The sequence below is a fragment of the Pecten maximus genome, chromosome 13, assembly GCF_902652985.1.
Source record: "Pecten maximus chromosome 13, xPecMax1.1, whole genome shotgun sequence".
Lineage (NCBI taxonomy): Eukaryota > Metazoa > Mollusca > Bivalvia > Pectinida > Pectinidae > Pecten > Pecten maximus.
In genome coordinates, this window is record NC_047027.1 from 5,944,653 (window position 1) to 6,088,831 (window position 144,179).

The 144,179-nt window shown below is 37.3% G+C and overlaps 6 protein-coding genes across 7 annotated transcripts in view; 4 read left to right on the plus strand and 2 right to left on the minus strand.

Moving 5' to 3' along the window:
- Nucleotides 1–6,832: 6,832 nt before the first annotated feature.
- Nucleotides 6,833–23,119, plus strand: LOC117341305 (caffeoyl-CoA O-methyltransferase-like). The gene is made up of 6 exons (XM_033903159.1): nt 6,833–7,087; nt 14,707–14,860; nt 15,235–15,444; nt 15,749–15,849; nt 17,456–17,626; nt 22,622–23,119. The coding sequence occupies exons 1-6, from the start codon at nt 6,953–6,955 to the stop codon at nt 22,688–22,690; spliced, it is 840 nt and encodes a 279-aa protein (XP_033759050.1). The 5' UTR covers nt 6,833–6,952; the 3' UTR covers nt 22,691–23,119.
- Nucleotides 23,120–33,968: 10,849 nt separating this feature from the next.
- Nucleotides 33,969–38,584, plus strand: LOC117340382. The gene is made up of 5 exons (XM_033902144.1): nt 33,969–34,064; nt 35,165–35,401; nt 36,014–36,088; nt 38,063–38,140; nt 38,456–38,584. Exons 1-5 carry the CDS (start codon nt 33,969–33,971, stop codon nt 38,582–38,584), a joined length of 615 nt encoding a protein of 204 aa, XP_033758035.1.
- A 397-nt stretch (nt 38,585–38,981) lies between these two features.
- Nucleotides 38,982–70,966, plus strand: LOC117341306. Its single transcript, XM_033903160.1, has 18 exons — nt 38,982–39,059; nt 39,788–39,936; nt 41,758–41,803; nt 42,123–42,347; nt 43,562–43,636; nt 44,067–44,162; nt 44,257–44,355; nt 45,351–45,434; nt 45,816–45,946; nt 52,869–52,914; nt 53,421–53,651; nt 54,933–55,007; nt 55,209–55,307; nt 57,507–57,677; nt 58,465–58,548; nt 62,454–62,566; nt 63,534–63,722; nt 67,065–70,966. The coding sequence occupies exons 1-18, from the start codon at nt 39,024–39,026 to the stop codon at nt 68,452–68,454; spliced, it is 3,339 nt and encodes a 1,112-aa protein (XP_033759051.1). The 5' UTR covers nt 38,982–39,023; the 3' UTR covers nt 68,455–70,966.
- A 9,023-nt stretch (nt 70,967–79,989) lies between these two features.
- Nucleotides 79,990–84,979, minus strand: LOC117341308 (cyclin-dependent kinases regulatory subunit-like). 2 transcript variants are annotated; one of them, XM_033903162.1, is made up of 4 exons: nt 84,879–84,979; nt 82,861–82,953; nt 81,680–81,807; nt 79,990–80,849 (listed from the first exon to the last, which is right to left on the minus strand). In XM_033903162.1, exons 2-4 carry the CDS (start codon nt 82,917–82,919, stop codon nt 80,764–80,766), a joined length of 273 nt encoding a protein of 90 aa, XP_033759053.1. In that variant the 5' UTR covers nt 82,920–82,953; nt 84,879–84,979; the 3' UTR covers nt 79,990–80,763. The 2 variants fall into 2 exon arrangements, with proteins under 2 accessions (XP_033759053.1, XP_033759054.1); XM_033903163.1 differs by having other exon boundaries at nt 84,902–84,920.
- A 3-nt stretch (nt 84,980–84,982) lies between these two features.
- Nucleotides 84,983–92,508, plus strand: LOC117341307 (succinate dehydrogenase cytochrome b560 subunit, mitochondrial-like). Its single transcript, XM_033903161.1, has 6 exons — nt 84,983–85,060; nt 86,498–86,551; nt 88,009–88,110; nt 88,320–88,381; nt 89,340–89,494; nt 91,841–92,508. The coding sequence occupies exons 1-6, from the start codon at nt 85,044–85,046 to the stop codon at nt 91,946–91,948; spliced, it is 498 nt and encodes a 165-aa protein (XP_033759052.1). The 5' UTR covers nt 84,983–85,043; the 3' UTR covers nt 91,949–92,508.
- A 32,083-nt stretch (nt 92,509–124,591) lies between these two features.
- LOC117340873 (glutathione hydrolase 1 proenzyme-like) overlaps nt 124,592–144,179 on the minus strand; it is a 23,693-nt gene continuing 4,105 nt past the window's right edge. The window contains exons 2-11 of the mRNA XM_033902649.1: nt 138,163–138,348; nt 136,856–137,079; nt 135,783–135,975; nt 134,335–134,498; nt 133,766–133,915; nt 132,451–132,590; nt 131,541–131,728; nt 127,117–127,357; nt 126,163–126,276; nt 124,592–124,870 (exon numbers count right to left, since the gene is read on the minus strand). Coding sequence (XP_033758540.1) covers nt 124,724–124,870; nt 126,163–126,276; nt 127,117–127,357; nt 131,541–131,728; nt 132,451–132,590; nt 133,766–133,915; nt 134,335–134,498; nt 135,783–135,975; nt 136,856–137,079; nt 138,163–138,348 — 1,747 coding nt within the window. The 3' untranslated portion in view covers nt 124,592–124,723. The remainder of the gene's footprint in view (nt 124,871–126,162; nt 126,277–127,116; nt 127,358–131,540; nt 131,729–132,450; nt 132,591–133,765; nt 133,916–134,334; nt 134,499–135,782; nt 135,976–136,855; nt 137,080–138,162; nt 138,349–144,179) is intronic.

Consider the following 144,179-nt stretch of genomic DNA (forward strand, 5'->3'; position numbering starts at 1 on the left):
TCAACGTATATCACACCTGACACTCACACCTCACCCCACACTCTACATAACAAACCACACCAACCCACACCTCATACCTCAACTTATATCTCACCTGACACTCACACCTCACCCCACACTCTACATAACAAACCACACCAACCCACACCTCATACCTCAACTTATATCTCACCTGACACTCACAACTCACCCCACACTCTACATAACAAACCACACCAACCCACACCTCTTACCTCAACTTATATCTCACCTGACACTCACACCTCACCCCACACTCTACATAACAAACCACACCAACCCACACCTCTTACCTCAACTTATATCTCACCTGACACTCACACCTCACCCCACACTCTACATAACAAACCACACCAACCCACACCTCATACCTCAACTTATATCTCACCTGACACTCACACCTCACCCCACACTCTACATAACAAACCACACCAACCCACACCTCATACCTCAACTTATATCTCACCTGACACTCACACCTCACCCCACACTCTACATAACAAACCACACCAACCCGCACCTCATACCTCAACTTATATCACACCTGACACTCATACCTCACCCCACACTCTACATAACAAACCACACCAACCCACACCTCTTACCTCAACTTATATCTCACCTGACACTCACACCTCACCCCACACTCTACATAACAAACCACACCAACCCGCACCTCATACCTCAACTTATATCACACCTGACACTCACACCTCACCCCACACTCTACATAACAAACCACACCAACACACACCTCATACCTCAACTTATATCTCACCTGACACTCACACCTCACCCCACACTCTACATAACAAACCACACCAACACACACCTCATACCTCAACTTATATCTCACCTGACACTCATATATCACCCCACACTCTACACAACAAACCACAACAACCCACACCTCATACCTCAACTTATATCACACCTGAAACTCACATATCACCCCACACTCTACACAACAAACCACAACAACCCACACCTCATACCTCAACTTATATCACACCTGACACTCACACCTCACCCCACACTCTACACAACAAACCACACCAACCCACACCTCATACCTCAACTTATATCTCACCTGACACTCACACCTCACCCCACACTCTACACAACAAACCACACCAACCCACACCTCATATCTCAACTTATATCACACCTGACACTCACACCTCACCCCACACTCTACATAACAAACCACACCAACCCGCACCTCATACCTCAACTTATATCTCACCTGACACTCACAACTCACCCCACACTCTACACGGCAAACCACACCAACCCACACCTCATACCTCAACTTATATCTCACCTGACACTCACATCTCACCCCACACTCTACACAACAAACCACACCAACCCACACCTCATACCTCAACTTATATCACACCTGACACTCACACCTCACCCAACACTCTACACAACAAACCACACAAACCCACACCTCATACCTCAACTTATATCTCACCTGACACTCATACCTCAACTTATATCACACCTGACACTCACACCTCACCCCACACTCTACACAACAAACCACACCAACCCACACCTCATACCTCAACTTATATCACACCTGACACTCACACCTCACCCCACACTCTACACAACAAACCACACCAACCCACACCTCATACCTCAACTTATATCACACCTGACACTCACACCTCACCCCACACTCTACACAACAAACCACACCAACCCACACCTCATACCTCAACTTATATCTCACCTGACACTCACAACCACCCCACACTCTACACAACAAACCACACCAACCCACACCTCATACCTCAACTTATATCACACCTGACACTCACACCTCACCCCACACTCTACACAACAAACCACACCAACCCACACCTCATACCTCAACTTATATCACACCTGACACTCACACCTCACCCTACACTCTACACAACAAACCACACCAACCCACACCTCATACCTCAACTTATATCTCACCTGACACTCACACCTCACCCCACACTCTACACAACAAACTACACCAACCCACACCTCATACCTCAACTTATATCTCACCTGACACTCACACCTCACCCTACACTCTACACAACAAACTACACCAACCCACACCTCATATCTCAACTTATATCGCACCTGACACTCACACCTCTATTGACTAGCTTGTCACATGACACCTTCTCTAGAATACCGATACCGACTATAGTGTTGGTTAGCTTGTCACATGACACCTTCTCTAGAATACCAATACCGACTATAGTGTTGGTTAGCTTGTCACATGACACCTTCTCTAGAATACCGATACCGATTACAGTGTTGGTTAGCTTGTCACATGACACATTCTCTAGAATACCGATACCGACTATAGTATTAGTTAGCCTGTCACATGACACATTCTCTAGAATACCGATACCGACTATAGTATTTGTTAGCTTGTCACATGACACATCCAGAATACCGATACCGATTACAGTGTTGGTTAGCTTGTCACATGACACATTCTCTAGAATACCAATACCGACTATAGTATTAGTTAGCCTGTCACATGACACATTCTCTAGAATACCGATACGGACTATAGTATTTGTTAGCTTGTCACATGACACCTTCTCTAGAATACCGATACCGACTATAGTGTTGGTTAGCTTGTCACATGACACCTTCTCTAGAATACCAATACCGACTATAGTATTGGTTAGCTTGTCACATGACACCTTCTCTAGAATACCGATACCGACTATAGTATTGGTTAGCTTGTCACATGACACCTTCTCTAGAATACCGATACCGACTATAGTGTTGGTTAGCCTGTCACATGACACCTTTTCCAGAATACCAATGGAATATGTCATAACGATACACACTGATAATGTTATAATGAGATTATTGGACTCGGACACTAAATAACGTTATTTATTGATTGGTTAGAAAGGAACAGCTTACAGGTCACGTTCCGACCACAGGGAACGTAATGACCATGTGGCGTAAGATATTCACTTTAGTGCCCTCCGTTAATACCCAATAAGACCATACCATTCATCTTTGTACGTGTCTTTAATTTGAAAAATAAAACAAAAACAAAGAAAAAAAACAAAAACAAAAAAGCAAGAAAAAAAAAAAAAAAAAAACAACAAATAAAAAAAACAACAAAAAAACAAAAAAAAAACAACAAAAAAAAAAAAAAAAAAAACAACAAATAAAAAAAAACAAAAAAAAAAAACAGTAGTTTGTTTTCGGTGGGGAGAACGGTAATTTTCAAAACATAAAACAGTTGAAATTGGAAAAAGAAAACTTAAAATGAAACAATAGTAATTGAAAAAACAAACAAAAAACAAACAAACAAAAACACAAAAAAAAAAACAACAACAACAAAAAACAAACAAACAAACAAAAACAAGAAAATGAAAGCAAAGAGGCCCAGAGGGCCTGTATCGCTCACCTGGATTTCATGAGATTTGAAACAAGAATGATGATTAAGTATATTTGTCACTGGTATTGCTATGTCAATATATCATAGGCATTTTATATGGGTACGTGAGGTTTTTATGCCAAAAAATACATTAATTCATGAAATGAAATTGATTTTTGGCGCAACCTTGAATCCCACCTAATAGTGATGCTACCAGACAAATATGAACGATATCAATTGCTTGGTTTCAGAGAAGAAGTCAATATAGCCCAATTGATCACATTAGGCCCCGCCCCTCAGGCCCCTAGGGTCAGCCCATTATTTGTACACTTTTGAGTCTCCACCCCATAGTGATGCTACCAGGCAAATATGAGCGATATCCATTGCTAAGTTTTAGAGAAGAAGTCGTAAAATTCAATATAGCTATATTGACCCCTTTTGGCCCCGCCCCTCAGACCCCTGGGGGGTCAGTCCCACCATTTGTACTATTTTGAGTCCTTACCCCATAGGAATGCTTCTGAGCAAATTTTGTCGAAATCTGATCCGTGGTTATGAAGAAGTCAATTGTTGACGAACGGACGACAGACGGACGGACGATACGGTAAGGCATAAGCTGATCACCTTGGTCCTTCAGACAAGGTGAGCTAAAAATAAAGAGTTTGGTAATAAAGTTCACTATCACCAAATTATTTTCGTACTCTATAACACCATATTTCCCTCCAAAGTTCGATTTTTTTTCACTAGCAGAAGCGACACAATTTATTTTTATTTTAAATCTAGAAAATAGAAACTAAAACGTACCTCGACAATTATACCATGATTATCATTATATTTACAATTGTTTTCAAAAGATAGAAAAGGTGAAAAGTGTTTTATGATATCGTAATAAAAAAATCAGGCAGAATACCATCCGGCACCAGAAAGTCATCAATATATTTATAAATCACGGATTACTGCTCTTGGCTGGTATTAGTAGAAAAACGATATTAGCCTCTTCTCCTACTACGCTACAGCTTACACTCAACTGTATATAGAAGGAGTAGGAGATAATATTTTTTTCTATTTATTCTAACCCGAAACAGACGCCTGTGCATAAATTAACGTGATGTGAAATCTACACAGTTCTATTCTCTGTAAAGACTACAACAAAACGTAAGTGTTTTCAGTATAGAGTAATTCATCATGTTTTGATTGGATTAGTTACCTCCCCTCTTTGTGTACTACAAATGTAACCAACCGACTACAGGAACGGCAAAGAGTATACATGTAGACATTTAACCAGAAAGTGTTGACACATTACTGAGGGGATTTTAATCCATTTAAAGGTAAACATCTGTGCCCTGTTGAACCTTCTTTGTCAGAATTTAACGCTCTTATAAATGTACTGATATAATGATTATATGATTAAAAAGCATTACAAATGGTAAGGATAAAAAAACATAAACATCAAAGATTTGGAGACAAACGTAATGGGTTCTAACACAATACTATTATTGTTTTTTGTTTAGATGTACACTAACGTACACACCATCAAAAGATGTGTTTGGACTTTTCATAGCGCGTATTTCACAGGGACCTGAGAATTTGTTAGAGTCTATAAATGTATTTAGACTAATCCTAGTGTGTATATCAAAGGGACATGATAATTCGTCACAGTATATAGGTGTATTTGGACATTTCATAGCGTGTCCAGCACAGGGACCTGAAAATTCGTCACAGTATATAGGTGTATTATGACTTTTCATAGCGTGTCCAGCACAGAGACCTGAGAATTTATGTATTTGGACTTTTCATAACGTTTATTTCACAGAGACCTGAGAATTCGTCACAGTATATAGGTATATTTGGACTTTTCATAGCGTGTCCAGCACAGGGACCTGTGAATTCGTCACGGTGTATAGGTGTATTTGGACTTTTCATAACGTTTATTTCACAGGGACCTGAGAATTCGTCACAGTGTAAAGGTGTATTTGGACTTTTCATAGCGTGTCCAGCACAGGGACCTGAGAATTCGTCACAGTGTATAGGTGTATTTGGACTTTTCATAGCGTGTCCAGCACCGGGACCTGAGAATTCGTCACAGTGTATAGGTGTATTTGGACTTTTCATAGCGTGTCCAGCACAGGGACATGAGAATTCGTCACAGTGTATAGGTGTATTTGGACATTTCATAGCGTGTCCAGCACAGGGACCTGAGAATTCGTCACAGTATATAGGTGTATTTGAACTTTTCATAGCGCGTCCAGCACAGGGACCTGATAATTTATGTATTTGGACTTTTCATAACGTTTATTTCACAGGGACCTGAGAATTCGTCACAGTGTATAGGTGTATTTGGACTTTTCATAGCGTGTCCAGCACAGGGACCTGAGAATTCGTCACAGTGTATAGGTGTATTTGGACTTTTCATAGCGTGTCCAGCACAGGGACCTGTTAATTCGTCACAGTGTATAGGTGTATTTGGACTTTTCATACCGTGTCCAGCACAGGGACCTGAGAATTCGTCACAGTGTATAGGTGTATTTGGACTTTTCATAGCGTGTCCAGCACAGGGACATGAGAATTCGTCAGTGTATAGGTGTATTTGGACTTTTCATAGCGTGTCCAGCACAGGGACCTGAGAATTTATGTATTTGGACTTTTCATAACGTTTATTTCACAGGGACCTGTTAATTCGTCACAGTGTATAGGTGTATTTGGACTTTTCATACCGTGTCCAGCACAGGGACCTGAGAATTCGTCACAGTGTATAGGTGTATTTGGACTTTTCATAACGTGTCCAGCACAGGGACCTGAGAATTCGTCACAGTGTATAGGTGTATTTGGACTTTTCATAGCGTGTCCAGCACAGGGACCTGAGAATTTATGTATTTGGACTTTTCATAACGTTTATTTCACAGGGACCTGAGAATTCGTCACGGTGTATATGTGTATTTGGACTTTTCATAGTGTGTCCAGCACAGGGACCTGAGAATTCGTCACAGTCTATATTTATATATGTGTGTGTGTATTTGGACATATCTTCGTGTCTACCTCCCTCGGAAGAAGCAAATCCTATTTCTAATAGGCATACCAAATATGTGAATGATCGTTAAAAATATATAATATTCCTTTAATAACCTTCTTTATGTCCGAGTACCTCCGTTTAATTAAAAAAAAACATACTACATGCGCGATTGAGGAAATCGCGATGCGAGATTAACTTTACGAAACTTTACTGGTGTTACTCAGCTTGAACCAGTCACCTCCACGACACTTTGACAAGTTATAGTCGCCTCCACGACACTTTGACCAGTTCTACCAGCCTGTCTAAACGTGTTTATTTGTAATCATCACGTGTGTCGAAGTCCGTGACAATAGGAAGTAGAACACTATTTATAAACATTATGTACCTGATGTCTTACGGCGTACACGCGTCCTCACTATTGACCTTGATTAACGACCTCGTAATAATCACACGACCACTCGTCACTCTAAAATAGCGTACAAGGTACCCGCCGATATCTAGGCTTCATTCCTCAGTCGACGATGGCGTCCGCATCAGGGAGTGTACACCGCGAACCGGTGGTCAGGAATCTGTGTAAACTACAGGAGTTGGCCACAAAACATGGCGTACCCGAGGAAGTCAAACAGCAGATTGATCACTGTCTCCGCGTTGTACACGTAAGATTAACTTTTGTGTAGGTTTTAAGCCGCTACATACATAAACACAGCCTTCCACTAGCCGTACGATGCTTTAAAAGGTTAGCTCCGTCACGTGTGAGGGTTTCTTTTCTTCGAGTTGCGAGTTGCGAGTTGCAAAATGCGAGTTGCGAGTTGCGAAATGCGAGTTGCGAGTTACAAAATGCGAGTTGCGAGTTGCAAAATGCGAGTTGCGAGTTACAAAATGCGAGTTGCGAGTTGCAAAATGCGAGTTGCGAGTTACAAAATGCGAGTTGCGAGTTGCAAAATGCGAGTTGCGAGTTACAAAATGCGAGTTGCGAGTTGCAAAATGCGAGTTGCGAGTTACAAAATGCGAGTTGCGAGTTGCAAAATGCGAGTTGCGAGTTACAAAATGCCATTATTAATGTTTCTTTAAAAAAAGTGTTGGTCTTTAAAACATACATCCCCAGAAAGCATGTGATTGTCATCCGTAGGCTTCATTTTATCGCTAAAACTTATAAACTGGTAATAAACAAATGGGCGGAGCTATGTGCCAAAACAAACTAAAATCCGATTTTTAAAGAGTGGTCATCCGATGCCCTGGTATCTAAAATTGAAAAAAAAGTAGGTGATAAAATATTTCAATTTTCGCATTAACCAGACTGACTAAAATTGATTACATGAGCCTCTCCTAGATATAAGTCCGTATAGCTCATATGGTAGAACCATCGCTTTAGTGACCCGAAGGTTCTGGGTTCGAATCAACAAAATTAATTTTATTCACATGTTGTTATGTTTTAAAGAATAATACAATTTAATTTTTCTTGGTCATTTCTAAAAGATTTTTTTTCAACATTTAATGCATATTTAATATTGATTTATTTTAAAATTAAGTACATGTATTTAGTTCTGTGTCTGATTATATTCGGCAGTTATTACGAGAAAAGTTTGCTAATATATTGAAATATATGCTAAGGCAAGTTCACGTATACACGGAATGTAAACAACGGCCATGTGTGTAGTTTATGTGTAGTGTAGTATAGTATACGTTTTTGTAGTTTGGTTGTTTCCGGCTTCGTGAAAAATCTCCCGATAAAAATATGTGCGACGAGTGATTTTTATACACTGATGTCTCAAGGATTTCCCCAGTCAAGCGTCGAAGACAGCGGTCATTTTAATGTAAGGAGAGGCTGAATGAGCACCTTGGATTGCCATGAACACATGTGTTCCTCTTCCTTAAAGGATGCTTGTGACCTAATTGGGTCAACACCCGCTCACGTAATCTTTCAAATGAATTGATTTACAAAGAAAGTGAATGAGACAATAAGTACAACTACTGTACGCCCCACCCAATGGTAAGGTGTGACAATCTTTTGTTAACTGATACAATAGAAACTTCTACTTTCACTTAACAATAATTAATTCCGGCTTGTGGAAGTCATTTCGACTCATTACATGTCAAATCAAAATTCCTGACATGATACAACAGATACAACCATGATACTAACTCTGTGATAGACTTTTTTACTGTAACGTTATGTTGAATTCAGTAACCGAAGTAATACAGATATAAGTAGACTTTATGACTACTGATTATTAAAAAAACATTTCTATGTTTTTTTACGTATATATGTGAAAGTACACAAGAAAACAATGTCGGTTGCACAAAGTTTTAGCGATAAAATGAAGCCTACGATGACAATCACATGCTTTCTGGGGATGTATGTTTTAAAGACCAACACTTTTTTTAAAGAAACATTAATAATGGCATTTTGTAACTCGCAACTCGCATTTTGCAACTCGCAACTCGCATTTTGCAACTCGCAACTCGCATTTTGTAACTCGCAACTCGCATTTTGCAACTCGCAACTCGCATTTTGCAACTCGCAACTCGCATTTTGTAACTCGCAACTCGCATTTTGTAACTCGCAACTCGCATTTTGCAACTCGCAACTCGCATTTTGTAACTCGCAACTCGCATTTTCCAACTCGCAACTCGCATTTTGTAACTCGCAACTCGCATTTTCCAACTCGCAACTCGCATTTTGTAACTCGCAACTCGCATTTTGCAACTCGCAACTCGCATTTTCAAAGAAACCCTCGATTCATCTTATCTTTACCGAAAGTGGTATACAGAGAAAGAAAATATTTATTCAACAATTGCCTTCGGAGGTGTTATATACGGTAATAATAAAAACTATATAAAAATATCAGCGTTCTTCCTTTGGATTTCCTAAAATATACAGTAATTATCATCTTTAAGAGTTGCTTTCCTCCGTTTCACTCCGAAAGTGCCAGTCTTCTTTCACACCTGTCCAGTCACCCATTGTTAATTACATGGACACCTGTGCTTACTGTTTTCTTTGAGATTATCATTTTAAACAGTGAAGTGTATCCCCTAACCGAACTTCCCACTGTGCGACTTCTTCAGGAAGACCGGTCATATACACATGTACACATTACCTGTATGTTACCAGAAACATGGACACAAACACACATCAGTGACGACTGACCGAGTTTGGCTGGGTGGACCCGGTCAAGATTTCAAGATTTCAAGATTTTATTGGTTCACTCATGACATATATACATATGTAACAAGAGGTCATAAAGGGGAAAAAGAGAACTATTGGATGGACAAAGTAATCAATAGACAAATCAAGATAAATCATACAAATCATGAATTATTCTAATGTTCTTTACATACTTAAAAGCTTAATTACTCTTTGGATAAAACGACTTACTTTACTTAACAAACCTGAATTACATATAGAGAACATTCCTTTCATTTTGTCACAATTAGGATTAATATAATAATATTTTGGTATATAAATTGCTCGTAGTGCTACAACAGAATCATTTTTACAGACATATAGATAGTGGTACTCATCACCAACACAGTTTGTACAGAGAGGACATAACCTTTCCTCGCGAGGAACGTTATTCCATCTCCCTGTCTCTATAGGAAATTTTAAATTAGAAGTTCTAAATTTACACAAATATCTTCGGTCGTTATGATTCAATTTCAATAGGTATGGTTCAAAATTAAACTGAGATTTATACAAAGAATATACTTGTCCTCGTGAGGAGCTATCAATTTCATTAAACCATTTTTGAACAAATTGATCTTGAAGTCTTTGTTTAATGATTATTTTAAGATATTCTCTATTACTTGTACAAGAATGTTGAAGTAACCATATATCATTAAAACCAGTATTGTTCAATATGTCTCGTATATATAATAACCATCTAGAACTAAATACTGAATCCTGAATCCAGGTCAGACGCTGGAGCTGTCACCTGTACACGTGTACCGTTACCTGTATGTTACACCAGTAAACACACTTACCTTTGCAGAATATCACGCCCATATGTCTGTATAAGCATAGCTAAGGCCATGATAAAACATTTATGTTATAAGCAATCACACTGCCGTTATACTTATTAAAAATTATGTCAATTACTTTTATCAGAGACTTGTATAGGTACAGTGTATATGCAAAGCCAATAAAATGAAAATAAAATAAGAACTATATGAGAATTCTACTGATAAAAGCGGGTCCTCTATATACTCCCTACACGTATATATACATACAATATGTATATATATATATATCAAAAATCAACACATATGCTCGACCGCTAGTACGGACGGAGACGGCGTTTATTCAAAAATCGTAAGTAAAGTACATTAGACACGTCTCAATGTTTCTCCTTCTCATTCCCTCTCACAGGTTGTCGCATTAAAATCCTAAAAAACCAAGCGCGCCACCCAAACTGAAACCTATTTATAGGAGAATAGAAGGTGTACCAGCCCGACAATGCTTAAGTTTTTTTTTTTTTTTTTTTTTAGCTGGGATTTCTAACCATTTAGCGACACCCAAACATGCCTCTATAAATGCAATATATCTACTGTATGCAAAATTTCCATTTTGCCGTACTACATGTGCGACGTTCTGAGCTAGAATGACTACCCAACCTATACCCGATCTACACCTAACCCATGGCCCTATCTGATTGGCTATTGCCAATGCACGAGGCAAACAAGCTGTCAACATATACTCCGTGTATTCTCCGAAACCGGGAAAAAGATATACTCTTAGCAGACTCTTAGCAGCAAATAAATGCAATGTATCATTGGTTACTAGAACGTGAAGTAAATTATCTTATGTCCTTATATGGAAATCAGTTAAACCTGAAAAATAGGGAGTCGACATGTGACAAAAACTCTATGCACAATCCTGAACACAATTTACTATTAATCGAGGATATGCAGGATATACAACTCGGATTCGGATATTTTGCAATTTTAAGAAATAACTGCGGCCTTCGTTATTTATTTAAATGCAAAATATCCGAATCCGAGTTGTATATCTTACAATACACGAATCATCGTTAATCGTTTCTGAATTATTAGATACAACTCATAGCGTCAATAACTTTTAATTATTGAACATAAAGACATAAAATGATTCATCCTCAAGATAATTTCATTCGTATCAAGAACAGAGACAGTGTAAACATCGGTTCTGTACAGGCGAACAATAGGTGAAACACTATAGGTAGAATTTATCTTAATCTGAAAAATATCCTCTAGATTTTCACATCCGCATGTTGTATTCTCGGAAAACTTTTGTCTTTTGCTCTTTATTTGAAAATTCATATTTTCATTTTGTTAATATGGAGAAAGAGCAATCGTTAGCGGCACGGTAACAAACACAATACATACAAAGTACATTTTGTATATAAAATCCAGCAGAAGATTTAGGCAGTAAAATGGTATACACCGTCCATATTTTCAAACTATCACGCAAATCCTGGCTATACATTTTGATAAAATAGAATAAATTATTGATGCAACAAGAGTTCAATTCATTGTAATTGATGTATTTTCTGAAACGTTATTGTTTCTCAGTAAAGGTACAGTCCATATCCTGTTCAGTCCTGAAGCGATATTTGTTGTATTTTGTCTGTATGAAACAATAAAAGTTAACACTAAATAAAAGGTGGAAAATGCATTAAAAAAAAAAATTACACTTCTGGCACGGTGCTAGTAAATGTATATGTATGTTTCATAGAAAATGACTAGCGACGACGACTGCCATTTCCTAGTTACAAATAGTAGTTTACTAACTACGATGTACGGTAAACCTCCGATTAGTTCGAACAAAATTAAATAAATATTGACGAACCGGTTCGAATTATTCGAAATTATGCTTCAGAAAATAAGCGTGAGTTCGAACTATTCGAGTCAATATCGGCGAAAATCTCGGCAGAGTGAAATCATTAGACACAAACACATCCATCGTAAATGTGATACGTAACAACGGCGGCCTGAACAATGGCCCATTTATAAGTAAGTAAAATAATAGAATTTTATTTAATTCAATGTTAATTGATCGTTAAACGTTCTTCATTTCGCGATAATTATGATGGTTATTGCGCGAAGCCGCTCGGTTAATGCGTAGCTTCAGTAGGCCCCAAAACAGTACAGTACACTTGCATTTGTGACACAAAAGTTAAACATTTGTACAGTATAGCCTTTGCATGGTTATATATTCTATCTGAATCAGAAACTATCGCTATATTATTGTAATAAATGGTCTCTTCAATATATCAATATATACGATGACAATCACATGCTTTCTGGGGATGTATGTTTTAAAGACCAACACTTTTTTAAAGAAACATAAATAAGGCATTTGTAACTCGCAACTCGCATTTTGCAACTCGCAACTCGCATTTTGTAACTCGCAACTCGCATTTTGCAACTCGCAACTCGCATTTTCCAACTCGCAACTCGCATTTTGTAACTCGCAACTCGCATTTTGCAACTCGCAACTCGCATTTTGTAACTCGCAACTCGCATTTTGCAACTCGCAACTCGCATTTTGTAACTCGCAACTCGCATTTTGCAACTCGCAACTCGCATTTTGTAACTCGCAACTCGCATTTTGCAACTCGCAACTCGCATTTTGTAACTCGCAACTCGCATTTTGCAACTCGCAACTCGCATTTTCCAACTCGCAACTCGCATTTTCCAACTCGCAGCTCGCATTTTCCAACTCGCAACTCGCATTTTGTAACTCGCAACTCGCATTTTCCAACTCGCAACTCGCATTTTGTAACTCGCAACTCGCAACTGACAAAAAGTGAACCTCGTCACGTGTACTAAGGGGAATAACTCTAATCATTGGTTTCTGGTTAGACACTAATTTCCGTGTTTGTTTTCGTAGCTGGACATGCTACATTTTGTACCGATATGTTGTAATTTAACATATTTTCTGTGTTCGTGGATTAGTAGCATTTCAATACAGATATATTTCTTAAATGACAGTGAGTGGAACGTTCAAGCTCAGAATAGGTCTAACAACAACTGATAGAAAGGAGCTATTTAATCTATGTTGTATGAAAGCTCTCATTATTTGTACCCATTTTTTTAATGATTTTGTAATAGCTTATCGAGCTGACTTCAAAGTCATAGGTTACAACATAAGGATGTTACAAGCAATTCTGTTTATGTGTTTGTAATTTATATTAGTATAAATTCATGTCCATTCATCTGTCTTTTGGCCACTCTACCTCTTTGTGATTGTATTTCCTATATTGCCCAATGTGGGCCGGAATTCGTTAATAAAGAATTGTATTGTATTGTTGTAGCTGTAAATTTGACACTTTTTGTGTAATTAGCTAGGTCTAGTCTCTACCATGTAACAGTGTTAAGCGCAGAATTTCAGATTACAAAATCATAGTGATTGACAGATACCCACTCCTCTCATGCTCTAATCTTTGTGATGACTAATCGTCACATGTGCCTGTGGTCTGGCTAGATAGGGGCTAGATAAGCATTCGGTAAACAGTCGCCCTTATTTGTTGTTGTCTTATTCTCAAGTCCCTGTGATCAGACCTTGGTCTGTATTTGTTGTTGTTCTATTCTCAAGTCCCTGTGGTCAGACCTTGGTCTGTATTTGTTGTTGTTCTATTCTCAAGTCCCTGTGGTCAGACCTTGGTCTGTATTTGTTGTCCTATTCTCAAGTCCCTGTGGTCAGACCTTGGTCTGTATTTGTTGTTCTATTCTCAAGTCCCTGTGGTCAGACCTTGGTCTGTATTTGTTGTTGTTCTATTCTCAAATCCTTGTTGCCAAATCTTGCTCTGTTCATTAAAGGTGTGGTTTACGCACGTTTACACATTGAAAATATCTGTATAGAAATTTACCTTTGTTATAAATATAGCTGATATAAGTATGTTAATCTTAAATAATAATGTATCAATTAGAGCTAAACCACGTGATCAAATACTTACACGTTAAAGTCGTTACATCATATTATTTCAGCATAAACAGGTAAATATCTAGTTATCCAGCTGTTTGATAGATTAAGTCACATTTTAAATTACAGTTAAAATTTATTTTTAGGAATCAGTATACGTTATCTAACAATATTTATAAAAGATATAAAAACAAACGTGGCATTTAATTTAACTCGTCAGATTCTGATATCTATTTGAACATTGACTTTGAATAGTAAAATACTTTCGATTGAACGATAGGCCTGTTACTTAATGTGTAACCATTAGATTTTTTATGAATAAATTAACGAATTAGATGAACCAGCATTTTGATGATACAACTCCCGGTGTTACAGGCACGCGATGAGTACTGTGACAAGATGTCGTCTGCGGCCAGTGAACACGTGACGAGTCTGATCGAGCAAACCGAAAGCCATCCGTGGAAGGACTTACATCAGGCCGGAACAATCCCTTTCCTGGGTTCCGGGATGGTTTCCGGGAAATTAGAAGGTTTATAAATGACGTATTGAATCTAATACAAACAACAGACAATGGTTGTTTCAAAAATGAATAAAGAATCAAATAAATAGATAATTCAAATATTATAGCGTAATTACTGTTAAGTGGGCTTCTGTATTTCTCAGGAGCAAGCATGGCGTTCGAATAATCATGATTGTCTAATTTCAATAATTTGCATGCAGATATTTTGTAATATTTAGATGAACTTAACTGAAGTATATATTCGAAATCAAATTAATTTAGTTTTTTTTATGACGAAAGATATAATTTCTCCGGTTTCAATTTAGTTAAAACTGTATTTTATTGATGAAATAGTATATTAAGATATGAATTGATACAATTTAAATTATTTCATCTTCATTTAGGCAATTTTCTGAAGACTCTCATAAGTATGAGCAATGCAAAAAAGGTGCTAGAATTGGGCCTGTTTACCGGATGTGGCGCACTGACAATAGCGGAAGCGCTTCCGGTAGATGGCAGTGTGACGTCGTGTGAAATAGTGCCATATGTGCAAGACCTTGCTCGAACCTTTGTGGACAAATCTCCACACGGAAAGAAGGTCATAATAAAGGGAGGTAATTAAACATTTACAATCAGTCTACTAATTATATTATCCTTTGAAATGCATATAGTAATACATTTAGATTTTACTTCGCACATGTTCAACATTATTACCGCAAGCGTACATGTTTTAGTAGTTATCTTATTTTAACGTTTTCTCAATCAAATAATTCCGTTTCATTGTCTTTTCGCACATTGAAAGTGGAATACATGTACATGTATTATCAATTTTAACTGAAATAATGCCCTCAGTTTTTTAATCTGTTGATTTCCATGATACATGTTTTAAAACAAACCTACATCGCTAATCATTTTTAGGGCCGGCGTTGAAGTCAATTGAAGAAATGGCTGATGCTGGAGAAAAATTTGACCTAGTTTTTATTGATGCGGATAAAGACAACTATCTGAACTACTACAAGGTATTTAGATATTAACAGGTACATAGACTACAACATATCTACACGTACACTGGATAAACAACATTTATTACAAATTCTACCATGTTTGCTTTGCAATGCCAGTTTTCATTGGTTTAAAACCATGTATTATTTTCCAATAATACACGCTCCTTCCAATAATACACGCCTGTTACAACTTTATATATCTAATATTCACTTATTTCTTATAAGGTTACAATAGCCGAGTGGGTTAATGGGTTAGTCTTTCATTAAATTTTTATCACGACGCGAGTTCGAATCCTACGGAGGCCCCCTTTTTTTTCTTTTTTTTTCTTTTCTTTGTCCCTTTTTTTTAATTTTCACAATCAATGCCATATTATAGATGCTCTTGATCGTAGTATTGTCACAAATGGCCAATCGGATGCTTAGAAAGTGGTTACACACTGCGGTGTGTAAACGAAAACAATAACACACTGCTACGAATGTTATCGCGTGAAATATCAGTTGTGAAACAAGCGTAGTTATGGGATAAACACGTATAACTACTACAGTCATTTGACCTAAGAAAATATAATTGACGATTGTCCTATCGTATAACATCACATGTTACGTGTACCTCGCTGTTTTGCCCTGCAGTATGGCGTAAGAATTGTACCTGCTCCCCATTTCATGGTCGTACGAGGCGGCTAAATTTAGGATCTTATCTTTTCTCTACTTGTCTCACTTGATACTACATCGCATTCGACCTTTAGTTCAGCTTTCGTCTCTCCGAGGGACGATTATCAGTGTCTTTGAAAATGGTAGTCGCTACCCCTGCTTAGTATTCTGCATTTCGGGGGTGGGACGACTGGTTTGCCATTGTTAGTATAATGTGACCGGGTGGGGTGTCCTGCTGGTTGTCTTCGGCAGTATGCTTCAGTGAGGTAGCACTATAAATCGGCAGAAGTTCAGGACTATCACAAAGAGACTAAACACGAACATACCGCAGCTAAATTTTGGATCTTATCTTTCTTTCCTTTGTAAAAATTTTCCTCTCTAATGTGTCCTGTGACACTGCCTCGTATTTGGCCTTTAGTTGAGCGTTCACCCTTACTTAAGTCTGTATATGTAAATCAGTCTTCACATGAAAACATAACCTGCCAAGTGTCAGTATATTGAACCAGGTGAGAAATCATGCCGATATACATAGCACATGTCGTTCTGGTGAAATGGATCATATTATGTAAAATATTGGGAACGAGGTTCAACAGTTTGAAACTAATATAATGTAGATACAAGTTTATCTTGAACGGAAATAAGAGTATTGAATACCGTGATGCGCAGAAAAACGGTTTCGATTTTTAAAAATCAGAAATTACATGAAATATAAAATAGAGCCAAATTTGTACAAAACCATTTTATGTGTTTGCTATTAATAACGTAATGAGGGACTATATTATTCTTTCTGGATATTTCGGCTGTTCCGGTATTTGAACTCGATGACGTCAGTGATAGGGCAAGCGGCAAATTTGAACACGTCATAATCTACAGTAACGGGCGACATTCTAATTTATCTGTCACCCGAAATTGTATTTATATCGACTGTATACTAGCATTTGGTTACAGTTCAATGTTTATATATCTACAGGTAATCATGGACAAGGATATGTTGACGGCCCGGGGAACGATCCTAGCGGACAACACGCTGTTCCAAGGCTCGGCGTACTGTGATGATCACAGGAATGAAAGGGCGGCCGTTATGGGGAAAGCCATTCGGGAATTTAACGAGTTTGTAACCCAGGACAAACGGGTGTACCAGGTGAGGATATTGTCACTATGATACGGTGTTTTGGTCAGTTGACAATACCGGTATGTTACAGATGAAATGACGGACGAGACTAGTATGTTACAGATTGAATGACGGACGAGACTAGTATGTTACAGATGGAATGACGGACGAGACTAGTATGTTACAGATGAATGACGGACGAGACTGGTATGTTACAGATGAAATGACGGACGAGACTAGTATGGTACAGATGGAATGACGGACGAGACTAGTATGTTATAGATGGAATGACGGACGAGACAAGTATTTTACAGATGGAATGACGGACGAGACAAGTATGTTACAGATGGAATGACGGACAAGACTAGTATGTTACAGATGAAATGACGGACGAGACTAGTATGTTATAGATGGAATGACGGACGAGACAAGTATTTTACAGATGGAATGACGGACGAGACAAGTATGTTACAGATGGAATGACGGACAAGAATAGTATGTTATAGATGGAATGACGGACGAGACTAGTATGTTACAGATGGAATGACGGACGAGACCAGTATGTTACAGATGGAATGACGGACGAGACTAGTATGTTATAGATGGAATGACGGACGAGACCAGTATGTTATAGATGGAATGACGGACGAGACTAGTATGTTATAGATGGAATGGCGGACGAGACTAGTATGTTATAGATGGAATGACGGACGAGACTGGTATGTTACAGATGGAATGACGGACGAGACTAGTATGTTATAGATGGAATGACGGACGAGACTTGTATGTGATAGATGGAATGACGGACGAGACTAGTATGTTATAGATGGAATGACGGACGAGACTAGTATGTTATAGATGGAATGACGGACGAGACTGGTATGTTACAGATGGAATGACGGACGAGACTTGTATGTGATAGATGGAATGACGGACGAGACCAGTATGTTACAGATGGAATGACGGACGAGACCAGTATGTTACAGATGGAATGACGGACGAGACTAGTATGTTATAGATGGAATGACGGACGAGACTAGTATGTTATAGATGGAATGACGGACGAGACTAGTATGTTACAGATGGAATGACGGACGAGACCAGTATGTTACAGATGGAATGACGGACGAGACTAGTATGTTACAGATGGAATGACGGGCGAGACTAGTATGTTACGGATGGAATGGCGGACGAGACCAGTATGTTACAGATGGAATGACGGACGAGACTAGTATGGTACAGATGGAATGACGGACGAGACCAGTATGTTATAGATGGAATGACGGACAAGAATAGTATGTTATAGATGGAATGACGGACGAGACAAGTATGTTACAGATGGAATGACGGACAAGAATAGTATGTTATAGATGGAATGACGGACGAGACTAGTATGTTACAGATGGAATGACGGACAAGAATAGTATGTTATAGATGGAATGACGGACGAGACTAGTATGTTACAGATGGAATGACGGACAAGACTTGTATGTTACAGATGGAATGACGGACGAGACAAGTATGTTACAGATGGAATGACGGACGAGACCAGTATGTTACAGATGGAATGACGGACGAGACTAGTATGTTACAGATGGAATGACGGGCGAGACTAGTATGTTACAGATGGAATGACGGACGAGACTAGTATGTTACAGATGGAATGACGGACGAGACAAGTATGTTATAGATGGAATGACGGACGAGACTAGTATGTTACAGATGGAATGACGGACGAGACTAGTATGTTACAGATGGAATGACGGACGAGACTAGTATGTTACAGATGGAATGACGGACGAGACCAGTATGTTACGGATGGAATGGCGGACGAGACCAGTATGTTACAGATGGAATGACGGACGAGACTAGTATGTTATAGATGGAATGACGGACGAGACTAGTATATTATAGATGGAATGACGGACGAGACTAGTATGTTACAGATGGAATGACGGACGAGACTAGTATGTTACAGATGGGAAGACGGACGAGACTAGTATGTTACAGATGGAATGACGGACGAGACTAGTATCTTATAGATGGAATGACGGACGAGACAAGTATGTTATAGATGGAATGACGGACGAGACTAGTATGTTATAGATGGAATGACGGACGAGACTAGTATGTTACAGATGGAATGACGGGCGAGACTAGTATGGTACAGATGGAATGACGGACGAGACAAGTATGTTACAGATTGAACGACGGACGAGACAAGTATTTTACAGATGGAATGACGGACGAGACTAGTATGTAACAGATGGAATGACGGACGAGACTAGTATGTAACAGATGGAATGACGGACGAGACTAGTATGTTACAGAAGGAATGACGGACGAGACAAGTATGTTACAGATGGAATGACGGACGAGACTAGTATGGTACAGATGGAATGATGGACGAGACTAGTATGGTACAGATGGAATGACGGACGAGACAAGTATGTAACAGATGGAATGACGGACGAGACTAGTATGTTACAGATGGAATGACGGACGAGACTAGTATGTTATAGATGGAATGACGGACGAGACAAGTATGTAACAGATGGAATGACGGACGAGACTAGTATGTTACAGATGGAATGACGGACGAGACAAGTATGTTACAGATGGAATGACGGACGAGACTAGTATGTTACAGATGGAATGACGGACGAGACCAGTATGTTACAGATGGAATGACGGACGAGACTAGTATGTTATAGATGGAATGACGGACGAGACAAGTATGTAACAGATGGAATGACGGACGAGACTAGTATGTTACAGATGGAATGACGGACAAGACTAGTATGTTACAGATGGAATGACGGACGAGACTAGTATGTTATAGATGGAATGACGGACGAGACAAGTATGTAACAGATGGAATGACGGACGAGACTAGTATGTTACAGATGGAATGACGGACGAGACTAGTATGTTACAGATGGAATGACGGACGAGACAAGTATGTTACAGATGGAATGACGGACGAGACTAGTATGTTACAGATGGAATGACGGACGAGACTAGTATGTTACAGATGAAATGACGGACGAGACAAGTATGTTACAGATGGAATGACGGACGAGACTGGTATGTTACAGATGGAATGACGGACAAGACTGGTATGTTACAGATGGAATGACGGACGGGATTAGTATATTATAGATGGAATGACGGACGAGACTAGTATGTTACAGATGGAATGACGGACGAGACCAGTATGTTACAGATGGAATGACGGACGAGACTAGTATGTTATAGATGGAATGACGGACAAGACTAGTATGTTACAGATGGAATGATGGACGAGACTAGTATGTTATAGATTGAATGACGGACGAGACAAGTATGTTACAGATGGAATGATGGACGAGACTAGTATGTTACAGATGGAATGACGGACGAGACAAGTATGTTACAGATGGAATGATGGACGAGACTAGTATGTTATAGATTGAATGACGGACGAGACTAGTTAATATAGATGGAATGACGGACGAGACTAGTATGTTACAGATGGAATGACGGACGAGACTTGTATGTGATAGATAGAATGACGGACGAGACTAGTATGTTACAGATGGAATGACGGACGAGACTAGTATGTTACAGATGGAACGACGGACGAGACTACTTAAGTAGTAACTGCGGTTCTGATGATTATGCTTAAAGTTACGTTTAATGTCATAGAAGGGTTGAATAAGGCTCACAATTTTGAATCTAGCATATGTCGGGTAAAGCACGTGTGTGTGTATATGTCGGGTAAAGCACGTGGATGTGTATATATGTCGGGTAAAGCACGTGTATAGGTATATATGTCGGGTAAAGCACGTGTATATGTATATATGTCGGGTAAAACACGTGTATATGTATATATATGTCGGGTAAAGCACGTGTATGTAAATATATGTCGGGTAAAGCACCTGTATATGTATATATGTCGGGTAAAGCACGTGTATGTAAATATATGTCGGGTAAAGCACCTGTATATGTGTATATGTCGGGTAAAGCACCTGTATATGTGTATATGTCGGGTAAAGCACGTGTATGTATATATGTCGGGTAAAGCACGTGTATATGTATATATGTCGGGTAAAGCACGTGTATGTAAATATATGTCGGGTAAAGCACGTGTATGTAAATATATGTCGGGTAAAGCACCTGTATATGTGTATATGTCGGGTAAAGCACGTGAATGTGTATATATGTCGGGTAAAGCACGTGTATATGTATATATGTCGGGTAAAGCACGTGTATATGTATATATGTCGGGTAAAGCACGTGTATATGGATATATGTCGGGTAAAACACGTGAATGTGTATATATGTCGGGTACAGCACCTGTATATGGATATATGTCGGGTAAAGCACGTGAATGTGTATATATGTCGGGTAAAGCACGTGTATATGTATATATGTCGGGTAAAGCACGTGTATATGTATATATGTCGAGTAAAGCACCTGTATGTGTATATATGTCAGGTAAAACACGTGTATATGTATATATGTCGAGTAAAGCACCTGTATGTGTATATATGTCAGGTAAAACACGTGTATATGTATATATATGTCGGGTAAAGCACGTGTATGTGTATATATGTCGGGTAAAGCACGTGTATATGTATATATGTCGGGTAAAGCACGTGTATATGTATATATGTCGGGTAAAGCACGTGTATGTGTATATATGTCGGGTAAAGCACGTGTATATGTATATATGTCGGGTAAAGCACGTGTATATGTTTATATGTCGGGTAAAGCACGTGTATGTAAATATATGTCGGGTAAAGCACGTGTATATGTATATATGTCGGATAAAGCACGTGTATGTGTTTATATGTCGGGTAAAGCACGTGTATATGTATATATATCGGGTAAAGCACGTGTATGTGTATATATATATATATCGGGTAAAACACGTGTATATGTATATATTTATATCGGGTAAAGCACGTGTATATGTATATATGTCGGGTAAAGCACGTGTATATGTATATATGCCTGATGACGTTTTACCTGTTTGATTAGGTAATCGTCCCTATAAGAGACGGGGTGACGATGATACGGCGGTGCTCGGACGTGGAGGGAACTGTTTAAAACATCTGCGATCGGAATGAGGAGACAGTGGTTGTACGTTGATGTGTGACTCGGTCTGACTGATTCAGATGTGAATATTTTTATACTGATGATACAATGGCTACTAAACTGGCCTCGACACAGCTACAGGATATTTCACTCAGAGTGACATTTAAGCAGCTGTCTGATTCAGACGAATTGGTGTGGTATTATTTAACAAAACTGAAAGTTTACAATATGTTATAAAGTTATAAGTCTAAGAAGAATATTTAGATATCGATGAAAGAACACAAATAATCAAAGAATAGCTCTTGTACTCTGGGCCCCATCGTCTCTGTAAAACACAAGGATTGTATTCATGCTAAAGTGGACCAATATTTTGTGTATAGTTCAAAACGACAATTCCGCATCTTAACAATGTTTGTTATGAATAAACTACTTTTGAATGATTGCTTTTATTTGCTTATATTTCATTTGAATTTTTTTGTGGGATAGATTACCTACATTGCAACTTATATCATAGCAGTGGCGTAGGAAGCGGGGGAGGGGGGGGGGGCAATTCCCCCTCCCCCACTTTTTACAGTGGGGGGGGGGGGGGGGGGGGGGGGGCAAACATATCTTTTTGCCCTCCCCCCACTTTTTGACATCCAAAATCTTAAAAAAGGGGGGAAAACACGAATTTTTTATATTCATTTCGATAAATATCCGTAATTTTTTCGAACCGAAAATGTTTTCTTGAAGGCAACGATAAAAACTGTATCTTCTACATCTGGAACATTCCGACTTTTATACTAGTATATCAATCCTCAGACCTGTGTGTCGGTCGTCTGCACTAGCCTGGTAAGTCAATATTTATATCTTAATACGAAATTTTGCTTAACTTTATCACATAGATTCCGATAAAATTGATACCGGATGATTAAATATTTTATTTAAAATAATCCCAGTTGTTGATTGGCATGTGAATTTGCAAATATTTAGAGAAAATATCATTTGATCAGATTATAAACAAAACTGAATACAAATCCACTGAAGTATAACTAATAACAGCGCTGACCTGCAGACACCCCGTCATTTTCACCGCCTTGTTTACGTTACCTCCGTAGGGAGCGGTCATTATTTAAAGCAAAAATGGCGGTAAATTAACACTTTCCAATTTTACATTATTTTGTTGTTAAAGTTTTTTTTAATCATGGCATTGGGCTTTATCTTAGTTTAGGATGTTGTTTGTCTACAAAACGGCTGAAAACTATTTTTACCAACAAAATTAAAGAAGTTAGATGGGTATGCGAAATTACGTACCCGATCGTCTTCAAACCCAGCAATAAACACAAGTTAACAACAGCTCCCTTGCGCAGTGATACGTGTGCGCATATCAGGTTGCACACTTGTATGTTACAAAGCATTTGTGCATCTAACAATGTGTGGTATTCTTTCATGATTTGAAATTGATTTGACGGAAATGTGTTTAAAAACCTACCGAAAGTGTGCGAAATTACGTACCTCCACTCTAGGATTTGTTTAGTGCGTAAAATTTAAGGTTAAAAAAAAAAATTGCCCCCTCCCTCCCCCCAACACACTTTTTGACGACTTCCTACGCCACTGCATAGCATTTCCTGTGATACATAATACTCATTTATCATTAAAGAAAAATCACAGGGGATAGTGAGAAAGGCAAAAAAGGCAAATATATGCAATATGGTTCAAATAATGATGTGATTATCTGACTTTGTTCTGAGACTAATTCAACATGAAATACAAGCATTGGATTAGTTTCAAAACGAAATCAATTTATCACCACATGAACTCGAGAAATCACGATTCACTGTATGAACTACGCGAGTGTATTCGATTTTGGGGACAATGTCCTATATAATATTAGAGATCAAAGCTTCATACATAGAAATAACTACGTTAATGTTGATCCATTATACCAATATTTAAAATCAATGAATTGTTACTAGACACTAGTTTACAGTGGATACAGTAAGTGTGTCTATTTGGATGGATGAAGGTCGTGCTGTCAGATGGTGACAACGATTCCAGGACGTTTGGAATATATTCCATATCTAATGTAATCAGCGTCGCTAGCAGACGACGTTGTCAAACTTGATAATTTCGTATCTGGAATGGCGATTGTAATGACGAGGAGACACCGGAGACGAAGACAGGTGATCTATTCTAATCGCCTTTTGTCCGTCTTTTGTCGCCCGCAGTCAGTCAATTTATATTTTCAACTTTTACTCCAAATTCGCAGAGCCAACTTTAATAATATTTGGCAAGAAGTCTTCGTGGGCAAAAGTCAACAAAAGTCGTGAATTATATCGCTCCCTACACACAACACACACACTGGCCTGAGGTGCAGGTCCAAAAAAGGACCATGTGACTAAAATCTCAAAAATCCCCTACAACCGAATACTCTGACAGATAAAAAGGCGCTGAACCAAAATTTTAATTTCATGGCCCTGGGGTCTCATATTTCCCCCTGGGGAGGGGGTAAAGTTTATAGGTTATATAGGGAAATCACATTTTTCAGCATTATTTGTTCCAATTGCCATTGGAAATAATACAAACATGGTTACAATTATCAGTATGTGATGTCTGATGTAAAGTACATGTATATTGGCACTGACTGACCCCCAGGGGCTTATGGGCGGGGCCGAAAAGGGTCAAATTAACTGAAATTTCAAATAAAAAAAAGACTTCTTCTCAAGTCCAAAGTAACGTAGAATCAAATACTCTTACTAGATGGGAGGGACTTGACGAGGGGGGTTTTGATAAAGGCATCAGTAGAATGTTCGAAATCATTGTTCGATCAGGCCAAAATAAAATTATAGTTGCGCCGATTCAAAAAATGTTATTGTGAAAAATAAAACATTGCTTTTTAACGATTTGACCGTTCCGGATATTTATGTCCGGATGTTGCTGTGCATTTTTGAAACTACGTCTCCCAAACCCAAATAAGGTTAATGTTGGTCTGTGTTTCTTTTGTTTAAGAACACAAAATAAAAAAAAAAGATTTCCATATTCTGGTTTGTTTTCTTATCAAAGGTTGAAAATCTGTTTTCAGAACTGATTAAAAAATTCAGCCCTACCTTCCCATATGTAAAACCCCCTGGTCGGGTTACAGCAAACGAAGATATTTTCAAAGATGGCCTCAGTAACATATGTTGAAATATAAATAGTTATACAGAATTGTCTAGCTCAATTAATAAAATTATCTAAAATCACCAAACTGGTCTAATAAGACGGAGGTGATTTAAGTTAATGGCGATTGACTCGAGTTGTATAGTATTATATACATGCACATAAGAAATTGTCACGCAAGGGCCAAGAGCTGGAACATTTAGCAATACTTATATAAATCTCTCGGTCGTTTTTAGGTGATTTCTTTACATGACAGCATTAATTATAAGCATGTACAGCGTAACTATATATACATGTGTGATGACCTTGGTTTAAGTCTGAGCGTCAGCCGATGTTTTGTACTTGTGTAAAGGACAGCGTATTGAACTATTTAAATGGAGTAATGGCTCAGTGAATACCCTGATCGCGTTCTTGTGAACAAGGAAGTATAATTGTATTCACGTAACAGTGACAAAATATCCACAACAAGGGACACGGACACATCCAACATAGCCTACACATCCCTGAGAGGCACTACGATTAGATATAGACGAAGGTTTAAATCACCAAGAAAGTTCGGTAGGGGCCTGGAAATTGTGTGTTAAATTGTAATGTCGTAATCAATCCTCATCTCATACATGTACAGTTTATAGAGTTAATGCAGCTCCCAACCCCTCGAATCCCACCCTACACGACAGCCTCATCCCCACCCACAATACCCTCATCCCAACGCCACCCCACAATACCCTCACCCCACCGTCACCCCACACGATAACCTCATCCCCACCGTCACCCCAGACGACAACCTCATCCCCAATACCCTTACCCCAACGTCACTCTCGCCTCCCCCTCGCCTTCTATATTTTCAATATCATGCCCCCCACCCCCCACCCCCTCCTCCAGTAAATGACGGAACTGTTGTATAGAAAAAATAAAGATTTTTTTTTTCAATTCCAAAAATTTATATCCTGGGCCTGCCAAACCATCTTGATTTTCTCCGGGCACCCCTGTTTCCTCCCACATCCGGGCCTCCTGTTTCCTCCCACATCCGGGCACCCCTGTTTCCTGCAACATCCGGGCCTCCTGTTTCCTCCCACATCCGGGCACTCCTGTTTCCTCCCACATCCGGGGTAACAAAAGTGATTAGTATAAGTTGATTTAACTTGTTTCGCGATCACTGTAAAATAAACAAAGTTTACATTTGTAAAGTTTACAAGTTTACGTCTGTTACTAAATTCATATTTAAATATACGATTCACGCGTGTATCCTTTAGCTAGATAAGGATTTGTGTAGTTGTTGGTGTAATGCCCGACATGGCTGGGACTGCGGTTACACCCGTCTAGTCGGTATCCCTGTCAGTGGTACATATACTATTTACATGTACCGTTGTCATGTCTTAATGGACTATTGAGTAAAAATGAACTATGGCGGTGGTAAAATCATATATAGCAGATCGTTTCAAATATAAGGTAAGTTTTATGAATCTGTACTATACTATATATCGGATTTTATTGTGAACCTGTTCGTATGTAACACGAATGATAACATGTTTGTACAAATTTATTATATCTGTATGAAACTCTATTGTTCTTTATGTATCAAGGGTCGTGTGTGTGGTGATTTTGTTACATGTAAGATGCATGTAGTAAATAATGTATTTTATCATAGCATACGTCATATACTGTATTACGTAGATTGTTATTTTTATTTTATTGTATTGTGGTGCAGTGTTACAATGTATATCATTGTACATGTATTACATTGTAGTTTGATATTTTAAAATCTATTCCTGTCTTTCCCAAAACAGACTATACCTGTGTGCCCATTGTTAAAATAGGATATGTTGGCTGAGTAGAAAGACACCACTCTAGTTCAATATAGATTAGGGATCTTCGACTGTTAATCAGCACAATCGACAGTCAAAATGCTGACCAGCGTGGAACAACCACACGCGCCCAATCACTCAAATGATTCTGATTATAAACTGTAGTATTTATAACATTATATGATATTGTGTCAAACTGTAGTATTTATAACATTATATGATATTGTATCAAACTATAGTATTTATAACATAATATGATATTGTATCAAACTATTGTATTTATAACATAATATGATATTGTATCAAACTATAGTATTTATAACATAATATGATATTGTATCAAACTATAGTATGTATAACATTATATGATATTGTATCAAACTAAAGTATTTATAACATTATATGATATTGTATTGCATTTTTGCCAGTGAAATATAGAAATTTATCAAACTAATAAAACTTATATTTTCACTGCAGCGATGAGCAGTGAAAATATAAGTTTTGCAGTGAAAATATAAGTTTTCCGTTTTTGACCAATCAGAGCGGACCTTTGTATTCACCTCGTTGAAACTTGCCGATTTTTCCAACCGAAGCGGAGATAGATAAATTGGTTATTTTGCTGTATTTCTGAAATTTTCAGACTAGTTTTTGACAAAATACTCACTTGACGTTAGCTATTCATGCACAGATTCTCCTATAACAGCAGAAAACGCTTAAATTGCGTTGATCACTCCTTTCAAAATGGCGCCGTCAAGTTGACGTGGAGTAACGTCACAAAGAAATGACGTCATTACTGATTCCCACACTTGTTGACGCTATTAATTTTTCTATGTTTTAAATTTTGTTTTTAAGTTTATGAAATGCAATAAAAAGAAAATAGAATGGTTTCCCTTCAAATATAACACTTGTATGACAGAATATTTCGATATTTTTCACTCGTGCTTCGCAATTGTGAAAATATCTACATTCTGTCATACTCGTGAAATATATGTTATATTAAACGGGAAACGATTCAATATGCTCTATGTATTAAACTGTAGTATTTATAACATTATATAATATTGTATTAAATTGTAGTATTCATAACATTATATAATATTGTATTAAATTGTAGTATTCATAACATTATATAATATTGTATTAATCTGCAGTATCTATTATTTTATATAACATTGTATCAAACTATAGTATTTATAACATTATATAAAATTGTATCAAACTGTAGTATCTATTACATTGTATTTAACTGTAGTATCTATTACATTGTATTAAACTGTAGTATGTATTACATTGTATTAAACTGTAGTATATATTATATTATATAACATTGTATAAAATGTAGTATCTATTATATTATATAACATTGTATAAACTGTAGTATATATTATATTATATAACATTGTATAAACTGTAGTATATATTATATTATATAACATTGTATAAACTGTAGTATCTATTATATTATATAACATTGTATAAACTGTAGTATCTATTATATTATATAACATTGTATAAACTGTAGTATATATTATATTATATAACATTGTATAAACTGTAGTATCTATTATATTATATAACATTGTATAAACTGTAGTATCTATTATATTATATAACATTGTATAAACTGTAGTATCTATTATATTATATAACATTGTATAAACTGTAGTACAGTTTATACAATGTTATATAATATAATAGATACTACAGTTTATACAATGTTATATAATATAATAGATACTACAGTTTATTTTATTTTATTGTATTGTGGTGCAGTATTACAATGTATATCATTGTACATGTATTACATGTAGTTTGATATTTTAAAATATATTCCTGTCTTTCCCAAAACAGACAATACCTGTGTGCCCATTGTTAAAATAGGATATGTTGGCTGAGTAGAAAGACACCACTCTAGTTCAATATAGATTAGGGATCTTCGACTGTTAATCAGCACAATCGACAGTCAAAATGCTGACCAGCGTGGAACAACCACACGCGCCCAATCACTCAAATGATTCTGATTATAAACTGTAGTATTTATAACATTATATGATATTGTGTCAAACTGTAGTATTTATTACATTATATGATATTGTATCAAACTATAGTATTTATAACATAATATGATATTGTATCAAACTATAGTATTTATAACATAATATGATATTGTATCAAACTATTGTATTTATAACATAATATGGTATTGTATCAAACTATTGTATTTATAACATAATATGATATTGTATCAAACTATTGTATTTATAACATAATATGATATTGTATCAAACTATAGTATGTATAACATTATATGATATTGTATTGCATTTTTGCCAGTGAAATATAGAAATTTATCAAACTAATAAAACTTATATTTTCACTGCAGCGATGAGCAGTGAAAATATAAGTTTTGCAGTGAAAATATAAGTTTTCCGTTTTTGACCAATCAGAGCGGACCTTTGTATTCACCTCGTTGAAACTTGCCGATTTTTCCAACCGAAGCGGAGATAGATAAATTGGTTATTTTGCTGTATTTCTGAAATTTTCAGACTAGTTTTTGACAAAATACTCACTTGACGTTAGCTATTCATGCACAGATTCTCCTATAACAGCAGAAAACGCTTAAATTGCGTTGATCACTCCTTTCAAAATGGCGCCGTCAAGTTGACGTGGAGTAACGTCACAAAGAAATGACGTCATTACTGATTCCCGCACTTGTTGACGCTATTAATTTTTCTATGTTTTAAATTTTGTTCTTAAGTTTATGAAATGCAATAAAAAGAAAATAGAATGGTTTCCCTTCAAATATAACACTTGTATGACAGAATATTTCGATATTTTTCACTCGTGCTTCGCAATTGTGAAAATATTTACATTCTGTCATACTCGTGAAATATATGTTATATTAAACGGGAAACGATTCAATATGCTCTATGTATTAAACTGTAGTATTTATAACATTATATAATATTGTATTAAATTGTAGTATTCATAACATTATATAATATTGTATTAAATTGTAGTATTCATAACATTATATAATATTGTATTAATCTGCAGTATCTATTATTTTATATAACATTGTATCAAACTATAGTATTTATAACATTATATAAAATTGTATCAAACTGTAGTATCTATTACATTGTATTTAACTGTAGTATCTATTACATTGTATTAAACTGTAGTATGTATTACATTGTATTAAACTGTAGTATGTATTATATTATATAACATTGTATAAAATGTAGTATCTATTATATTATATAACATTGTATAAACTGTAGTATATATTATATTATATAACATTGTATAAACTGTAGTATATATTATATTATATAACATTGTATAAACTGTAGTATCTATTATATTATATAACATTGTATAAACTGTAGTATCTATTATATTATATAACATTGTATAAACTGTAGTATATATTATATTATATAACATTGTATAAACTGTAGTATATATTATATTATATAACATTGTATAAACTGTAGTATCTATTATATTATATAACATTGTATAAACTGTAGTATATATTATATTATATAACATTGTATAAACTGTAGTATATATTATATTATATAACATTGTATAAACTGTAGTATATATTATATTATATAACATTATCTTAAACTGTTGTATCTGTTACACTGTGTTAAGTCGAATTAGTTGTCATCATAGATACGGAGTACGTTATTGTATCATATAACTCATTTGGATCAAGCTTGGTGAAACATAGACTTAATTAACGTTGTCAAACCGCTTTTGTTGAAATGTGGTTAATGATAATATACATCATTAACATAGCACACGATCTAATCAGTAAAATCACTCTTTACACTTTACATAAAAATACATGTTATTTCAAGAGTTACACAATGTAACATATATAACATGCAGACTCGATCACTGATATAATTATGTGTTCAGGACGTCTGCGAGTCTGACAAGCAGAAGTAAACAAGTGAGTTTTAACCATCTTCCTGAATTTGGTCCGGTTTGCCAACTTTCTGGTAACTCATGACATGCTGTTCCACAAAGTGGCCTCTACCTGTCCAATGAACCGGTTACGATAGTCACAGTAAGATAGTTTGGATCGCATAACTGATCGTGAAGACTGGTAGAGAGTGACAAATTCCTGTATATACTGGCAGAGATAAAATAGTATTATAGATTTATTATTTAGTTTTTTAAGCTGATAGAAAATAAATAAAATATATTTTATTTTCAATAATTATTACATTTGACTAACGAAACATGATGCATTGAGGTCTAGACGTGTACTACATACGGGGCGGCGGTGGCCGAGTGGTTAAGGTGTGCCGATACTTTATCACTAGCCCTCCACCTCTGGGTTGCGAGTTCGAAACCTACGTGGGGCAGTTGCCAGGTACTGACCTTAGGCCGGTGGTTTTTCTCCGGGTACTCCGGCTTTCCTCCACCTCCAATACCTGACATGTCCTTAAATTACCCTGGCTGGTAATAGGACGTTGAACAAAAACAAACCAAAAAACAAACCAGTACTACATACCTTTAAATTAGATGTATTACTCAACATTTAGATCAAACTTAACGATTGTTTGTTTTTACCATGTGTATTGTTGTGTAAAACAATTGTAAACAATAGCACTCCTTACGGTTAGGTTGGACAGAGGTACTTTGATTTACCTGGGGCTGTACCTCATGTAATCTCAGTTTAGATTTACTTTATGACAAACAATGCCGCTATGTATCATATTTGTACAAGTATTAATACACCTCAATACATCAACTAACTTCATAATCACATATACGTATATAAATATGTGTACAAGTATTAATACACCTCAATACATCATCAACTAACTTCATAATCTCATATACGTATATAAATATGTGTACAAGTATTAATACACCTCAATACATCATCAACTAACTTCATAATCTCATATACGTATATAAATATGTGTACAAGTATTAATACACCTCAATACATCATCAACTAACTTCATAATCACATATACGTATATAAATATTTGTACAAATATTAATACACCTCAATACATCATCCACTAACTTCATAATCACATATACGTATATAAATATTTGTACAAGTATTAATACACCTCAATACATCATCCACTAACTTCATAATCACATATACGTATATAAATATTTGTGTAAGTATTAATACACCTCAATACATCATCCACTTGCAAGTATTAATACACCTCAATACATCATCCACTAACTTCATAATCACATATACGTATATAAATATTTGTACAAGTATTCAAAGACCTCAATATATCTTCACGTAACTTAATGAACAAATACAGATACCAATACGTGATACAGTAACACAGAACTTTCTATTCACCTGGGATCAGACTGATATTTAGACAAGATATCATATCAAACAACAATAGATCCATGCCGTGATTATAAGTTAGGTATAATTCCTAGTCCTGGAGGTATATCATGGTAATCCTCTGGTACAAGAAATGCATCCAGCTTCTGATATGTAATCCAAGGAGACGAGACAGTTGCATGATGTCCCTAACATCACCGACGAGTCCTAGAAGGACGAGACAGTTGTATGATGTCCCTAACATCACCGATGAGTCCTAGAAGTACGAGACAGTTGTATGATGTCCCTAACATCACCGACGAGTCCTAGAAGGACGAGACAGTTGTATGATGTCCCTAACATCACCGACGAGTCCTAGAAGGACGAGACAGTTGTATGATGTCCCTAACATCACCGATGAGTCCTGGAAGGACGAGACAGTTGTATGATGTCCCTAACATCACCGATGAGTCCTGGAAGGACGAGACAGTTTCGTTATGTCCCTAACATCTCCGACGAGTCCTAGAAGGACGAGACAATTGTATGATGTCCCTAACATCACAGATGAGTCCTGGAAGGACGAGGCAGTTTCATTATGTCCCTAACATCACAGATGAATCGTTGAAGGACGAGCACAGTTCTTTAATGCCCCTAACATCACCGATGAGTCCTAGGAGGACGAACAGTTGTATGATGTCCCTAACATCACCGACGAGTCCTAGGAGGACGAACAGTTGTATGATGTCCCTAACATCACCATGAGCCTTAGAGGATGTTGTTGTCCCGTTAAACTTAACAATGACCTTCACGTATATCTATCTGATTGTGTTTGTAGATCAGAACTAAGGTAACGTTTAAATATTAGCATTTTTTCATATGACTAATGATAAAATATGATAGAAGCAATATAGATTGTGTTTATTGTAATTTTTCAACTTTTTTCCCCATTTCAGATCAACACGGAATTAAAGACTCTCTAGTATCTCAGGATATTACTCAACACTCAAAAAAAATGGCCTGCCTACCTTTTGTTTGTGACCCAAAGGTTAAGCGTGGGTTCATGCCAATTGGAGTCAACATTCTTCTTGCATCTGTGCTGTTGTTTAGAGTGAGTATGTGACGTATAAGAGTAAATATGTAACGTATTAGGGTTAGTGTGTGACGTATTAGGGTTAGTGTGTGACGTATTAGGGTTAGTGTGTGACGTATTAGGGTTAGTGTGTGACGTATTAGAGTAATATGTGACGTATTAGGGTTAGTGTGTGACGTATTAGAGTAAGTGCATGACGTATTGGAGTGAATGTGTGACGTATTAGAGTAAGTGTGTGACGTATCACAGTAAGTGTGTGACGTATTAGGGTTAGTGTGTGACGTATTAGAGTAAGTGTATGACATATTGGAGTCTGTATAACACTATTTCAATCTGTCATTTGAGTATTAAATATTTGACAGCCAGACCGGTTAGGAAATTATAGTGACATAGTAACATAGATTGTAAAGATTGTAAAGTTTAAGAGTACCGAAGCTAGCACGCAATTCAAACGAACTATGGGCAAATTAACATGTATTCAAGAAGAAATGCAAATATATGTGGTAAACATGACATTGTAAAGTGCTTCGACGTGCCGATTACATGATTAAGTGGTACCTTCGATCTACATATCCCAATTACGTTATAAGGTTACTTGATTTCAGTTAGCCTAACTTAGAGCTATACACGATAGCGATAATCAGCTGCTTAGTAAGGACTGGGAGTCTCCAATTCCGCATTTAACGCATAGAATAGTCTCTGTATGTCACAATCAGATAGCAAACATTTTCTATATCACGAAAAGGTAACATACAGCCTTAAGTTTTCATGTCACTAAAAGTTAGTATGCAGTGGTCGATGTCACGAAAATGTAGCATACATCCTAAGTTTCCATGTCACGAAAAGATAGCATGGAGCCTTAAGTTCTATGTCATAAAAATGTAGCATACAGCCTTAAGTTCCCATGTCATTAAAAGGGTGTCTATGTGACAAAAGATAGCTTTGGGCTTAAACTTCCATGTCATGAAATAGAAGCATACAGCCCTAAAATTCTATGTCACGAAAAGGTAGCATATAACCTTGATGTTCTATGCCGTAGTGAATAAAATACAACATATTTTTCCATTCAATCTGTCTATTATAGTAGCTGGCATACATCCTTAAGATCTCTGTTTCAGCTGATCTCGTTAGGATGTGCCGTATACGCATTGGCACTGCTGAACACGGACGCTGCTCTTCAGACCGTCCACACAAACTTCGTTGATTCTCTCTACGTGTTCGGAAAAATCCCACTTGGTAACATGTTGATCGTTATTACATATTCCTGCGCATGCGCAATGATGCCTTTACAAGTGTTTAACAATGTGATGGGATTAGCAGGAGTATTGTTTACAAGCAGACGGATTGTTTATGCGGTAAGTATGAAGCATTTACAAATTATAATAACGACATTGATAATTACGTACATTAAAACATATTCATAACTTGACGATATTTGTAGTATCGCAATTAATAAATATTCATGTCTTTGACGATATTTATAGTATGACAATCAACACATGTTCAAAACTTTTTTGATATTATTGTATCGCAATCAAGACATATGCATATCAATGGCGATATTTATAGTATAATAATTAATACATATGCATACATTTGATCATATTTAATGTATCTAAATTAATGCATATTGATAACTTTGACGATAGCTATAACTTTGAAATTGTTTATTGTATGATAACAAATGCATATGAATGAAAGTGACGATATTTATAGCATAATCTATAATGCATTGTTTGTCTTTTATTATGAAGACAGCGGCTTCATTAGAAACCTCTCTTTCCTTGTCACTCTATGTTTCAGAGTAATTAATTACTTTATATATTCTATTTCATGAATATTAAATAAACTTACGTCTAAGGACCATTTAACGATATCAGGATGAGGTAGATGAAATACTGGTCAATGCAATTATTAATCGATAAAAACACTATACTAAATGGTATATAATAAATCTTTAACTCCAGCATATCGGCATGTCCTTAATCACGATCCCTGTTATGCTGGTTTACATCGTGTTATTGGCTGGGACTAGCCGTGACGTAAGTATAAACAGTCACCCAATCAAATCCTTTATGACTCTCTCTGTCATGCTAGTTTACACCATGTTGTATAAATAGTCATCCAATCAATCCTCGACGTTAAGGTTGAAACAATATATTTATGATCTAATTTAGAATTATTTTCCATGTATGTTTTGACGCTTATTTGATATGGTTGCAATCCTGTTCTAACTTAGAATTGTTCCTACGTAGATTTTTTTTTTATATATAGAATTTATTTCACATGAGTAAGTTATTTTTTAAAAGTTACAAAAGACACTCGCTAAAGCTCATTTCTTTTGTAACTTTTGAAAAATAACTTTTTTTTTTCTTTTGGAAATTTTTTATTTTCTTCCATACATATGCATACATGTAGCAATACATAATATTGGTATATATTTAATTGCAGCAATTACATTTTTTCATATGCTTAATAAAATTCGCTTGGAATATTAATCTAAATTTTAGTTAGTTTTAAGCCTGAACTAACTGAGAATTATTTCTATGTGGAATATTAATCTAAATTTTAGTTAGTTTTAAGCCTGAACTAACTGAGAATTATTTCTATGTGGAATATTAATCTAAATTTTAAACTCGACCGGACGTGGAAGGTGTGTGGTCATCTATCTGACCACACGTACGTGGGCTTTCTCCGGTCACTCAGGGTGTGTCCCCCTCCCCACCGTAAGACCACTCACGCGCTTCCATCTGGACTATCAAACGTGATAAGCACAGTTGATGTAACATGTTTCCCATTTGTTATAACATAAATGTTTACATGTTTATGATGCAAGTAGGGGCCGCAAATTCCGAGTAGTCAAGGTGTTCCGACACTTTCTCACCAGCCCTCCACCTCCAGGTTGCGAGTTCGAAACCTACGTGGGGCATTTGCCAAGCACTTACCGTAGGTCGGTGGTTTTTCTCCGGGTTCTCCGGCTTTCCTCCACCTCCAAAACCTTACACGCCCTCAAATGACCCTGGCTGTTACCAGAACAAAATTAAACAAACCAAATACATAGCGAAGCATGTGAGTTATTCCTATGGAAGTGATAAATACAAGATACTATATATATATATAGAGTCTAGTAAGTAATAACGACGGTATAGACCAATATAGGTACTGGATCCTAACAAACAAATGTTGGATGCGTATTACTAGAAATAGATAGGCCTATATATATGTCAAGTAGTAATAACGACAGTACAGACAAGTAAATTGTCGAATTTTCAAGGCAATTTGCCCCTTTATCAAGACACAGGTAAATTACATACGATCGCATATAGACATAGAACATGGAACAGTTACACAAATATAGTAGGTATAAACAACAAAAAATATCGTAATGTTGTAAAAATGATCCCCCTCGGCGTGTATACGTGTATATTATATATCATGGTTTTAGAGTGAATTGATGTATTTTACATTAACGGTCTGAGCCAATACACAGGTGATACCCTAGGTTAACAGAAACTTCTATTTGTTAGTTGTGTTATCATGTCCTGTTAACAACATAAATATTTTCCGCCGCCTCAGATACTGAATGTCACTACTTTAGTGGTTACCACAGTAAAATTATATAATATTAACTTCCCAATCGTTACATTGACATCCTTCTAATATTGTTCTCTCGTCGATTGTTGTTATTGGCTATCGTCAGTTTATCTTCTTTGACGTCTCTTTGATTCTGCTGGTCGTTCTTTTTATTGTCTTCTTTATATTTCCCTGGAAAGATGAAATGTTCCACTTATGAAACGATCGAGGGGAGATCGACTCGAATGTAATGTATGTATATCAAAAATTGTTTGCAGTTTGATCCATGATGTGTTCTATATGGATGTAATAAAACGGGTACCCCAAGGTTTACGTTCACTATCCGCATCCCTGGAATATGTCATGACAAGGGTTGGTATAAAACCCTGACCTATCACTGAGCTAATACTCTGTTGATTTTATTGGTTGTTTTTTTTCACCAGTTTCATTATGGAATAGATGATGCATTTAACACCAAACTAAACATCGGTGATTCCGTGGCGACCGAGTTCAGAGGAAAGGTAAGATTTCTGTCAATGTAAATCACTTACATAGTGTATCCTACGGAGCCCCTTGTCTGACATGCAGCACAATCATTTTTTTTTCGTTATTTCGAAATATTGCTTTGTTTTATCGGAAGAGAATTAGATTTCGTTAATGTTGTTGAGTTATATGTCCCCCAAGTACGGTACTATGACACTTCTCTAAAAATCGTTTTTGTGCTAAATATTTCACTGGTTTTTAGAGCTCGCAGAGTTTTGTGGAAATGCGAATATAACAGCTATACATTTTTCATTTTTCATGAATGTTAATTGACCACGTGGTTTGTGTTCCAGTTAACCTGCTGTGGGTATTCTGGTGAAGATCCTTGTGGAAACTTCTTGATCTATGGCGTTAAACTACCAGTAAGTATAGTGACTATAATTAGAAACAATGTAATTAATGTTAGAGGAAACCAGAAATAGCTATTACCGAGGGTAGAAATGTTAGTAGTACCTGGTATCAAATCTTACTGTTTTGTATTCGTATTGTAAGAGTTTTATTAAAATTCATTTTTCTAATGACTTATTGCAAATATATTTATCTTATAGAAGTCAGACACAATAAATTTGGTAAAATCATTGGATTTATTCATTACGAAATATGTTTTAATGTTTATATATATGAATCGGCATGTGATGGCCATGGCTTCTACTGCTATAATTAAATGGAAACTGGGAACAGAAAATTCTAATCAATTCAGCTGTTTTGTATATATATGAAAAATGTCACTTTCTATTCAATTTAATACCACATTCTGTTGTGCCAAGTGAAACGCTGTCACCTTCTCATTCTTATTTTATTTCTTTTGTGAAGGGGTGCTGGGACGTTTGGTCGAGCTCGTTCCGGGACTTTTTAAGTACAATGTTATCTTTTATCATCAGTATGTTAATACTAGAGGTAAGTAAATGATGGATGACATCAGTAACATGTCATTAACTTACAGTTATTCATTCATTATTCTATCGGGGTATCTCTCGGTAAAGGACCATTTTTTTTGTTCAATTGATAGAACCTCTGTCTGTATATCAGGAATAGCCTCGGTATGGACTCGGTATCAGGGGTTGTCTCAGAACAGAACTGCCTACTAATCTGAGAATAGAACTACTTCCTGTTTAACGGTTTGTCTCGAATAAGTTGTCTTTCTATTCGGGGTTGTCTCGGAAAATATCTGTTGTGTGTTTGTTGTTTATAAAGGGTTGTCTCGGTATAGAACTACTGTGTGTTGATCAGGGGCTGTGTGTTGATCAGGGGTTGTCTCGGTATATAATTGATGTGTGTTGATCAGGGGTCGTCTCGGTATAGAACTGCCGTGTGTTGATCAAGGGTTGTCTCTGTATATAAATGATGTGTGTTGATCAAAGACTGTCTCGGAAAATAATTGTGTGTTGATCAGGGGTTGTCTCGGTATATAATTGATGTGTGTTGATCAGGGGCTGTCTCGGTATATAATTGATGTGTGTTGATCAGGGGCTGTCTCGATATAGAACTGATGTGTGTTGATCAGGGGTTGTCTCGGTATATAATTGATGTGTGTTGATCAGGGACTGTCTCGGTATATAATTGCTGTGTGTTGATCAGGGGTTGTCTCGGTATACATTCTATCACTATCGTGTTGATATCCGTAGGTACTAAACTTGGTTATCACAGACTACGAATTCAGGAAGTGGAGACTAAAAGAAGAGCCGGAGAGATCCGAAAACACTGGTGTAATGGCATACATACCTAGGGACGCCTTCGGTGACATCTTCACATTTATCGTTGTCTTTTGGAGAAAGTAAGAGTTATTTCCCTTAATTTTGATCAAATCTCGTTTTCGTGAATTTCGCGTTACCTGTCCACGCATCTTTGATAATACACTGTTCGCATTTCAAACATTTGTATGGGTAGGAAATGACCAATACAAACGTTGTTTTCCAATTGTTTTAAGTTATTGCGATGGTACCAATAGCTTGATGTATATTTTGCGGAAATTGTCAATTGAAGATTTCTACTTTTTTTGATAATTGTAACAACTCTTAATAGTCTGTATGAACTGATTGGGACTGTGGACTGACATTGTAAAATGTGTTTACCAGCAGTATTTAAACATATACGTTGATGCTGATTGATGTGAAGTGTTGTTAATTGATGTGGAGTGTTATTAATTGATGTGGAGTGCTGTTAATTGATGTGGAGTGTTGTTAATTGATGTGGAGTGTTGTTAATTGATGTGGAGTGTTGTTAATTGATGTGGAATATTGTTAATTGATGTGGAATATTGTTAATTGATGTGGAGTGTTGTTTGTTAATTGATGTGGAGTGTTGTTAATTGATGTGGAATATTGTTAATTGATGTGGAGTGTTGTTAATTGATGTGGAGTGTTGTTAATTGATGTGGAGCGTTGTTAATTGATGTGGAGTGTTGTTAATTGATGTGGAATATTATTAATTGATGTGGAGAGTTGTTTGTTAATTGATGTGGAGTGTTGTTAATTGATGTGGAATATTGTTAATTGATGTGGAGTGTTGTTAATTGATGTGGAATATTGTTAATTGATGTGGAGTGTTGTTAATTGATGTGGAGTGTTATTTGTTTATTGATGTGGAGTGTTGTTAATTGATGTGGAATATTGTTAATTGATGTGGAGTGTTGTTAATTGATGTGGAGTGTTATTAATTGATGTGGAGTATTGTTAATTGATGTGGAATATTGTTAATTGATGTGGAGTGTTGTTAATTGATGTGGAGCGTTGTTAATTGATGTGGAGTGTTGTTAATTGATGTGGAATATTATTAATTGATGTGGAGAGTTGTTTGTTAATTGATGTGGAGTGTTGTTAATTGATGTGGAATATTGTTAATTGATGTGGAGTGTTGTTAATTGATGTGGAATATTGTTAATTGATGTGGAGTGTTGTTAATTGATGTGGAGTGTTGTTAATTGATGTGGAGTGTTATTTGTTAATTGATGTGTAGTGTTGTTAATTGATGTGTAGTGTTGTTAATTGATGTGTAGTGTTGTTAATTGATGTGGAGTGTTATTTGTTAATTGATGTGGAGTGTTGTTAATTGATGTGGAATATTGGTAATTGATGTGGAGTGTTGTTAATTGATGTGGTGTGTTATTTGTTTATTGATGTGTAGTGTTGTTAATTGATGTGTAGTGTTGTTAATTGATGTGTAGTGTTGTTAATTGATGTGGAGTGTTGTTAATTGATGTGTAGTGTTGTTAATTGATGTGTAGTGTTGTTAATTGATGTGGAGTGTTATTTGTTAATTGATGTGGAGTGTTATTTGTTAATTGATGTGGAATATTGTTAATTGATGTGGAATATTGTTAATTGATGTGGAATATTGTTAATTGATGTGGAGTGTTGTTTGTTAATTGATGTGGAGTGTTGTTAATTGATGTGGAATATTGTAAATTGATGTGGAGTGTTGTTAATTGATGTGGAGTGTTGTTAATTGATGTGGAGTGTTGTTAATTGATGTGGAGTGTTATTTAAGTACTACTCCATCTATAGATCTACAGTTAGACATTGTAATTCTTGTCTAGTATTGTATTATTTGTATATGGTGTGTTTTAGCAGCTGACATGCGTGTTATTTACTTTCAGGGGGAAGTTGACGTTCTTTATGCGATGCCTGGCACTGTGTCAGGGTGTAAGTATGCATACTTTGTAAGAAGTTGTTAAAATGTCCGAACGCAATTCGTAGTTTCGCTATGATCCTCCAAGCTAATTCCCTTTGATATTTTTATATAATGATGTCAAACCAATAATACAAACAGCGCTTTTCACGCCCATAGCCTTTTGTTTACATATGATTGGGCTAATTGCAGTTATAAAGAGCTAGACTTTAAGCACGTATACCATATTTCATCATGAAAAATGCCTTCCAATTGATACAGGAATATTTTCGCAATTTCTCATCAAGAACACAAAAATGAATTTCCACAGTATGAAATGACTTTTAATCACAGGGCGTCGGAGTGGTCATGCTTGTCTATGGAGCGTACAACATAAGAAACTATCCCTCGTCTGTAGCGAACTTTTCGATATCGAGACTGAGGTTCTACAATGTATATTTTGATGACCTGCTTGAGAGCTTGGCCTCTCTACTCGTGCTGTGTGGGTGCATTTCTATCCTCATCTCTGTCCAGGGCGTCTCTGTCACCTGTGTGACGTCACGAACGGCACATTACGTGGTACGTACTTTAGTTTCACATGGTAGTAATTTAATAATTAAAGTATTACCTGGTAATAGTTGGCACAATTTTTTTCCTGATGAAAGCTGACAATGATAACTAATGAAGAAATGAGGCGCACGTAGACACTGCAATTACATACTACATGATTTTTAGGATTTTTTGCTGTTTATCCATTCATGTTAAGGTTGATTGAGGTCACTATGTATTTGACCTTTGACACCACAATAACGCTTTACATGATTTTGATGTAAAGCTCGTAATCATCCATATCAAGGCTGATTGAGGTCACTATACATGTATATTTGATCTTAGCCAATGAATAAACATCTATAACCCTTTATAGGCTACGGAAACATATGGCCATCATTGGCCAGTGAGTAAACCTCGTTTATGATATGTAGCGGAACTGGGCCGGATTGATCATCGAGCATATGGCTAATGTTCGGAAGTCTAAGGTTCGAACCTCAGTATGGCCTTGTATTTGTCCGCTCCTACTACATTTGGTGCCGTGACCAAACATTGTTAGTTAAAGTGAGGCAAATACTTGACAAGGGGTTACCTGAACCTGGGTTGTGAGTTGTGAAGTCTTCGGAGGGAGAGAAGAGTGTAGCGGAACTGGACCGGGTCGACCATCGGCGACCAGGTAGCACACTTGGTAGAGCATCCGGCTAGTGTTCGGAGGTCTCGGATTCGAACCCGGGTCTGGCTGTGCATTTTCCCACTTCTACTACAGTAATAAAGGTTACAAAGCATATGACCGGCCATGGCCAGTGAGTAAACAGCGTTCATGTTATTGAGCACATGAAAATGTGGTCAGCCATGGTCAGTGAGTAAACAGCGTTCATGTTATTGAGCTCACAAGAAAATGTGGTCAGCCATGGTCAGTGAGTAAACAGCGTTCATGTTATTGAGCACATGAAAATGTGGTCAGCCATGGTCAGTGAGTAAACAGCGTTCATGTTATTGAGCACATGAAAATGTGGTCAGCCATGGCCAGTGAGTAAACAGCGTTCATGTTATTGAGCTCACATGAAAATGTGGTCAGCCATGACCAGTGAGTAAACAGCGTTTATATTATATCCTCACGAAATCAAACGTATTTGTCTTCCTTGAGTTCGTGAACAATTCATAGCAATTTTACTATAGCTTGTAGATGTCATTATGTGTTATTTTTGAGTGTTGTTGAATGATGAACTAATTTCTTGTTTCAGTCTGCATTCATTAACACAGGAGGTATAATCGTTTCGACCACAGTGGTGACGTTCTGGGGCGTGTTTAACACTAAGGTAACAGGCCACACATTAGGTCACCTCTATATCAACTAGGCCCCGATACTGATGTTGTTTACCAAATCATTTCCATGATTGTGTAACCTTCGTACTCCCTCCCCTCCTGTACGTGTAATGAGACCGTTCCGAGGTGCATTCTTATGGTCATTAAATACCATATAATGTACTTATGTTTTCATTTGAAATTTACTGCACGTTTTATCAGGGAGGTAAATAATGCATTTCAGATACAAAGTTTATATGATTATTGGTCGAACGTTCGTTGGCATTAAAAAGCAATATAAGTACCACTTGAAAATGATCATTAACGGAAAAAAGTATACCATTTACATCAATCAACGCTTTTATGAATAACAAAACTACGGAAATTTGATGATTGATGGGATTCGAACAAACGACATTAACAATTCAAACACTAATTTTGTAGGTGCGAGATGACATGGAACTAGAACTTGAGAGTTTATTTTACACAGCACTACGCTATTCACCCTCTTTTACTTACGCAGTTCACCTAGTCCAAAATGTAAGTATTGCTTATGTGATTTCAACGCTAAAAAAGCTGACTATTTAAAATGATCTTTGGTGAGTCGTCATGCTGTCCCTGTTTCTGTTTACAGTTGGGGTGTTGTGGAATAAGAGCAGAAGGAGACTACATTTATTTACTTCCAGATAAACCTTCCCATGACAGACTCTATTCGTCCTGTTCTCAATACAGGGTAAGTTATGAATAAGGTAAAAGTATACCCTAAATATTGAGCCTCTACAGAGCCGTAGTTGAAATGAAAAGAGTTTGAGATTGTCGTAATGTTAAGATTGATCAGATGAGATTGAAGTGAATTTAACGGAGCTTGAAACTGAGGTAAAATGAATGGAGTTTGAGATTAAGGTAAACTGAACGGAGCTTGAGAATAAGGTAAACTTAACGGAGCTTGAGAATAAGGTAAACTTAACGGAGCTTGGGAATAAGGTAAACTTAAGGAGCTTGAGATTGAGGTAAACTTAACGGAGCTTGAGATTGAGGTAAACTTAACGGACCTTAATAATGAGGTAAACTTAACGGACCTTGATATTAAGGTAAATTTGACGGAGCTTGAGATTGAGGTAAACTTAACAGAGCTTGAGAATAAGGTAAACTTAACGGACCTTGAGATTGAGGTAAAATTAACAGAGCTTGAGATTAAGGTATACTTAACGGACCTTGAGATTGAAGTTAAATTAATTTGTTTGTAGTTTAAATTAACGGGCATAGCGACTGAGATTAAGTTCATGGCATCAAGTGTGCAGCTAGGGTACCATTATTATCAAGGGTGTCTTTATAATCAAAGGAGTCATTGTTATCAAGGGTGCCATTTACAAATGTAGTTTATTGCTAGGCGATTTTTAACTCGGACGCTTCTTTTCAATGTCAGGAAAATAATGTTACATGTTTTATTTTTGTGAGGTAATGATGTACGACATTTATGACATCTCAAATATTTTTAGTTATATGAAATTGAAATAAGGCCCGCTATATAACCCACTGCATGTTGATCGAATAAGGCTACTAAAAGTGGCCCCCAGAAGAATCGGTGATTTTCTTCTTTGTCTTCCATTTAGGGGACATTGCGAGACCAAAATAAATCTTCTGTCCCTCAACATTGGGGTCTTAAATATTTCATTTCTCTCCTCACATCTCTGTCTTTCTGTACTTTGTAATGTCTCTACATTGTAGCCATGTGCTCCAGTTCTACAGGAACATTTCAGGACATTCTCTATTGCTGGACTCTTTTTCGTGTCGATTATGCTCCTTTTACATGTAAGTTTATAAAACTGTAAACGTAGTAGACATTGTAGATACTTGTTCAGTACATTTGATGAAACAAAATATTATTGTTGATCGAATAAATATGATCTAGAATTATTGTGTGATCGATTTTATAGGAGACAACATAGTTTTATAGAATGTATATGACATCACTCCTTTGTTTTATGGATTTTCAGAAGAAAAAATGATTATTTTACAGAGAGTGTCTGACATACAATCATTGTTTGATAGATTGTATATGAAATAATTGTTTTGAGGAATTAATATGCTATAACCTTATCATTATATTAAAGGTGTTATATGGAATTACATAATGACATCATAGTTTTAAAGATTGCATCTGATATACATGTAAGATAAATTGTGTTATAGATTTTGTCTCTCCTGTGTGTCAACAAGAGTGTAGGAGATCTAGCCGAAAGATCGTCTGGGTCTGAAGAGAAAATTACTCGTAGAGGTGTCTTCGGAAGTCTAAAACAGAGAATTATTGTGTTATGGGAACAGTAAGTACATTCGGAAGTCTTAAACAGAGAGTTATTGTGTTATGGAAACAGTAAGTACATTCGGAAGTCTAAAACAGAGAGTTATTGTGTTATGGAAACAGTAAGTACATTCAGAAGTCTAAAACAGAGAGTAATTGTGTTATGGAAACAGTAAGTACATTCGGAAGTCAAAAACAGAGAGTTATTGTGTTATGGAAACAGTAAGTACATTCGGAAGTCTAAAACAGAGAGTTATTGTGTTATGGAAACAGTAAGTACATTCGGAAGTCTAAAACAAAGAGTTATTGTGTTATGGAAATAGTAAGTACATTCGGAAGCCTAAAACAGATAGTTATTGTATTATGGAAGCAGTACATTCGGAAGTCTAAAACAGAGAGTTATTGTGTTATGGAAACAGTAAGTACATTCGGAAGTCTAAAACAGAGAGTTACTCTGTTATGGAAACAGTAAGTACATTCGGAAGCCTAAAACAGATAGTTATTGTATTATGGAAGCAGTACATTCGGAAGTCTAAAACAGAGAGTTATTGTGTTATGGAAGCAGTACATTCGGAAGTCTAAAACGGATAGTTATTGTATTATGGAAGCAGTACATTCGGAAGTCTAAAACAGATAGTTATTGTATTATGGAAGCAGTACATTCGGAAGTCTAAAACAGAGAGTTATTGTGTTATGGAAACAGTAAGTACATTCGGAAGTCTATAACAGAGAGTTACTCTGTTATGGAGGTATTAAGTACAATGTATCATTACAGGTTATACCAAACCTGTATATTTACATTGTAGTACTATATATTGATATTTCTAGTGGGATTAATTATCTCGTTGATAGGCGAGGTGAGTCAATTGCGAATTCAAATCCTCCACAATTATTAGATCGTACAAATAGGACATTTGGATGGTGGCCAATATAACGTACAAATAGCACATTTGGATGGTGACCAATATATCGTACAAATAGCACATTTGGATGGTGACCAATATATCATACAAATAGCACATTTGGATGGTGACCAATATATCATACAAATAGCACATTTGGATGGTGACCAATATATCGTACAAATAACACATTTGTATGGTGACCAATATATCGTACAAATAGCACATTTGGATGGAGACCAATATATCGTACAAATTGCACATTTGGACGGTGACCAATATATCATACAAATAGTACATTTGGATGGTGACCAATATATCATACAAATAGCACATTTGGATGGTGACCAATATATCGTACAAATAGCACATTAGGATGGTGACCAATATAACGTACAAATAGCACATTTGGATGGTGAAAATATATCGTACAAATAGCACATTAGGATGGTGACCAATATAACGTACAAATAACACATTAGGATGGTGACCAATATATCGTACAAATAGCACATTAGTATCGTGACCAATATATCGTACAAATAACACATTTGTATGATGACCAATATATCGTACAAATAGCACATTTGGATGATGACCAATATATCGTACAAATAGCACATTTGGACGGTGACCAATATATCATACAAATAGTACATTTGGATGGTGACCAATATATCGTACAAATAGCACATTTGGATGGTGACCAATATATCGTACAAATTGCACATTAGGATGGTGACCAATGTATCGTACAAATAGCACATTTGGATGGTGACCAATATATCGTACAAATTGCACATTAGGATGGTGACCAATATATCGTTCAAATAGCACATTAGGATGGTGATCAATATATCGTACAAATGGCACATTAGGATGGTGACCAATATATCGTACAAATAACACATTAGGATGGTGACCAATGTATCGTACAAATAGCACATTTGGATGGTGACCAATATATCGTACAAATTGCACATTAGGATGGTGACCAATATATCGTACAAATTGCACATTAGGATGGTGACCAATGTATCGTACAAATAGCACATTTGGATGGTGACCAATATATCATACAAATAGCACATTTGGATGGTGACCAATATATCGTACAAATTGCACATTAGGATGGTGACCAATATATCGTTCAAATAGCACATTAGGATGGTGATCAATATATCATACAAATAGCACATTAGGATGGTGACCAATATATCGTACAAATAACACATTAGGATGGTGACCAATATATCGTACAAATAGCACATTAGGATGGTGACCAATATATCGTACAAATAGCACATTTGGGTGGTGACCAATATATCGTACAAATAACACATTTGGATGGTGACCAATATATCGTACAAATAGCACATTTGGGTGGTGACCAATATATCGTACAAATAGCACATTTGAATGGTGACCAATATATCGTACAAATAGCACATTAGGATGGTGACCAATATATCGTACAAATAGCACATTTGGATGGTGACCAATATATCGTACAAATAGCACATTTGGATGGTGACCAATATATCGTACAAATAGCACATTTGGATGGTGACCAATATATCGTACAAATAGCACATTTGGATGGTGACCAATATATCGTACAAATGGCACATTAGGATGGTGACCAATATATCGTACAAATAGCACATTTGGATGGTGACCAATATATCGTACAAATAACACATTAGGATGGTGACCAATATATCGGTTACTGATAATGTTGTCATACAGGGTCGTTTATTCCGATAGCTCATTGTTCACTTATTTTAAGTCCTAGATCAGCGTTCGCGAAGAGGTAATAAAGTATTCTCGCAAAATCTAAATTATTTACAGTATACGATATTTTTCAGGCCTTTGAGAGAGTGACATGCCGAATAATTTACTTTTGTCTGTTTGTTTTTTGTTTTTTGTTTTTTCATTCTACCTCTTATTAAGCTTCGTATTACCGATAACAGTCGGAGTGCAAAACAAACAAAAAGATGACTTCATTTTGAGTTTTACATTTAACGTAAAGATGTATAATAATACTATGGTACATTGTACTTTATACTTTTCGTATTACTGATTACGGTCGATGGACGTTTGGCTTGGAATTATTATATCAGTTCACTTTACAGTACCATATTATTTCGACTCAGAGGCAAGATTCTGTATATGACATGTCTCATATTCATGATAAAATGTATTTACGTATAATACATACGTATCTGACTTCAAGACAATCACGTGACGTCATTTACTTAGTAAATGTTTATCAGCAGTTAATCCCTAGAAATATGAAATATAAAACTAACATCGATTGATTTATTTATCTTTTTATTTGATGATACTAATGGATAAATTTTGTTTATTTATAGTTTGATTTTAATCATTATGCATATAATATCAAAAATTGATTATGTTATTTATTAAGAGGATGTATGCTCCTTTATTTATTAAGAGGATGTATGCTCCTTTATTTATTAAGAGGATGTATCTCCTTTATTTATTAAGAGGATGTATGCTCCTTTATTTATTAAGAGGATGTATGCTCCTTTATTTATTAAGAGGATGTATCCTCCTTTATTTATTAAGAGGATGTATCCTCCTTTATTTATTAAGAGGATGTATGCTCCTTTATTTATTAAGAGGATGTATGCTCCTTTATTTATTAAGAGGATGTATGCTCCTTTATTTATTAAGAGGATGTATCCTCCTTTATTTATTAAGAGGATGTATGATCCTTTATTTATTAAGAGGATGTATGATCCTTTATTTATTAAGAGGATGTATCCTCCTTTATTTATTAAGAGGATGTATCCTCCTTTATTTATTAAGAGGATGTATGATCCTTTATTTATTAAGAGGATGTATGCTCCTTTATTTATTAAGAGGATGTATCCTCCTTTATTTATTAAGAGGATGTATGATCCTTTATTTATTAAGAGGATGTATGATCCTTTATTTATTAAGAGGATGTATCCTCCTTTATTTATTAAGAGGATGTATCCTCCTTTATTTATTAAGAGGATGTATGATCCTTTATTTATTAAGAGGATGTATGCTCCTTTATTTATTAAGAGGATGTATCCTCCTTTATTTATTAAGAGGATGTATGATCCTTTATTTATTAAGAGGATGTATGCTCCTTTATTTATTAAGAGGATGTATCCTCCTTTATTTATTAAGAGGATGTATCTCCTTTATTTATTAAGAGGATGTATGCTCCTTTATTTATTAAGAGGATGTATGCTCCTTTATTTATTAAGAGGATGTATGCTCCTTTATTTATTAAGAGGATGTATCTCCTTTATTTATTAAGAGGATGTATGCTCCTTTATTTATTAAGAGGATGTATGCTCCTTTATTTATTAAGAGGATGTATGCTCCTTTATTTATTAAGAGGATGTATGCTCCTTTAGATTAAGAGGATGTATGCTCCTTTATTTATTAAGAGGATGTATGCTCCTTTATTTATTAAGAGGATGTATCCTCCTTTATTTATTAAGAGGATGTATCTCCTTTATTTATTAAGAGGATGTATGATCCTTTATTTATTAAGAGGATGTATGCTCCTTTATTTATTAAGAGGATGTATCCTCCTTTATTTATTAAGAGGATGTATGATCCTTTATTTATTAAGAGGATGTATGCTCCTTTAGATTAAGAGGATGTATGCTCCTTTATTTATTAAGAGGATGTATGCTCCTTTATTTATTAAGAGGATGTATCCTCCTTTATTTATTAAGAGGATGTATGCTCCTTTATTTATTAAGAGGATGTATCCTCCTTTATTTATTAAGAGGATGTATCCTCCTTTATTTATTAAGAGGATGTATCTCCTTTATTTATTAAGAGGATGTATGATCCTTTATTTATTAAGAGGATGTATGCTCCTTTATTTATTAAGAGGATGTATCCTCCTTTATTTATTAAGAGGATGTATGATCCTTTATTTATTAAGAGGATGTATGCTCCTTTATTTATTAAGAGGATGTATGCTCCTTTATTTATTAAGAGGATGTATGCTCCTTTATTTATTAAGAGGATGTATGCTCCTTTATTTATTAAGAGGATGTATCTCCTTTATTTATTAAGAGGATGTATGCTCCTTTATTTATTAAGAGGATGTATCCTCCTTTATTTATTAAGAGGATGTATGCTCCTTTATTTATTAAGAGGATGTATCCTCCTTTATTTATTAAGAGGATGTATCCTCCTTTATTTATTAAGAGGATGTATGCTCCTTTATTTATTAAGAGGATGTATCCTCCTTTATTTATTAAGAGGATGTATGCTCCTTTATTTATTAAGAGGATGTATGCTCCTTTATTTATTAAGAGGATGTATGCTCCTTTATTTATTAAGAGGATGTATCTCCTTTATTTATTAAGAGGATGTATGCTCCTTTATTTATTAAGAGGATGTATGCTCCTTTATTTATTAAGAGGATGTATCTCCTTTATTTATTAAGAGGATGTATGCTCCTTTATTTATTAAGAGGATGTATGCTCCTTTAGATTAAGAGGATGTATGCTCCTTTATTTATTAAGAGGATGTATCTCCTTTATTTATTAAGAGGATGTATGCTCCTTTATTTATTAAGAGGATGTATGCTCCTTTATTTATTAAGAGGATGTATCTCCTTTATTTATTAAGAGGATGTATGCTCCTTTATTTATTAAGAGGATGTATCTCCTTTATTTATTAAGAGGATGTATCTCCTTTATTTATTAAGAGGATGTATGATCCTTTATTTATTAAGAGGATGTATGCTCCTTTATTTATTAAGAGGATGTATGCTCCTTTAGATTAAGAGGATGTATCTCCTTTATTTATTAAGAGGATGTATGATCCTTTATTTATTAAGAGGATGTATGCTCCTTTATTTATTAAGAGGATGTATCTCCTTTATTTATTAAGAGGATGTATGCTCCTTTATTTATTAAGAGGATGTATCTCCTTTATTTATTAAGAGGATGTATGCTCCTTTAGATTAAGAGGATGTATGCTCCTTTATTTATTAAGAGGATGTATGCTCCTTTATTTATTAAGAGGATGTATCCTCCTTTATTTATTAAGAGGATGTATGCTCCTTTATTTATTAAGAGGATGTATGCTCCTTTAGATTAAGAGGATGTATCCTCCTTTATTTATTAAGAGGATGTATCCTCCTTTATTTATTAAGAGGATGTATGCTCCTTTATTTATTAAGAGGATGTATCCTCCTTTATTTATTAAGAGGATGTATGCTCCTTTATTTATTAAGAGGATGTATCCTCCTTTATTTATTAAGAGGATGTATCTCCTTTATTTATTAAGAGGATGTATGCTCCTTTATTTATTAAGAGGATGTATGCTCCTTTATTTATTAAGAGGATGTATCTCCTTTATTTATTAAGAGGATGTATCTCCTTTATTTATTAAGAGGATGTATGATCCTTTATTTATTAAGAGGATGTATGCTCCTTTATTTATTAAGAGGATGTATCTCCTTTATTTATTAAGAGGATGTATGCTCCTTTATTTATTAAGAGGATGTATCTCCTTTATTTATTAAGAGGATGTATGCTCCTTTAGATTAAGAGGATGTATGCTCCTTTATTTATTAAGAGGATGTATGCTCCTTTATTTATTAAGAGGATGTATCCTCCTTTATTTATTAAGAGGATGTATGCTCCTTTATTTATTAAGAGGATGTATGCTCCTTTAGATTAAGAGGATGTATCCTCCTTTATTTATTAAGAGGATGTATCCTCCTTTATTTATTAAGAGGATGTATGCTCCTTTATTTATTAAGAGGATGTATCCTCCTTTATTTATTAAGAGGATGTATCCTCCTTTATTTATTAAGAGGATGTATCCTCCTTTATTTATTAAGAGGATGTATGCTCCTTTATTTATTAAGAGGATGTATGCTCCTTTATTTATTAAGAGGATGTATGCTCCTTTATTTATTAAGAGGATGTATGCTCCTTTAAATTAAAAGCAATAATCATGCAAAATTTCCTTTTTGTAATTTCGTTCATGGCTTTTCCTCCACAGAGATAGAATTAACGGCGTCAGTGTCATTCTGAAGTTCGTGACCGTGGTAAGTCCTAATCAAAATCACTGATTATCATAATGGTTGAATAAAGGAAATCTTGGTGTAGAACTTTACAAAATTTACACGTAGGTTTACTACCAATTCAAATATGTCAACGTAACATTTTATCTCCGGTGATTTTACTAAATCATGTACTTAATATTCAATAATGCATGTATGTACCGTACAAGCATGCAGTAATTATTTATATTATGGATGCATAACACTAATACTAAATCGACAATAGGGGGAGTGTTCTGCCGTTCGGAAATATTGGTTAGGGTTAGGGTTAGGGTTAGGCAAGAAATGTGTTCTATTTTCGGTTTACTCAAATTGATTTATGGTAAGCGTTTGGGTTAGGATTAGGCAAAATATGTTTTTCTTTTGAAATTGTATTCATGTAACTGTCATTATCAAAATTTTATTTCACATCTTCCCATAGTCTAGTAAAAAAAATATGTCTGTAAATCTTGTTTTCATCACGTGTTGATCATGTGACATCTGTTTAACAGCTCTGCGGAGTGGCGTTGATAGTGTCGGGGCTGCTTTTGAGGTTTGATGACGTATTTGAAGATATCAACCTGTATCCAATATTCTACCCTCTCGGATTTAACAACCGTCGTTTCACCTTTTATTTAACCGCCGTCGCCTATGGAATGCTGGGATTGGGAATCACGGAGATGGTTGTATCGTTATATGGACTGATTACATATTGCTGGGACTCCAAATTCCTAGTATACATAGTACGGTAACATTATCTTTCTATAAAGAAACGACAACTGTTTTTAATTAACTGTGAGATTTTAAGTTTAACATCGCTCATGTGAGGCTTTAACAGTTGAGTAGACTTTGAAAACCCCCTTTTTAGTATTCATAAACATAATATGATCAAATCTGATCCGGTTATACATGTATTAACAGATCGTTTATGTTGATATACTGCTGTAAAACAAACTTGAAATACTGCTAAGTAGGTTCGTGGTATTGGATATTAGGACACTAATAGGAAATACTGCTAAGTAGGTTCGAGGTATTGGATATTAGACCACTAATAGGAAATACTGCTAAGTAGGTTCGTGGTATTGGATATTAGAACACTAATAGGAAATACTGCTAAGTAGGTTCGTGGTATTGGATATTAGAACACTAATAGGAAATACTGCTAAGTAGGTTCGTGGTATTGGATATTAGACCACTAATAGGAAATACTGCTAAGTAGGTTCGTGGTATTGGATATTAGACCACTAATAGGAAATACTGCTAAGTAGGTTCGTGGTATTGGATATTAGAAAACTAATAGGAAATACTGCTAAGTAAGTTCGTGGTATTGGATATTAGAACATTGATTAGGAAATACTGCTATGTAGACTTGTGGTATACCTTAAATGAAGAAAACACACCATACAAAAATGCAATTGTTGATGTATGGTCGTTAACTGAAAAGTACAATTACCTTAAAAAATATTACGCTTAGTCAAAATTACGAGGATAGTTCAAAATGAGGCTTACTTTCCAAAACATTCAATATAACATAAAGTTACAAGTGGTCAGAATAATGCATGAAGATATTAGGGTTGTCAGTTTACAAAACTCTCAAGGTTTATATTTTCTAAAGGCTCCTACCTGTTGATAACCCTTATTCACTTTCGAATCAATATAACATTAAAATAGAAACCTCAAACATAGCATGTCACCATACAGTTTGTCTAAATAGAGTAAATAAATTTGTGGAATAGCCCGGCAATATTTAACCAATCAAAACATTGCATTCTATACATGGCATTGATATCCTTTATTAATCTCAATGCATTGTTTATCAATGAAGTTTACCTCAAACTGATAGCTACAATGAACTTTGAATACCGGTAAAAAATTAAAACGAATATGTCTTAGGGGGTTAAGTTAAACTAGATAATGAAATCAGTATGCATTAACACACTCCAGTAAATTTACCTTCCAGTCGGTAATAGAAATAAATGTTTAACAAAGTAATGACGTTAAAATGTTAATTTCCTTTGTTTTAGTTGATTGTGTTGCGTGGCGCCTTTACTGTTTCGATGGTTGTGATCTTGGGGCTATGTATCGAGTCCACAAGCAGCGTAGGTACAGCTCGTGTATTGATATGGAAGGCTTTTGTTGCTTAGATTTTTATTTGGCGTTTTTTTATGTATGTATATGTTTACTTATCAATTTCTATTTATTCATTCATTCATTAATTTATTTATATTTATTCATTCATTGCTTTTTGTTTATATATGTTTTGTTATGGACCTTAAATAATACGGATGATTATTTTCCAGATCTATTGGACCATGTACGATCAACTTATTACAGAATTTCAGAAATATTCTGATTATACTCAAAGTTCTGGGTTACCTTGGAAATTTCTTTATTTTAAGGTAAGCTCGATTCTTCAAACAGTAAATGAATAATTATACATAAAAAACTTAAATTTTGATTATGTTGCTAGACAATACTATCTAGTGACGCAATGATGATCGGATATAATGGAAATAATAATCTTTTTTAATGAGAACTGAGCCGATAACGAATTGTTTTTTTTTTTTTTTTAATCAATCATTGACATATGAATGTTTCCACACCTATATAGTATTCTAATGAGTATTATTTATTGACACGTTTGATTCATATTGATATTGGTAAGTTAGGGATGTACGAGGGATGATTAATATGTTGTGAGCCTTACGTTGAAGGAGGTACTCAAGGATCTTCTTTTTAAGTCTTACGGTTTTTGACTATTCTATAGGGCCGAGTAATCGAGGACTTGTCTCATTTGATTAGTTTATATGGACGAGTTAGCACTCAAGTAAACAAGACAAGCGGCTTTGGCAAAATGGACAAAATCGGTGAAAGACCAGTGATCCAATATTTGCATAAAAAAGGTTTATACAGGGTATCCATAATGATATCATTATGGTAGCAATACTAGGGAAAGATGCCCCTTCATATGCTACAGTGAAATGGTGGGTGACGGAATTTAAGCGTGGCCGACAGAGCCTTGAGGATGACCCCCGTCCTGGAAGGCCTGTTAATGTCGCAATCCCAGAAATGGCCAATAAAGTTCATGATATTGTTATGACTAACAGACGAGTCACAGAAAGATATATAGCCGACAGAGTTGGCATTTCACAGGAAAGAGTACATTCCATTCTGGCCGAGGATCTTGCGATGAGAAAGCTTTCGGCCCGATGGGTACCAACATTTCTGACAGTTCATCAGAAGCACACCAGACGCACATTATCGCATGTTAATCTTAACCTTTATGAGATCCTGCCAACTTTCTTCACAGATTTGTGACTATGGATGCAACTTAGATCCATCATTTTATCCCTGTAGCCAAACAACAATCGAAACAATGGAAGCACCCTAGGTCTCCCCCGCCAAAGAAGGTAAAAACAGTTCCTTCAGCTGGGAATGTTATGGCCTCGGTTTTCTGGGATGCAGATGGTATTCTGCTGATAGATTATCTCCAAAAGGGACACATATTTCATGATACAAACTATGCTTCACTTCTGAGGCAGTTACGGCCAAATATGAAACTTCAGCGACCGGAAAGCTCATTAAAGGTGTGTTATTCCATCAGGACAATGCTCCTGTCAGCCAAAGCAATGGCTGCTATTTACGATTGTAGATTTACATTGATTGAGCATCCGCCTTATTCACCTGCTCTCACTCCATCACACTTTCATCTTTTTCCAAAACTGAAAACAGCTATTCCACGCACCTACTTTCAGTCCGATGATGTTGTCATACATACAGTGGATGACTTTCTCGACAGCCAAGAAAAGGAGTTCTATAAAAGTGGCTTTTAGGCCCTTAAACACTGCTGGCAAAGTGTAAAGATACTGAAGGAGAATATGTTGAAAAATAATGCAAAATGTCCGCAAAGTTCAAATCCTTCAATATGAGGCTCACAACATATCAATCAGCCCTCGTACTATGACTGTTACTGATATTCACTCCCTAGGATTTGAACACACAGCTAGCAGATTATGTAATCGATAACATACATAAACAGGCCTTTCCTATTATAGTTGATAATATATCACGTATTTACAACCGATTTCCCTCCATTAGACTATAATATATAGAATATTTACCGTAAAGTTTGTAACATTGTAAAATTTTGCTCTATTTCCGGTCATCAAGTATAACGCCAAATGAAATATTTGGCAAATTTACCGTGAATTGTTAATATACATTATGTGTAGAAGCGTTCGCCTGTTTACTGCAGAATGTGTGCATGGCAGTGTAACGTGAAATTTGTTAACCACGAACTAGTCCCGACTGAAAACAACCGTGAAATATTAGCAACTACTGTATAGATATTGGAACTATTAAACATTTCACGGCGCTAATATTTCGCGGTTGTCCCAGTCCGACCTAGGTCATGGGATGCACATTTCGCGCCAACAAACCTTGTAAATATTCAACAGTGAAAATTCGTTACGTTTGCTTGCATGTAAAACGAATCGTTTGATTTTAATGTTCGCGTTATATTTAATAACCGTGAATATAGTGAAATAATAACCCCTGCGAATACTACTAACTACACAGAATGTACCTTTTACCATCAGATGGAGTGTTGCGGTATAGGTAACTACGGGGACTTCGCTGGATTATCTTTACAATACGGCAGGAGGATACCAATCCACTGTTGTACCAACGTCACAGAATGGGACCCGGGACTGGAATCGGGTCTCGAGGACTGTACAGATAATCTCCAACCGGGCCTCTTTCACGAGACGGTAAGGTGTACCGTAAAAGGTTGTGCCACAAAGTAAATCTTATTACAACTGAGTTTGAAAGGAACTTTTCAAAGATGCTTCGTTCATGTGACCACTCAAATTATGTCAAGTATCGCACTGGATTACATCTAAGCGGTCATGAGCTCGGTGCTATCGGGGGTGTCGGTGTTCTGTTAGATAATGTGTACTACATCTAAACTGTCTTCATTATACAGATGTATTGGTATTTTAATATCACAGCTGTTACACTTGTGTTTATATACATGTATGACAATGTTACAATATTTGCAAAAAGAACGTGCGGGCGGTATAAAAGTAGATCGTCAATTTAAACCGAATGTATTCATACGCCAGCAGTAGATTGGATAACTGTTTCTCTTACACTGAACATGGCTATCCACAATTTCCTTCTCGCATCCTAAAGCTGTGGCAAATAACAAGTTCTAAGCACTTATTTAACAATTGAATTACGTCATGGCAACGGATGTCGACCTCAAAGGATAAGATATTTCGGCTGTCAAAAACTCGGCAAGCCTCTTGTTAGCAATTGTTGAATTCTTCCCTCCAGATCATCCTGTTTCATCCCCAATAGACTAAGATAGTACAACAGATGATTTCCCAATCTTTTCTCTCTACCTCCATTTAATAAATAATGATAAGCAATAACCAAACTGATACTTCACCTTTCTTGAATTACATATAGAATGGTGGGATAAAAAGGGAGTTGCACCTTGAAAAGTGTTGGAATTAACTTCTTTGTGTTTTGATTTTGATACTTATTTTACAGGGATGTAACGATGTACTGTTGGATAGGTTTGGAGGATACATGATCATCTTAATTTGTCTGCTTTTTTTCTTAATACTGTTCCAGGTAAGTTTTGTGTGTTGTTCTGCATACTTACTAGAGGGGACATTGAGATAAATATACAGCCTGACCTCGTTATAACATCACAACACCACCTCGTTATAACACCACAACACCACCTCGTTATAACACAACACCACCTCGTTATCACACCACAATACCACCTCGTTATAACACCACAACACCACCTCGTCATAACACCACAACACCACAACACCTCGTTATAACACCACCTCGTTATAACACCACAACACCACCTCGTTATAACACCACAACACCACCTCGTTATAACACCACAACACCACCTCGTTATAACACCACAACACCACCTCGTTATAATACCTCAACACCACCTCGTTATAACATCACAACACCACCTCGTTATAACATCACAACACCACCTCGTTATAACACCACAACACCACAACACCTCGTTATAACACCCCAACACCACCTCGTTATAACACCACAACACCACCTCGTTATGACACCACAACACCACCTCGTTATAACACCACAACACCGCCTCGTTATAACATCACAACACCACCTCGTTATAACACCACAACACCTCGTTATAACACCACAACACCACCTCGTTATAACACCACAACACCACCTCGTTATGACACCACAACACCACCTCGTTATAACACCACAACACCGCCTCGTTATAACATCACAATCACAACACCACCTCGTTATAACACCACAACACCACCTCGTTATAACACCACAACACCACCTCGTTATAACACCACAACACCACCTCGTTATAACACCACAACACCACCTCGTTATAACACCACAACACCACCTCGTTATAACATCACAACACCACCTCGTTATAACACCACATCACCACCTCGTTATAACACCACAACACCACAACACCTCGTTATAACACCACAAGACCACCTGGTTATACATCACAACAACATCTCGTTATACCACACTTTTTGTCTTTCTGTAGCATGCTGGGATGAAGGGCTACCAAGTCTGTTCAAATGAATGACCATGACCTTCATTCAAGGTCACAGGAGTCAAAAAGGCTAAAATCTTTAAACGACTCCTTCTCAATAACCAAGAGTCCCAGACAGTTTCCTGCAAAAAATATTTCATTACTTATATTCGAATGATGCTTTCAAAAATCGTCTGTCTATTTATTTTAGACTATGATAAATAATTTCTTTCACCAGTTATGGACGTGATTTATGACTGGATGAGAAATCGCCTGGATCAAGACATGTGCCTCAGGGCTATTCTTTTTCTTTCGTCATTAATGTAATGTTACTGTCTTGCTATTTTTAAGGATTGCTTGTCATATTTTGATATACATTGGGATAAAACATACATTGGGTGTTCAAGAATATCCAGTGACGTGCCTTAGCGTTAGCACGTTATATTATGCTAGAACATCCACTGTATGTTATACCCCCATGCATGTCAAAAATATGACAATCAATGGTTATATTTACATTTTGCAATGTCATTGTCGCTCCGGGAAGAAAATATATACACGCATGTAACATTGTTAAATTCAAGAGGGTTTAAGCCACGGGCAACGGACTAATAAATGAGAGTTAACAAAATAGTCCACCTGATAAACTGCTTATACAACGAGGATTTCAACACTGTAACTAATTTAAAAAATTTAAATTCCAATATGTATCTGATATTGACCAAGTGTAATATTTGATAACACTATCTTTCCAAAGTGAGTAAAATGACCCCTTAAACTCTGATCAATGTATTACTACGCGGCCGCCTAAATGCTTATGTCAACACTTGGAGACATATAGGTACTGTGCAGTGGGATTGTAAATACAATTCAATGACGTTTAACTTGATTAGTTCTATAACTATATATTTATTTACAAATACTGGCATCCCTTGTCGTCTGTGTAATACCGTTACCTTCCTATTGTTCTCACATACTTCATAGGTGAATCTCCTTTTTGGGTAAGGAAAACATAACTCTCTTTTACCGGAGAAGTGAAAAGACAGCTGGTCACTTACAATAGCATTACGTCACCATTTTAGGTAGCGTTGCCACTTAGCAAATTAATAACGTCATCAATTTTGACGCATAGTTTAAGGACATTGGTGTTAATGCAATGAAAGTGGTTCACAACACCTTACAATTTGAAGAGGAATATCTCAACCCGAGTGTAACAGTTTGGCTGGCTAGTACAAGCTTCGTGCTGACTATCTTCTACACTCGGGTAGAGATATATCTGACTATCTTCTACACTCGGGTAGAGATATATCTGACTATCTTCTACACTCGGGTAGAGATATATCTGACTATCTTCTACACTCGGGTAGAGATATATCTGACTATCTTCTACACTCGGGTAGAGATATATCTGACTATCTTCTACACTCGGGTAGAGATATATCTGACTATCTTCTACACTCGGGTAGAGATATATCTGACTATCTTCTACACTCGGGTAGAGATATATCTGACTATCTTCTACACTCGGGTAGAGATATATCTGACTATCTTCTACACTCGGGTAGAGATATATCTGACTATCTTCTACACTCGGGTAGAGATATATCTGACTATCTTCTACACTCGGGTAGAGATATATCTGACTATCTTCTACACTCGGGTAGAGATATATCTGACTATCTTCTACACTCGGGTAGAGATATATCTGACTATCTTCTACACTCGGGTAGAGATATATCTGACTATCTTCTACACTCGGGTAGAGATATATCTGACTATCTTCTACACTCGGGTAGAGATATATCTGACTATCTTCTACACTCGGGTAGAGATATATCTGACTATCTTCTACACTCGGGTAGAGATATATCTGACTATCTTCTACACTCGGGTAGAGATATATCTGACTATCTTCTACACTCGGGTAGAGATATATCTGACTATCTTCTACACTCGGGTAGAGATATATCTGACTATCTTCTACACTCGGGTAGAGATATATCTGACTATCTTCTACACTCGGGTAGAGATATATCTGACTATCTTCTACACTCGGGTAGAGATATATCTGACTATCTTCTACACTCGGGTAGAGATATATCTGACTATCTTCTACACTCGGGTAGAGATATATCTGACTATCTTCTACACTCGGGTAGAGATATATCTGACTATCTTCTACACTCGGGTAGAGATATATCTGACTATCTTCTACACTCGGGTAGAGATATATCTGACTATCTTCTACACTCGGGTAGAGATATATCTGACTATCTTCTACACTCGGGTAGAGATATATCTGACTATCTTCTACACTCGGGTAGAGATATATCTGACTATCTTCTACACTCGGGTAGAGATATATCTGACTATCTTCTACACTCGGGTAGAGATATATCTGACTATCTTCTACACTCGGGTAGAGATATATCTGACTATCTTCTACACTCGGGTAGAGATATATCTGACTATCTTCTACACTCGGGTAGAGATATATCTGACTATCTTCTACACTCGGGTAGAGATATATCTGACTATCTTCTACACTCGGGTAGAGATATATCTGACTATCTTCTACACTCGGGTAGAGATATATCTGACTATCTTCTACACTCGGGTAGAGATATATCTGACTATCTTCTACACTCGGGTAGAGATATATCTGACTATCTTCTACACTCGGGTAGAGATATATCTGACTATCTTCTACACTCGGGTAGAGATATATCTGACTATCTTCTACACTCGGGTAGAGATATATCTGACTATCTTCTACACTCGGGTAGAGATATATCTGACTATCTTCTACACTCGGGTAGAGATATATCTGCCGACGGAACAAGTCCGTGTAGGGTTCTATTGTCCCATCCTAATATATCTAGTATAGGTATTTACATGAAAGTTATCAAATAATGCTTTGTTTTGATTGTTCTATTGTTCTTTTATGCAGATATTTGATATAGTGACGAGTGGGCGCCGAATATATATAATAAAACCTGGTTCCCTCATTGATAAAGAAATCGGAATCCTTGTTAAATCTGTGACAGGAAAGTGTCACGATAAGTAAGTACATGTATATTGTCAGTACTGTTAGATTGAACATTCCATTATATTTCCATTTATTGATAGTAACATTCCTGCCTGCTTCCATTACCTAAAGCATTTCTCTCTGAATTCTTTATCATGGCCTTGTTCCCAGTATTACTATTGTCGTGAAATATGGTGACAGCTGACTGAAAAATCGACATACGCTGTTGATAAAGACAAAGGAAAATTATCATGGTCGTCAACTCGATGTTCATTAATACAGAGCGGGTACAGTCAGGGAAGCAGAATACACATGTTATTATTCTGTTTATATTTTTCTATGAATCAATAGACTTTGAGACTCGCACGTCTATGTTTTATTGTTGTTTATGTTGGTATTGTTGTTTTAGAAATGTGTAAATCCTGTAGGAAGTGACCTGTACAGTCATGGTATACTGGTCATTATACCACACGTACACGTTAAAATTTAACTTGTTTAAAAATGATGGATATTTTATTGAAATTAAACTTGTTAAATAATGAGGTATATTTAAATGAAATTAAAATTGTAAAAAAATGAAGGATATTTAATTGAAATTAAACTTGTTTGAAAATGATAGATTTTTAATTGAAATTTAACTTGTTAAAATTATGGATATTTAATTGAAATCAGGCCTGTGACAAGTCAAGTTATTTTAAGCATAACGCACAAATATCATTCACAAATGACTCATTAAACATTTATTGTAGTCGAACTTTGTTATCTGGAACTCTGATAACTCGAAAACCCTACTTAACACAAAGCATATACACGTACATATGTATTTATATCCGATAGTAAAAACTATTTATGAAATATATTCGGTTTTCTCGAATACCGGGGGTATCACGAAGCTTTTGAATTACCTAATTGAGATAACCGAGATAACTTCGAGATAACGATGTCCGACATATCATTATTCGTCTAAAGTATCAATCTCATTAACATGTTATTATTCTGCAGCAAAATCACGGATTCCAGTGAGGCGTCGGTGACTGCCGAGCCCAGCGAGGTTGACGCCGGTCCGAGCCTACCTCTGATCGAGGACAGCAAAAGAAACACGATATTACCTTCACTAAAAGGTCAACAGCCAGCACCGAGTACGGCCACGCCCCCCTCAGAGACAACGGTAGGCCCCAGGGGGCGGGCAAGGTACGTATTCAATAAACGTCAAGGTCATGTTTAATAATTATTTTCTCGGGTTCAGAACTTTTCGAGTGCAGTTTGAACCAGTATAGGTAATTAATAGATATTTGTATGAATACATAATGCTTGTATATCTATTGAGTCGGATTTGCATATATATCCTGGGTAGGATTTATATAGAGAGACGGGGTCATGATAGACAAATCGGTTAGAGTCTTGCCACGTTACCTCCGGATACAGGGGTCACGATAGCTCAGTCAGTTAGAGCTCGGCGATGTAACCTACGGATACAGGGGTCACGATAACTCAGTCAGTTAGAGCCCGGCGATGTAACCTACGGATACAGGGGTCACGATAACTCAGTCAGTTAGAGCTCGGCGATACAGGGGTCACGATACCTCAGTCAGTTAGAGCTCGGCGATACAGGGGTCACGATAACTCAGTCAGTAAGAGCTCGGCGATGTAACCTCCGGATACAGGGGTCACGATAACTCAGTCAGTTAGAGCTCGGCGATACAGGGGTCACGATAACTCAGTCAGTAAGAGCTCGGCGATGTAACCTCCGGATACAGGGGTCACGATAACTCAGTCGGTTAGAGCCCGGCGATGTAACCTCCGGATACAGGGGTCACGATAACTCAGTCAGTTAGAGCTCGGCGATGTAACCTACGGATACAGGGGTCACGATAACTCAGTCAGTAAGAGCTCGGCGATGTAACCTCCGGATACAGGGGTCACGATAAGTCGGTTAGAGCCCGGCGATGTAACCTCCGGATACAGGGGTCACGATAACTCAATCAGTTAGAGCTCGGCGATGTAACCTCCGGATACAGGGGTCACGATAAGTCAGTCGGTTAGAGCTCGGCGATGTAACCTCCGGATACAGGGGTCACGATAAGTCAGTCGGTTAGAGCTCGGCGATGTAACCTCCGGATACAGGGGTCACGATAAGACGGTTAGAGCCCGGCGATGTAACCTCCGGATACAGGGGTCACGATAACTCAGTCAGTTAGAGCTCGGCGATGTAACCTCCGGATACAGGGGTCACGATAACTCAGTCAGTTAGAGCTCGGCGATGTAACCTACGGATACAGGGGTCACGATAACTCAGTCAGTAAGAGCTCGGCGATGTAACCTCCGGATACAGGGGTCACGATAACTCAGTCGGTTAGAGCTCGGCGATGTAACCTCCGGATACAGGGGTCACGATAACTCAGTCGGTTAGAGCCCGGCGATGTAACCTCCGGATACAGGGGTCACGATAACTCAGTCAGTTAGAGCTCGGCGATGTAACCTCCGGATACAGGGGTCACGATAACTCAGTCGGTTAGAGCTCGGCGATGTAACCTCCGGATACAGGGGTCACGATAAGTCAGTCGGTTAGAGCTCGACGATGTAACCTCCGGATACAGGGGTCACGATAACTCAGTCAGTTAGAGCCCGGCGATGTAACCTCCGGATACAGGGGTCACGATAACTCAGTCGGTTAGAGCTCGGCGATGTAACCTCCGGATACAGGGGTCACGATAACTCAGTCAGTTAGAGCTCGGCGATGTAACCTCCGGATACAGGGGTCACGATAACTCAGTCAGTTAGAGCTCGGTGATGTAACCTCCGGCTACAGGGGTCACGATAAGTCAGTCGGTTAGAGCTCGACGATGTAACCTCCGGATACAGGGGTCACGATAACTCAGTCGGTAAGAGCCCGGCGATGTAACCTCCGGATACAGGGGTCACGATAAGTCGGTTAGAGCCCGGCGATGTAACCTCCGGATACAGGGGTCACGATAAGTCAGTCAGTTAGAGCTCGGCGATACAGGGGTCACGATACCTCAGTCAGTTAGAGCTCGGCGATGTAACCTCCAGATACAGGGGTCACGATAACTCAGTCAGTTAGAGCTCGGCGATGTAACCTCCGGATACAGGGGTCACGATAAGTCGGTTAGAGCCCGGCGATGTAACCTCCGGATACAGGGGTCACGATACGTCGGTTAGAGCCCGGCCACGTATCCTCCGGATACAGGGGTTACGATAAGTCAGTCAGTTAGAGCTCGGCGATGTAACCTCCGGCTACAGGGGTCACGATAACTCAGTCGGTTAGAGCTCGGCGATGTAACCTCCGGATACAGGGGCCGCGATAACTCAGTCAGTTAGAGCTCGGCGATGTAACCTCCGGATACAGGGGTCACGATAACTCAGTCGGTTAGAGCTCGGCGATGTAACCTCCGGATACAGGGGTCACGATAAGTCAGTCGGTTAGAGCTCGGCGATACAGGGGTCACGATAACTCAGTCAGTTAGAGCTCGGCGATGTAACCTCCGGATACAGGGGTCACGATAACTCAGTCGGTTAGAGCTCGGCGATGTAACCTCCGGATACAGGGGTCACGATAAGTCGGTTAGAGCCCGGCGATGTAACCTCCGGATACAGGGGTCACGATAACTCAGTCAGTTAGAGCTCGGCGATGTAACCTCCAGATACAAGGGTCACGATAACTCAGTCAGTTAGAGCTCGGCGATGTAACCTCCGGATACAGGGGTCACGATAAGTCGGTTAGAGCTCGGCGATGTAACCTCCGGATACAGGGGTCACGATAACTCAGTCAGTTAGAGCTCGGCGATGTAACCTCCGGATACAGGGGTCACGATAAGTCGGTTAGAGCTCGGCGATGTAACCTCCGGATACAGGGGTCACGATAACTCAGTCAGTTAGAGCCCGGCGATGTAACCTCCGGATACAGGGGTCACGATAAGTCAGTCGGTTAGAGCTCGGCGATACAGGGGTCACGATTACACAGTCGGTTAGAGCCCGGCCACAACATTCGGTTACATGGGCCGCGATAACTCAGTCAGTTAGATAGAGCCGGTGATGTAACCTTCGGTTACAGGGGTCATGATAACACGGTCGGTTAGAGCACCGACCGCGTAACTACAGGTGTAAATCGGAGGTGTGTGGTTCGACGCTCCCTACCCTTGTCGGTGCGTGTTTCTTGGTAAGCTGAGAAACGTTCCGGATTGTACTGTCGTGGTTGTGTCCTTTGACAAGGCACTCTACCCAGATTGCTCTAGATGGCATGCGACGGGTTTCCAATATGCCATTGACATGCTACGGGCCTACCGTATGTTCAGTGAGGTTATCACCAACTGATACACGATGACTCTGCCTCAAAATAATCTTGGCTGTTAACGGGGCGATAAACCCAGCAAACAAATAAGTTCCCGTCGGTTGCGTGCTTTGCATTTTTATCCCTTTCGGTTTTATTGAATTCTCTCGTAAAAGCGTTATGTATTGTAAACGTAATAAGCACAAATAAAGTATTTTTATTTCTTTTTGATAATTTCGAATTAGGAGTGGAAAGGAAAAAAGACAGCGACCGGCGAAACTGCACTCTGTAGATGTACACCAACCCGAGTCGGGTGATAAGGAACCGATACAAAATGGCGTCGGACTGAAAGGTGCAGAGACACCAAACGTCGGCCGGAGTGAAGATGCCACCGAGACAACATCTGGAAGACGGTCAGCATTGATGTCTTCCAGGTCAGGTCACAAAACACAAGTCTCGAAAAGAGCTGATCGAACACGTAAGCCCCCAAAACCGTCAATCGGTGACGTCACAGACGATAATAACACTGTGACAAGGGAAACACAACAGGTTCCGGTGAGAGGCGATGGTGCTGCGAAGGATAACGAAAGGTATACGGATGATTCCCAATTCGAACTGAAAGAGAGTCGGATTTCAACGGAACATCCGTCGGTTATTCCACAGGGCAATGTCAGTACACCTGATGCAACATCAGAACAACCTGATCGTTCACAGACAAATGACGGGATACAGCACGCGGGCATGTCACGTGACAAAAAAGTACGTGAAATTGAAACAAGAAAGGAAGAGTCAAAACAGACAAAAAATCCAAATGTAAAGACTAGTCCGGATGATAGTAATCGTGAACAGGCAAACGAGAATGGTAGATTGGATCCCGGAGAAAGTGACACAAAGAAGTATCTAAACAGTGTTCCATCAGGACTGGCAGATACACCTGAGAGCAGGCAAAATGACGAAAGCCGAAGTGATGGGGAGGGCGGGATCTCACAAAAACCGAACGTATGGTCTGACGAATCAGGGGGGTCACCAGAGGTACACAAAGATAACACGAACATGGCAGTGACGTTTGAGAGTTCGGAACAACACATAGCGTCCAGGGAGGCAGGCGGACATGCTGAGACAGTACAGTCCGGAGCTTCTGACAAGAAAGAGATAGATTCTGAAACATCGCACAAACGTGATGAAAAAGTAAAGGATTCTTGGATTTCTAACGGACAGGACGAAAAAGTAAAGGATTCTGGGAATTCTAACGGACATGACGAAAACGTAAAGGATTCTGGGAATTCTAACAGACATGACGAAAACGTAAAGGATTCTGGGAATTCTAACGGACAGGACGAAAAAGGCATGGATTCTGGGATCTCAAACGGACATGACGAAAAATTAAAATATCCAGGTGTCTTAAACGGGCAAGTTGAAAAAGAGGTAAACTCTGAGACGTCAGATCGCCACGCCGAGGAATTGTCGGAGAGAGCCACCAATGTACATAAAACGGGCGAGAAGATAGAAGAGGATAAAACTCTCAATGATAAAGACACGAATGTGACCGATTATGATTACGAGGACGACTTTTCAGACGAGGATAATGACGATACTAACAATATAGATTTCTTCAGCAGGATCGCCGGAAATTAGATTTGATATATTTGAGATCCCAGATTCTAACACCTCAACTCGATACCTTCAATCGACGATAACCGCAACGAATCGACAAATGTGTTCCCGAGCAGTTTAGAGGTGTTGGTATTTTCATGTCATCATGTTTAGTTGTTTCAATTATCAATCATTGTTCAACAATGGAGAGTATTCAAATAACAATACTTCATGACACCATGGATGTTAATGGAAGTTAATCTGTGATATTTATTTTAAATGTGATTGTGTTTTAAGCGGTGACAACATTTAATGCATTTCCTGAATAATTATATGTCTCAATATTAATTAATTAATTAACATAACCTGTCACTACATATGACAGTAATAAGTTGTTGTAAGGTTAGGTAATCAGTGACAAATGAATTGGCTTGACTATTAGTATTAGTTGACAGATACAGAACTGTATACCTACTTGTCATGTTTTAACGATAATAGATTAGTCTATCTCACAAAGTGTGAATGATGAGAGTCAAATGAATCTCTTCGTACGTGAGGACACCGGTTGTTGTACTGTTCATTTTGACTTTTTGAACAATAAAATTATTTGGACATGAAAAAATAAAACGTGAATGATGAGCATTACGTATGTACCTGTTTAAATGGCGGTATTAACTACAGCCTTTTATAACTATATCTGTGATATTCAGTTTTATCATTAAAGTGTATGTTTCAGTCGATGTTACATTTTAACAGTGTCCAAACTGATAACACCGACTTCCCTTCTGGTCTCCCACACATTAGGCACCCAGATTTACCCGACGAATTGAAGCACGAATTAAATGGCGATGATAATTTACAGATAATCAAAGTAGTATTAAAAGATCTAAAAATCATAATGCAATTGCTTACGAAAATAATTTGCCACAGATTATTACTGGCGAGGATATGTACTTTACTTTATTAGAGAGCATAACATGGGGAAATTTACTTTACCACAGATCATCATTGGGGGAAAATAATGTTACCAGATATCATCATTGAGGAATATTAACTTTTCCAGATGTCATTATTTGGGGAAAGATTTACTGTACCAAAGATCATCATACTTTACCATAGATCATTAATAGGGAACATCTACTTGACCGGATATCGTTATTATGGAATATTTACTTTACCAGAGACCATCATTGGGGAATATTAACTTTACCAGATATCATCATTGGGGAATATTAACTTTACCAGATATCATCATTGGGGAATATTAACTTTACCAGATATCATCATTTGGGAACATTAACTTTACCAGATATCATCATTGGGAATATTTACTTTACCAGAAATCATCATTGGGGAATATTAACTTTACCAGATATCATCATTTGGGAACATTAACTTTACCTGATATCATCATTGGGGAATATTAACTTTACCAGATATCATCATTGGGGAATATTAACTTTACCAGATATCATCATTGGGGAATATTTACTTTACCAGATATCATCATTGGGGAATATTAACTTTACCAGATATCATTATTGGGGAATATTAACTTTACCAGATATCATCATTGAGGAATATTAACTTTACCAGATATCATCATTTGGGAATATTTACTTTACCAGAGATCATCATTTGGGAGTATTTACCTTAACAGAAATCATATTGTATTATTAATTATTATGGTACATTTTTATTTCCGTGTGACACTGGTCTAGTGGTAGGACACTGGGTTAGGTGACCGAGGAGTCACTAGCTCAAGTCCCAGAAAGGGCATTTGTATCCCTACAAGATACTTATACTCCGCTGTGTTCCGGTCAACTCAGCTGTACATGAGAACATACGTGTAAGGTGTTAGCGCCGAATGGCAGCTCCGGCTGTATATGCTAGCCCGAGTTTTCTCTGGCCCCGTCACCACCATGTCTGGTGTAAGGGCCCTACACCAGACATGGTGACAGGGCCAGAGAACACTCGGGCTATCTGTATGCTTTCAATGGAAATGGGAAGGACACAAGTTAGTCGTTAAAAGCCTGACGTACTGAACATCATAATTTGTGAACAGCTCTGAGACAATTAAGTATGTACTTGTACATGATTATTACCTGGTATACCTTTTAAATTATCTTAAACATCACTTTTCAAAGAGTTTTATGATTTAATATGAGGCATTTTACCAGTAATGTTATTATATCCTCACTTAAAAAAAATTGTTTATATTTACTACATTTTTTTTGTAAGGTAATTTATGTTTAAATGGTAGTAATTCAGTAGTGATTGTTTTAGAAAAAATGTTGATATGTCGGTATATGTAATGGCAAGAATTATATTACTTTTTAACAGCAGTCTTATATTTATGATGATTTATTGAAAATGTTAACTAGCCAATTTTAATACAAAGCAGTCTTATATTTCTGTTGATTTATTGAAAATGTTAACTAGCTAATTTTAATAGCAGCAGTCTTATTTTTTCATCACTTGTTGAAAAGATACCAAATGTAGACGTTGAAGCATCAATTGTATATTTGTAAATTGTCAGTAAAAATAAATTGTGTAGTAATGCTATGTAGTTTTGTTATTTTTACTATGTTGGATTAACCTTGAGGACAAATAATGATACCCAGGAACGTAGATTATCTACCCCTATAACATTGACCAGGCAGCTTGTAACTCCCATTATTACTATCTATAATGGTACGCACAGTTATTTTGATTGTACAATGTCATATCATCTGTAATTTCTTCTTGTCATAATCAGTCATCAAGCTTTTATACAAAGAAATCATTTCCCTAAATAAGCTATCAACTGACGATGTTTTATTTCTAAAACCAAAAGGATGAAGAAAGTTTGGGTTTTTATTTCAAAATACATTAATCCCTTTTAGAGGTGATACGCTTTACTGGTGTCAAACTTTTAGTGTTTGTATCGTTCTTTTAAAGTACTTTAACGTCCTTCAACAGCCATGGTCATATGAGGATTGGTGTCTTGGGGATACCAACAGCCGATTGGTGTCTAGGGGACACCAACAGTCAAGGTCACATGAGGATTGGTGTCGAGGGGACACCAACAGCCAGGGTCATACGAGGACGGGTGTCTAAGGGACACCAACAGTCAAGGTCACATGAGGATTGGTGTCGAGGGGACACCAACAGCCAGGGTCATATCATATGAGGATCGGTGTCTCGGGAACACCAACAGTCAGGTTCATATGAGGACGGGTATCTAGGCGACACCAACACCAGTGTCATATAAGTACATGTGTCTAGGGGATACCAACAGCCAGGGTGGTCATGAGGACAGGTGTCTAAGGGATACCAACAGCCAGGTTAGTTTGAGGACGGGTGTCTATGGGGACACCATCAGACAGGTTAGTTTGAGGACAGGTGTCTAGGGGACATCATCAGACAGGTTAGTTTGAGGACAGGTGTCTAAGGGATACCAACAGCCAGGTTAGTTTGAGGACGGGTGTCTATGGGGACACCATCAGACAGGTTAGTTTGAGGACGGGTGTCTATGGGGACACCAACAGACAGGTTAGTTTGAGGACGGGTGTCTATGGGGACACCAACAGACAGGTTAGTTTGAGGACGGGTGACTAGGGGACACCATCAGACAGGTTAGTTTGTGGACGGGTGTCTAGGGGACACCATCAGACAGGTAAGTTTGTGGACGGGTGTCTAGGGGACACCATCAGACAGGTTAGTTTGAGGACGGGTGTCTAGGGGACATCAACAGACAGGTTAGTTTGAGGACGGGTGTCTAGGGGACATCAACAGACAGGTTAGTTTGAGGACGGGTGTCTAGGGGACATCAACAGACAGGTTAGTTTGAGGACGGGTGTCTATGGGGACACCATCAGACAGGTTAGTTTGTGGACGGGTGTCTATGGGGACACCATCAGACAGGTTAGTTTGAAGACGGGTGTCTCGGGGACATCAACAGACAGGTTAGTTTGAGGACGGGTGTCTAGGGGACATCAACAGACAGGTTAGTTTGAGGACGGGTGTGTAGGGGACACCAACAGACAGGTTAGTTTGAGGACGGGTGTCTAGGGGACACCAACAGACAGGTTAGTTTGAGGACGGGTGTCTAGGGGACACCAACAGACAGGTTAGTTTGAGGACGGGTGTCTAGGGGACACCAACAGACAGGTTAGTTGAGGACGGGTGTCTAGGGGACACCATCAGACAGGTTAGTTTGTGGACGGGTGTCTAAGGGATACCAACAGCCAGGTTAGTTTGAGGACGGGTGTCTAGGGGACACCAACAGACAGGTTAGTTTGTGGACGGGTGTCTAGGGGACACCATCAGACAGGTTAGTTTGAGGACGGGTGTCTAGGGGACACCAACAGACAGGTTAGTTTGAGGACGGGTGTCTAGGGGACATCAACAGCCAGGTTAGTTTGAGGACGGGTGTCTATGGGACACCATCAGACAGGTTAGTTTGTGGACGGGTGTCTAGGGGACACCAATAGACAGGTTAGTTTGTGGACGGGTGTCTAGGGGACACCATCAGACAGGTTAGTTTGAGGACGGGTGTCTAGGGGACACCAACAGACAGGTTAGTTTGAGGACGGGTGTCTATGGGGACACCATCAGACAGGTTAGTTTGAGGACGGGTGTCTAGGGGACATCAACAGACAGGTTAGTTTGAGGACGGGTGTCTAGGGGACATCAACAGACAGGTTAGTTTGAGGACGGGTGTCTAGGGGACATCAACAGACAGGTTAGTTTGAGGACGGGTGTCTATGGGGACACCAACAGACAGGTTAGTTTGAGGACGGGTGTCTAGGGGACATCAACAGCCAGGTTAGTTTGAGGACGGGTGTCTATGGGGACACCAACAGACAGGTTAGTTTGTGGACGGGTGTCTAGGGGACACCATCAGCCAGGTTAGTTTGAGGACGGGTGTCTATGGGGACACCATCAGACAGGTTAGTTTGAGGACGGGTGTCTATGGGGACACCAACAGACAGGTTAGTTTGAGGACGGGTGTGTAGGGGACACCAACAGACAGGTTAGTTTGAAGACGGGTGACTAGGGGACACCAATAGACAGGTTAGTTTGAGGACGGGTGTCTAGGGGACACCATCAGACAGGTTAGTTTGAAGACGGGTGTCTAGGGGACACCAATAGACAGGTTAGTTTGAGGACGGGTGTCTAGGGGACACCATCAGACAGGTTAGTTTGAGGACGGGTGTCTAGGGGACACCAACAGACAGGTTAGTTTGAAGACGGGTGTCTAGGGGACACCAATAGACAGGTTAGTTTGAAGACGGGTGTCTAGGGGACACCAATAGACAGGTTAGTTTGAGGACGGGTGTCTAGGGGACACCATCAGACAGGTTAGTTTGAGGACGGGTGTCTAGGGGACACCAACAGACAGGTTAGTTTGAAGACGGGTGTCTAGGGGACACCAACAGACAGGTTAGTTTGAGGACGGGTGTCTAGGGGACACCAACAGACAGGTTAGTTTGAGGACGGGTGTCTAGGGGACACCAACAGACAGGTTAGTTTGAGGACGGGTGTCTAGGGGACACCATCAGACAGGTTAGTTTGTGGACGGGTGTCTAGGGGACACCAATAGACAGGTTAGTTTGAGGACGGGTGTCTAGGGGACACCATCAGACAGGTTAGTTTGAGGACGGGTGTCTAGGGGACACCAACAGACAGGTTAGTTTGAGGACGGGTGTCTATGGGGACACCATCAGACAGGTTAGTTTGAGGACGGGTGTCTAGGGGACACCAACAGACAGGTTAGTTTGAGGACGGGTGTGTAGGGGACACCAACAGACAGGTTAGTTTGTGGACGGGTGTCTAGGGGACACCAACAGACAGGTTAGTTTGAGGACGGGTGTCTAGGGGACACCAACAGCCAGGTTAGTTTGAAGACGGGTGTCTAGGGGACACCAATAGACAGGTTAGTTTGAGGACGGGTGTCTAGGGGACACCAATAGACAGGTTAGTTTGAAGACGGGTGTCTAGGGGACACCAATAGACAGGTTAGTTTGTGGACGGGTGTCTAGGGGACACCAACAGACAGGTTAGTTTGAAGACGGGTGACTAGGGGACACCAATAGACAGGTTAGTTTGTGGACGGGTGTCTAGGGGACACCAACAGACGGGTTAGTTTGAAGACGGGTGACTAGGGGACACCAATAGACAGGTTAGTTTGAGGGGTGTCAATGTTGTAATGTCTTCTGAGAGCACTGTCATTTTGACAATATTTTGTAACGAACCATCTTTCTGCTCATCAGACCTAAGATTGCGAGCAAACTAATTGACCCTCAGTATGTATCCAGTCCCTCTCTACTCCGAGCCTCATCATTCTACCACAGGAGGACAGGACCAAAACTCACCAAGAGGCGAGATAAAACATTTCTTCATCTAAACATGGCCAAGTAATAGGCGATTCAAATTAGTAACTAATTAAAACAGCGAACAGAGTAATTAACAACATGTTTGCCACCTTAAATGTATCAGACGTCAGAGTAAGAAGTAGTCAAAAGTGTCGAATGATTTTACATTACAACAGGACTAGCTAGTCCTCCTCCATTATATAGTGTCTTGCCTCCATAGCTATTTCTACTAGGGATATATGTTACAAGATTTCCAAAACGGTAAAAATGGCAACATGGATCCTAAAATCAATAAGTGGATATTCAACACTTCTTACTTGATATGACAATCATTTCAGATTTGTGATATCAAATTTCTGTATTGAAACCACTTTCCTTTCAGGAGAGGTATATTCGAAGAATGGATGTCATCTTGATTTTTAGTTAGGACCATCTGTAGCTCGGGTGTACCTGAAGTCTTGATACGATCATCACTTTTGAGGAACTATCTAACAAAGGATCTGTTAGGCAGTTAGTCCGTTTTTAAATATATTTCCAGCATGTATATTGACTGACCCGCAGAAAGTATTTCCGTAAGCTCGTCTGAAAGATATATAAAATCACCAGGTACGCCCTTATTTTATAAATGAACAATTCTGGTCCAACCACTTGGACCGTAATAATCAAGATTTTCAAGATGACTGCCATTTTGAAAGAAGCAAGGATTCACTGTATCACTTAGGACCATTAATATACTGTATTCACTAAGGACCATTGATATACGGTATTCACTAAGGACCGTCGATATACAGTATTCACTAAGGACCGTTGATCTACTGTATTCACTAAGGACCATTGATATACAGTATTCACTAAGGACCATTGATATACTGTATTCACTAAGGACCATTGATATATTGTATTCACTAAGGACCATTGATATACTGCATTCACTAAGGACCATTGATATACTGTATTCACTAAGGACCATTGATATACTGTATTCACTAAGGACCATTGATATACTGTATTCACTAAGGACCATTGATATACTGTATTCACTAAGGACCATTGATATACAGTATTCACTAAGGACCATTGATATACTGTATTCACTAAGGACCATTGATATATTGTATTCACTAAGGACCATTGATATACTGTATTCATTAAGGACCATTGATATATTGTATTCACTAAGGACCATTGATATACAGTATTCACTAAGGACCATTGATATACTGTATCCACTAAGGACCATTGATATACAGTATTCACTAAGGACCATTGATATACTGTATTCACTAAGGACCATTGATATATTGTATTCACTAAGGACCATTGATATACTGTATTCACTAAGGACCGTTGATATACTGTATTCACTAAGGACCATTGATATACTGTATTCACTAAGGACCATTGATATACTGTATTCACTAAGGACCATTGATATACTGTATTCACTAAGGACCATTGATATACTGTATTCACTAAGGACCATTGATATACTGTATTCACTAAGGACCATTGATATACTGTATTCACTAAGGACCATTGATATACTGTATTCACTAAGGACCATTGATATACTGTATTCACTAAGGACCATTGATATACTGTATTCACTAAGGACCGTTGATATACTGTATTCACTAAGGACCATTGATATACTGTATTCACTAAGGACCATTGATATACTGTATTCACTAAGGACCATTGATATACTGTATTCACTAAGGACCATTGATATATTGTATTCACTAAGGTCCATTGATATACTGTATTCACTAAGGACTATTGATATACTGTATTCACTAAGGACTATTGATATACTGTATTCACTAAGGACCATTGATATACTGTATTCACTAAGGACTATTGATATACTGTATTCACTAAGGACCATTGATATACTGTATTCACTAAGGACCATTGATATACTGTATTCACTAAGGACCGTTAATATACTGTATTCACTAAGGACCATTGATATACTGTATTCACTAAGGACCATTGATATACTGTATTCACTAAGGACTATTGATATACTGTATTCACTAAGGACCATTGATATACAGTATTCGCTGGTGGAGGTTCTGTCACTATAACATCATCCATTCCAGTAAAGTACCAATTACAGGATACTGTTTACAGGCGGACAAATGATGCTCTATAACTAAAGGTCATCTGGTGTTGTAAAGTTACAAAAAAAATCATCTGATGTCACAACTTTGGTTAGTTTAGACTTGGGTAAAAAGAAATCAATAAAGTAATGAAAATTAAAGATATTTCAAATTCATATATTTTTTATTCAGAAATCATCATTTTGTACATTTGGAAATGATACTGTTTAATAATGTCCTTATTTTTTTAATCATATTTGAAAAAGTTTAAGAAAAAGAAATGTTAAAATAACTTTTTATTCTACTAAGATATGAAAGATCAGATTAAGAAGGATAATTTCTGAACAAGAAATGTTAAAATATTCAGCATCTTAATGCTAATGCAAATATTTACATATTCATAATACTGTAATTAACATTTACATATAACAAATTATATAGAGAAATTTACAACACAAAAGCTAAAAACTCTACCGACAAATATAAACAACGAGTATAATGAATCTGAATCAAAAACAAAAAATTGCACCACATAAAAAAAACAATGATTAAAACATGAAAATCTATCTTAAACAATAAAACCATACTACAATGAATCCAAACCAAGAGTTATCACTGAAGTGAAATTGTTGGTGTTTTGTATACAATAAAATACATAGTGTATCTACCTGGACATTTGACATTTCCCAGTAAAATGTCAAACAGGCATGGAACCAGATTAAAACCATTGTTTATGGATTAAAAATCTTACACTTCAGTCAAAAACAATTAAATTAAACCACATTTCTTTTTCTTGAAGTAATATTTTAAATAAAATAATACAAAATTATTTATTCAAGCATTATTTATCACAAATGACTTGTGTGGTTGGGTGAAAGGTTGACTGTGCTACAATTTTAAGCAGGGGGTAATTTCAGGGAATAAGACTGTTTTGGAATTACTTCAAACATAGATTATTAAAACAGACCTCCAATAGAGTACCATTTTAATTAAGATTATAGCTTTAGCTTTTTCCAATGTCTTTTAAAAACAGTACTTAATCAGAAATACATAGAGGATATGTAACCGTGTCTTCAGTAATTCAAAATATACTTTATGAGTGTCGCTGATATTTTTATATTTTTCACGAGTGTGTACCACAAGTGAAAAACATTTGATCTTGCATTATCACGACGTCATATAACATGACGGAGAGCTGTATGCAAATGTTGATTTCCCCATTGTCGTTTGTAAGCAGTGTTATATTCTTTTTTTTTTATTTCACTGGCAAAAATGTAATAAAAAGATCAATAACATACGGTAGATTTGTTTTCAAATACATGGTTCATACAGACTTTGGTTCATCAAATTCAAAAACTTTTCAAGGATTTTCTACCATTAAACTCAAGGATTTTCCAAGACTTTCTACATTCAGTTTGTACTGTTTAACGTCTTACAACAAGGTCTTTTAAGCCCTGTGTGCGGGATATGTGTGATGATGTATCTTATTGCCACAGTCGGAATATATGATTTTATTAATATCTTAAGAAAGTAAATCATATTCCATATTTTATTTTAACATCAAATATATCCAAGACTTTTTATACCCGTACGTATGAACCATGTATCAATAAACAAATATCCAGTAATTTGTAAATAATGAATATTGTGGTTTAATCAAATGACTAGCTTACTAATGTTGATTAATTAGTAAATTATACTGAAATATGTGGAACTGAAAATGTTAAAAAAAAAACCAACAACATCTTTACATAAAAAATGATTAATAATTTTTTCTGTTAAAAATAAACATAGAACACCAATATTAACAACTGTACATTTACTCAAATAGCACCTTGGGCCTGTTCATTAATGTGGACAAACACGTTCATCAATTTTGTAACATTTGAGAATTAAATCTCCGTGGACTGTCAGATATTTATACAGGCCTTGAACGTCTTTAACGTTCATCTAAAGCAACAAGAAATCATTATGTCTGTCATTCATTCGAATGAAATGAACAAATCCAGCTCAAATGTTTGCACAGCAATAAATGAAAATGGCCCAGGCATCGCAACAGCACCATTATATCTAAAGCACTAGAAGCTACAGAAGGGCCCTGCCATATTTCAGGAACAGAATCAACATTCAAAGATGATTATGAATGATGGTTATCATGATGGAGATAGGCAAAATACTTTTAACAATAGTCCAGATAGTATCAATATCTTTTTGCCTTGATACATGACATATTTCTATTTTCATAGAAAAAGAAAATTTGAACAGAAAAATGGCAGAACCCTTGCAATGAAACATTTAAAACATGTACGTCATCAAGAATGAAAACAGTTCACAACACAGTTTATACAAAGATATGATATAATTTAAACAGGAGAGGATAACAAGTCTATGTATGATCAACTGTGTCCACTTTACTCGATACCTCAGAGAAAATATTGGCCTGCAATGTAAGGGGAGACAACTCACTACACTGAAGAAAGTTGTAATAAAAAGGGTTTTCTTTGTATTGTCTAGAGCTATTCCATTATTTATGTACAGGAGGATTCCTGTTTAAACAAACAGGAACCACAATCTGAAGTGATTTATTGGAAATGTACTAATATAATTAGCCACATTTTCTCCACCATAGAATTTATTTTTGGATTCCTTCATTTGGAAATATATTTTACTCAAATAGCCCAACATTTAGCCAAATTTAAAGAAATACACTTAAACAAATGTACTTGGGTCTGTGATTTAGTTAGTGTACAAATAAATACATTACTGAAATTCACAGTGTAAAATGCAGTAATGCCATTGGACAAGAGTTGCTCCCCCTGTCACAAATTTGAGACTACATCATGGGCAAATGAATTACATATTAAGAGGGGATGATAATAATGTCAGATTTTCTTGACATCATACTTCCTGGAGTCTATATAGAACTTGGGTATATATTTCAGGAAATCTTAAATCCATAAACATTTATAAAACTAACTAATAACATAGAGATTCAGTAATATCAACAAAGTTTGTAAAAACAAATTCATCGTATATTTTCTGAGGTAAGCAAAGTCTTGTCAACAAATCCACCTCCTCATAATCCAACATTCTATAGCCTTTTTTTTTTTTTAAAAGTCTTGATGATATCATGTTGAAAACAGGATAATCATGTTTCAACTGGGAAAGCAAGATCAGGCACCAGTTTTTATCAAATTTACATTTTTGTTAATTAACTTTTAAATTTTCAATCCTTAAGAAAGTACAAATTGAAATTGGCTTTCAGGAAGAACCAGTTTTGGGTTTGTTGCAAACACTAAACTTGAAATGCTATTTTATGGAAATAGGATTATGGTTAGATGGGTGGGGGCACTGTAGGTTTTAGAAGACAACCTTAAATCTCATCCATCTTCACTCGGCTTACTATAGGTTTTATTCAGTAAGAACAGTGAATTTCACCTTCCCTGGTGACCTGATTTCTCTACCCTGTAATCTACACTTCGGTAGTCAAAGTCCCAGTTAAATAACAGCCACAATAAACAAATTCTGCTTAGTAAACTAGTAACCATGGTTACATATACTATAACAATTAAAAGCCTTGAAGATGCCATTCTAGGGAAATTAACAAAACTATATTTAATGTATATATTTATACCTATGAATATAAGTAAGTATTGATCAGGTTTCTTGGAATGTTCAGACAAGTTTCCATAATTAAGCCATCATAGACCAAAAAAATAAAAACCAAATTAGTCATGAATCAACAAGTACTCAGAGTTTAAAGTATGAAATGAATGCCCTTTACATGTTGGTTAGTTCTCAGTCACTTCCGTTGTCCGAGACATCATTTTCTCTCCGTGGATCTGGACACCATTGTATTCCTTCAGACCTGTGTGTAGTATGACTCCCTAGTGTACCTGTGTAGTTATAGCTTGAGAAATCTGTGTTTTCTGTGTCTGTGGAACTGGCCGTCGAAACAGTAAGACATGTGGTTCTACAAAAGAGATAACCCATCATTAGGAAGATTTTATAGTTGAGTAAATATAACTCGGTTACTGAACATTCAAAGTACTGTTTGATCAAATCATAATAAAATATCATTTTATGCTCTCTTTAAAAATATATGATTAATAAAAACTTATTTTCATCAGTGCATATTTCATTCAATAGTATACAATGTACATCAGATGTATACTATTGAATGAAATATACACTGATGAAAATAAGTTTTGATAAAGTGCAATTTTTTCACCTCACAAAATTTCAAATGACATAATATTACACAAAATTCATGTAACTGGAATAATTTGTAGTTCAAAGCAAGTCTATAACTTTATACAACCTGACAACTTATTTTCAAAACAATCCCTTCAATCGTATATATTCGACTTCAAGATACTTTTTTTATTCCCCTTCGATGGATTTATGGATTATTTCTCAAGACTTGTGCCTTGTTATTAGAATTTAAGGTAGATGATCTTAGGCAAGTACTTTATTATATACCTATTAAGCAATTAATATCATGAACATTACACTTCTGTGCAGCCAACATTTGTACAACCATTTCATTTTTCTATTTACCGAAAACAGACAACGTTTTAGGGCTTTTCCACTTAAATATTAGCCAATGGGAGGAATCCAGAAATAAAGAAATTCTAAGCATGGCGAGCACCGGAGAAAATATAGTTACAAAATAGTAAATCACTTCTATTTGATGAACCCAGAGTCATCTTGTTGGGTAGATATTTTATTTTAATATCATTTAATACTTCATCAGAAGCAAGGCCATTACAGCTTAAACTTTATAGGAAAATGACTACACACCCGGTGAGTGGACCATGTAATGTATCCAGCCAGGAGACTGCTGCACCCCGATGTTCCTCCACTCCGTCTCCGTCATCAAATGATTCTTTGGCACAAGCTTGGCTATGTCAGGTGGTAGGATAACATGCCTGATTAGAAATCACACCAACTTTGTTAAAACAAGAGAACTGCAGGGCAGAACAACATACACATGTACCACATGATATCGTTGTATCTAGACAAATACTAATAGGATAAGGAAGCACTGATCATGGTTGTCTAATCAAAATGCAAACAGACAATTTCAAGTCATTAAACAAGATTTATAAATGTGAAAACTGAGGGAAAGTACATACGTGTTTAGACAACAAGATTTAATAACTGAAAAAACAAGCATACTGGGTATTGCCAAAGCAATACATATCACCTGGAACCCTCCTCCTGCTAAAAATAGTAACCTTGACCTTGACCCAAAAACTCTGAAACTCAAACTTATCCGAGGCATTATATCATTATCGTTGTTTGAGGTTTGATGAAAATTCCCCAAGGAATGAAGCTGCTGGAGCCCTGACAAACTTTGGAGCTAGAAACACATCGTATATGGATAGAGAAATCTGGTCATGTGATCATCTTGGCTGTTAACCTCTGTTACACATTGGCTTCTCAATACGGGATGAGACAACAACTAGGGCCAGATTTTAGTAACCACTGGTCACGTTAGACAGGTGACCGCTTATTCAAGGTTAATTATACAGTATTTTTCATCGGATGGACCAAAGACTGGTCGCATAACGGAGCTGGTCGCTTATTCAAGGTGACCATTCAAGCAGGTTTGACTGTACATATAATTCTAGAATATTCAGGATATGATCCTGCAATTCTAAATTAATTTTTTTTTTCTTTTCAAAATAACAAAATATTGTTAAAAACTGATTAATTGATGAATCTAATGATATTAAATTAAAGACATATATGATTTACATTTCTGTACATAATGTTAATAGACTAGTTCTCCCCATTTAGCTTTTTATCTCTCACCAAATTAAAAAAAAAACTTTTTGATAAGAATCACTTTTAATGCCATGCACACACTAGGGAATACAAAAATGACACCTCAAAGCTATCACAATCAAAATTTTAAGCAGTTGAAAAATAAAGACAGGTATAACAACTAATCTTTTATTAACATAAATATTTCTTACCTGTACTCAAAATTTTCATCAAAATATTTCTCAGAGTAGGAAATCTGTTCCACAGGCATTTTGGTATATTCAGCAACTGTTTAATGTAGTCACCTGTAAAATAAATTGAACAAAAAATCTTCAAACATATTCAACATGTTCACCTGTGAAATGAATTAAAAAGTCACCCATTTTAAATTCATCAATTAAATACTGTGTCATTGTGGCCAAACTTTTAAGTTTGACAAATACCATTTTAGTAATTAAAATATGTTTAATACTTTCGCAGCCTTTGCCTGGATTGAACATCTCAGGACTAGCCTGTGTGCCTAAGCTTACCATCGATATCATGGAACAAAATATAATTTCTAATGCAAATGCCTACAGTATACTGGGACACCCATGTAACCATCCTCGCTAGCCAAGGCTTCTGATTACGCTACACTCCACGAACCCTTGGCGGATATAGTCGTCAGTTCTGGCCCTCTAGTGGAGATTCGAAATTACCACCCTTTATTCATGAAATTTTCGACCAATCAAAATGAGCATTACCAATGTACTTCATCGGTGATGTTTACTGACACACATGAAGGCTTGTGTCAATTTCGATGAGATGTGTGATCAATGACTTATATAAATTGATCAAACACTGTGAATGTTTCCCCAATGATTGTACGTCTCTGTATTTAGGTAAAATGCCATGACATAGTCGACAATGTAGTTCTGTACTGGGTGTCGCAGTTTTTGTTTAATGCGAAACCAAGCCTGAATGTAAATGGGATTTGATTGGTTGCCCTGGGATTCCAGGGCGTGACGGTTTGAACACGACTATATCCGCCAAGGGTTCGTGGAGTGTAACGTAATCAGAAGCCTTGGCTAGCGAAGATGCCATGTAACAGACCTAGAGCATACGACAAGTTAAATTTATTTCAATGTCGCCTCCCTTAGAGATCAAACCCAGCACTTCTGGAGAACTTCTCAGGGTCGAAGACTTTAAAAGAAAGGGAAGAGTGTAGCGGAATTGGAGAGGGTCGACCATCGGACCAGGTAGCTCAATTGGTAGAGCATCCGGCTAGTGTTTGGAGGTCCTGGATATAAACCCCGGTCTGGCCATGCATTTTCCTACTCCTACTACATTTGCACTTAAGTAGTATCTGTATTTATCCTAAAACGGCCGCCTAAAAGACAGTCTACCACTGAATGATGAAGTGTCCAGGTGATCGAGTCCATGTGTCAATCTTGCTAGGCATTCGATTGATAACACAGAATTAACAGCTTAACAACCTTCAAACCTAGTTTATTATATTAATCCTTTGCTTACTCTTTTATTTTTTTTTTGATAAGAATAAAAGTCGATTGATGTTTTATTGAAATAAATGGTGATGAATCCTGCCATTTCAGGAAGATAAATGTGTATAAGTTTGTATATCTGTACAACCATAGAGTAGACAAATCAATATTAAAAGTCAAAGTCACTCATACCTAACATAAAAAGGCAGCCGATTTTATTTTTATCCGGCCTTATTGGGCCGATACCAGGGTGATTAGAACTAGCCTATGTTCTTGAGATCTGGATAAACCCTACTCTATCGCATTGTTCTGACAGACGATAACTATGCAGTATATGATCTGAATGAATATGAATAGAGAGGCAATTAGCATGCCTGCGTTCAGAATAAACGAAGTTAAACTCTTGTCCCGAAAAAAATCATTACGATCTGTTTTTAGTATGTCCGAGTAGATATCTAGGGCCCGTGTGGTTTTTCGCGCAAAATCGTTAAAAAAGCTATGTATAATGGTGATGGAATAGAAATGAATATAAAATACCCTCTGACGATAGGCGAAACACGGTAATTATAAATCATGATCATCTAGACTTACAACAATGCAAAACTCCTGGCCATAGTTTACCCGAAATTCTACCCGCGGCTCTACTCTAACGATAGGAAAATATAGTGAGTATGATTTTGAGTTGCAATGGGAACTAATTGCGGGATGACATGAAGCATCGATTTGCATTCCATATATTTCAAGCCTACCAAAATATTGTTGTCCGGCTTACTGTTTTGATTCTGGCGCCTCCGGTTTAGTAATCTCGGGATTTCGCGCGAGATTAGACGAGAACTGCGACTGGATCGGGTCATTTCGGGCTTTTACATACTAGATAAACTTGAATTTAGAGAACTGCCAAATACACATTCAAGATGGCGCTTTTACTAAGGTGAAAAACGAATATAAACATTGATGTTTGGTTTATGTTGATCTTAAAAGACTACATGATGTTGATATTTCTCAATATACAGACACGCATTGAATTCAACATACAGCTAATGCATTTCAAAAATAGGAGCTGCTAAATGTCTTCCAAGTACCAGAATTTCGGTTTGTTGATCATGGTCCTTTGCCCTTGGCCCAGGTTTTGCTAAGCATGGTGTACCGGTCTCTTATATAACAGCGGTATAATAATGTAAATTGTGAAATGATAGATTATTTTAATATACAAATGTAACATACCGCGTGATTAATTAACCTATGTAGAGTATTTTTATTGATACAAGATTTTTTTTTTATAATTTTTTTATTTTCCAAAAACACATATATCATTAACAGTCAATAATTTTAATATATCACCTGCACACTACTGTCATAAACTTTTAACAATTATCCTAACTACTCACACTCATCTTCATCCTCATCATCCTCATCATATCATCCTCTTCCTCATTCTTATTAGCATCACCATCCAATCATCATCATCATCATCATCATTATCATCATCATCAAATCATCATCATCAAATCATCATCATCAGCAGCAGCATCAGCATCACATCATCAAATCATCTTCAATAGTCATCATCCTCATCTGCAATAATCATCCCCGTTCTCACCACCACCATCATCATCAATCCTCATCAAACATCAATCGTCATCATCATCATCATCATCATCCTCCTCATCATTATCATCATTCAATCACCAGCATCCTCGCCATCATCATCATCATGAACATCATCATAATCATCATCATCATCATCATCATCATTCAATCACCGTCATCATCATCATCATCAACATCATCATCATCAACATCACCATCATCATAATCATCATCATCATCATTCAATCATCATCATCATCATCATCATCATCATCACAATCATCATCATCATCATTCAATCACCATCATCATCATCATCATCATTCAATCACCATCATCCTCACCACCATCATCATCATCAATCAGCATGCATCATCATCATGATGATTCACCCTCAATAAAACTCACAATTTTATCATCTTCAGCAGCAGCAGCAGCAGCAGCAATATTCACATCATAGGTGCAATTCATAATCAATGACATATGTGTAACATAATAATTTTTTTTTCTTTCTCACACACACTCGCAGTCACAACAATATAGACTTTTATTGATACAAGATTGAAGAATGTGTCCTAAGATGGCATGTACTCCACTAAAACTGACCGTGATCGCAGACTCCAAAAGTATTTTTGAGTCGGTCATATATAGTCAGTTTTAGCGGACAAGTGATGCAGCATGCTCTTGTCGTGATTTGTTTTTTGTTGACCGACTCGACTGTGATTAGTTAAGCTGAAATGTTTCCCCATTGATTGTAATTAATTTACTTTATTTTCAGGAATCTCTGCAGGAAAGGACTGCTAGGACACAACAGAATGGTGATAACAAAATGGTAAAAATCAGAATGGTGTTCCAGATGACATGAGTGAATGTGTGTTTTTGTACATATTTCTACAATCAACACAACAAAAATAATGAACTGGCATGATTCATGCAAGCAAAATCTGGATGACTGCGTCAATGCTGTCTCCAATATTCAACTGAACAGAATACAAAATCAAGTCACAGAGACCCTTATCTTATATCTTGTCTTGATCATGAGTATAAAGCATAGTGATATCAAAGTACACTTAAAATGACGTAGTGCTGAAACTAGTTATCAATGCAGTTCTGCATCACATCTATATAATCATGCCATTGATTTTATTGGGTATTTTTATGTCCCCTGAAGTATCACTATTGGATGGGCATTCAAAATTGTACAAATGGTGAGGCTGACCCCCCCCAGGGGCCTGAGGGGAGGGGCCAAGAGGGGTCAATTTGGCTGAATTGATATGAACAACTTCTTGTCTGACACTAAGCAAGGGATATTGCTCATATTTGCCTGGTAGCATCCTTTTGGGTAGGGATTCAAAATTTTATAAAGGAAGGAACTGACCCCCACTCCCCCCGGGGTGCAGAGGGCGGGGTCAAAAGGGGTCAATTGGTTTAAACAACTTCTTTTCTGAAACTAAGCAATAGATATCACTCACATTTGTGTGGTAGCATCCCTATGGGGTTTTGCCAAAAGTTAATTTTATTTCACGGATTAATGCTTTTTTTGACATAAAATCCTCATGTACCCATATAAAATGCCTATGATATATTGACATAGCAATACCAGTGACAAATATACTTAATCATCATTCTTGTTTCATATCTCATGAAATCCAGGTGAGCGATACAGGCCCTCTGGGCCTCTTGTTATGTCCCCTGAAGTATCATACGTGGAATCTCAAGTAAAAATTCTAATTCTGGAGATCTATTTAGAAATGAAATTGAGCAGTTATATTTTCTTATCTATATGTTTTGTAGTTCAAACTTAGTTTATTGCCTGAGGTTGTAATGAAAAACAAAATGGTTAAATTTAAGTAACATAACAAATACTATATATAGTCTCCTGTTTGTAACAGCTTTTAAAACATACATGTATGAATTCAGATCTCCAGAGTTTTTGCCTCTTTGGAAGTTACATCTAGTAGTTATGCAAATCATTTATTTATATTTTCCAACATATATGTGTATAAACTTACAATAGCTTATTTATGATCAAAACCTGAAATTTCAGCTAAACATACTTTAAATTACCTGGGCAGCCTGGTATCATGGAGCAGGGACATAAGTTATACAAAATAGTTGACATTAGTTATAATAGTATCTGAAGGTTTCTATAATCATCTGTATAATTAAATGAAAGATTATGCTATGATCAAAATTCTATCATTTTTTAAATAAAGTTTTTACTTGGACAAAAGGCAAGGTTATATCATGGACATAAATGATGTAGAATGATTTTCTTTCCTTTGACAGTGTGCAGCCATCATCATCACAAGCTTATGATGAAATGAAAGAATTCTGGCAAAAAAACAAAAAGCTCAACAGACCTATGTCTCCTCACTTATCAATCTACAGGTAATGCTGCTACATTATACAAGTGACTTGTATTTTGTGCAATCTGTCAATATGAATATCTTAAATTCATAAAGAGGCAATTTAATAGTAAGTTAATTTGAAATTGGATTTCCCCAATTTTCATGATAGAATTCATATGATCAGTGTTTGTTTGAAAACGACTGTGATACACAAATAAGTGTAACTCATTAGTTGATGATATCTTACAGTCCACAGCTGACCTCCATGCTGTCATTGGGTCACAGAGCCACTGGTATCGCTATGGCTGTTGGTAAGTACCTTATCATCTCCTGTACTAGTCTTCATTTTAACTGGATGGTCTGACCTCTTCGATTTTGTTCCTTACATCGCTTCTTATCTAGAATGGGTTCATAATTGGCCTGACATATTAAATAATGTGGCATAAAGGAGACTCATTGTTGTTTCAATGGAGAATCTGCCCCCACCCACCACATTCCAACCCTACTCCAGAGGGTATATGGGCAGAGTTGAATAAGGATATAAAGATATTGTATATTGAAGAAAGCCCCTCCCTCCAATTAGATCAGAAGAAAGCCTATTAGGGGATATAGGGATATAGAGGTAAATCTTTGTAAATACCAAATAACTCTTCCTTCTTCTGTGTGGATGAATAAAGTTTTGTCCAAATTTGGTCTGGAGCATTATTTTGTGGAGGGGACTAGATGTTGTATAAAATGAGAGTTTGACTGCTGGGTGACAGAGGGCAAAACATAGAACATATCCTTCTAGAAGTACCAGTTTTATCAACAATCCTTAACTTAAAATTTTTCATATGAATGCATTTCAGAATAAAGTTTACCAAGTAAAGGATATTTGTGTATTGAAATTGTGATAGCTTGTTCCCCAGTGATATTTTGTTGACATTGCGATGGTTTATCCTCGGTAATAGATATTTGTGTCCTGATATTGTGATAGTTTGTCCTCGGTAACAGATATTTGTGTATTGACATTGTGACAGTTTGTCCTTGGTAACAGATATTTGTGTCCTGATATTGTGATAGTTTGTCCTCGGTAACAGATATTTGTGTATTGACATTGTGACAGTTTGTCCTTGGTAACAGATATTTGTGTCCTGATATTGTGATAGTTTGTCCTCGGTAACAGATATTTGTGTATTGACATTGTGACAGTTTGTCCTTGGTAACAGATATTTGTGTATTGACATTGTGACAGTTTGTCCTTGGTAACAGATATTTGTGTCTTCACAGCAATCCCAGTGGTAGCTACTGGCTTGATGTTCGCCCCTGGAGATTTCACCACCTACCTTCACTCTGTACACCTGGGTGCTGGGAGTGTGATAGCTTGTAAATACGTCGTGGCTTTCCCCTTTACCTACCATTACATCAACGGCATTCGGCATCTGGTGAGTGTAATAATACAGACAATCTGATCATCTATAGAATATACCGGTATCTGGTGAGTGTAATAATACAGACAATCTGATCATCTATAGAATATACCGGCATCTGGTGAGTGTAATAATACAGACAATCTGATCATCTATAGAATATACCGGTATCTGGTGAGTGTAATAATACAGACAATCTGATCATCTATAGAATATACCGGTATCTGGTGAGTGTAATAATACAGACAATCTGATCATCTATATAGAATATACCGGTATATGGTGAGTGTAATAATACAGACAATCTGATCATCTATAGAATATACCGGCATCTGGTGAGTGTAATAATACAGACAATCTGATCATCTATAGAATATACCGGTATCTGGTGAGTGTAATAATACAGACAATCTGATCATCTATATAGAATATACCGGTATCTGGTGAGTGTAATAATACAGACAATCTGATCATCTATATAGAATATACCGGTATCTGGTGAGTGTAATAATACAGACAATCTGATCATCTATAGAATATACCGGTATCTGGTGAGTGTAATAATACAGACAATCTGATCATCTATAGAATATACCGGCATCTGGTGAGTGTAATAATACAGACAATCTGATCATCTATATAGAATATATATAGATTTTGCGATTTTGCCCTTTTTAACAGATTTATGCCCCTTTTTCATACAAAATGTGTCATAATTTTCTCCGGCTATGCATTCACTTAGTTTTTGATGGATTTTCTTGAAACTTTATACAGAGTTGAAGGATGGCATGAAGTTGTGTCTCCAGTAACGGCTTCTTTCGAAAAAACACTTTTTACAGAGTTATGACCCTTTATGTAAAAAATGGTTACTAGCTTGTCCGGCTATGTATTTGCTTTGTTTTCATTGGATTTTCTTGAAACTTTTTACACAGTTGAAGGACTGCATGCACTTGTGCCTCCAGTAAATGCATTTTCCGAAAAAAAAAATGCTTTTTACATAGTTATGCCCCTTTATTTGAAAAATGGTTATAATTTTGTCCAATTATGTATTTCCTCAGTTTTCACAAAATTGGTGTATAGTTAAAAGACCATATGGTGTTGTGATTTTCCCCAAATAGTCCTATTAAACAAATTATGCCACTTTAGCCCTTTTTAACAGATTTATGCCCCTTTTTCATACAAAAAGTGTCATAATTTCGTCCGGCTATGCATTCACTTAGTTTTTGATGGATTTTCTTGGAAACTTTAAAACAGAGTTTAAGGATAGCATGACGTTGTGTCTCCAGTACCGGCTTCTTCCGGAAAAAAACCTTTTTACAGAGTTATGCCCCTTTATGTAAAAAATGGTTACTAGCTTATCCGGCTATGCATTTGCTTTGTTTTCAATGGATTTTACTAAAATTTGGTATGTAGTTAGAGGACCCTTTTTTGCCGAATTACCAGTTATAATAGAGTTATGCCCCTTTTTCTTTAAAAACAGGCAAAATTTTGTTCGGCCATGCATTCACTTCGTTCTTACCTACACATAGAACATGTTTGATTTGATTATAGTACTGTAAATAGGCAGCTTAACGAAGTATCCAAACCAATCATGGAAAAGCGGGGGGTATACTTGTCACCCCCTCGGTGACAGCTCTAGTTCAAACATGATAAACCCATTTATATTTCTCACATTACAAACAGATTCAAAATGAAGAACATAACAGTCTTTAGAACTTATATTGTTGTGAAATAGAGTGGTCACTGGTGTAATATAACAGGAGTGAGTTATCGTATCTGTTTGATGATATTATCAGACAGAACAACAACGACAGGAATATACTTCTGTATTGCTCTGAGGTCTAAAACATGGGTAATTTAAAGGCACAAGGCCTTCTGGGGGATAACTACCCAGAGTCCAAGGAAGCACAGTATTATGTAAAATAGTGCTATTTCACAACAATATTTCAACATACAAGCTTAACCATCTGTCTTTAAAGTTTTGTAAATAAAAAATACTACAAAATATCTTTAAAGACATCAATGCAATATTTTCTCTAAAATCTCGGAGGAACTTTGGCATTTAAATTCTGGTTTTCTTTCTTAGACATATCATAATATTTGAATATGTTATGACTGATGATGATTAGTAGAAATCTTTAAAAGAGCTTGGAATTGACTTGTAAAGTTTCTACTCTAAGTTGGGAATAAATATTTACTCATTGCTGCTTAGGTAGAAATCTTTGCAGCTGTTCCTAAATTTTACAACATCAAGCTGGTATTAGTTTTCAGTGCTGACTTATTTTCTGTCATTTCTGTTTTTTCTTGTCTTTATTTTGATTGGTCTGTTGTTTTGAACTCTGACTCCTTTTATTATTTCAGGCCTGGGATTGGGCTAAAGGCTTCAGTTTAAAAGACACGTACAACAGTGGTTACTTTGTGCTGGCTCTCTCCGTCATTGTCACAGCTTGTCTTGTACACCTGGTGTGATATCCAGTTAATCTTTACAGACACGAGGAAACATCAGAATGTGCCATCACCATACCACAGACCTCTGATGGAGTGCTGGACAGACAGACTTTCCATGATTATCTCCCTTGTTTTCTGAAGGGATGTAGCTATGTATAAAAAGCATTTCTTGATTCTACAAACAGGGATGTTTTGCATTCTCTTTTGAAAAGTGAAAAAATGCAAAAATTAAAAAGATGAAAATAATAAGAAAATAAATTTGCTTCGAAGGATGGGTAAATCAGGAAATATAATATGATAGATTTAAATGTTCCAGGCATATTGATATTGAAGACAAAAGTCAAGGTCCTGCAAGTCAGTGTATGATTACTTCTGTGCTGCTTGATTTTGCTTGCTCTGTCCGGTCAGATATAATACCTGGATTGGTCAGAATATATTTAACATAAGTTTGTCCTTTGTTGATTTTGTATTTAATTGATATTTATGTCACATGAGAAGTAGAAACCAGGTACAGATGCTATGTCTAAAATGTTATTTCAAGGCTGCTTCTTTTGAATCATTAAATAAAACATAAAAACAAGTTTGATATTACTGTTCTGTTTGAAGTAAAGCATTGTGATATGTGGACAGTCATGTTTGGTCCGTCGTTGGCCTATAACAATCCAAAGATTAATACAATCTAGAAAATAGATTTATTATCTTCCTCTTACACTGTTTACCCTCGTATGTATTTTATAATGATGTTACATCATTGCAAGGTAATGTTGACCTGACATGAGTGAATTGTCGAGGTGACATGTATTTCTTGAGAATGTGCAACATGTAATAGATAAGAAAATCTTGGACAAGTAAAATTGTGGCTATCCTTGTCCGGATAAGAGATGAGAAAACTTCACACCAGTCAAATTATGGATATTCCTGTAGGAGATAATACCAGCCATATCAGATGGCTATCGAAATCGTCCTTTGTTCCAATCTTTTTTTTTTTTTTTTTAATAAATGCCTATAGCTATGTTCCTTGCTATTTCATCAGAAATACATTACTCAAACTTCATACATAATGTGTGTAGATTTCCCTTTGTCCTGAGTCGCTATTTTTCAAACTTCTTTATTATGCAGGATCCCCTTGATTTGTTGTCTTGTTGTGCCCATTAAATTTTGAGCCTGATCGAAAAAAACAAAATAGCAGACAGGCGGCCATCTTGGATTTTGGTAGTTAAGATTGTTATTGCTATTGCAGAAGTGCTGGAAGGATTGTACAAAAGACACAAGATGTTCGCAATTTTCACAACAAATTTAGAGTTGGATAGAGTAGAAACAAATGCATCATGGAGCTGTTTTGTCATAGGACATCAAACATAATGTGTAGTCATAGGAGGCAACCAGAAAACTCAAAATCTATTTAGGGAGTTGCAAAAGACCCATAATTTCAAAGAATTTCATAATTTTCAATATTGAATTTCAAAATAATGTTTTGTACATATATATGATCTGATTCATGTCACTATTCAAATAAATTAAAACATGACAAGCGGTTACAATAAACCTCTCGGACTAAAAATCGACCAGCAGTGTCAACTATCTGCAATCTCGAAGGATAGTACTACACAAGATATTCATACCATTCAATATAAATCGAGAGTTGGATACAGTAGAGCTAAAATAAATTAGTTGTATTGTTTCAAGCTAGAAGTGTAGGTTCACCTTATTACGCAGAAAGCAGTAGATCTTGATCAATCATTATCAGATTTTATATGTAGGTTTTGAGACCAACTGGAAAAAAAAAATCAGAAAAAAATGGCAATATGCAGCCATCTTGGATTTTTAGAGATGAAATTCTGTTCTTATATTTGTTTTTTCGATTTCATATGCAGGTTCTTCTTGTTGTCACGATTTATGATTTATAGGAAAAGATCAGTCTTACATAGAACCTATCAAGATAATAATGTTATGGTGGGTGCCAAGATCCCTTTTGGATCTCTTGTTAATATACAGTATATCATACATGGTATCAATGACCTGTCATCTATCCGTAATTCTCTTAAGATGCAGAACTTTCACTCATCCTAAATGACCAAGATGGCCACCATTGCTGTCATCATGAATATTTTGTTTTCTCTTCTCCTGGATGTACTAGGACATGATTTTCATTAATGAGTTCTGTATGTTTGCAATATTCAAATTACTACAATAGTCTTGAAAGTCTTGTTATTGGAACTCACAACCAACGTCTACAATGAGTTATGCATGATCCATAGATTGTCCTAACATGATCCATAGATTGTCTTAACATGATCCACATGTTGCCTTAACATGATCCATAGATTGTCTTAACATGATCCATAGATTGTCTTAACATGATCTGTGGATTGTCTTAACATGATCCATTGTGGATTGTCTTAACATGATCCCTAGATTGTCTCACCATGATCCCTAGATTGTCTTAACATGATCAACATAGATTGTCATAACATGATCCATAGATTGTCTTAACATGATCTGTGGATTGTCTTAACATGACCTGTGGATTGTCTTAACATGATCTGTGGATTGTCTTAACATGATCCATATATTGTCTCACCATGATCCATAGATTGTCTCACCATGATCTATAGATTATCCTAACATGATCCCTAGATTGTCTTAACATGATCCATATATTGTCTTAACATGATCAACATGTTGTCATAACATGATCCCTAGATTGTCTTAACATGATCCATAGATTGTCTCACCATGATCCATAGAGTGTCTTAACATGATCCATAGATTGTCTTAACATGATCCATAGTGTCTTAACATGATCCATAGATTGTCTTAACATGATCCATATATTGTCTCACCATGATCCATAGATTGTCTTAACATGATCCCTAGATTGTCTTAACATGATCCACATGTTGCCTTAACATGATCTGTGGATTGTCTTAACATGATCCATAGATTGTCTTAACATGATCCATAGATTGTCTTAACATGATCTATAGATTGTCTTAACATGATCCATAGATTGTCTTAACATGATCCATAGATTGTCATAACATGATCTGTGGATTGTCTTAACATGATCCATAGATTGTCATAACATGATCCATAGATTGTCTTAACATGATCCCTAGATTGTCTTAACATGATCCATAGATTGTCATAACATGATCTGTGGATTGCCTTAACATGATCCCTAGATTGTCTTAACATGATCCATAGATTGTCATAACATGATCCATAGATTGTCTTAACATGATCCATAGATTGTCTTAACATGATCCATAGAGTGTCTTAACATGATCCATAGATTGTCTTATCATGATCCATAGATTGTCTTAACATGATCCATAGATTGTCTTAACATGATCTATAGATTGTCTTAACATGATCCATAGATTGTCTTAACATGATCAATAGATTGTCATAACATGATCCATAGATTGTCTTAACATGACCTGTGGATTGTCTTAACATGATCCCTAGATTGTCTTAAGATGATCCATAGATCGTCATAACATGATCTGTGGATTGTCATAACATGATCCATAGATTGTCTTAACATGATTCACATGTTGCCTTAACATGATCCATAGAGTGTCTTAACATGATCCAAAGTTTGCTTTAACATGATCCAAATATTGTCTCACCATGATCCAGATTGTCTTAACATGATCCATAGATTGTCATAACATGATCCATAGATTGTCTTAACATGATCCATAGATTGCCTTAACATGATCCATAGATTGTCTTAACATGATCCCTAGATTGTCTTAACATGATCCCTAGATTGTCTTAACATGATCCCTAGATTGTCTAAAGATGATCCATAGATCGTCATAACATGATCTGTGGATTGTCATAACATGATCCATAGATTGTCTTAACATGATCCACATGTTGCCTTAACATGATCTGTGGATTGTCTTAACATGATCCATAGATTGTCTTAACATGATCCATAGATTGTCTTAACATGATCTATAGATTGTCTTAACATGATCTATAGATTGTCTTAACATGATCCCTAGATTGTCTTAACATGATCCCTAGATTGTCTTAACATGATCCCTAGATTGTCTTAACATGATCCATAGATTGTCTTAACATGATCCATAGATTGTCTTAACATGATCCATAGATTGTCTTAACATGATCCATAGATTGTCTTAACACGATCCCTAGATTGTCTTAACACGATCCATAGATTGTCTTAACACGATCCATAGATTGTCTTAACATGATCCATATATTGTCTTAACATGATCCCTAGATTGTCTTAACATGATCCATAGATTGTCTTAACATGATCCATAGATTGTCTTAACATGACCCATAGATTGTCTTAACATGACCCATAGATTGTCTTAACATGATCCCTAGATTATCTTAACATGATCCCTAGATTGTCTTAACATGATCTATAGATTGTCTTAACATGATCCATAGATTGTCTTAACACGATCCATAGATTGTCTTAACACGATCCATGGATTGTCTTAACATAATCCCTAGATTGTCTTAACATGATCCATAGATTGTCTTAACATGATCTATAGATTGTCTTAACATGATCCATAGATTGCCTTAACATGATCTGTGGATTGTCTTAACATGATCCATAGATTGTCTTAACATGATCCATAGATTGTCTTAACATGATCTATAGATTGTCTTAACATGATCCATAGATTGTCTTAACACGATCCATAGATTGTCTTAACACGATCCACAGATTGTCTTAACACGATCCACAGATTGTCTTAACATGATCCACATGTTGTCTTAGCATGATCCACAGATTGTCTTAACATGATCCATATATTGTCTTAACATGATCCCTAGATTGTCTTAACATGATCCCTAGATTGTCTTAAGATGATCCATAGATCGTCATAACATGATCTGTGGATTGTCATAACATGATCCATAGATTGTCTTAACATGATCCACATGTTGCCTTAACATGATCTGTGGATTGTCTTAACATGATCCATAGATTGTCTTAACATGATCCATAGATTTCTTAACATGATCCATAGATTGTCTTAACACGATCCCTAGATTGTCTTAACACGATCCATAGATTGTCTTAACATGATCCATATATTGTCTTAACATGATCCATAGATTGTCTTAACATGATCCATAGATTGTCTTAACATGATCCATAGATTGTCTTAACATGACCCATAGATTGTCTTAACATGATCCCTAGATTGTCTTAACATGATCCCTAGATTGTCTTACCATGATCCCTAGATTATCTTAACATGATCCCTAGATTGTCTTAACATGATCCATAGATTGTCTTAACATTATCTATAGATTGTCTTAACATTATCTATAGATTGTCTTAACATGATCCATAGATTGTCTTAACATGATCTATAGATTGTCTTAACATGATCCATAGATTGTCTTAACACGATCCATAGATTGTCTTAACATGATCCACATGTTGTCTTAGCATGATCCACAGATTGTCTTAACATGATCCATATATTGTCTTAACATGATCCATAAATTTTCTTAACAGAAAATGGGACTTGTGTCACATTCAAGATGACTGTCAAAGCTATTACCTTGAAAATGTTGTTGATAGTTTGATATAAACAACAATGTTCGTTGATACTGATGATAATATTTGTGTCATTCAGGATGGTGGCCGTATTAAAATCATGTTACTGCTAGCCTACATCTCGTGGATGGATATGATATCGTTATATATAGACGCGTTTTATGATATGTTTTCGTGAACATTCTCCTTCCGTTTTAGGCGCCCATGCTTTAAGCATCTACACTAGAAGAGCTTCAGTCTCCTAAGGAATTCTTGTGTAATTAGCTTTTTTTCTCGAGTTATAACAGTGCAATTTAACAAAAATGAAAATGTGAATGTTCAACAAATTACAGATACGTTGTCAGTTTTGAAAAAAAAGATCAACTGTTTCTGTTAACAATTCACACAGTTCTACCGGAGTGAGTTTGGTGACACGTCTAATGATTGGTGCTGAGAAGATGTTTACCAAGTGTTTTATTCTTGATTCTGTCTCCATGCACGATGAAGTTACGGGAATCACTTGAAAAACACATTTAGAACTTTTTGTCAAATTATAACATGATAAGTTTGCCAAGTCTTGCTAAAAATGTTTAAAAAAAAACACAGACACTTCAGAAAGTAAATGCATTTAATTAATGACCTCCCAACACTGCTGAATACAATCAAACATCAAACAAGGCGAGTTTGCTACATTCTGATGAGGATATGAAAACATTACAGTGACAAGAAAAAATTTTTTAATTAGAGGAATGATATAATAAGGAAGCCGGCTAGTGCCACGTGGAGTAATATTGTTTATTTCGTAATAACGACAGTTTGTTGTCTATTGTCTACACTATATAATACAGAAGCCGGTTAATGCCACATGAAATAATAATTTATATATTCGTAATTATGACAGTTTTTTGTCTACTGCCTTAACAGTACGGAAGCCTGTTAGTGCCACATGAAGTATTTATATTACATAACTCACTTAATTTGTTCTATATATATATCTAATAAATGTCATAATTCCAACTACCCTGTCGGAGGAGTATTGCCGTTAAATGTCATATTGGCACATTACACAAACGCATGCTTGACTCAGATTTCCGATATGACATCTGCGTTTGAAGAAAACTTATTTCAAAGTAAAAACATGGCAGACGACATCGTTGGTCGATTTTATCTGGTTTAGAAAAGCGATTTAGAGTAATTATTGGATGATGCGGGCAGTTCAAAACAAAATGAGTTCGTGACTACGATTGTTAAGTGATGAAATAGAACTTATCTGATAATTACTTAGCTTTACTATTGTTTAAGAAATAATTAACGATGACTAGTGTATTGTTGCAGGATATACAACGAGGACGAGGATATTTTGCAATTGAATTAATAACGAAGGCAGCAGGCCCGAGTTATTAATCAAGATTGCAAAATATCCGAGTCCGAGTTGTGTATGCTGCAACAATACACGAGTCAAAGTTGATTATGTCTATTCTACCATGTACTGTTTAGTTCTGAGATCTACCTCTTCCTAATAGAAAATGGCAACGAAACCCCAGGAAATGTGTCGCTACATGGCGCTCTTGCTTATAAATATTCAAAGGTGACGTCACTTCCAACGTTACGAGAACTTTCGGGGATGTCGGCCAGCAGTTCATGTAGAAATGCTCTCCAAAGGTTGCCTGTGGAAATTGACCTTTCAAGATATATTGTTTAGCAAAGTCTGCCCTAGGTGGATATAAATTAACAACCTGCCAAATTTCTCCATTGTAAAATACACGGTCTCCGATGCTCAAACTTTTTGGCGCCGCCATGTTTGTTTACCAATGCACGATTTTGGAGGGGAAAGATTGTAACAGCCGTGACTCACGAGCGTGTATTATTGACACGAGAGTGTATTACTGGCAAATAATACACGGTTTTAAACCAATCAAAACTGGCGTTGCAGAGTAAACATGGGCTTACTTTGCCCTGCACGGAATGTTCGCCCCTGGGTGGTGGTTACCAACAAGTGTTATATTGCACGAGGCCGATTTCGGATGTTGTTTCTGCTACATGTTTGTGATTTCCGATGTTGTTTCTGCTACATGTTTGTGATTTCCGATGTTCTTTCTGCTACATGTTTGTGATTTCGGATGTTGTTTCTGCTACATGTTTGTGATTACGGATGTTACTTTTGCTACGGGTAATTTCAGATGTTCATTTTGCTACGTTTGCGATTTTCGACGTTCTTTCTGCTACACGTATGTGACCGTTTGCACTCTTGTAGGGTACACTGGCCATTTCAATCATGTTACCGACGGGCACGGCCTTAATCGCTCTGCTAACATTCACACATAGTTTCTATCCCACCACATTTTTGCAACTTCTGAATGCCTTAATGCAGTTAATCTTTATGCATATTCTACTGCCACATATATATTTTCCTTCCAATTTGGAGTCATGTGTTGATTTGGTTGCTACGGTAACGCCTATGTAGCCAATATTACGTTCCGTTGATTTTTGATTTAATCACATTTTTATTGTTCAATATAACAACAGGGATAAGGCACAAGTTATCTCAACTTAGAGCCTTTTCCCAAAATTACATTGTATATTTATAACATATCTACAATAATATACACGATCACCAATTAAGTTTTCAAGAGTAAGATATTTGGAAGAAGAGGAGAGCTGAAAAGCCAGGAAGAAGAAAAAAATAACAATAAAAAAAAAAGTGTGTGTGTGGGGGGGGGGGGGGGGGGGGGGTCGTTAAATCTATTGAAGTGAAATATTCTTATGCGACCTTAGAGCCGATTACTATTTCTAATATAGGTCCGTACGGATTTTAAAATGTATCCGTTTTGCTCGTCTGACAGGTTTGGAAAACCACAAAGAACAACATTGATTGTTTCCTGTAAAAATATGATGTTGATTCCACGTACCTTTTCACCGTTATTGTGGACTTTAGTGTCCGAGTCATTTGTGTTGTTCATTCTCTGAATCTTTATTGGATTAAATTAATTTTTGCACCACGTCTTCACCAGGATTAACCAGGACTAACCTTTTGTGACGTGTCTACAGCAATACAAACGCTTTGAGTCGAGTGGTCCCCAGTACAAACGATTGGTATCGTGTCTTCTCCAGTACAAACGGTTGGTATCGTGTCTCCTCCAGTACAAACGTTTTGTGTCGAGTCGTCCCCAGTACAAAAGGTTGGTATCGTGTCTCCTCCAGTACAAACGTTTTGTGTCGAGTCGTCCCCAGTACAAACGGTTTGTGTCGGGTCTTTCCGAGTACAAACGGTTTGTGTCGGGTCTTTCCCAGTACAAACGGTTGGTATCGGGTCTGCAGAACAAACGGTTTGTGTCGTGTCTACACCAGTACAAGCGATTTGTGTAGGGTCGTCCCCAGTACAAACAGTTTGTGCCGCTTCTTTCCCAGGACAAACGGTTTGTGTCGTGTCTACACCAGTACAAGCGATTTGTGTAGGGTCCTTCCCAGTACAAACGTTTTGTGTAGGGTCCTTCCCAGTACAAACGATTTGTGTAGGGTCCTTCCCAGTACAAACGTTTTGTGTCGAGTCTTTCCCAGGACAAACGGGCTGTGCCGTGTCTTCCCCAATACAAACGGTTTGTGCCGTGATCAGTGTTTGACTTGTTTTTATTATATACGCATTTGATTTGAATGAACTTTGGTTAACAGAACTTTCTGAAGAAACGGGAGAGGTGTAGACCTGCTGTCTGCATGGCGATCCTACCTCATTACATGACGTCACCTGTTTTGAAAAGTGCCTTACTGGTAAAGCCATCCCTGATGGTTGGGTGCAGAGCAGATTGGTGGTCATTTCTGTATAAGGTGGAGCCGTGTTCGTGGATACTTCCATATTTGGTCTTTTCAGTAATTTGATTATCTCTGTATTATCAACCATGTTTGGTACTGAGCGTGTTTTCGTTAGAGCAGTGTTTGGTGAAATACAAGAATCATGCATGCCTGTTTTCTTCTCTTGGTCTTTGGGTGGAGAAATGATTGGAACTTCATCGTTAAAACCAGAAGTACCAGATGTTAAAAACAGTTTCTTACCCGACTCTACATCAGTGGTTACAATTGGCACTATACGAGGCCGTTTGTTTGGGGTCGGCGCTTTTAGGCTCCCTTTTGTCTGTGTGTCTGGCCTCCCTTTCTGTTCCTTTTGATCGACTACAGACGACTCCGAGCAGGATGCCAAACTGAGTGATGTCATCGCTTCGTCCTTGTGTGTATCCGGTGTATGTGTCACGTGATTCGAAGGGTTTATTAGGAGACCAGATTGACGAAATTTGTCAACGGATTTGTTTACAGAGTAATCATGAGTATCCATTGGCGTATTGGTGATATCCTGGGCGCTATCTCTGGCGCCAGGAAGGGTACAGGAAAGACCTCCAAACTGTTGTATCATCTGTTCGTCATTTCCGGGAGTAAACTGGATACATGCGCATGCGTCTATGTTCAGTGTTACTTCCGGTGGTCCTTCTGATATGCTTGCTAGTCGTTCTGTCGTGTGTAAGTTCCTTAACCGTTTCTTTAGGGTTCCTATATGATTAGAAATCTGTGTTGTCCATACACGAGTTCCAGAGAGTGCGATGTTGTTATTGATCGCCTGGCCATCCTCTTGAAGCTTCTGACGACATTGCTGTCTCCATTTCTGTAACGTGTCACTGATATGGGAAACCCGTGCATCAATCTCGGCAGCTATTCTCGCTATATTTCGTTTGTTCTCCATCTGTTGTCTCTTGATCTCGTTCCCTAATACTGTCACGTGTTTTTGTAACGCTTTTAGAAGATATTCATTCTCTTTCTTATCAAGATGTACTTTCAAATCTTCGTACTCGTGGTTTTTGTGTTCTTCCAGGTGACACTTGTAGCATATAGGACGACCGTTACACGTGCCACACAGGTAGACTAGCTTCTCGGAGGCATGGACCACACAAGTGTCTTCGTTTCTAGGAAAACAAGAAAATTCGATAGAATTTAGAACTAGTTATTGGGTAACCAATTGAAATGCGGTGTTGTTTACTAATGTATCGCCAAACAAACCTAAACGATCGTAGAGGATAATATTGCGATGAAGATTCACTCAAAGTATTCTCACCCTTCTTAAATATCACATTTATGTTCAACTAGGTCTCACAAAAAATCTTCATCGCGAAGCTTGAAGCACCAAAACAAAAATATTCAAAATTATTTTTCAAAATAGATGAAGTAGGCAAAATAATAACAAAACAGGATAATACGGCCAGGCGTTGTGGAAGGTTAAGGGTCTTCTTTTGTTGTCGACACTAAAATGATCTATGTCAGATTTCGAATCCAATTTAGTTTCATTAAAATTGATGACTAGACCAGTGTGATACTTCTAAAGGAAAGAAAAAAAAATTTACAAAAACACGAATAAAAGAGAATGATTAATTCAACTACATTTCTTAAAACGCTGATATCACAAAACAACGGTAGGGTCAAAATGTCCTCATTTAGCTTCAAAATATGTTTGCATTTGTATTTGAAGTTCAACCGTTTTTAGCATACATCCGTGATTATACTGTACAAGGACGAACGACTAGGATACTAAGACAGGAAGACAAAGCAAAGATAGGAGAATATCAATTAATGCAATGGTTGCATCCCCTTAGAAGGAGAAAGATGACTATCTCCCCGTCTGTAGTGAGATTCAGCGGACCCTATTCTAGGGCTTCCCTATGTCCCCTGAACAGAAATATCCGAGAAACCAACCCGACCCTGTACGAGTCTCCATAAAAAGCTTACGACATACTCTGATATAATAGGCACGTGCAACTCCTGCATAGGTTTCAAATTATGTACAGTTGTTCGTTAAGACATTTAAAATAAGAAATACACAATACAATCGCCATTGATAAACTATACCTTTCTTCGTCACTTGCGCTGGTCCCAGTAGAAGTAATTGGTGGTACAGAGTTTTTTCCCGCTGAAGAACCCATAGTCGTTCCTAATGAAAGATTTTTGATTTTGCTCTCGTGTAGAACCGCAACGAAGTGGTTTGGAGTCCACACACTCGCCCGAGGTTGTCTGCCTTTAGTGTTTGTCCACATTATGTGTATAATGGTGTCAGTATTGCGTGAAACTCTAGGCAGGATCATACGATTGTGGTCGTCTCGGACATTATGACCACCGTAGTCGGGGTAGATTGACCTTATTGTGACCCCGATCACACTTGCTAGCGCATATATGCTCCACATCCCGTTGTAAGAGCCAGGCTTGAGGACAGTTCTGGTGTTTACTCTGTAGATATATTGGTAACGATCCTGTCCCTGTGTGTCCCTGGGAAACACGTCGCAGTATTGTGCAATTAGCGCAGCTGTGCGTTTTGTCACACTAGTATTGTCAAGACCTCGGTTCAAATAAGAATCATTTAAATATGTATCCTCAAACAGACACAGTTCAATAAAAATACGTACGCGAATTTCGATATGGCGCTTGTCATTGCCAAACGCAAACAGACTTCCAACACGTGGGAGACAGTTACCGTCTCCGACGATTCCTGACTGGAACGTGGTCAGATGGAGCATCCGGCGGATAAAGGCTTTCGGCTATGACATCACGCTGATGGCCAACATCGCTTAGTGTTGATACCACCGGCATAGGGTAGAGTTCCTCTATCTCGCTATATACTTCTCCACACATGGATTTGAGGTCATCGAAATCTGTTACTTGGGATAACTCGTTCTGTAGTCTCATAAAGAACGCTGGTCTTTGAGGTGCAGCCGTGAATGTGACGTCATTAGTCAGAAAGCTCTTGACCTCGTGGTCCTCGCCTTCGGAATATTGTTTGATCCATTTGGTAGTTTTCTTCCCGATCATCGAGCTGTTAATAGACAATTGTAAAAGGAAACCGAGTTAACAGATATAGCTCAATGGTCTTATATTACTAGTATTTTCCACAAAACAGCTACATCACGTATTACGGCTAAGTATCGTAAAACGCATGCGTAATAACACTTCAGTTATACTTTCTATACTCATATATAACTCAGTTAGAGGGTCAATAGAGTTTTTAATTTGCGTCATATGGAATTTACCTAACTCGTCCAATAAATTGATATCAAATTGATATTGCACCCATTAAGGGTAATCTAAAACAGCAAATCCAGTGATATTTCACAGGCAAATAAACCACTACCAAAATAACTGGATCATGTATTAGTATGTTCATGTATCATGGGTCACCATGGGCCGTGCTGTTGCGATGTTATTTCTAAAGCTGTTGTCAAATTTCGACAAAACATGCAAAAGATACTTCCATGGGAACACAATTAGCTCATGTGTATCATGTTACCATATATTGTGGTATACACATGTATCACATGACTAGTTTTGTACAAATTGTAGATAATTGCTCGTTTTTTAAGATTTAACACTATTTTCCTATATTACATAGATACTCGTGTACGATCCTCTATATTACCAGCTTCTTCAATCTATGATTTGCTGTATATTCAGACAACGTTTACAATACAATTATTATATAATACATAGATTAAAAACTACAATGCTACTCACCTGTGGTTGTTAGTTTTGGTCAGTAACACCAATCTTTCACTTCCGGTACATACTTCCTCTGTTGATACTGAATCATTTCCGCTTATGCTGATATCATCATCGGCATGTAATTCAGATGTTGACTCGTGTTCAGAAAGACATTTGATTTTTTTAATCTTGCCAGTATTAGATGGACACACACACGGTTGTTCAGCATTGTCTTTCATGCTCCCGAAAATGCTGAAACCAGCATTAGACCCAGATCCAGATCCAACAAAGAGTTTATTTTCCTTTTCGTCCTTTGAATCGTTATTTGGAGTTCCGGCAGGTAATGTCAGACTGTTGAAGCCAGTTTTGTTGACTACATCACAAGAATCTTGCTTTGAGTCGGCTTCCGAGTCGTACCTTAAGTTTCCCCTAGAATGCATTGCTTTAGTAAATTCGTCGTACGGCCGGTTTCTCCCATTCCCTGTTATAGAGGTATGTACGTCAGTGTTATTGGAGTCATCGCCATTATCCACGGTTTGATAGTCATGGCCAGATTTCAAAACAGGACCAGCTTTCAAATCAACAAATTGTTCGTCCTCTACTGATATTGGCAAACACCTTGACATTTCAAATGACTCGCCGTTCGTGGTACTTGATCCGTTCACATCATATTCTGATCTAACTAAATCCTGTGATCGGGTAACAGAATTAACTGAATCTGTGTCCATAGATTCTCCGCACGATGTCGACCCATACACATCACTGTTGTCCGACATCTGTTCTTCGACGCTGTCCTCACTTTTTTCCAAGAGCAACTTCCGCTTCCGGTTTCTGTATCTATGTTGTCTTGCCTTACACAATTCTCTATCTCGTTTTTTCTGTTCCTCGGTTCGATTTTTCCTGGATAACTGTTTGCGTTGTCGTTCATTTTGAAGAAATACTGGGTCATTTTTGCGTTTGTTTCGCCACTGTTTCGACCTTTCTGAGTTTTTATACATGGTCTAGCAAGTACTCGGGTCATTAGACCGATATATCAGAACAGTTACATTCTCCCTGGGTGCGGAGGAAACCAGAGTGATATGTGGTGACACTGAAATAAAGAAATCAAAACACATGAATCCTCATTGGCTTTACGAGATGTTGTAAATGTAACAGGAGAGGAGAAAATGTAGCGGCCAGACCGGGGTTCGAACCCGGGACCTCCGAACACTAGCCGGATGCTCTACCAATTGAGCTACCTGGTCACCGATGATCGACCCAGTCCAGTCCCGCTACAAAAACTTGCGTTATTGAACGGTATGGTGCGTTCTCTTAAAGCTATCCGGATTACTATAAATAGACATTTTTGGACGAAACAAGTCAACCTAAACCTGAAAACCTAAATTATCAGTATTCTATTGACATATACGATTGTTTATGTTAAGCTGTATAAGGGAGTTTTGGAATGCAGAGCATTTTTACACCATGCTACGATTGTTTTTGTTGAACCAGGGAGTTTTACACATATATAGTAAATTTTGTATGCTATGATGCGATTGTTTGTGTTAAACTTAAGCTGTATTAGTGAGATTATGTAGTAGATCTGTACACCAAGATACGATTTCTTGTCCTGATTAAAATATCTCTTCAGTGTCAGGTACCTAATTATACATTCTATAACACTCGTAGGGGAAAGAGCCGCGGATCTCGGTCGACTGGTACCATAGGGATTGTGGTAGAACACACCACGGTCGACTGGTACCATAGGGATTGTGGTAGAACACACCACGGTCGACTGGTACCATAGGGATTGTGGTAGAACACACCACGGTCGACTGGTACCATAGGGATTGTGGTAGAACACACCACGGTCGACTGGTACCATAGGGATTGTGGTAGAACACACCACGGTCGACTGGTACCATAGGGATTGTGGTAGAACACACCACGGTCGACTGGTACCATAGGGATTGTGGTAGAACACACCACGGTCGACTGGTATCATAGGGATTGTGGTAGAACACGCCACGGTCGACTGGTACCATAGGGATTGTGGTAGAACACACCACGGTCGACTGGTACCATAGGGATTGTGGTAGAACACACCACGGTCGACTGGTACCATAGGGATTGTGGTAGAACACACCACGGTCGACTGGTACCATAGGGATTGTGGTAGAACACACCACGGTCGACTGGTATCATAGGGATTGTGGTAGAACACACCACGGTCGACTGGTACCATAGGGATTGTGGTAGAACACACCACGGTCGACTGGTGTCATAGGGATTGTGGTAGAACACACCACGGTCGACTGGTACCGTAGGGATTGTGGTAGAACACACCACGGTCGACTGGTATCATAGGGATTGTGGTAGAACACACCACGGTCGACTGGTACCATAGGGATTGTGGTAGAACACACCACGGTCGACTGGTACCATAGGGATTGTGGTAGAACACACCACGGTCGACTGGTATCATAGGGATTGTGGTAGAACACACCACGGTCGACTGGTACCATAGGGATTGTGGTAGAACACGCCGCGGTCGACTGGTACAATAGGGATTGTGGTATAACACACCACGGTCGACTGTGTCATAGGGATTGTGGTAGAAACACACCACGGTCGAATGGTCCATAGGGGATTGTGATAGAACACACCCGGGTCCGACTGGTACCATAGGGATTGTGGTAGAAACACACCACGGTCGACTGGTACCATAGGGATTGTGATAGAACACGGTCGACTGGTACTCATAGGGATTGTGGTAGAACACACCACGGTCGACTGGTATCATAGGGATTGTGATAGAACACAACCACTGTCGACTGGTACATAGGGATTGTGGTAGAACACACCACGGTCGACTGGTATCAATAGGGATTGTGGTGTAGAACACACCACGGTCGACTGGTACTCATAGGATTGTGGTAAAACACACCACGGTCGACTGGTACCATAGGGATTGGGTAGAACACACCAAGGTCGACTGGTACCATAGGGATTGTGGTTAGAACACCACGGTCGACTGGTACCATAGGGATTGTGGTAGAACACACCACGGTCGACTGGTACCATAGGGATTGTGGTAGAACAAACCACGATCGACTGGTACCATAGGGATTGTGGTAGAACACGCCACGGTCGACTGGTATCATAGGGATTGTGGTAGAACACACCACGGTCGACTGGTACCATAGGGATTGTGGTAGAACACACCACGGTCGACTGGTACCATAGGGATTGTGGTAGAACACACCACGGTCGACTGGTACCATAGGGATTGTGATAGAACACACCACGGTCGACTGGTATCATAGGGATTGTGGTAGAACACACCACGGTCGACTGGTACCATAGGGATTGTGGTAGAACACACCACGGTCGACTGGTACCATAGGGATTGTGGTAGAACACACCACGGTCGACTGGTATCATAGGGATTGTGGTAGAACACACCACGGTCGACTGGTACCATAGAGATTGTGGTAGAACACACCACGGTCGACTGGTATCATAGGGATTGTGCTATAACACACCACGGTCGACTGGTAATCATAGGGATTGTGGTAGAACACACCACGGTCGACTGGTACCATAGGGATTGTGGTAGAACACACCACGGTCGACTGGTACCATAGGGATTGTGGTAGAACACACCACGGTCGACTGGTACCATATGGATTGTGGTAGAACACACCACGGTCGACTGGTACCATAGGGATTGTGGTAGAACACACCACGGTCGACTGGTATCATAGGGATTGTGGTAGAACACACCACGGTCGACTGGTACCATAGGGATTGTGGTAGAACACACAACGGTCGACTGGTACCATAGGGATTGTGGTAGAACACACCAGAGAATGATAATCTAAGTAAAGATAAGTCAGTTACTGATATACCGAATATAATACCGAGTCATACAGCTGTTCGTCCTTCTCGCTCTCGGGTGATGTTTTAGATCTGAATTAAATATGTACCAGTGAGGATAGGGAAGAAACTACAAACGAAACTTGATATTATTCGTGTTATACTTAGAAGGAAATGGAAATTAGAAGCTTTTTTTCAACCAGTTAAAAAAACATGACCAGGATCCGAGGAGAAGAATTAGCATATTAAGGTATAAAGGAAGATTTTTATACTGTATAGATGTCTACATACTTGATACATTATGTATGTTAATTAGACTCTTCAAAAAATAGCGATAACAAAAAACTTCAACTGTCAAAATCAAAGACGGCAGCTTGTCGACGGTTTTGTTTCTTCTGGTCAGTCTAGAAAGCCACAACTGCGTGTACATACCAAATGTCAGGTCATAATTGGAAAAATATATATACTGTATAGTTAACGACTTTAAAGGTAGATATGATAATAGGACAGTTCACACAACCATATAAAGGTAATTTAGAAATCGACATTGTGTATTTTGGGTTATAATGTATGTGTAGTTACGTTATACATAGTCCGAGACACATTACCCAATTATCATAATAACATCTTTTACATCACTGAGTCAGTAATACCGGTGAAATTGAGTAATTGACATGGTATCTATTATATAAAGGAAATACTGAAATGACGTTGATAATGGAAAATAGAAAATCCAATCACCTTACAGAGATATCTGTGATAAACAAGTATTTGGCAGAAGTCGCGACTGAGGCTCCAGATGATCGCCGAAATGACGAGCCCTACATGAAGAGGTTATAGGATTTTATCCTTAGCCCATCACCTGTCCGTCCCACAGGGGGTTTACACGATTCCTCATGCCTGTCCACGTATATATGCATCATAATGTATACTACATACACATATATAAATATATATGGACCGTTATGTGGAAAATAATACCAAGCCCTTGTGTTCTGTCAATAAACAATCTCTATCATTGCTTGAGAAGTATTACTAAATTCTAATACATGCATCGTAAAAATTCTAAAGCGACTTTACATTCAGTCACGACTATAAAAATACACCGAATATTGATAAGATACCTGGTATTACTATCAATAAACCATTAATTAGACCGAGTACGACACTGTTGGTCTGTAGATAGCTATAGGTATCTGTAGTTGGTTCTATAAATAACTTCTATCGTCTGCGATCGGAATGTTCACTGCGATAATGATGTACTATTTATTGTTTTTATTCACGGTCCTTAACGTTACACAGAAAAGTTAACAACCTAAAGGACGACACAGTTATATGATGTCCCCAACATCACTGACGTGGTCCTAAAGGACGATACAGCTGTATGATGTCCTCAAAATCAATGACGTGGTCCTAAAGGACGATACAGCTGTATCATGTCCCCAACATCACTGACATGGTCCTAAAGGACGATACAGTTGTATCATGTCCCCAACATCACTGACATGATCCTAAAGGACGATACAGCTGTATCATGTCCCCAACATCACTGACATGGTCCTAAAGGACGATACAGTTGTATCATGTCCCCAACATCACTGACATGGTCCTATATGACGATACAGCTGTATCATGTCCCCAACATCACTGACATGGTCCTAAAGGACGATACAGCTGTATCATGTCCCCAACATCACTGACATGGTCCTAAAGGACGATACAGCTGTATCATGTCCCCAACATCACTGACATGGTCCTAAAGGACGATACAGCTGTATCATGTCCCCAACATCACTGACGTTGTCCTAAAGGACGAGACAGTTGTATGATGTCCCCAACATCACTGACGTGGTCCTAAAGGACGATACAGCTGTATGATGTCCCTAACATCCCTGACATGGTCCTAAAGGACGATACAGCTGTATGATGTCCCTAACATCACTGACGTGGTCCTAAAGGACGATACAGCTGTATGATGTCCCTAACATCACTGACGTTGTCCTAAAGGACGATACAGCTGTATGATGTCCCTAACATCACTGACATGATCCTAAAGGACGATACAGCTGTATGATGTCCCTAACATCACTGACATGATCATAAAGGACGATACAGTTGTATGATGTCCCTAACATCATTGACATGGTCCTAAAGGACGATACAGCTGTATGATGTCCCTAACATCACTGACGTGGTCCTAAAGGACGATACAGCTGTATGATGTCCCTAACATCACTGACATGGTCATAAAGGACGATACAGCTGTATGATGTCCCTAACATCACTGACATGGTCCTAAAGGACGATACAGCTGTATGATGTCCCCAACATCCCTGACTTGGTCCTAAAGGACGATACAGCTGTATGATGTCCCCAACATCACTGACATGGTCCTAAAGGACGATACAGCTGTATGATGTCCCCAACATCACTGACGTTGTCCTAAAGGACGAGACAGCTGTATGATGCCCCCAACATCACTGACGTTGTCCTAAAGGACGACACATTTGTATGATGTCTCTAACATCACTGACGTTGTCCTAAAGGACGATACAGCTGTATCATGTCCCTAACATCATTGACGTGGTCCTAAAGGACGATACAGCTGTATGATGTCCCTAACATCACTGACATGGTCATAAAGGACGATACAGCTGTATGATGTCCCTAACATCACTGACATGGTCCTAAAGGACGATACAGCTGTATGATGTCCCTAACATCACTGACATGGTCCTAAAGGACGATACAGCTGTATGATGTCCCTAACATCACTGACGTTGTCCTAAAGGACGATACAGTTGTACGATGTCCCTAACATCACTGACATGGTCATAAAGGACGATACAGCTGTATGAGTTCCCTAACATCCCTGACGTTGTCCTAAAGGACGATACAGCTGTATGATGTCCCTAACATCATTGACATGGTCCTAAAGGACGATACAGCTGTATGATGTCCCTAACATCACTGACATGGTCCTAAAGGACGATACAGCTGTATGATGTCCCCAACATCCCTGACTTGGTCCTAAAGGACGATACAGTTGTATGATGTCCCCAACATCACTGACATGGTCCTCCTAGAGGACATACCATACCATACCATACCATAGAGCATATCATACTTTATTACAGAGGTAAAGTGTTTCTACATAATTCTAAACCACAAGTATCTCTCAAATGTTTGAATTCAATAGGATATATGGCATATAAGTAAAACATAAAAGCATGCTTGTTAACTGGTATTTTAACCCTGTAGACCACAGAATAAACAAGTACATGAACAGTAGTATATAAATATTTGCATGATTTGAAAGCAGAATACTATATTAAGTTAAAATAGTGTAGATACATACCTTTAACGTCTCCATAGACACGGAAATGACGGTTTACCTATTTATAATGCCCTTGTAACACGTGGGAAAACCAGGCCTATTTATAACAATATTTCTAAAAATAGATTTTGCCGACGTGTGAGATATAATTGTACGGCGTTCAAATGTATGTATTTTCCGACTCAATACGTTGATACAAACATTTGAATTAATTTGTTCATTCAGTTACACAAAAAGTCATTCTAAGTATTAGGATCATGCACATGTGTGCACAGTTTAACAGCATGTCATGCATTAATAGTATGTAATGGCCTAAGAAATACATTACCTTGTTTATTAAAGCGGGTAGTTGCTTGGTCGAGTTTCTTCTGACCCTGACAAGGGGTCTCAGCGGTCTGTCAAAATGTCTACATCTGGTGTCAGGGCCAGAGGAAAATCGGGCAAACTATAGAAGTAAAATTAATTAAATCAAAACCGTAATGGTGTTTTTACACTGTTTAATTACACTTGATGATTTTATTAACTTAAAACACTTTCTGTAATAATAATTCTGAATTTATTTTTGACGAATGGACATTGTAATAAGGATGGTATACTCGTCTTCAATTTCTTCTAAATCACACCATGCTCACAATCTGTTAGCCCTTGGAACATTATGTTTTCTTCCATATTCATATGCGACGAAACTCTTATTTTAGATAAACACTTTTTATACACACTATCAACATACTCAATTAGACAAAATTGTAAACAAACATTATCCACTGATGTTGATATACTACTCCTCGTGACTCCTCGTAATCCCATTAATGATTTCTTGCTGATACACATCCTTAATTAGTTATATTTTCTATTACACTGTAAGCATAACAATCAACTGAGGTTTCATGTCAGAGGTAAGCTAGCTATTTGATCTAGTACATTTTTAATGCTAATTATCCAGTCGTCATTCGACTCAATTCTATGTTCCAGACACACTTTTAACACACAATTTGAAGTACTTTTCAGTTTTAGCAAATCTTTATTTTTTTGTTTCCTGGTTATATTATGGGAACCTATCAACTCCAAATATAAAAAAAAAATATCATTACGTGTAGATTTATTGACTCCAAGTAAACTTTTACAAAAGATAGTACACACTTTTGTACGCCAGGTGCTTTATGATGTCCCCGTATTTCACATGCATTTCCTAACATACTATACAATATGTATCAATTACAGAACATTGTGTTTTAATATTGCATTCTGACAAAAATCCATCATTTGATATAAGACTTCACATTATGATATGAAGATTGTATGATTTTTAAGATCTTTGCATCAATTTCCTGTTTCATAAGTTTAGACCATAAACATAATTCTCTTATTGAATATAGGTGTGGAACAAATTACACATACAACTTATTATTGTCAAACCTCGGATTATCGATATCACCCTTTTTAAAAATTGGAAAGATACAACCTTTTGACCAAGAAAGCCAGACTGGATAATATTATTGAAGACATTTGTAACACATGGTACATGTACCAATTCATTCGCACAATCTATAGAAAAAAAAACATTTAAAATATTATCTTCACTAAAACTTTTGTCCCTTTTCAGATTTTGTATTGCCGCAACCACTCCCTCCTCACTGATCTGTAAATCTAATTCTTCAGTAATTGTCTCACCAGCAGTACTTGCCACATCATCAATTTTTAAATTTTGTGTATAACATTCAGCTTATGTCATATTAGACTGCGTTGTCTTACTTTTAGGTTTCCAGAAATATTTATAAAACTGTTTTGGGTTATTTATTTGCGAATCGAATCTAACATATCACCTTTCATGTCTGTGATATTGCCTTTTTAATCTGTTTCAAGTCTTTTGTACAATGTCTGTTTTTCTAGAAGAATACGATGATTTTCTTCTGACTTACAGCAGTTAAAGTTTGTCAATGCATGTTTGTAGTCAAAATATTTTCTCTTACATTAATATGTAAACCATGGTTTGTCATCCGCCCTTTTAGTTCTATGTTGAACATTCATAATCTCATTGTTAGCACACACTTTACGCACGTCACAAAAAGGTAAAACACATGTATTAACAACTTGACACCAATCATCTATAACACCACTGACATCACTTAGTGAGCTAACCATTCTATTACCAATATCCGTAAGATTGTTTACATTACCACCCAAATTATTTCTAATAATATTTTCATTTTATTTTCTCCAATTAACAGACTCAAATGCAACTCTTGCTGTCGTGCTTATGTAGAATTGAACAGGCTAACATATTTAAAATTGTCAATAGATATTAAAAAATAATCAATAGTACTTTTTCTATTTTGGCTGTGGAAAGTGAAGCTTTCATCTGTCTTCTTCATGTCGACAATTAACAATTCGTATACCAGAAGTTTTACATAGTGATATCAGTCTCCTACCAAACGAATTAACAAATTCATCCATGCGTTTTTCAACATTTTTTTCATCTGAATATTAAGTTAAACATTCCAACAGTTATTACGTCTCCAGTTAGATGGGCATTTTCAACAAGTGTAATCAATGATTGCGAAACCCACTGGCAGCAGCAATCACACTATGTACTCATTTTTATGTTTTTATGTACTGTATGTATAAGCAAGTCACTTTGAAATTTCACGTCACATAAAATCACTCCTAGACCTCTACTAGATGTGTAAACCAAAAAAAGAAGGATCTTAAAATTAGGTGTATACTTTTGGAATTACAAGCTTTCCAAAAACTAACCCCAAACATCTTTAAAGTGGGTTTTGGTGCAAAATAAGTTAAGTTCACAAAATGGTTTTACTGCATGATTTTGTCATAACATCACTCCTAGACATCTAAGGAATGTATTAGAAGTCTTGGGCTGGGACGCCGACGGCGACGCATGGTTATTCGTAACCGGTGAGCTAATAAAATCATGTCTAATATCTGTTCTGGAATTAGGTCTCCGATTACATACACATAGCCTCCACTACTATACCTGAAAAGCGTTTCCTTTAAACCTTGAAATAAATCAGTGTCAGGGGGTGAAATAACAACTTAAAGAGTTATTACCCTGCTGGGTTTTATTCCCTCAATACCGGAGACATACAATTCACAAACGACGAACCTCTGAAATACAAATACAAGCCAATCAGCCGGTGTTATTAATATCTATAACATCATGAAAATGACTACCCGACTACCTATACTTTTATGATGAAATATACAATTATAGCCGACAGATACAATATACATATCATTCTGTAAGTATTAATATCATTTACCTTCCAAGACATAAGTCTGGTGAAACAGTCGTCCAATGTCAGAAAAACCAAGGACCCCGGAGGTGTGTCCTTTACTATGGCTTACTGCGACGGGCGCGGTTACTGTACTGGTTTTATTTAACTTTCACTCACTTTTGCATGCTTTCTCACATTTTTGCATGCTTTCTCACACTTTTGCATGCTTTCTCACACTTTCACACTCTAATTTACATATAAGTGACAAACAACACCTTATATGGACGTACACAAGATAACCACTGCACTACACAGGCAAGCAATACGACTTTACTATAAATAGACAAAGTAGTTTCCACATTACAAAACATCAGTGACACATGTACATATACAATACTGGACTAAGAACAGCATACGAATTCGTTAAGGGAATGCATTATCAATGAATTTGTACCTGTCGGGTAAATGTCGTCCTAGTATTTCACCTAAGACACTTCACAAATACACTGTATATAAATTTCTCAAGTCTATCAATCTGAAAACAAAACAGAAAGAAACAAGTCGTTTAGAAATCCTGAAATTAAAAATAAGATTAAAACCAGGATATCATTCACACATAAATTGATCAATCAATGGAGGCAAATAACATACAATGAATTCAAATGATCTTAATCTCGGCTAGAGAGATATTCTCTTTAGCTCGATCGGTTGAGCGTAAGACTAGTAAGCCAGAGGTCCATGGTTCGATTCCTAGCGGAGGCAGTGATTTATAAACTTAATTATCATTCGCGCTGTTACATTGGCGTCCATGTAGGCATCGGATGAAAGTACTGGTTTTCCTCACTTTTATTTAATATTTGGTAGATATCCTCGTTTACCTGCAGATGCATATTTTGGTCTTCAAGAAGGCCAGTTGGATCAGTTTCAGCCTAAGACTGAATATGCGGCAAACCTTAAGTCACGACCACATTTTGCCTGTAAGACAGCATCTAAGCATGCCAGGAAATCGGCTAAAAGATATAAGAATCGTTATGATATGAACGTCAGGGATTCCGTTCTTCAGCCTGGTGACCGGGTGTTAGGAATGTCAATTTGAAAGGTAGAAATACATTGGCAGACAAGTGGGAGAGAATGCTTTACAAAGTTCTGTCAAGACCTCCCTCTGAAACTCCAGTTTATCAAGGCAGATAGATCAGAGCATGGCAAGGGTAGAGTAAGAACTCTTCACAGAAACATGTTACTCTCTTATGCAGGTTCTGAGCTCGTAGGTCCAGTTGGTCAAGGTCAAGTCCAAGGTCAGAGGTCTCAGTGACAAAACTCCTGATGAGGATGAAGATTCTTGTATTTCTAATTCTGATTCAGACAGTGTATGTGTTCGCAGGCCAGTGACAAATGGAGAAGGTTAAATGGTGTATCATTACCGGATATATTTTTTGTATAGGAACCCCACTACAATATGGCGGTATTCGCCATGCCTGTCGAATCTGTGTATATTGATAAATTTAATAAACTTATTGATGCTGAGTTCACATTTGAAGAATTCTCTGAATTTATCAGCTACCATTTCATCTTTTTGTTCAAGTAGGACTGTTAACGTAAGATTGTAATTCATTGCCCTGCATTGTTGATCCTCAATTGCCCTTTACACAGCTCCAGTTTCTTGCCGTGAATAAGATTTCATTTCGGATAATTACCGTGCTGGACGCTTGGTCGGTCATAGAATCCTTAAATGACTTGATATCTTTGAGAGCCCTAGAAATGCTTTTTTGCGTTTTGTTCACCTATCCCCTCGGCACTTTTCTCAAATTATAAGTTCTTTTCTTTCACCGACTATACATATATAGCTGTAACTGTTGAACTTTTTCTTATAGTTTGTTGATGGCTGTTTCAATTGGATCCAATAAGGGCACTTTAATCTCTATTCGAATAAGTTTCTCATCAATTTGTCCCATTTTCTGAATAAGTTGGTTGAGCGAGCTTGCAATACCAGAATCGCTACCCCTATGTTATACCAAAAGCGTCCCTTCTAGTGCCCCAGACGTTGAATTAGCCAATCCAGATACAGGTAAGACTACTAGAGCGTGACGAACCACCGAGCGTGGGGATGCCACACTATAGTGACACAGGTAAAACGCGTGTATAACACCTTTATATCTATTTATAGCAATAAGGATTTTATAGATTGTATCAGAGACCTATATACTAGTATATAGGTCTCTGATTGTATAGGTGTACAAATTTGTATCTCAAAAGCAGCTTTACCACTGTTACACAATGGTCACATCATTGTAGTGTAAAACAGTTCTGATAAAGAATACACTCAACATTTCCATACTCATCTCTTCTGTTCACCGATCTTTGTCCATCTCTGTCAGAGCCAAACTGTTGCTCTATGCATGACGTTCAGCCACACAAAATAAATAAAATAAATAAACAAAATAAAAGGCTCAATTTGTCAATTTCTTTAATTGATATATTTGAATAAATAAACAATAGATATTGTGATTTTTGTATTACGTATCCATACAACACATCTGAAACTTGATCATGCAGGTCAACCAACATTTTGAATAAGAAAAATAAGAAATATCACATCATATACTTGTGTAATTGTGGAATGTTTGTCTTTGCAGCTGTGTCGGATGAATGGGTAGTACAGGTGTAACGGACATGCATTTGCACCTTAATTGGCGAACAGGGTTTTGTTTACCGATCGAACGTGTAAAGGTACATTGTATGAGGGATACCTGTCCAACCGTGTGGCTTTTCTCCAGGTTTTCCGGTTTCTCCTCACATTAATAATATAATCAGTTGATATAACTTCATATTAGAGGTGATAATTATAGCGTAATCAGGAGAATGCTCCCTCTCACTCAAATTTCGCTCAAAAGATGCTTTCATAGACCAATCAATCTCAAAACTATATAGCTTTATACTCAGGCGTCTGTTTCTGGTTAGTATTAATAGAAAACAAAATATTAGTCCCTATTACTATATATAACAAGAGTAGGGACTAATATTTCCCCCCATAAACACTAACCGGAAGCAGACGCCCTGTGCTTGATGACTTTCTTAACAAACTTGTTTCGCACTTATCGAAAAGAAATGATTAAAAATGATTTACTTTCATGTTGAGCAATGTTGGAAATAAACTCATCAAATAAGCACGGAAAACTACCATATGTTAACATTATAAGTAATGTAACCTGTTTATTTTGTTGGTATTGGTCTTTGTGACATTTTAGAGCTTATTTTGTGGCAAAATATATAATCCTTAAATTATCGTAAAATAAAACAATCATACTTCCTGAACATTAACTTAAACAAAAAATATGCTAGCATAATTCTGCCACGATCAAAATTTTATTATGCATGAGAACTTTATTACGTTAAATCTGTATATTGGCGTATTATACATAACACATTCTTATAGACATTCAGTCAAGTCTACTTATTCAATTCCAATTTGTTCTTCAATAAGAATGACAATCGTAATTATGTCACGATCAAAGCGGTGATAGTATCGCTTGTAACTGGGAACATGTTTTAGGGATCATCATGCATAAGGGTCAAAGCGATATGAAATTCATTAAAATAATTCTTTAATTTGATTTGTAGCAAACATTTGTGGACGTGTAATCAAACTATTTAAAGGTTGAACTTTGCTTTACGTTATACTGACAAGTATACAATGGTGTTTATCAATTTACTCATTTCGTGAGATTACAAGCAAAAACAATCTTAAACGTGACTCGACTAGGAGGTTAGGTACACTTTTCAACCCTTGACGTACAAAATGGCCTGATGTCATTTATTTATAGCATTACAATATTAGTATTGCATGAGTGCAGTACTAATGATACAGTTGTTGACAAAAAGTAAGTTCTCAAAATGTTATCCTGTTATATAATCGTACATTACATTTTTTTTCAATGCAAATCTGCGGATTTGTTGATAGGCCGATTTTAACAAAACTTTTCACACTGACAGATATTGGTGTAAAGTTCCTTTCCATAAAATTTCATTACCTTCCGTTCACATTTAGTTGAGAGAGAAAAAGTGATTTACAACGTGTACTGCTTGAAACGCCATTTTGACCATACTTTGATAAGCCCATGGTGGAACATTTTTTTTATGTTTTGTTGGGTTTATCATACCGTGAATAGTCAGGGTCATTTCGAGTCTCCTAGTTGTGACTATGTCACTGAACAACATACGGGAGGCCCGCCGCATGCCATCTAGAGCAATTAGGGTAAAATATCTTCTCCAAGAACACAACCATTACAGCACTGACTCTTAATCAGCTTCCTATAGAACAGAAACCGACATGGGAAGGGAGCGTCGAGCGCACGTAAGAAGGAACATGGTGACACGGGAAATTTTGTTTTGTTGTTAATATGTCTTTCAAAATTTGCAGTATTTTTCATATTTACGTTACGCAATGAAACTCTTGATATTTTATTTTCAACACATTAAATTTCAATAAAATCCATCCAAGAATGAAGTCACGGTAATTGATAGAAAAAGTTGAAATTATATATAAGAAAAATGAGGACTTACTCTTGGCTAACATCTGTATATTGCATGACAACATAATCGATAACGTTACTAAAACACACAGGCCACCAGGAAAAACAATGAGATCAAAGATTTGGAACAGTTCACACAACAGTGTGAACAGTTCACACAACAGTTCACACAATAGGATCAATTATAATCAAAAGTAATTACCAGATAAGTCATACATTATAGACATGTTTGGAGATCATTCAGACATGAAGGAACAAAAACAATACAACCAGATCTAAAATTATCACAATGCCAAAAACAGGACAGAATATAGTATCACGACAATAACATTGAGCACGTGTCGTAAAGATCAAACTATGTACTTACAGAATCAGACAAGAATTAGACCTAATTATAAGTCTCGCCTGTCCTGCTTTGTCAATACAATTTCAAAGCCTACTTTAAAAATCACTTATTCTCAAAATTTCACTCTTTCTGAAAATGAGAGGAAAATAATCAATTGGAGAAGCAATAAAGATATTATACTAATTCCTCAAAATCTGAGGCGTTTAAACTTAAATATATAGCAAAACAATTAAAGTCACGTAAACTTGAGGATGTGTTGTAATATCCATACTACAATGCAACTATATTCCAGGTTTAGCTAAAATAACACTGATACTTTTTGAGGGACTGAGTCAACACACAACTTTTAAATCTAGATTTCCAACCACTGTTTTTATCCAGGGTCATTTGACGATAAAATCTTAATGAAATTCCGTAAATGGAGATTGTGATAATATGACCACTGTGTGACATAACTATATATGCCAAATTTGGTTAAAGTGGGGTTTAACCTTTTTGAGAAACTGATCTAAAAGAAAAACTTTAAAGTTAAATGTTAACAATGCCGCCACCGGAAATGTAACGACATCGTCGCCAGCGAGACAATAAAACCAGGAGTATAGTCCTCTCTATTTACAGCTAAATATCATCAAAGATTAAAAATACCCTTTTCTGACCTATATTTTGTTTTTACAATTACCCTGTAAATGAATAGAGAGTATGAAACAATAGCCTAAAGGTAATCGGCTTCTATATGTTTTTTTCTTTTTCATTTATCCTAAAAAAATACGATGGATAAGTTTTTGCAGTCAAATGGCTTTCGCCTATTTAGCGTAGATTTCCCCCTCGCGTAAATTTCCACGTTTACAGTATATAGTTCAACAAACTTAGGCACAAGTCCTTTATTCTGGTTAAAAATCAATACTAAAAATCTCAACACAAAGTGAAAAATTAGCATGACAACTATACATCAGACAAAAAAATATAAACGTTCTGGGATTGAATGTAAATATAAACAAAACAACAACAAAATTAACAACATAATTCAAACATAGCTTCATTTTAAAATCATCATTAATTATAAAGAAGATATAATGGGTTGTGACATTTTATTACCCTCAATATATTTATACTTCAGATTCAATACAATATCAAGATAGTCGCATTATAATGTATGAAGAGGTAACAGGGACCATGTACCCGATACAAATTATTAGCCGTCCAATCAAAACAACTATTTGCATAGTAGCTGGTCATGAGAAGGAGTATAGAACGCCACAAACTCTCTAACATCTTTATCTGGTACAACCCTAGAATAATTCTAAAATAATCTTTCAAAACATATCCATCGATACTGGAATGCACTGACATGACTTAAAAGTTTAAAAATAGAATGAGCACAACATTTCCCGTACAATTCACATTTCAAACAAAGATGGATTGAAAGATACAAATGCTGAGAAAGGCATAGTTTGTTATGGAGTAATGTAATGGTTAAAATAAGATATTTAAGGTCAAGTCTCTGAGAAGCACTTATGACATAAAACAACAAATTTTACTAACATTATAAACTTATTTGTGGTTCGAAACTGGGAATGTCGCTTTTTCCTTTTTTAAAAGTTAACATAAGAGTGAAACAACAAGTTCATTAGTGCATAAAATGAAAACAAAAATACCTTGAAAAAACTATTTATAACAAATAAAACATGAACAAATAAATAATTTAAATTCATATAAAAATGAGACGGTACTCTTATAGATATAATATTTTCAACAATATTTTTTTACTTTAAAAAAGGTTTTTCATTTCAGAAAGAAATATTAACAAACTTTTATACTGTAAACATATCTAAGCGATGGTCTTTTTAAAGTGATTAATCTTAATTAACCTATTATTTATTACAAACAACTGGTATTGTGAGTGCACAAATTCACTAGTGCTATGATTTGTTAAAATTTCCTACATGTATATCAATTTCAGCATGATAAAAATACAAAAAAAAAATATGAATAATTGCAAAATTTTAATTTTTTTTACGCTTTCAGTTCAGCATTCATTAACACAACATTCAATTTAACATATACACACTTCATATACCAACAAGTCTGTAGTAAGGCTAATTTAATGGTAGTTTGATAAATGTTTACCATAGTGAGGCTCAGTCTAGATATCTTTATTTATTTGTTACAGTAGCAGGTTTAAAATCTTTGAAATAAAGATATAAATAACCAATACATAATAAAGTTTGTTAATCAATAGGCCTTGTCAAGCTTATGGTGACTAATCTGGAATAAGTTCTATCCTCTTGGCCCTATATCTATTTGTAACACAGTCATGTAACTCACTGGTCTAGACCAAAGTTCTTTCCTCTGGCCCTATATCTATATGTTGTGACACGTGACTGGACTGGACTAAAGGTCTACTCTCTTGGCCCTATAACTTGTGACACATGGACTGAAGTTCTACTCTCTTGGCCCTATATCTTGTGACACATGGACTGAAGTTCTACTCTCTTGGCCCTATAACTTGTGACACATGGACTGAAGTTCTACTCTCTTGGCCCTATAACTTGTGACACATGGACTGAAGTTCTACTCTCTTGGCCCTATATCTTGTGACACATGGACTGAAGTTCTACTCTCTTGGCCCTATATCTTGTGACACATGGACTGAAGTTCTACTCTCTTGGCCCTATAACTTGTGACACATGGACTGAAGTTCTACTCTCTTGGCCCTATATCTTGTGACACATGGACTGAAGTTCTACTCTCTTGGCCCTATATCTTGTGACACATGGACTGAAGTTCTACTCTCTTGGCCCTATAACTTGTGACACATGGACTGAAGTTCTACTCTCTTGGCCCTATATCTTGTGACACATGGACTGAAGTTCTACTCTCTTGGCCCTATATCTTGTGACACATGGACTGAAGTTCTACTCTCTTGGCCCTATAACTTGTGACACATGGACTGAAGTTCTACTCTCTTGGCCCTATATCTTGTGACACATGGACTGAAGTTCTACTCTCTTGGCCCTATATCTTGTGACACATGGACTGAAGTTCTACTCTCTTGGCCCTATATCTTGTGACACATTCTCTTGGCCCTATATCTATATGTTGTGACACATGGACTAAAGGTCTACTCTCTTGGCCCTATATCTTGTGACACATGGACTAAAGTTCTACTCTCTTGGCCCTATAACTTGTGACACATGGACTGAAGTTCTACTCTCTTGGCCCTATATCAATATGTTGTGCCACACGTGACTGGTCTGGACTAAAGTTCTACTCTCTTGGCCCTATAACTTGTGATACATGTGACTGGTCTGGACTAAAGTTCTACTCTCTTGGCCCTATAACTTGTGACACATGTGACTGGTCTGGACTAAATTAAGTTCTACCCTCTGGGCCTTTTATCTATCTTATATGTAGTGACATTTTAGACATTTTAATATTATAGGGAAATACTGATAGCACTTTTATATATTATTGCACAAATGAGTTCACAGAAGATGACTTGTAAGGTTGGGTCATCTCATTGATCATTGACTGAGTCATTTTCAAACAATAACTTTCACCAAAAGTACTCTTAATTATTTTAAAACACAAAAAATAAAATATGTGAACATTACAATTAGTAAAGAAAGACAATGTTCCCACTTCTGTTTTCATCAAACATCATATTACGGGTTAATTTGAGTTTTTCGTAATATTAAGTTTTTCGTCTCAATATCCATAAGAGAATATACCAAATAAGGATTTCTGTATTCATTAAGCCATTTATAAAGAATACATCTTATATTTTCATACTTTACATAATTGAATATGTATGATATCATTTCTTGATGTAAAAACACATGAACATTATGCCTGAATTGGTGAAGAAAGACAATTTACTCGACTTCAATTGATATATAGTGTTGCATTGTTTACCTTTTTTCTTTATTGTTTCTTAAAATCCATCACACGTGATTTCTGGGATAAAACCTGGTTAAGATCTTATTTTATCAACACTCAAACACATGTACAAGGTAAACATATACATGGGTATTCATGTAGATTTATGGAAATACACTTGACTTTTACCTCAGTGAGGCGGGGGGGGGGGGGGGGGGGGGGGGATTGATTCCCCAATCAGACATGAAAAGGTATGCAGTCATCTGCCCGACCACGTGGGTTTTCCCCCGGTACACCAGTTTCCTCCCACAGTAAGACCCCTTGCACGCTTCCATCTGGATCAACAAGCATCATCAGCCTAACTATTCCGAAACTGTTCTAAAATAGATAATGTGTATACATATAATTTGTTACCATTTCCCCTTTTTTAATTTTTTCTCAGAATTTGTCTGGAATGCTGTGCGGTTGGCTTCAGTCACAGTTGACAGAATATTTCATCAACATTTTCAACAACCTTTCAGACACATGTATACTATAATTTCCTCATCTTTATCATCGTTTTCTTAGAAACCGTCCGGATTGCTGCCTGGTCGTCTGTAGTCAGAGTTAGCGTAGTACCAGTCCCCATCACCTGTGATAGCATTGACTATAGCCTTGGAGCTAGTCAGTGTTAGGTTGTGTCCTAGCTCTCTCAGACCGTCAATATAATACTGAAATATTGAGAAATAATCATCAATATAATACTGAAATATTGAGAAATAATCATCAATATAATACTGAAATATTGAGAAATAATCATCAATATAATACTGAAATGTCGAGAAATGATCATCAATATAATACTGAAACATTGAGAAATTATCATCAATATAATACTGAAACATTGAGAAATTATTATCAATATAAAACTGAAGTATTCAGAAATAATTGTCAATATAATACTGTAACAAACATACAAAATGAAATGATCGTCAATATATTAATGTAACAAACATACAGAAATGATCGTCAATATAATACTGTAACAAACATACAAAATGAAATGATCGTCAATATAATACTGTAACAAACATACAAAATGAAATGATCGTCAATATAATACTGTAACAAACATACAAAATGAAATGATCGTCAATATAATAATGTAACAAACAAACAGAAATAATCGTCAATATAATACTATAAACGTACATACAGAAATGTTTCAGAACTGAAGCAATGTTGCGTATACAAAGAACTTGTGGAAGTGTTTTAAAAAATTTTGTCCCCTGTGACCTTAATTCAAGGTAAATACTTTTTTAACACTTTGTTGGTTTTAATGCCTTAAACATAAAAATCAGCCAAACATCTGGATTCTTGTATGTTTCGTAATTGAGAAGAAATCTGGTAAGTGTTTCAACAAATCGGACCCATGTGACCTTGAAATTGAGTCAAGGTTACTTCTGTTTGTAATTTTTGTTGGTTGTCTCCCATGTGCCATCGCACAAATATCTTGATTTTAGGTGTTTTGGTTATTGAGAAGGTGATTATAGGCTTAAATTGACGCTAGGTAGATGACAGTAGTCAACAGACGACGAAGACAGGTGATCGAGGAATGAAGTTTAGATGAACAAAGCCTTACCATGGCATAAGCTTACTTGCTCTTCGGAGATGTGAAGCAGAGTTAATAACTTTATATATCTTTCATACTTTACCAAAAGTCACATAATTTACCTCATCACCAATCTGGAAAAGTTTCAGCTTATCTTTTTATAATTTAAATTTAAAGGGAACAAAAAAACAATTACATCTCAAACAATTTTTTTGTATCTAACTTCTATATTTGGTTCACAATTTTCCGTTTTATACCAGTGAGCGATCATTTTAAGCATATTGCTATATTTTTATATCCTGGTGTTAAATATATTTCTATACTAGGGTGTAATTCTATGTATTTGTGACACACAGTGTATATGCTGGCGATGGTGTAGTATATTTAAGTACACGTGCGGTAATATTATACCTCGGGAAAGCGAGCCTCGTAGGAAATTTCTGGTGGCAGCAGTTGGTGGTGTATCCGGGGATAGTCCACAGCCTGTTTGACATCGTCACCAAACCACAAAACATTTGTCATCACCTGTAATAGGAAAGACATCATATTTTTTTTTGAAGTTTCAGGTATTTTGAGAGATTTCAGGATATTTAATTCTAACCATTGTTGTTCATCTTAACTTTCCAGTGACGCTGATGTTATGAACTTGTTCAATCCATATTGCATGACAATTTTTTTTTTTTCATAAAGTGTCTGGTATTTTGAAAGATTTCTTATGTTTTGGGTATTTAATTTTTTGTAAAAACATCATGAAATATGTTGTGTATATCCTGAGTTCTAATGAGACTAAGATTAACAGAAGTTTCAGTATTTATTTCTGTCTGTGATAAGTACAGATGTTGATAGAACATTACACAAGAGGCCCAATGGGCCTGTATCCCTCACCTGTTTCTACAGCTACTTTTCAGTTAATCTAGGTTTCTACAGATACTATGCTGATTACTACTTTATTCAAATATCAGAGTAGGCTAGGTATATTCACGTCAATAAATTTTCTAGACCTTTATTCCAGAATACCATTGGCCTTATATCAGGTCTAAGGTGGCCTTGGCTATCGACAAATTATTCTTTAAATTAAGCATCTTGGTTTTTCAGAAGAAGTTGTTTAAAGATTTTAGCTTATTTGACCCCTATGACCTTGAATGTAGGCCAAGGTTATTTATTTCAACAAATTTGGTAGCTCTCACTCCAGCATGCCACAGGACCAATATCAGGTCTCTGTGCCTCATGGTTATTGAGACTTTATTTAAAAGAAATGTTTACTCCAGACAGACGGTCGGACGACGGACGCCTCACCCCGGCATAAGCTCACTTGCCCTTCGGGCTGGAAATCATGAGCTAACAAACCAAACCGTCACCACTTACATAAGCAGTAGCTGTAGTAATTCGTGTTCCACCTGCCGCCCCTGCGACCATTTTGATTTTATTGTCCTTGGTTACAAGTATGGAGGGACACATAGATGACACAGGGCGTTTTCCCGGCCTGATAAAATTGCTCGGTGACGGGGCAACTCCGAAAAAGTTTGTTACGTTAGGTGTGGAAAAATCATCCATTTCATCATTAAATAAAATCCCCGTCCTTGATCCCATAACGCCAGATCCAAACCTAAAATGGAAAAATTACAACTGTTTAAGAAAAACTGCCTATAAAAGAAACATTTACACTTTTCTATTTGGTCTACACTGATAAAGTTACAAGCGAATTTAAATTTACTTCTCAACTTTTTTGACTTGGAGATGATAACAGATCGGCGAATGTTATCAAATCTATGATAAAATATGAAACCATAATCAGATTATAGTGGCATTAATTACTAGATTAAAGAGCGACTGGATGACATGTGTTTGTACAGATCTGACATACAATTTGTATTTAGTTTTTATAAGATAACATCAGGCCAATCAGGAACAATGTAGTCAGCCTCAGTCACTATTAACTAACATTGAAAAACGGGAACTTTATTTATTTATTTTCCAACAATTGCCAAAAGAGTTGTACCAATTTATATCAATCAATCTTATTGGCTTGGATGGAGGTGCACAGAGGATATTTCTGTGGGAGCTAGGACACCAGAGAAAACCCAATTGGTCTGGTAGGTGAACCCATATCATTTCTTGTCTAAAATGGGAATCTTTCCGTCTCGGAGAAAGGCAAGTGTGTAACCACTGTACCACTTGACAACCATCATTGATTTCTGGACTAAAGTAAGAATTTTCTTGAAACTATTTTAACTTTCATGAAAGTAAAAGTACAGGAAATCAGAGAGGTTTAAACTGGAGCATAAAGAGACAATCAGAGAGGTTTAAACTGGAGCATAAAGAGACAAAGAAAACAAAACTATAAAGGAGAACAAACAAATTCATGGAATGTATATCCCCTGTTTTCCTGACATATCACACCGTTGCAAGACTCCTCTTCTTATCTGCCATAACCAATGAATTTGGCTGAGCCATTCTCGTACATTGAAACCTGTTCCTAAATTTGATGATAATTTGATAATATTTCTAGTAGTAATAGCATGGAAACAGCAGGAAACTAGTTTTTTTCTTTAATCAAGGGGATATAACTCTACTAAATAACATCAAAACGTGGCAATCCAACTTGACAGAGGTCTTAAGGCTTTGAACCTTGTTACTTTCTTGATAGTTTGAAGAAAATCAGGTAACATTCGTTGCAGTTATTGCACGGAAACAAAACATCACAGACGGATGGCCAAATCAGTATTAATATCCTCCATTTCAGTAAAAATTTAATTGGATGGAAGTCAAAGCAAACCCGCATTTTCAGACAGGTGACCATGCCTTTTGGCATACAATCACAGGAGAAAACTGACGTCACTTTTGGGAACTGACTTCACTCAAATGACCTACCTTACATTTACCGTAGTAGTGACAGCCACGGCCAAGCCCTACCTTAGATTTACCGTAGTAGTGACAGCCACGGCCAAGCCCTACCTTAGATTTACTGTAGTAGTGACAGCCACGGCCAAGCCCTACCTTAGATTTACTGTAGTAGTGACAGCCACGACCAAGCCCTACCTTAGATTTACTGTAGTAGTGACGGCCACGGCCAAGACCTACCTTAGGTTTACTGTAGAAGTGACAGTCACGGCCAAGCCCTACCTTAGATTGACCATAGTAGTGACAGTCACGGCCAAGACTTACCTTAGGTTTACTGTAGTAGTGACAGCCACGGCCAAGCCCTACCTTAGATTTACTGTAGTAGTGACAGCCACGGCCAAGCCCTACCTTAGATTTACTGTAGTAGTGACAGCCACGACCAAGCCCTACCTTAGATTTACCGTAGTAGTGACAGCCACGGCCAAGCCCTACCTTAGATTTACTGTAGTAGTGACAGCCACGACCAAGTCCTACCTTAGATTTACGGTAGTAGTGACAGCCACGGCCAAGTCCTACCTTAGATTTACCGTAGTAGTGACAGCCACGGCCAAGCCCTACCTTAGATTTACTGTAGTAGTGACAGCCATGACCAAGCCCTACCTTAGATTTACTGTAGTAGTGACGGCCACGGCCAAGCCCTACCTTAGATTTACTGTAGTAGTGACGGCCACGGCCAAGCCCTACCTTAGATTTACCGTAGTAGTGACGGCCACGGCCAAGCCCTACCTTAGATTTACCGTAGTAGTGACGGCCACGGCCAAGCCCTACCTTAGATTTACCGTAGTAGTGACGGCCACGGCCAAGCCCTACCTTAGATTTACCGTAGTAGTGACGGCCACGGCCAAGCCCTTCCTTAGATTTACCGTAGTAGTGATGGCCACGGCCAAGCCCTACCTTAGATTTACCGTAGTAGTGACGGCCACGGCCAAGCCCTACCTTAGATTTACTGTAGTAGTGATGGCCACGGCCAAGTCCTACCTTAGATTTACTGTAGTAGTGACAGCCACGGCCAAGACCTACCTTAGATTTACTGTAGTAGTGATGGCCACGGCCAAGCCCTACCTTAGATTTACTGTAGTAGTGACAGCCACGGCCAAGCCCTACCTTAGATTAACTGTAGTAGTGACGGCCACGGCCAAGCCCTACCTTAGATTAACTGTAGTAGTGACAGCCACGGCCAAGCCCTACCTTAGATTTATCGTAGAAGTGACAGCCACGGCCAAGCCCTACCTTAGATTTACTGTAGTAGTGACAGCCACGGCCAAGCCCTACCTTAGATTTACTGTAGTAGTGACAGCCACGGCCAAGACCTACCTTAGATTTACTGTAGTAGTGACAGCCACGGCCAAGCCCTACCTTAGATTTACTGTAGTAGTGACAGCCACGGCCAAGCCCTACCTTAGATTTACTGTAGTAGTGACAGCCACGGCCAAGCCCTACCTTAGATTTACCGTAGTAGTGACAGTCACGGCCAAGCCCTACCTTAGATTTACTGTAGTAATGACAGCCACGGCCAAGCCCTACCTTAGATTTACTGTAGTAGTGACAGCCACGGCCAGGCCCTACCTTAGATTTACCGTAGTAGTGACAGCCACGGCCAAGCCCTACCTTAGATTTACCGGAGTAGTGACAGCCACGGCCAAGCCCTACCTTAGATTTACCGTAGTAGTGACAGCCACGGCCAAGACCTACCTTAGATTTACTGTAGTAGTGACGGCCACGGCCAAGCCCTACCTTAGATTTACTGTAGTAGTGACAGCCACGGCCAAGCCCTACCTTAGATTTACCGTAGTAGTGACAGCCACGGCCAAGCCCTACTGTAGTAGTGACAGTCACGGCCAAGTCCTACCTTAGATTTACTGTAGTAGTGAAGGCCACGGCCAAGCCCTACCTTAGATTTACTGTAGTAGTGACAGCCACGGCCAAGCCCTACTGTAGTAGTGACAGCCACGGCCAAGCCCTACCTTAGATTTACTGTAGTAGTGACGGCCACGGCCAAGCCCTACCTTAGATTTACTGTAGTAGTGACAGCCACGACCAAACCCTACCTTAGATTTACTGTAGTCATGACAGCCACGGCCAAGCCCGACCTTAGATTAACTGTAGTAGTGACAGCCACGACCAAGCCCTACCTTAGATTTACCGTAGTAGTGACAGCCACGACCAAGCCCTACCTTAGATTTACCGTAGTAGTGACAGCCACGACCAAGCCCTACCTTAGATTAACTGTAGTAGTGACAGCCACGGCCAAGCCCTACCTTAGATTTACTGTAGTAGTGACAGCCACGGCCAAGCCCTACCTTAGATTTACTGTAGTAGTGACGGCCACGGCCAAGCCCTACCTTAGATTTACTGTAGTAGTGACGGCCACGGCCAAGCCCTACCTTAGGTTTACCGTAGTAGTGACGGCCACGGCCAAGCCCTACCTTAGATTTACTGTAGTAGTGACAGCCACGGCCAAGTCCTACCTTAGATTTACTGTAGTAGTGACAGTCACGACCGAGCCCTACCTTAGATTTACTGTAGTAGTGACAGCCACGACCAAGCCCTACCTTAGATTTACTGTAGTAGTGACAGTCACGACCGAGCCCTACCTTAGATTTACTGTAGTAGTGACAGCCACGGCCAAGCCCTACCTTAGGTTTACTGTAGTAGTGATGGCCACGGCCAAGACCTACCTTAGATTTACCGTAGTAGTGACGGCCACGGCCAAGCCCTACCTTAGGTTTACTGTAGTAGTGACGGCCACGGCCAAGACCTACCTTAGATTTACTGTAGTAGTGACAGCCACGGCCAAGCCCTACCTTAGGTTTACTGTAGTAGTGACAGCCACGGCCAAGACCTACCTTAGATTTACCGTAGTAGTGACAGTCACGGCCGATACCTACCTTAGATTTACTGTAGTAGTGACAGCCACGGCCAAGCTGTCATTTCCTACGACAGATGCGTGTGCTGTACTGGTCTTGTACTTGTCGTAATACGTAGGTCCGTAATATGGCCAGTCATGTGTGGCATTATCCCAGATCAGCTTACGGATGGCATCGGCATAGTTCATGGAGGTGAGATTGGCCACCAGCTAAACAGGAGAATGATTTTCGAGTGAATCAGGGACACAAGAATACAATGTATTATGATTAGTCACACACTGTATTTCATATCAAACATATCAAGGGGTATTTGCATAAAAAATTTCTTTGAGCCTCGGTTTCATCAGCATCCTTAACTTGAGGAAATGTTTCACTTACAATTTACCATAGGAAAGTATCAATTAGATTAAATAAGAAATCTTTGTAATTAAAAGGTTTTATATGTACAATTGTATATCATTCCTTTAAGATGCTAGGAATTGTATGTAGCCAAGGAACATTGATGAAACTGGAGTCTGAAGATGATCAATGCTTAATTATTTTTCAAATAAAATCATTATGAAATAAGAAGGGGGGGGGGGGGGGGGGGGGGGGGGGGGGGGGGCACTAAAAATTAGCAAAACGGCTTTTAGTATCATACTGACATAATGGATAACTGTAAAATTTAAATAGTTTCAATGGGGGAGAGTGCACATTTCAAATGTTTAAGGCAAGAATACATTTATATAGGCTGATCTTTTAACAAACTAATACTTTGAAACTACATACTAATTTAAAAGTATCTGTTTCTTCTAGAACAATTATGTTTTAGAACATTTTATTCTGGCTTGGGCTTCGACAGAAGATGAAGTTTATGTCATGCCACAATGTGATGTCATGTGACTAATGTTATCCAATCAGGAAGAAGAATACAGGACAACGACATACATACCCCATCAACATGTCTAATAAACTTCGGGTCTCCCATGTCAGTGCGTTTGGCATAGCCAAATTTGAAGGCCTCCGTAATACGATGGTAAGCTAGAAGTTTATCTTCTTTTTTCCATTTTTTTCCGGAGGCAATTTCATAACCTAGAAAAAACACGTTTCTGATCATACACATCAGTGATAGACAGAAGAGAAGTAAAATATATCATTTTCTATAACAAGATATCCTCGTACCTGTGGGCCTTAATAGTCACCAGAGTTGCGATAAATTTCAGTAAATTTGACCCATTTCGGCCCAATCCATCAGCCCCAGGGGGTCAATCAGAGCCAATATCTGCATACCACCATAATCCAATGATGATATTTCTAATCAAGTTTGAATTGTCTATTTCAACATCAGTAAATTTTATCCTCCCCAGGGGATACAAGAAACCCTGTCCTTGAAATTCACAATGTTAGTAAAGAACCTTAAGATCTTTCCATGTGTGAAGAGCATTTCACTCTACCCTATTTGGGAACTGAAAAGAAAATTTTTGAAATTTCAGATAATTTGGCCAAGTTTGGCCCAGCCTATCAGTCCCTAGGGTCCAAACTGTCCTCCCATACTGATACTAGAATCTCGTACTAGAATCCCGTTTGTTTATGTGACAAACCTATTCATCAGTTTTTAAATGTCATATTTCACATTTGTATACAATGTCATGTATATTGACAGACCTGCAGTTATTAATGCAGGCCTCGACTCGTCGAGGCTCGTCTGAAAACAATGAATCACCAGGTCACCTTTCATTTATAAACAAACAACTCTCATACTGGTACATCCAGTCCAACTGTTTGGACCACAAACGAAAACGGTCTTGTAGTTCTAAACCAAGTTTAAAATATTTGCAATGAAAATTCAGTAAATATGTATAAGTTTCCCCTCCTCCCTGGCCAGGGTCATGTAATTCATAATTTTGGTACAGAAACCCCTCCATCCAAGTATTTTATTTTGGTCTTGAAAAGGTTTAAACTTTTGAAATTTATGGTAATTTGACTCCTTTTTGCTCAAAACACAGGTGATGAGAATAGGTCACTTGAAATTTCGTCTCATGTCACCTAAAAAGTGCTGAAGATATTAAGATACTTTTTCTAATAAAAGCTGACACAGAATATCGTCAATTTTATGTAGATAATACACTATTTATATTACAGCATTAATTTTATTCTTTTTTTCTTCTTGAAAATGAGAATTGGTCAACCAGAGGGCGCAACTGGGCCCAGCTGGGAGTAGATCTTGATCAACCTATCCACTACCCCTACACAACATCATCACTTACCATCTAATATGTTCATGATGAAGATGAGGATCGGTCCACCAGAGGGCGCCAGTGGGGAGTACAGGATGCTGCCGTCCCTCATTCGTGACTGTAAACTTGTATTCATTAGGGCCTGGTAGCCACTTAAGTCCTCTGCTGTGATCAGGGAACCTGAAAACATCCAGTCAAAACATCACATGTGACAGCAACGATTCCTCTACCTGTCTTATTACACATCGGAATGATCTCTAAATATGATGTATACTTTTGTCATCTAATGCCCAAATGGGTCTGTATTGCTCACCTGGTTCTACAGCAACATTGAAGTAGATCTAGGTAATTTCCACAGATACTATACTGATTACCACTTTATTCAAATATCAGATTAGCCTAGGTTTGAGCTAAAAGTGAAACTGCAGCAGCACTGTCTATTGGATTTAGAATTATGTATTATGGAGACCAATACATGTATCTTTGTCCTTGATGACTAACAGAATGACCTTGGACAGGTTGTATCAGACACACACTATACCTTTGTCCTTGAGGACTAACAGAATGACCTTGGACAGGTTTTATATGACAGATCTTACCTTTGTCCTTGAGGTCTAGTAGAATATCTTTTGACAGGTTACCAGTGTAGAAACTGTCTGCTCCCTCTGTTGCTATGGTTTTCAGTGTCTTTCCTAATGCTGGAAGTTTGATAATCTCCCCAGCTTTGTAAAAGTCTCCAGTAGCAGGGTTGGTGTATGTTTTTCTGTAAAAAAAATTACAAGGAATTATATGTTTTGCCTGTCCAACTTTTCAGTTTTAAGCAAAATGATCTAAAATTTCAGGATTTAAAAAAAAGTCCTGAAAAACCCAAACACCTCCACTTGGCACCCTTTAACCCAAATATGGCTAAATTCATTATGTATATGTAAATAGACTAGTTCATACAGAAGAAATTAAAGATTTTGACTAATTTGGTGCATATTTCCCCGTATTTGCCAACTACTTATAGGCCCCTTGTGGACCAGCCCCACTGTTTATACAAAACAGTTCTCCTTCACCCATGAATGCTTCAGACCTTTCATTCCTAGAAGAGTAAGGATTTTAAAATAATTGCTATATTTCCCCTATTGGGGCCTTACCCCTCAGGTCCCTGGAGGGCCAGACGAATCACATTTACATGATGGGTTCCCTTTCACCAAAGGATGCTTCACACCTAATATGGATTGAATCTTTTTGTTCATACAGAAGAAGGATTTTAACCAATTTTGAGCATGTTCCACCCCTCAGGCCCTCTGTTTATGTGAAACTGTTTCTTCTTCACCAAAGGATGCTTCACCAAATTTAGTTTAAGTCTGCTTAGAGGATCATGACAAGTTGTGTAAAGTTGACAGACGATGGATGGCAGATGCAGGACGCTGCACCACAGCATAGGTTTTTTTGGACCAGGTAAGCTAAAAATCCTAGTTCATGCAATCTGCATGGTGTACATGTCTCGAGATCTCTATTTTACAATACAACTACATTATAGCTTTGACTGAAATATCATTTATTTGACACTTTTTGAGAAACTGATCTAGATACAAAAAATCTATGTCCAGATTGCCAGTATCCACAGAGTCGTCCATAAATTCTAGCCTTCTGTAAATGAAGGCTGTATTAAGAGGTCCATCATGTGATCTAATTCCTTTAACTTTATAATATACTAAGTTTAGTCAAGTTCTAAGTTTAGAAATGAAAGACATTTTCATTTTTATTTTTATGTAACAGATATTGACTGACTCATATTCTCAATTTGAAAACTCGCATTATATTTTGCTTACATCACATCAATATTTGTATCCTTTGAGAGTTTGTTTCAGATATTACTTACATCACATCTGGATCCTTTGAGAGCTTGTTTCAGACAATTACTTACAGTGTAACTGGTTTCTTTAAGAGTTTGTTTCAGAAAATACTTACAGTGAATCTGGATCCTTTGAAAGTTTGTTTCAGACAATACTAACAGTGCATCTGGATCCTTTGAGAGTTTGTTTCAGACAATACTTACAGTGCATCTGGATCCTTTGAGAGTTTGTTTCTCTCTAAGATAAAATAGTCTTCCAGGTGTCTTGGTACTGGAAATCCATCCTCACAAAGCTTGATGGAGGGTGCAAATATTGCAGACCAGGGAAGACGACCAAACTTGTCATGCGCTTTCTTGTAACCCTTGATCTCAGACGGAACTGCAATGGACTTTCCTCCTATAACAAACATAAACTACATGTTTGTATGTTGTTTTGTTATTTAAAAAACACCCTGAAACAAGAGGCCCAGAGGGCCTGCATTGCTCACCTGCAGTTTTCAGAACTCATGGCAAAATTACAATGTTTATAAAGCATTGGATCTCCTACGCCGTATAATGCTCTAGATCAAATTACTTCAAATCCATTCAGTCTTTCAGGACTGGTAAGAATTTAAATGATTTACCACAAATTTCCGTATTAGGCCCTAGCTGCTCCTCTGGCCCAAGGGGAGCCATACCTTTGGTTTAAACAACATTGGATCTCCTTTGCCAAATAATGCTCCAGACCAAATTTCATCAAAGACCATTTAGTCATTTAAGAGTATAGTTAGTGATTTAAAGGATTAACCTCAATTTTCTCCTATTGGCCCCAGTGAAGTCACATCCTCTGTTTATACAACATTCAACCTCCGCTGCCCAATTGAAACTCAATTCAGGCCACGCCCCTCCTGCCCTAAGGGGGTCAAAACCACCTTTTATACAAAATTGATTCCCTTTCATCCAAGGATGCTTCAGACCAAATATGGACCAAATCATTTCATTTCTACAGAAGAAGAAGGATTTTAAATGATTTGTAATAATTTACCCCCTTGGGCCTTCCCCTCAGGCCCCTGGGGGCCCAAAGCTGAAATTGATACAAAATTTAATCCCCTTCCCCAAAGGATACTTTGAACCAAATTTGATTCAAATCCCCTCAAGTTATTTGGGATAGTGGCCACGGATGATGGGGCCACTGACTGATGCTTTTATAGTGTAATTACACCAAAATGGCAACCCTGGACAAAGTTGTGACTGCTGTGTGATACATACATGTTACACTACAGATTAGCTAAACCTACCTACTTCCGAATCCTCAGGGTTGTCAACATACATGTTCTCTGAGGCAGCCAGCGGTGCGACTTCCCGGGCATCGATAGTGGTTGATTCTCGACTCGTTCTGTTGTATACGACCATGAAGAATCCGCCTCCAATTCCACTGCTCTGGGGTTGTATGACAGTGTAACAGATCTGTACAGCGAGAGTGGCATCTACAGAACTTCCACCTTGATCCTTAAGAATTTTCCTGTAAATATCCCAAAAATGTACTTAAATGAAAACGAAGTGCAATTAGAAATTTCCTCGTTTACTGGAAATAAAAAGATAGAATGTAACAATGGTGTAATTGTAAGGCTGGGAACCACTGTTGTCTGTGAAAACTTCAACTATGTATGTTTAGTATCCTCATTAAACTTCAGGTTGATTTGACTTCTCCCCAACAGAACATTCCGAGACAAGTTGGACAGAAGGATAAGACAACTAGGCCCAACACTCCAATCAATGTCACTAGATCAGGATCAGCTGATCATGAGGTTGGCACTGGACGAGGAATGTAACCATATGAATGAGGAAGTTCAATACCCTCATTAAACCACTGCAGTTCATGGAGAGAGGGTGTCACCACACACAAAATATAGATAGGCCCAGCTACATGTAGACCGCTATTCATGGAGAGAGGGTGTCACCACACACAAAATATAGATAGGCCCAGCTACATGTAGACCGCTATTCATGGAGAGAGGGTGTCACCACACACAAAATATAGATAGGCCCAGCTACATGTAGACCGCTATTCATGGAGAGAGGGTGTCACCACACACAAAATATAGATAGGCCCAGCTACATGTAGACCGCTATTCATGGAGAGAGGGTGTCACCACACACAAAATATAGATAGGCCCAGCTACATGTAGAGGGGGTACCTTTAGATCAATCTGAAATTTGACAAATGTACTTAACGTACAATAATGAAATTTCCAAAGACAACAGGGGTGTTCCATCTTTCAATTACACCATTATTACATTATATGACATTTTTTAATTTCCCGTAAATCATCAGTATCTATTTGCATTTTTTTTTTTTCAGTATACATATATTTTTCTGTTGAAACTTGTACAGAACTTCAACATTCAAAAAATGTACAATGTGTACTCTATATCCAAAATAAATTACAGTGGAAAACAAAAATACAACATAAAACCTTGATCCTCATTACTGTCACAGTAAATATCCCAAATATACTACAGACCATAACAAACCCTCTGTGGTATATTAAATCAATTAATCTTCCTTACAGAAGAAAAGTCTGGGCCACTGAAAAATCCTTACCTGCCAATTTCAGAACAAATAGAATGATCGGTTGCTAGGGCAGCATGTTTGTATTTCCCGAGGACGGAGGGCGACGGTCTTGGTGTTGGAGATCCAGGTGATGTTCCATTTGTCAGGAAAAACAGACTGACAGCCAGAACAACAATCACAAGGAGAGCGAGGATCACAAACAGACAAAACTGTGTTCTGTAAAGAAAGCCATATCTCATTATATATGTTTGTATTTCAGAGTCATGCATGACTAAGAGTAAAGTACTAAATGTCCCCTACCAGCCCCACACTAAAAATAGTATTAGTGACCTTGATTAAGAGTAAAGTAATAAATGTCCCCTACTAGCCCCACACTAAAAATGGTATTAGTGACCTTGACTAAGGGTAAAGTAATAATTGTCCCCTACCAGCCCACACTAAAAATAGTATAAGTGACCTTGATTAAGAGTAAAGTAATAAATGTCCCCTACTAGCCCCACACTAAAAATGGTATTAGTGACCTTGACTAAGAGTAAAGTAATAAATGTCCCCTACCAGCCCCACACTAAAAATAGTATTAGTGACCTTGATTAAGAGTAAAGTAATAAATGTCCCCTACCAGCCCCACACTAAAAATAGTATTAGTGACCTTGACTAAGAGTAAAGTAATAAATGTCCCCTACTAGCCCCACACTAAAAATGGTATTAGTGACCTTGACTAAGAGTAAAGTAATAAATGTCCCCTACCAGCCCCACACTAAAAATAGTATTAGTAACCTTGACTAAGGGTCAAGTAATAAATGTCCCCTACCAGCCCCACACTAAAAATAGTATTAGTGACCTTGACTAAGAGTAAAGTAATAAATGTCCTCTACCAGCCCATACTATATTAGTGACCTTGACTAAGAGTAAACTAATAAATGTCCCCTACCATCCCATACTAAAAATAGTATTAGTGACCTTGACTAAGAGTAAAGTAATAAATGTCCCCTACCAGCCCCACACCAAAAATACTATTAGTGACCTTGACTAAGAGTAAAGTAATAAATGTCATCTACCAGCCCACACTAAAAATACTATTAGTGACCTTGACTAAGAGTGAAGTAATAAATGTCATCTACCAGCCCACACTAAAAATACTATTAGTGACCTTGACTAAGAGTAAAGTAATAAATGTCATCTACCAGCCAACACTAAAAATAGTATTAGTGACCTTGACTAAGAGTAAAGTAATAAATGTCCCCTACCAGCCCCACACTAAAAGTAGTATTAGTGACCTTGACTAAGAGTAAAGTAATAAATATCCCCTACCAGCCCCACACTAAAAATAGTATTAGTGACCTTGACTAAGAGTAAAGTCATAAAAGTCCCCTACCAGCCCCACACTAAAAATAGTATTAGTGACCTTGACTAAGAGTAAAGTCATAAAAGTCCCCTACCAGCCCCACACTAAAAATAGTATTAGTGACCTTGACTAAGAGTAAAGTAATACATATTAGTGACTAGTATTAGTGACCTTGACTAAGAGTAAAGTAATAAATTTCCCCTACCAGCCCCACACTAAAAATAGTATTAGTGACCTTGACTAAGAGTAAAGTAATAAATGTCCCCTACCAGCCCATACTAAAAATAGTATTAGTGACCTTGACTAAGGGTAAAGTAATAAATGTCCCCTACCAACCCCACACTAAAAATAGTATTAGTGACCTTGACTAAGAGTAAAGTAATAAATGTCCCCTTACCAGCCCCACCCTAAAACTAGTATTAGTGACCTTGACTAAGGGTAAAGTAATAAATGTCATCTACCAGCCCCACACTAAAAATAGTATTAGTGACCTTGACTAAGGGTAAAGTAATCAATGTCCCCTACCAGCCCCACACTAAAAATAGTATTAGTGACCTTGACTAAGAGTAAAGTAATAAATGTCCCCTACCAGCCCCACACTAAAAATAGTATTAGTGACCTTGACTAAGGGTAAAGTAATAAATGTCCCCTACCAGCCCCACACTAAGAATGGTATTAGTGACCTTGACTAAGGGTCAAGTAATAAATGTCCCCTACCAGCCCCACACTAAAAATAGTATTAGTGACCTTGACTAAGAGTAAAGTAATAAATGTCCCCTACCAGCCCCACACTAAAAATAGTATGAGTGACCTTGACTAAGGGTCAAGTAATAAATGTCCCCTACCAGCCCCACACTAAAAATAGTATTAGTGACCTTGACTAAGGGTAAAGTAATAATTGTCCCCTACCAGCCCCACACTAAAAATAGTATTAGTGACCTTGACTAAGAGTAAAGTAATAATTGTCCCCTACCAGCCCCACACTAAAAATAGTATTAGTGACCTTGACTAAGAGTAAAGTAATAATTGTCCCCTACCAGCCCACACTAAAAATAGTATTAGTGACCTTGACTAAGGGTAAAGTAATAATTGTCCCCTACCAGCCCACACTAAAAATAGTATTAGTGACCTTGACTAAGGGTAAAGTAATAATTGTCCCCTACCAGCCCACACTAAAAATAGAATTAGTGACCATGACTAAGAGTAAAGTAATAAATGTCATCTACCAGCCCCACACTAAAAATAGTATTAGTGACCTTGACTAAGAGTAAAGTAATAAATGTCCCCTACCAGCCCCACACTAAGAATAGTATTAGTGACCTTGACTAAGGGTAAAGTAATAAATGTCCCCTACCGGCCCCACACTAAAAATAGTATTAGTGACCTTGACTAAGAGTAAAGTAATACATATTAGTGACTAGTATTAGTGACCTTGACTAAGAGTAAACTAATAAATGTCCCCTACCATCCCATACTAAAAATAGTATTAGTGACCTTGACTAAGAGTAAAGTAATAAATTTCCCCTACCAGCCCCATACTAAAAATAGTATTAGTGACCTTGACTAAGAGTAAAGTAATAAATGTCCCCTACCAGCCCATACTAAAAATAGTATTAGTGACCTTGACTAAGGGTAAAGTAATAAATGTCCCCTACCAACCCCACACTAAAAATAGTATTAGTGACCTTGACTAAGAGTAAAGTAATAAATGTCCCCTACCAGCCCCACACTAAAAATAGTATTAGTGACCATGACTAAGGGTAAAGTAATAATTGTCCCCTACCAGCCCACACTAAAAATAGTATTAGTGACCATGACTAAGAGTAAAGTAATAAATGTCCCCCTACCAGCCCACACTAAAAATAGTATTAGTGACCTTGACTAAGGGTAAAGTAATAAATGTCCCCTACCAGCCCCACACTAAAAATGGTATTAGTGACCTTGACTAAGGGTCAAGTAATAAATGTCCCCTACCAGCCCCACACTAAAAATAGTATTAGTGACCTTGACTAAGAGTAAAGTAATAAATGTCCCCTACCAGCCCCACACTAAAAATAGTATTAGTGACCTTGACTAAGGGTCAAGTAATAAATGTCCCCTACCAGCCCCACACTAAAAATAGTATTAGTGACCATGACTAAGAGTAAAGTAATAAATGTCCCCTACCAGCCCACACTAAAAATAGTATTAGTGACCTTGACTAAGAGTAAAGTAATAAATGTCCCCTACCAGCCCCACACTAAAAATAGTATTAGTGACCTTGACTAAGAGTAAAGTAATAAATGCCCCCTACCAGCCCCACACTAAAAATAGTATTAGTGACCTTGACTAAGAGTAAAGTAATAAATGTCCCCTACCAGCCGATACTAAAAATAGTATTAGTGACCTTGACTAAGAGTAAAGTAATAAATGTCCCCTACCAGCCCCACACTAAGAATAGTATTAGTGACCTTGACTAAGGGTAAAGTAATAAATGTCCCCTACCGGCCCCACACTAAAAATAGTATTAGTGACCTTGACTAAGAGTAAAGTAATACATATTAGTGACTAGTATTAGTGACCTTGACTAAGAGTAAACTAATAAATGTCCCCTACCATCCCATACTAAAAATAGTATTAGTGACCTTGACTAAGAGTAAAGTAATAAATGTCCCCTACCAGCCCCACACTAAAAATAGTATTAGTGACCTTGACTAAGAGTAAAGTAATAAATGTCCTCTACCAGCCCCACTCTAAAAATAGTATTAGTGACCTTGACTAAGAGTAAAGTAATAGATGTCCCCTACCAGCCCCACACTAAAAATAGTACTAGTGACCTTGACCTTGACCCAACAAGGGCCCAAAGGACCCGAATTGCTCACCTACTATCCAGAGATCCTTTTCATATAAAATCATAATTAAGAATTATGTGTATCAGAGACCATAGATAGGATTTCAGAGACACGCAGTTACATGTATTCAAAAAGTTTTTTTTTTTTTTTTATATTTTGGCCAAGTAACTATTTCAAACTTAAATTATGATCAAGATCATAGACGTACCGTATTTGACCTAATAAGGGCGCAGGGCGCGGGTAATTGACAGTGGGGCACCCTTATTCAGATTAATTATTCCGAAGTTTTATGAAACAGACTATACCTTATAGCAGAATACCCAAGGTTGTGGAAACGGTAAAATATTCAGTCATAAACATATTCCAGATGAAGATATCTGTTCATTATCATATATTAAGCTTTAACATCACTTGAATACTCCTGTAAACTTGTAAACCATGCCAGCTGATCTTTAGACCAGAGAACGTGTGTTCTACCATTTGTGTTCTATTCATAGAAACAGGTGATTTCCCAGATCATATCAGACATCTTTTTCTTTTACCTAATAATTGATTTACAATGTCTTTTACTAGCTTTCTGTTCTGAACAAAAGTTATTTATCAACGTTACAAGAATGAAGTCTTTACTTTATCTTCAAATAAAGATGGTAAGTTATTATTTGTATGTGTGTTTAGTTTTGGGTGCTCTTTGCACTGACATGTCATCTGTAGCCTGTAGGAATACACAAAATGTGGCGAAAACATGTGTTCCAGTTACTTAATATGCTGAAGAAAATTGAACACAAAAAGTAGCAAAATATTTCACATGAATTATTACTTTTCAACACCATTTTGACACCATTTTGACACTCGGTCAAAGATTTCTTTCCTTGAAAAAAGGTAGGGGCGCCCTTATTAGGGCAGGCGCCCTTATTAGGTCAAATACGGTATTTAAGCCTATTTGACTGCTCTCACCTTGAAAGGTCAATTTGGTCATTCATTTAAACAAGGGGAACCTACATATGAAATTTGAGACAGATCCCTTCAGTACTTTCTCAGAAATAGCGCGGTAACAAGAATTGTAAACGGACGGACCATGGACGAAAGGCGATTTGAATAGCCCACCATCTGATGATGGTGGGCTAAAAACTTTAAGTACTGTATATCATTATGTATCACTGGATCGTAAAAAATACCACAGATGTTGTCATAAAACAGTGGTCCATTAGATCAAACATTATCCCCTGTCTGTATGTCAGAGTTTGACAAACAATAATCACTTTGTTTCCAAGGTTGTGTAACCAATAGAATCCTTAACCCTTTCACCCCTACTGACCATATTGGACTTTAAATGATGAATGAATGGCTGAGTCCACTAACATTTATAAGGGTTGAAAGGGAAGGCCAGGGATCGATAAGAAGCCCTTGGATCCTTCCTTAGAGGATCATTTTTAAAGAGTTTAAGACACAAAAAGGTTAAAGTTGTCTATAGGTTGGTTTTCTGAAAAGCCAGTCAAATTACCCTCACACTCCTGGGGTTGTGTATATACACGCTGAGATACAGGGCACAGAATTGGTCCATCTGGACAACTGACCTATATGCAAAATTTCATTCTGATAACGAGGTCGGTCAGCCTCCTACGTCACAGGTTCACTGCTGCGGAGATGATAGTATAACTAACGTTATAAACACCCAAATGTGTGTCACATTAAATCACTATCTACACACTATCTACTAAAGGTTTTGTGATGTGGGAGTACTTTACACTAATATATTGGGTTACAACAGTGAATTGGTTACATGTACTCCAGTGATGATCCCGTTATTCATTAAACAACTGTATTAAATTCAACTTTATTCCATAAGTTTTACAACTTATTAGATAAAATAG

Coding starts and splice junctions, on each gene's coding strand:
- LOC117341305 (XM_033903159.1), top strand. CDS start 6,953: ATGGCGTCCGCATCAGGGAGTGTACACCGCGAACCGGTGGTCAGGAAT. Junction 7,088..14,706: donor ACTGTCTCCGCGTTGTACAC/GTAAGATTAACT, acceptor CCGGTGTTACAG/GCACGCGATGAGTACTGTGA. Junction 15,850..17,455: donor ACTATCTGAACTACTACAAG/GTATTTAGATAT, acceptor ATATATCTACAG/GTAATCATGGACAAGGATAT.
- LOC117341307 (XM_033903161.1), top strand. Junction 86,552..88,008: donor AGAATGGTGATAACAAAATG/GTAAAAATCAGA, acceptor TTCCTTTGACAG/TGTGCAGCCATCATCATCAC. Junction 88,382..89,339: donor TGGTATCGCTATGGCTGTTG/GTAAGTACCTTA, acceptor GTGTCTTCACAG/CAATCCCAGTGGTAGCTACT.
- LOC117341308 (XM_033903162.1), bottom strand. CDS start 82,919: ATGCCTGTGGAACAGATTTCCTACTCTGAGAAATATTTTGATGAAAAT. Junction 81,808..82,860: donor GATGAAAATTTTGAGTACAG/GTAAGAAATATT, acceptor ATTTCTAATCAG/GCATGTTATCCTACCACCTG. Junction 80,850..81,679: donor TTACATGGTCCACTCACCGG/GTGTGTAGTCAT, acceptor TCTCTTTTGTAG/AACCACATGTCTTACTGTTT.
- LOC117340382 (XM_033902144.1), top strand. CDS start 33,969: ATGGCCTGCCTACCTTTTGTTTGTGACCCAAAGGTTAAGCGTGGGTTC. Junction 34,065..35,164: donor CATCTGTGCTGTTGTTTAGA/GTGAGTATGTGA, acceptor TCTCTGTTTCAG/CTGATCTCGTTAGGATGTGC. Junction 35,402..36,013: donor GCAGACGGATTGTTTATGCG/GTAAGTATGAAG, acceptor CTTTAACTCCAG/CATATCGGCATGTCCTTAAT.
- LOC117341306 (XM_033903160.1), top strand. CDS start 39,024: ATGTTATCTTTTATCATCAGTATGTTAATACTAGAG. Junction 45,947..52,868: donor ATTATTGTGTTATGGGAACA/GTAAGTACATTC, acceptor TTTCCTCCACAG/AGATAGAATTAACGGCGTCA. Junction 63,723..67,064: donor GGCCCCAGGGGGCGGGCAAG/GTACGTATTCAA, acceptor ATTTCGAATTAG/GAGTGGAAAGGAAAAAAGAC.